Consider the following 132,289-nt stretch of genomic DNA (forward strand, 5'->3'; position numbering starts at 1 on the left):
AAAATGATTCTGTCCACATGACCAAACGTTGGTTTTTTTTCGATTTAAAGGGCTCTTTAATTCGATTTCTGTACTCCACCTCGGCAAGTGGAGTAGCGCTTAAATTGAGATCGCAATCCCGGGTTAAAGGTATTGTGGATGCAATTCGATGTTATTGGCCTCTGGGAGTTATCCCAGGATGCTCCCTTGTGACTGTTCTGGTCAACACTCTCAACTCCAATGCACTAGCAAGGTGGGCAAGAAAAGCCCAGGGAAGTTTTGAATTTCATTTCCTGTTTGGTCACCAGCAGCACAGGTGACCAGCAGCACAGTCCATCATCACAGGCGACCATGCAGAGTCCACCATCACAGGAGATCACGCAGTCCCAGATTCGCAGACGAGCTCCAGCATGGTCCGAACGGGAGGTACTGGATCTCATCGCATGCTGGGGAGACGAGTCTGTTATGGCAGAACTACGTTCCAAAAAAAGGAACGCAAATACCTATGCTAAAGGCTCCAGGGCCATGACGGAAAGAGGCTACTCCAGGGACACAGAGCAGTGTTGACCAAAAATCAAGGCGCTCAGGCAAGCATACCAAAAAGCCAGGGAGGCAAACGGGTGCTCTGGGTCACAGCCCCATACATTCCGTTTTTACCGTGAGCACCAAGCAATTATGGGGGGTGATGCCACCACTACCCCACCACTGTCCGTGGACACCTGCAAGGGGGGAGTTGCATGGAGCGAGGAGGAAGAGACATTGGAGGATGAAGAGGAGGAGGAGGAGGAGGACAGTGCACAGGCAGCAAGTGGGGAATCCGTTTCCCCCCCTAGCCAGGAACTAATCTTAACGTTGGATCCAATATCCTCCCTTCACTCCCAAGGCGGGCTCCTGTTCCATGACCCTAGAGAAGGTACTTCTGGTGAGTGAGAGCCTGATTAGAGCCACGCGGTGGGGGGTGGGGGGAGGGGCGGGAACCCAGCCACGCTGGGTTGTTCGCGTTTAGAGTAAATGACTCAGCCCATCCCTGTTCTGAGCCTGATCGGAGCCACCGGGGGTCGGGGGGGGGGGGGGGGGCTTGTTGTGTGCAGTGATCATCCCAGAGACCCCGCAGGCCCTCTTTTTATATGGCAAACCCACCAGGCATTGCTTGCTGTGGGAAAGGGGTCCCAGCAGTTTGAAAGCATTGAAATGAATGTAGAAGAAGCAGAACCCCGCGTGCCCCTAGGGACTGCCTGCAAGATTAATTCTGTTGCCCAGCCGTGTGTGATGGCTTACTCATACCAAAGTGCCCCCTTTGTTCTCTGCAATGTATTTTTTAAAATACTACCCTCCCTTTTTCTCCTCCCGCAGGTGCAAATGTTTCAACGCAGTTCAACGCGGCCCCTATCTACTCCATCCCAGAGGCTGGTCCAGATTAGAAGGCAGAAAAAATGAACTCAGGACGAGATGTTCGCCGAGCTCATGCAGTCCTTCCACACTGATAGGGCCCAGCTGAATGAATGGAGGCAAACAATTGCAGAGTCCCGTAAAGCATTACAGGAACACAAAAAGAGGAGGGAGGCACGCGATGAGAGCAGGCAGGATGCTATGGTCAAGCTCATGGGGGAGCAAACTGACATGCTCCGCTGTATGGTGGATCTAATGCGGGAAAGGCAGCAAGACCATAGACTTCCGCTGCAGCCCCTGTATAATCAAACTCCCTCCTCCCCAAGTTCCATAGCCTCCTCACCCAGACGCCCAAGAACATGAGGGGGGAGGCTACGGGGACCCACACACTCAACCCCAGAGGATCGCCCAAGCACTAGAAAGCTGGCATATGCAAACTTTTGATTTGGTTTCTGGACTTGTCCTTCCCTCCTCCACCCCCCTAACCCAACCCCCCCACCCCATCTACCTTCTAATTTCTCTCAATGCATTGTGCATCAAATAATAAAGAACAGTTTTTAAAAAATTTTGACTTTATTTCCTTTCATATATATAGGGTGCGGGTAACTTCAAGAGAAACAAACACAACTGTCACACCGTACCCTGGCCAGTCATGAAACTGGCTTTCAAAGTTTCTCTGATGCGCAGCACACCCTGCTGCGCTCTTCTAATCGCCCTGTTGTCTGGCTGTGCGAAATTGGCAGCCAGGCAAGTTGCCTCAACTTCCCACCCCACCATAAAAGTCTCCCCCCTTACTGTCACAGATATTGTGGAGCACACAACAAGCAGCAGTTACAATTGGAATATTGTAACTGAGTCAGTAAACTGCGCCAGCGCCCTTTCAAATGTCCAAAAGCACATTCTACCACCATTCTGCACTTGCTCAGCCTATAGTTGAACTGCTCCTTACTACTGTCCAGGGTGCCTGTGTACGGCTTCATGAGCCATGGCATTAAGGAGTAGGCTGGGTCCCTGAGGATAACTATAGGCATTTCAACATCCCCAACAGTAATTTTCTGGTCTGGGAAGTAAGTCCCTTCCTGCAGCTGTTCAAACAGACCAGAGTTCCTGAAGATGTGAGCGTCATGCACCTTTCCCAGCCATCCCACGTTGATGTCGGTGAAATGTCCCTTGTGATCCACCAGTGCTTGCAGCACCATGGAAAAATACCCCTTGTGGTTTATTGTCTGGTCGCCACGGTGTGCCGGGGCCAAGATTGGGATATGCATTCTGTCTATCGCCCCGCCGCAGTTAGGGAACCCCAGCGCATTGAAGTCATCCACAGAGGTCTGCACATTTCCCAAAGTCACTACCCTTGATAGCAGCTGGTCAATGATTGCGTTGGCTACTTGCAGCACAGCAGCCCCTACAGTAGATTTGCCCACTCCAAACTGATTCCCGACAGACCAGTAGCTGTTGGGCGTTGCAAGCTTCCACAGTGCTATGGCCACTCGCTTCTCAACAGTGAGGGCTGCTCTCATTTTTGCAGGGCCAGTGCTACCATTTAGGCAAACTAGGCGGTTGCCTAGGGTGCCAAGATTTGGGGGCGCCAAAAAGCAGTGCCCCCAATATTTTTTTTACAGCATTCTTATGCCCCCTCCCCGAGCACATGGTCACCGTTCCACTTCTCCTGCCTTCCAGGCTTGCAGCACCAATCAGCTGTTTGGCGCTGCAAGCGTGGGAGGGGAGGAGAATTAGAGCGGGGGCGGCGTGCTCAGGGAGGAGGCGGAGCAGAGTGAGCCGGGGTGGGGAGCTGCCGCACGGCTCCCCAGGGGCGCCTCAGGGCGGAGTGGGGGGCAGGGAGCTGCCGCAGGGCTGGGGGGGCCGCAAGGTGGAAGTTTCGCCTAGGGCGCGAAACTTCCTTGCTCCAACCCTGCATTTTGGTGTCTTTGTGCTTCAGGGCAGGGGACAGCAAGTCACAAAGTTCCATGAAAGTAGCCCTACACATACAAAAGTTTTGCAGCCACTGGGAATCATCCCAGACCTGCAACACTATGCGATCCCACCAGTCTGTGCTTGTTTCTCGGGCCCAAAATCAGCGTTCCACAGCATGAAACTGGCCGAATGCCACCATGATCTCCTAATCGCCACATGCCGTGCATCTAGGAACGTCTGTGTCCATGTCTTCATCAGTATAGTAATCGCACTGTCATTGCTTCCTTGCCTGGTTTTGCAGGTACTGAACATACTGCTGGATAATGCACGAGGTATTTACAATGGTCAAAACTGCAGCAGAGATCTGAGCGGGCTCCATGTTTGCCGCGCAATGGCGCCTGTACGGCTAATACTTGAAAAAGGAAGCGAAATGAGCTGTTCGATTCAAGATGGCCGATAAAAGGCGGTAAATGGTTGTCTTCTGTAGCTTCCACAGGAGCCTAGGACAGCTTCCGCCACTTTCTCCAGATAGTCTGTGCGGCTCTGTTCACGATGGGCGAGAAACAGCAGGGAATTGTTGCCTTCCGTAGCTTCCACGGGAGCCCAGGACCGACAACATGGAAAAAGCAGCGAGAACAGAGTTTGTGGCGGAAGCGTGAGCAGAGTTTGTGGCGGAAGCTGTGTGGCTCTGTTCACGATGGCCGAGAAATGGCGGGAAATTGTTGCCTTCTGTAGCTTCCACGGGAGCCCAGCACAGACAATCTGAAGAAAGCAGTGGAAGCTGTGTGGCTCTGTTCATGATGGCCAAGGACATTCGAAGTGGATTCAACATACGAGGAGACCGTGCTGCACCGTCTGCTGGCAGCATGGCGTCTGCCATAGCTTTCACGGAGGGAGGAGCGAGTGACGGCACATACCCAGAAAAACCCGCGAGAATGTTTTTGCCCCATCATGCACTGGGAGCTTAACCCACAATTCCAGCGGCAGAGACTGCGGGAACTGTGGGATAGCTACCACAGTGCACCGCTCCGACATTCAATGCTAGCCTTGGTACTGTGGACGCACTCCGCCGAATTCACGCGCTTTAGTGGGGACACATAACATCAAATGTATGAACTCAATTCTGGAAATTCGAATAAAATAACTTTGAATTAATTTCGTACTGTAGACGTACTCTGAGACATGAACACTCTCTCTAGCTTCCTAGAGAGAGAAGGACCTGGCTGCCTGGGAAGGGTATCTAGGGTGGCGCAGTGCTGGGGAAGGGCAGAGGGAGCCAGGGAGCTCCAGCCTAGCAAAGCCCCAGGCTGCAGGCTGAGTTAAGGGCCCACAAAAGGGTACTAGGGCTGCAGAGGGGCAGCCCAGATATAGGCAGAGTCAGCTGGTCCAACCCCCCTTGCCAATGATGAGTGGTTAACAGACTGCTGTCTGCCCCAGGGAGCGGGGGCTAGATGGAGACTGGCAGTAGCCACTGAGCCAAGGTGGGGATGGGTTTGGGGGTTCCCCTGGGAGGGAGACCCAGAGTGAGGGGTACTGTGGTAGGCAGAACCCCTGGGCAAAGGGCACCGGGGTCTGGGAGGGACACGGGGCCAGCGGCAGGTGAGACACCAGCCTGAGGAGGGCGCTCTGGGCTGGAAAGAGCTAATTCCTGGGATGAACAGCAGGAGGCGCCGCGCCGGTGAGTTGTTGCACCGCTACAGGCCTGAGCACACTAGCGGGCCAGCTGTTGAAAGTAACTATTCAATGGTTAAGATGGAGGGCCTTGCATAGTGCAGCCCCCCGAGGAGCTCAGAACAGCTTACCAAACAGGCATGCTTTTCTGGGGAAACTTGAGGCACAGATGAATTAAGTGACTTTCTAAAGATCAGTTAGGGAGTCAGAACCCAGGAGTTCTGGTTTTCAGTCTGCCGCTTTACCCCTCAGTTCCATCTTCCCCTATCTGTCAAGCCCTGGCAACATGTGATGCCATCACTGACCCCTAGATCTGAGCAGGGTGGGTAGGAACATTATACCTTGGTGGTGTTGCTATCAGCAGGTGGCAAGGGAACCAACAATCCCTAACTCTATATGGGCCCCAAATCTACTTGCACTGACTTTCCACAGCCAGGGCTCCCACTGGCTGGGAGCAGGATTGTGCCTGTGATGGGATCCCCGGGGTGCAGCCTGGGACTGTTGTACTCCCTTAACTCTCCAGCTTGGGCTGTCTCTGACAATGCTTTGCTAGTGACAAGGGGCAAACCCCTCCAGGCCCTGTTATCACTTAGCACAACAGCATGTGGAGCCCCACACCCAGCTAGATTGCATGAATGCTCCCAGAGCCACTAATGAAGCACACAGGGAAAGGCACTGGCCAGATTCCCCCAGCTCCCAGCACTGTACCTAAGGAATATACCATCTTGCACTGCTCAAGATGAGCAGTGCAAATTTATTAATTGGTTCATCACTTCATCAATGGAAAATGGATATACACTAGCCTTTGTACCCTGAGCAGTTTTACCACATACTTCATACAAATTCACTGGTAAAGATAAACAGTAAAACAAATTTATTGACAACAAAAGATAGATTTTAAGAGATTATAAGTGATAGGCAAAAAGTCAGAGTAGTTACCAAAAGAAAATAAAAAATAAGCACGCAGTCTAAACTGTCAACCCTATTAGACTGGACAACATCTATTAAGCAGTTTTTCTCACTCCACTGGATATTGCAGTCCTAAATATACAGGTTTGTCCCTTAAACCTGGGCCCATCTCTTCTGTTGGAGTCTTCAGTCTTCTTCTGAGTGTCTTTGTTGCTTGCAGCATAGGTGGGGGCAGGAGAAAGGCGAAGCATGGGCCCCCTGTGTTTTGTTTTATACCCTCAGTCCACGTGCTTGGAGAACACATGTCCAGGCATGTCTGGTGGGCCTTGCTGAGTCCTCAGTCATGGTTGAGCAATTCCCCTGGTGTGGCCTTATGAAGGTGAGTCATTGAATTGTAGCTCCCTTACTGGACAATGGCTGGTGATGTCTGCTGCTCAGCGCCCACCTGGGTGTTGATTACCTCCCTTGTCATTGTCTCTGGAGAGCTAGTATCTGGGTGCCTCCCAAACCCACAGAATATTTTAATGACAACCATATAACCCAATTCTCATAACTTCATACACATTAATGATATACATATTTAGATTGAAAAATGACTTTCAGCAGATCCTATCCTTTCCCCTGATACCTCATATGGCCTGCTTTATATGCAATATCACAATTATATATAAATGAGGAATATGGGGGTTACAAAAAGCTACCCCAAGGTATAGTATGTCACAGTGCCCTTAGGCAGGAAAATCAGCAGAGATATTTTTGACTCTGTCATGTTAGGGCCTACCCCTGGGGGAGCAGAATGCCTCCTGGGAGATGCTAAATGTGTTCAGCTTCCATTACAGCGCAGAGCGGGGCATGACCTGGGAGGAGCAGAGATGTAGAATACACAGGATCAGGGCTGCAGACTAACTCTTTGCTGTTCCACTCTCACTTTGCCAGCTCTGTTATATCATCGATCCAGCCTGACGTCCCCTTGATGCATTTCTGGTGGGGATGGTTTGTAATCCCCAGCAGCCTCTGGCCTGTTCCTGGGCTTCTTCTTGGCATCTGGCTCAAGAGAACATACTGAGCTCTCACTGAGCCAGGCTCCTAAAGTGATGGTATTTCATATGCCCTGGTGCCAACGTCTCATTCTCCTTTATTGATCCCTTTGCATTATGGACTAGCCTGGGAGCTCCAAAGGCTGCCCTGGACAAAGCTTGCTCCCCCCTCTACCCCCTAATGGGGATTGAGTGCTGGATGTGACGCAGTAAGCGACTACCTTTTGTCCTTTGCAACAGTTGGCAATGTACCATCTAAATACACACACAGCAACAGGTATTGTCCACTTTAGTCATCAGCGTGGGGCTGTTTCTTCCCCACTCTTGTGGAGTGTTCGGGAGGCGCCTCTGGGTGTCTGGGCATCAAAGTAAACCAACAATTCCTAACAAGATGGATAAAAACTCACCGCCTCACTCCCCAAAAAACAAACGGAGTCAGCCCACTCGCACCTTCTCCCTGGCAAAGGCTTGATGGAGCACGCTCTGTAGGGAGTTTTGTCCAACCCCACCCTGCCTCCAGCCCCTACCCAGATGCCCCAGTTTGTCCATAGTTATGTACTTACCTGTCCCCTTTGCTGTAGGATCTGGGCACCTCAGACTCAGTGGATTTTAGCCGGGTGACACCTGTGAGGGTGATAGGGCAGTGGGGCACAGATAGACCAACACTCAGATCCTTAGAGTTATTTAGGCACCTAACTCCCATTGATTTTAATGCTTAGATACCTTTGAGACTCTGGGCCTAGGAGACTTTCCCAATCACCCAGCATGTCTATGGGTATGGCACAGCAGGGAGCTGAACCCAGCTCTCCCAGGTCAATGTCTTATGCACTAGAGCACTGGTTCCCAAACTGGGGGGCGTGAAGAAATTCCAAGGGGGGCGCGAGGCTGCCCAGCCTTTGAGCTCCCGGCAGGGGAGGCTAGCCCCCGGTCCCTCCCCTGCTGTCCCCCCTCCCCTGCAGTTATGCTGCCGTGCGGGGGCAGCGCAGCTTGCACCCACCCACCTCCCAGGCTTTCCAATAAGCCAGTCCTGCCACTCTGAGTGGCCTGGTAAGGGGACAGGGAGTGTGTGGGGGGGGGGGTTGGATAAGGGGCAGGAGATCCCGGGGGGCAGTCAGGGGACAGGGAGCAGTTGGATGGGGCAGAGGTTGTGGGGGGGCAGTCAGGAGACAGGGAGCGGGGGGGTTGGATAGGAGTGGGAGTCCCAGGGGGCCTGTCAGGGGGCGGGAGTGTGGATAGGGACAGTCAGGAGACAGGGAGAAGGGGGGGTTGGATGGGGGTGGGGTCCCAGGAGGGCAGGGGGTCCCATGAGGGGGCGTTCAGGGGACAAGGAGCGGGGGGGGGTTGGCTAGAGGGTGGGGTCCTGGGAGGGGGCAGTCAGGGGACAAGGAGTGGGGAGGGGTTGGATAGGGAGTGGGGTCCCGGGGGGGGGTGGTTAGGGGCATGGGGTCAGGGGACAAGGATCAGGGGAGGTTGGATGGGTCGGGAATTCTGAGGGGGGCAGTCAGGCAGCGGGAAGTGGGAGGGGGTGGATAGGGGGCAGGGGCCAGGCTGTTTGGGGAGGCACAGCCTTCCCTACCCGGTCCTCCATATGGTTTCACAACCCCAATGTGGCCCTCGGGCCAAAAACTTTTCCCAACTCTGTAATAGACCAACAGACAATAAATTATACATATTCTGTACACATAATAACTATTCCTAAAATTGTCCAATTATAGGCCTATAAAGGTATAACATAAAGTACAATAATAATAAAAATACAACTATAAATAAAAGTATATAACTGCAATGTTTTCAAATTTCATACCACAAAATGCTAATATTTTTTAATTTTTTGCCTTTCGACGTGTAGGAGTGCCATTTCGGTTGCTGAGGGGGCTGAAGAATGATATAGAAAGCAATGGAACTTTTTAAAACTTCCTAGCTCACTTGCGAGAGTGTTTGAGACTGTTCTATCGTGGGAGTGGTTACCTCCACCACTCACCGTGCAAGGCCGGCTACTTGCCGGACTGGTGGTGGGGTATATAGAGAGCAGCATGCATCCCTACATAATAGTAGTAGTAAATAAACATTCACAATAACTCAAATTAACTTGAGTCTGTTATTACTCACGAATCAGGAAAATTATTTTGATAGATTTTTTTTATTGGTATATTATGGCTGTGATTAAGAAATGGAAGTACGATGAAGACTACATGAAGTTTGGTTTCACCGTCATGGAAAAAAATGGGATTGATCATCCTCAATGTGTAGTATGCCACACAGTTGTCAGCAATGATACCTTGAGACCTAGTCATCTTGAGCGACACTTGACAAAGAACCACAGCGCTTTGAAAGAAAAAAACAAAAGAGTTTTTTGCTGCTAAACTTCAAAATTTAAAACTCATGAAGCTGGACACTACTGGAGCTTTTCATCAAGCGTCAGCCAAAGTGGTAAAAGCATCTTATGAACTGTCATTGCTCATCGCTAAAACCAAGAAAGTGCACATAATAGGAGAAACTCTTGTGAAGCCTTGCTTGTTGAAAGCAGCTGATACTGTGCTTGGTGCCAAAAGCAAGAAAAAAGTATCGGAAATTTCGCTTTCCGACAGTTCTGTGAAACGCTGCATCGATGACATGGCGAAAGATCTAAAATTTCAAGTTGTGGAGGCAGTGAAAGCTTCTCCTTTTTTCGCAATTCAGTACGACAATACCACTGATGTAGCACAATGCTGTCAGTTGCTCGTCTACGTTTGAGTCATTAACGATGGAACTGTGAAAGAAGAACTGCTTTTTTCGAAGGAATTGACAACCACATCAAAGGCTTCTGATGTTATGAAAATGGTTTCCAACTTTTTTGAAGAAAATGGACTTCCATGGGAAAAATTGGTTGGTGTATACACAGACGGTGCTCCAGCGATGCTTGGCTGTCGTTCTGGATTGGTGACATTGGTGAAAGAAAAAAAATCCACCTGTAACCACGACTCACTGCGTCATACACAGACAAGCGTTGGCTGCTAAAACCCTTCCAGATGACCTACGTGACTCGTGGATTTGGCCATCAATTTTGTGAAGAATATGAGACTTTTTGCAGTTCTTTGCGCGGATTTGGGATCGAATCATAAAATTATTTTGTTTCACACGGAGGTACAATGGCTTTCCAAAGGGAACATGCTTTTGAGATTATTTGAACTGAAAGACAAAGTGGAAATTTTCCTCAAGCAACAGAAAAAAGAAGGCATACCTCATGGACATTTCTGAATCTTTGAACAATCTCAATTTGAAGCTGCAAGGAAACAATGCTGCAAACATTATAGTGCACCACGATGCCATCAAAGCATTGATGGAAAAAATCAAGCTTTGGAAACGTCAAATGCAAGCTCAGATGCCTAACTTTTCATTTTTTCCAACATTTTCATCACTTGCTGAAAATGAAGGTTTCCAAGAACTTTGTAAAGAGGATGCAAAGAACAAAATTGTGTTTCATCTGGACTGCCTTGCTGACAAATTCATCTGCTATTTTCCAGACAACTTTTCTGGCAACCCCATTCATAAATTAACAAGTAATCTGTTCAACGTTGATGTCGATTCATTGCCAGAAGTATTGCAAGAACAAGCACTCAAAATGAAATATGCGAAGTACGAAATATTCACGTGCGAAAGGTATTTTTGAAAACTTAAGCCTGGAGGAATTTTGGAGAAAATATTTCCCAATTTACCCAAAAGTTGGAAAAGAAGCGCTACATATTATTCTTCCATTTTCGTCAATGTACCACTGTGAAAAAAGCTTTTTCAAGTTTAGTCATAATAAAAACAAAACAAAGGAATCGACTGGATGTCGAAAACCATTTGCGTTGCGCACTTTCATCTTTCAAACCTAGGATTTCATGAAGTAAATGTATGAAGTAAATCCTTCACATTACATTTGTTTTGTTTATGCTATTTCTCATTTTAAATTACATTTTTATTAAATTTTTGTGCCAAGAAAAACTATTTGTGCTTATTTTAAATTTTAAATTACAAATTAAATTTGTTAAAAGGGGGGTTGGATGATGGTAGAGAGGTGGGGGGCATGAGGGTTTCTCAAAAATTAAAAAGTGGGCCTGATGCCGAAAAGTTTGGGAACCAATGCACTGGGGAGCATTAGTAAGAGTAGCTCAGTTAGAAGGACACTGAATGAATGTTCAATACAGAGACCTTGATCCTCCCTATCAGTACACGCTGTCTTACAGCGCCTTACCTCCCTTGCTGGCGTCAGACACTGCTCCCGAGCTCATCCCTCCACCCCGAGCCTGTTGAGTGAATCCAAGTGTCTTTCACTCAGCTCTCGACCTTCCTGGCCATGAGCTGCACTGAGCACGTGAGCCTGAGGGACAGGAGCAACGGGGCTGGAGGACTCCAGAGGTTGCATGTCGCCCCAGCTGCATGCTCCGTCAGGCCAAGGGAAACCCCTGCAGCTCCTCATTCTGCGCTTCAGAACACAAGATCTCATATGAAATAAAGGCAGGAATACGCACATACTCGTGGGTTGCCATTGATGGTGGATTTTGGCTAGCTGAGAAAGGGCTTTGCTTCCCCTTTGTCCTACCCAGACCAACAGGGGCATGTGGGGCACCTCCTTCTATATTACAACCTCCCATTCCCATAAGCAGTGGCTTAGGCAATGGGAGTTAGGCATGTAACACCTTTGAGGATCTGGGTCAGCAATTTGAGATGAGAGCTGTTCCGAATCCTGATCGTTGGCAGCCCCCTCCCTTCATTGCAATCGGTCTCTGCTTCTCTGTGTACCCATGCACCCTGCCCTACAGGGCAGCTCTGGGCTGTGCTGCCTGCCTTAATTGCAGCCAGATAGGGTGGTGGCTGCAATGCTGCACATGCCAGTCACTCGCAGGCATCCAAGGGCACAGGGAAATTAACATTCTCTTGTAGAGAGGTGTCAGTACTGCAGTGCTCCCAGAGTCCCAGCCCTCACTGGCTAGAGAAGCAGGAATGTCCAAGGTCACCCTGGAACTTGGATGTCCTGTGAGGCAAAGGCAGGCCACACCTGATGAAAAGTCCAATGACTAAGCAGCTTCTTGTCAAGTCTGAACTGGAAACTGTCTTTAAACCGGGTCGGACCTGGGGCACAAGAAATGCTGGATGGCATGGGAGGGCTTGTATTCCCCTGGATAGCCTTTTCCAACAGTGGGACCAGGGGAGACATCATCTAGTGGTTAGAACAAGAGCGTGGGAGTTTAGGAGACCTGGTTCCTAGCTTTGCCACTGATTCATTGTGTGACCTTGGGCAACTCGCTGTACTTCCGTTTCCCCATAGCTAAAATAAGGATGATAATATTCAGCCCACCTTCAAGATCCTCAAACGAAAGGGAAGTGCAGAATATTATGGCTACTAATTTCTGCCCCCTTTCAGTAATTTGGGGCTCTGAAAGTCATTACTGATTCTGCAGGTTGTTATTCCAGCCCAGACTGAATTCCACTGGGGATTTTTAGTCTTCCTGGGGACAGCAGGAAACGAGCCAGCAGCAGGATTCTGCTGTGTAAACACAGAATGGTAAAGTCCTTCTTTTGATTATTTAACTCAGATTGGAGCTGGAAGGAATCTGGTGTTTACCATGCACTTTTCCATAGCTTCCAACCTGCCTCAGGCCAAATGTACCACACTGACCTTTGCAATGTGTGACGAAGATCCTGGACTGGGGACCTGTCGTCAACAGCAGAGAGGGGCAGACACATGAAATGACATTTCCTTACAGCGTACAGAGCGGCTTAGGGCATCATATTTCAGAGCCAGCATTTTGGTGATTAACATTTGACAGAGGGAATTGCTACTTCAAGGTAGACCAGTGGTCCATCCTGTTCAGTCTCTGAGAATGGCCCACATAGCTACTTCAGAGGAAGGTGAAAGAAACTCCACAGTGGACAATTATGGAAGAAACTCCCATAGGAGAATTTTCTTTCTCAGCCCCATCAGTTAGAGGTTGTCTTGGGCCTGGTCTACACTTAAAATTTAGGTTGCCATAGCTACATCACTCAGGGGTGTGAAAAATCCACACACACCCCTCGAGCCACCTAGCCCGACTGACCTAACACACAGAGCCAACACTGCTAAACTGACGGAAGAATGCTTCTGCTGAACTAGCGACCATTGCTGGGGGAGGTGGGATTCCTACAGTGATGGGAAAATCCCTTCCATCACTGTGGGCTGCATCTATATTAGAGGATTACGCTAGCATAGCTATGGTGCCATAGCTATGCTGCTATAGTGCCTGTAGTGCAGACATGGCCTCAGTCTCTGAAGCATGAGAGCTACCATCCCTTGTCAATGTTGTATCTTATCTAATGTGATTGTGGGTGTTCTAGGGTGAACCCACTAAGGCCTTGGCCTCAAAAATGCATTGTGGCAGTGAGTTCCACAGGTTAATTATGCATTGTATGTAAAACTATTTCCTTTTATGTTTCAAATTAATCATTTTCTAATCTCACTGGATGAGGGCACTAAATGGTTTGCGCCCAGAGGAACCTAATCTGTTTTCACCCATGTATTCCTGTGCCATGGTGTAGAGTGAATAGAGATAGCCTTCCCGGTGGGACAAAGCCTGTGTCACTTCCATGTGAATACTGTAGAAGAGGCCTATGGGTTATGCCTTGGATTGACCAAAGACCACATAATGGCTCGACTATGACCTGATCTGAACATGGCCCCTTTCAAGAGTCACACAAACACAGAGACTATTGTCTTTCTACACAAATGAGACATGGCCCTCTCCACATGGGAACCTTTCAGCCATTTGGAACCAGTCAATCCCTTGGTTTTTCCAGTGGGTGTTTTTGAGTGTTAGGGGAAGTCCTATATTGGCTTACTCCAGAGCGTGGGGGCAGGGATGGTTTGCAGTAGATGTATCCCTGGGGAGTGAAGCTCAGCTGCCTCCCAAAATATATTTTTGTTCAGGATCTTGTGCTCCCCTCATAACCCTGCATGGAGGCACCATACACCCCCACGTCCATCCTGAGCACTGGCTCCGCAGGAGACTCCATTGAGCAGCGGCTGTCAGACTCATGGAGCTGTCTTAACTTGGACTGTTCCCCCTTCTGTACTACGGGACCTCACCTGGTTGTGAACAGCTGTGATAGGGAGAGCTTCTGGCTGCACAGCTGGTATATCGGCCATGCTGTGCAGGGCCCCACGGAATCCAGGTGGTACAGCATCTCCCCCAAGATCCATTCGGGTCTGACGGGACCCAGGGGTTAAAGGAGTGAAACACACATACCCCTGGTCTTCTTCCATTATCTGTCCCACAGAAGAGAATGTGCCAGGGACTCCACAGCATTTCCTCTGCCTTATGCGTTAATGGGGCTTTATTTCCTTTTATTTTCTCCAGTCAACCAACTAATTTGCCTGAAGATCACCAGCATATGCACAGACTCTCACAGCCACCTTACTAGCTCTGCTCCTTGGATGCTAGTCCCTTGGGTGCAGCTGAAGGGTGGGGGCTAAAGCATTTGACTGCATCAATCTCCCCTGTCTTTACACAGACCTCCATGACAGCCCTCAGCTGTTAAAAGCCAGTTAGGGCCCAGGCCTGCAGCCTGTGCTCATGCAAATACAGTGTCCCCATTGAAGCTCATGAGAGAAAGGTTTGCAGGATTGGGCCCTAAATTGCTCATTACAGCCACTTCTTAATTCTTCAATCAGCACGTAAGAAGCTCTTCTGTTTATTTCAATCAACACCTTTGAAGACAAAGCATCCGTATTCAGTTTTTCTCCCTGCTTTGATCATATTCTGCCCCTCAGATTTGCTAATTCAGTCAGGAAATCTGACGCCGTTCTCAGCAAAATAGTTATAGGGATTTTACAATACATAGATGTTAGGAGTTGGTTTAAAATCTGAGAGTTCAGGTCTGAGAAGCAGCAAATAAGCCTAAAGTGAAATGACTGCATCGAGGCAGTGGTGGCCGGGCAAAGGAGTCAGGGGAGCCCTACATTCTATTCCCATCTTCTCACCTGTTTCGCCTGGGAAAGAATCACTGCTTTTCTGTTGCCTGAGTTTCCCGTCTGTACCTCCTTTATGAAGTACTTGGAGGTCTAAGGATGAAAAGCTTTGTACACATATAAAGGGTCAGATCATCTACTGGTGTAATCTGTCGTATCTCCATTGACTTCAATGGGCATATACCAATTTACACCAACTGAGGGCCAAAGTATTTATTACTGAGAGCTGAAATTTTAGGTCAATGCAGAAAAACTACATAAAAGGAATGAACAAATATGTAAATGAAACCACTGGGGACTGGAATTTTTTGTTAATGTTGCTTTGGGAAAGCAAGCCACCCATTCCTAATAATGATACTTTGCCCTTCTGATCTCCAAGCACACAGCAAACACAACCAAATTAAGCTTCCAAATGCCCCTGGGAGCTGGGAATTCCTACACTCCTGATGCAAATGGAGAAATTGAGGCACAGTGGGCTGAAATTACTTGCCCACAGTTGTAGTGTAGGATTAGGAACCAAGTGTCCTGTGTCCAGATTTCTGACTAGGCCACACTGCCCCCCCGGTTCATGACTGATGAAAACGGCATTTCCCCTATTTATATTCTGACAGTCTCACAAATAATCTGGCTAACAAAATAGAGAAATTCTCCCATTCCATAGTACCCCTATAGACACTGGGGTGAGGTGTCCTGTATGTAACCTTCACCGCTGGGCACCTAAGTCTCACCCAGCTCTGCCCTTTCTCCATTCCAGGAGAGACTTATTAAGCCGCTAGGAACCAGCTTTTGGCTGCTGTTTATCCCTTTGAAAGCTCAGTGGCTACTTTGCGAACATGTTGTTAGCATGGGACCGAACTTACTGTTCAATTAGACACATGGGTTAGGATGCCAATAGAACTGCAAGGAAATTAGAGAGAGAGGCTTTAGGTCATCACAATGGGTCTGATTCCCACCCTCCAAAGCAAGTTACTGCTGCTGCACCTTTGTCTTTTCCTTACCCCATGGAGAGATAAGGCACCCCGGGGTTTTCAGAAGGCTGGGTGACTTTGGTGGGCTAAATTCTGCTCTCTGTTACACTGGGTGCAATCCCAGGAGTGCCGCAATACCCTGGGCACAACCAGGGAAAGATTTGGGTTGGCAGCTGTGCTGATTTTAATCCTTGCTCTGGGGGTCATCTAGATTGTTGTTGGGGAAATCCTGTGTCTGCCACACCTAGGGTTCAATCAATCCTCCACTGATGTCGGTTGGAGATGGACTAGCCAGGCCTCTAGCATGCAGCACATGCACATCCCATTTCAAAAGCGGCTGCTGGTTTTGTGGGGGGATAAGCACAAGGGTGATCCTAGCCCCAAAATAACCGTTGCAGCTTGCAACACATCATCACAATCGTGCTGTGTCGGACGACAATCTGCAGAAACAACATCACAGTGCATTTTGCGATGCAATGGCTCTGTTTTCACCTCTGAAAAGGGATGGATTTATATGTATCTCCAGGTGTTTTTATTAGTTTATGTCCGTGCTCCCTGAGTCATGCCTGAGGGCACAGTGCAGTAAATAAAGACCAAGATGCACAAGTTTGTCTGTCATGGGGCTACCTTGCAGACATGTGGCCGGGAAATCCCAAACGTCCTGCCTTTGGTGGTGGCTTTTAAGATTATTTGCCTGGACTATTTTTAATGGCTGTATATTAATATCAGGCATTGCTTGGCTGGCAACAACTGTTCAGCCGCAGCCAAAGAGGCTTAGCTACAAAACAGAAAACAGTTAAACACCACCAAAGATTTGATTCACCCACTAAATGCAGAGAGAACAGGGAGGAGCCCCAGGCCCGATTTCTTCCTCCACTCTATTTTCCCTCGTTCAGTGAGCAGAAATATCCAGGGCGCCTTAGGTGTTTTGTAGTTGGATAATGAAGCAGAGGCGCCACCTGCCCCTTTAAGAGGCTTGGGGGGCGTGTTGCATACATGCTGCTGTCTCTCACGGCCTCCCTCTGCCTGTTAAAGGGGAATCACTGTCTGTCCCAAGCTCTGCACAGCGAAGTTAAAGTCAAAGGCATCTTGGAAGAGTTTTGCAACAGGCAGCTCTGGCTTTGGGAGCTCTGGCTAGACCCGTCTTCTGTTAGTGGCCCGCTCCGGGAACCGGGAAAACATTTCCCCACCGCAACAGTAAAGCTGGGTGCTGGGCTCCCTCCAGCCCTGCCACAGATCAGCTGGAGCTGCGGGGCACATGATGTACACGATTACCAGGGGACCTAGCAAGCTAGCCACCCAGAGAAGGACAGGTAAGGGGGGAGTCAAATGGGAAGCTGCTTCCCTTTGGTGGGAACAGGCTAGGCGGCAGGGGCGGGGGGTGCGCCCCTGTTTTTGTCCAGCGGGGCCAGGAAGATCTGCTTCCCCTCCCCCGGTGCTGCTCTTCTGAGCTCTCCCCCCGCCCCGCTCGGCAGCGTGCCCTCCTCAAGCACCACGTTGCCTGTGGCAGGGAGTCCCCCGTGCCCCGTTGCCTGCCTCTCTGACCTGGGAGGGCAGGGGGCGTGGGGCGGGGAGATGTGCCGCCGGGGGACTGTGGGTCGTGCCCAGGCGCACCTGGGGGCTCGTGTCCGCCCTGACCCCGCTGTGTCCTCGCAGGTCCCACGCAGCAGGTGGAGAGCAAGGCGGCGGATCTGAAAGGCCGGCAGCCGCCGCACAGCGCCTGGCCTCTGTCAAGGTGAGCTCCGGGCCGGGCTGCATTTGGCACGTGCTGCTCCAGGGTCCCAGCTCGCCTGCAGCCCGGCTCCAGCTTCCCGCGGGGGGTGCCCAGGTGCGGGGCGCGGCAGCCCGGGGGGAGGGGTGACCTTGTGCAGAGGTTACCCGGCTTGTCCTTGCCACATGGCTCCGGAGTAGGAGGAGGGGCTGGCGGGGAAGGAACAAGGGGTGGAGGCGAGCAGTGGACTCGGGAACCGGCCCCGAGCGCTGCTTCCCCAGGCCGGCAAAGGCCTGTGGAGGGCCGGGGAGAGGGATCCAGGCTGGGGCAGGGCCCGCGGGGGCTGGAGTTGGGGACTGGGGGCGAGTGGTGCAGCGAGCTGGGGGCGGGGCAGGGGATACGGAGCGTGGAGGGCGAGTGCAGAGAGATGGGGGGCGGGGCAGAGAGCGTGGGGGGTGGAGGCGTGGAGCTGCGAGCCTCCGGGGGCGGGGGACAGAGCGTGGGGAGTGGAGGTGTGGGGCTGGTAGCCCAAGGGGTGCCAGCCAGATCAGAAGCACTGGCAGCCCCTCCTCTTGCTGCTGCCCAGAGTTAGCCTTTGCCCCAGTGTAGAGGCACACAGGCTCCCCACGGGGGGAGGGTGTACCGAAGTACAGGCATGGGATGCCCTGAAGCTGAACTCCCAGGGCCTCTGCTAAATTAAATGCCTATCTTCTTCCTGCTATCCCCCATCCGGGGGCTCCTCCTGCTGCCCCCCATCCAAGGGAAGGAGCCATGCTAGCCCATAGCCTGGAATTGCCAGCTCCTCCAAAACCCATGTAGGGATAGTGGGGCTGCAAGATTTGGGACCCAGTAGGATATGCAGGGCCTGAAACTGTGCATTTCTCTCTCTCTCTCTCTCTGTGAGGCATGAAATCCTGGCCCCAGTTAAATTGATGACAAAACCAGTGATTAAAGTGGTCTGAAAAAAAGTGTGTGTGTGTGTGGTGTCTATCATAATCTGGGAGCAGCGGTTCTGGCAAGACATCACGTTAAAGTGCACACCTCAGGGACCCTGGGGAATTTAAAAAAAAAAAAATCTGTGTCTGTGACCTTGCAAACCCCACTCCCACTTTAAGCTCTGGGCATAACTCCCATTGACTTAAATGGGGCCAGGACATCACCCAGGGGCTCAGTCCCAGGCAGGGGAGCCTCTTCAGAAACTTTTATGCTTGACTATGGGGGGGACGGACCGCCAAATACGGAGGTCATTTGGGAAGTTCATGGCCTGGTTCAGATGAGCCGTTACAGGATCAGGTGCAACCCATGGGTATTTCCCCCCTGCCCTTGCAGCCTGTCTGTTCCTTCATCGCTACCCCCAGCTCCCTTCTGCTTGAAACAACTCGGCAAGGAGAGCTTTCACTTAAAGGCCATGGGAACTGCAGATCCAAGCAGATGGATCCAAGCCCTTTACAGCCTGGCTCATAGAGGATCCTCGTATGGTGGAGAAGCAGAGACCCTCCCCAGTCTCTGACACCCCCCCCCCCCAACCTGCTTTTTCCCAGATAGCGTAGCCTGGGTTTATGGGTCTGAAGATAAGAACGGGTCCAACCCTCAGGCACTCAGTGGCCTAGGCAAGGGTAATGAAGGTGCATTAGGACGGCCCACCCAGCCTCCTGCCTGCAGTAGGAAATATTTCCTAGTTTCCCAGCCCAGGTGAGGGGACAGAAAGGTCACAGCAGCATGTGGCACTATGATGACATAGCCAGAAATCCAGGCTGGAGGTGGTGCAGGGGCCAGAGGCAGTTAGCCACTGCAATCCACTGGCTCAAGTCACAGTCACTGCCCATTTCCAAGCCTCTCTGTTGTCCACTCCAGGGAAAAATAGCCAAAGGCAGAGTGGTATTCCACCTTCGCTATATGCATGGCCCTCAATTGTGCCATCCGATCCACCTGGCTGGACCTTGGCCCCCACATGGAACCCCATGGATGTCAGCAGGGCTATGTGAGGGCTGCTTTGGCACCCCCTGCTGGATCACCCACATGTACAGTCTGGGGTACATGAATGCAATGAACCCTTCCATCTGGAAAATTACCATCTGTGAATGGTGCATAGAATTGGGATGAAAATAAACTTATTTTACTCTAATCTTAGTGCACCTAGAAGATCTTCCCAGCACCTGTTTGCTATGTGGCCTCCCTCTCACTCATCAGACCTATCTGCCTGGCCCTTTTCTTCCCAATCTCTCTCCAGAATGGACTCCCTCACCAGATCATTCAAAATTCCACACAGCAAAAATGCAATAAGAAAACCTTGGGGTTGCACAGCTAAACACTCAAAAGTCAGGATATTGCAACATTGCTATTGTACACACAGCCTTAACTCTGCCCTATTGGGAGTAAGCATTACTATACTGGTTTTTAATTACATGATCACATGCTATTTGTCAAATAATGAACAAATGAAATCAGACTGTATTCCCATTTACAAACAGCAGAGCTATATTCACTCTTAACCAACCATAACATGTACTGTAAAAGTTCTTTGGAAATAACCCCTTGTGGGAATGATTAAACACAGATTTCTGTTGATTACATAGCCATCAGATCTGACTTTTATTCTGTAGCTGCCAATGAAACAGAACTAAGAGTGGGGGGAGAAGTTTCACTTAAAGGTCAAGGAAACTGCAGATCTATTCAGATCAGTCTGTGGTGGGGGAAGTGCGTATACACACCTCCGAACAGTAACGTGTAGATTAGTCTATAGATGATATCCTCAGTTCCTTTGCTTATCAATTCTCTGGTGTGGGGAGAATCTTCATTTTCATGATAGGATGTATATAGTGGGGCTCGGATTATTCCCTGGCAGATAGTGTTGTCTACTTTGGGAAGCTCTCAAAACTTTTCATAGCTCAGGCCATACCTTCTTAGAGAGATTATCTAGTGAGTACTTTCCCTCCCATTCAGGATCGCATAACACCACTATAGTAATTGTCTGCATAAAAAATTAACATGAGGAAAGGTGGTTGTGGTGGTTGTTCTCTTAGTGCAGCGTAGCAGCTAGAGCCAGGGAAAAGAGAGCACCATGGGACGAAGCAGCTTTCCACAAGCCACCAGTAAGTGCTCTGCAGACCACAGATTGGGAATGGCTGGTCTGTTTGTTTCTGTTCTTCCACCATATGGGGAATAGATATAATTATATTGAGGGGATTATATTCTAGGGGAAACATCATAATAGAAAAAATCCATCTTTGGAACACTTTAGACATTGTACTGCTAGGATAGCATCAGAAGACTATATAATGTAGTTACTGTAAAAGCATTGCAACCAATGGAATTTCAGTATGCAAAAGAGCCATATGATGACTGGGCTGATGTCAAACCCACCGATTACAACGAAAGGCCTACTGCCATGCTCCTCTTTCCAGGTGGGGAGTGCCCCTGGTTTCCCACTGAAATCAACGGTTTGATTTCACCTGAGCACCTTGCAGGATTGGCCCTTTATCCCTATACTGTCTCTAATCCAGACCCCATTGGAATCAGGAGAATGGTCTGTAATTATCCTCTGCACTTCTACAGCACTTTCCATTCAAGGACCTCAGCAGCGCCTGGACCTGGTGAATTCAGCTCCCCAACACCTTCTTAAAATACATATTTTGGCAATGACAAATAAACAGCCTGTATTATCCTTGAATGGCAATAGAGGCAGATGCAAACCTTTGATCAGCTCTGTATGATGTGTGTTATCAAATATTTATTATTGCTACATTGTGGTAGATGAAACTGCTTTGGGTTTTGCTCATCTGGCTTCAGTGGAGGTAGATTATTCTTGGATTTCACCACTTAATATATTATTTCCCTTAGAGCCTATTGAACAAACCACAGCCTTCATTAACCATGAAAGGCTGTTTCTCATTTTGACCAGACTTCAGTTTAACTCATAGCCACAAGTTTCTCCCATCAAGATGACCTGTGTTTGTGCCCTTTTGATTTGCTTCTTTATGGTATACAGTGGCGGTCTGGAAGGGTTTGATATTTGTTGTTGTCAGAAACATCAGGAACGTCAATCTTCCTGTTTATCTTCCTGTTTTTGCTGGAGGACTCCTTGGATGACACAGTGCTATAGTTTGGAACTTTCTCTGCTCTTAACTGAAAGGGCTGGAGGTGCTGAATAGGAGTTAAAACAAGAAACAGAGGTTTATATAGTCTTTCCCTCTCTATTAATCAGTTTTCATTTCTTTGCTATTTTCAGTGTCACAATCCTAGTAGATCTCTAGTCATCCATAGAATCTCCCAGGGCAGACAACACCTTGGTGTCTAATGTGAAAATCATGCTGTTTTTCTCCATCCTTAAGAACTAAACAAGAAAAAGACACACAAGCTCAATTTTTCCCTCCTTTGTCAGTTATCTTTCACACATTAAACAACATGATTGTTAAACATTTACTGTCTTTAAAATTGCAAGTCACTTATTTACCATCCTGGCTGTAACATTCACACTGTGTTGAATGTTCTACAGAATGCAATTTTCCTCTGGCATTCTGAGCACCTTCCTCATCGCTTAGGTTGTGTTATTGCACTGCAGATTCATCAAGGCAGGGGAATGGCTCCCAGGGGCAGACAATGGAGCCAAGAATAGACTAGCAGTATTTTGTGAGACTTGGTCAGACAGGGTTTCAAGCACTTTTCAGGGCTGACAGTCTCAAATGGTGACCAGGCAGGTCCTGGCCTTCAGGTCACTAACTGAGGCCTTGAGTATGGTGGAATTTCTAGACTCGGGGAACTATGAGAGCTGGTGAAATTGGAATTTTTGCCCCCATTAGAAATTCTGATATTTCAAAATTTGTTTTTGTCCCAAATCAGGAGGAAAAATTGAAATATGGAGATTTTCCCCAGAACAGCAAATTGAGAAGTTTCACTTCAAAATCTTTAATTTAAATATTTCTGTTTTCACATTCCCAAATTCAAATAGTTTCGTTTGTTTGAATGCCTTGTGATCTATTATCTTCTATGGGACTGGGATCCCCAGCTAGATTACATCTCCCATGATGCATTGTGGTCAGGTAACTCATGAGGCCCTCCCACAATGGTTCAGTTACAGGGCCCACCACAGTGCATCATGGGAGATGTAGTCCAGTCAGAGATGCCATTCAATAGAGAAGAATGGTTGCATAAGGTATCCAAACTGCAGTTCCCATGAGACACTATGGCAGCTCAAGCAGACAAGAGATTAATACTATACTGACCTGAAAAACTTTGATTCTATTCAACAAACTGAAATATTTCAATCTGGGTTGACCTGGCCTGAAACACAGTACTTCATTTCTATTTTCCTGACAGAAAATTGAAAAGTTTTGCAAAATCAGGGTTGGTTTTTTGTTTGTTTGTTTGTTTGTTTTTTTTGGTGGAAACTGCATTTTCCATCAAATTCCCAGTCAATTCTAGTAGCTACGCTGGTTTAGACCCTTCTTGCACACTTGGCGCATTTGTGTGAAGTGTGGTCTACACTGATGCAGCTATTCCAGTTTCAAACATATTACCCCAATCTCTTTCCTTCATTGAGCCCTCCACCTTCTAGGATCTATGGGGAAAAATAGCATGTGATCACGTAACTCATGACTGTACCATAATGCAGAAGGGGCCAAATTAAGGTTGCATGGACAACCTTAGTTCTGGCATTTCTTATCTTCTGAATGCATAACTTAACAACCTTTATGTGCTTGTAAGATAGCATGTTTGTGTGTAATTTCCTCAGTTTTTTTTTTAAATTAAACTGAACTGCCCCCAGAAATACCATCAAGTGGCATCATATTTAGTTCTACATGGTTTATCAGCAGGGTTGGACCCTTTAGATGTACTGCACAAACCTCTGCACTGAGCTAATGAGGTAACTGATAGCAGTGGTAGGTGGTTTACCTTCTACGTGGGTCCAGCACTAAAAAGGTATGGCTTATTTTGCCAATGGGTTTCACAGATATTGGCTCACAGCATAGGACTTGAGAGACTCAGGAATTGTGGGTTCCATTCTATACTTTGGAGGGGATTGTGCTTTAGGGGGCACAGGCTCTTCTGCTCATTCCCCCCAACCTGCTTCCTTTTCCAAATCCCACTCCTCAGGCTTCTCCTCCCAATCTCCTTGCCCAGCATGTCCTAGTCTCCCACTCCTCAGGCTTCTCCTCCCAATCTCCTTGCCCAGCATGTCCTAGTCTCCCACTCTGGGCTCCCCAGTTCCAGTCTCCTTGTCCGGCCAGTCTCACTTTCCCACCTCTTGGTTCCTCATCCGATCTGTCTCTCACCCCCACCCCAGCTTCTAGTCTCCTGTCCCTATTGGATCCTGGTCCCAGTCTTCCTTCCTGGGCTTCTCATCCAATCTCAGTGATCTCCCTGCAACCCTGGTTCCTTGTCCCAGTCTCTGGCCAGCCAGTCCCAGTTCTCCCCCCTGCACTCCAGCCCCTTGTAAGATCTGTGTCCCTGCTCCCTCCACTCCTATCCCCCTATCCCACCCCATTGGTATGCAATCCCAGTCTCCCCCCAGCCCACCTCCCAATTCTAGTTTCCCTTTCCCTTCCGTCCCCACCATCTCTAGCCCCAGTCTCTCTCCACCAGCCCAGGCCCTTTATCCCAATCTACTCCCCCCCCCCCCCTTGTCACTTCTGCATTCAAATCAGACAGTTTCCTCTATCTGCTTCGGCCGGGCAGGGATCATGGCTCCGAAGCAGATGGGGGCCCTGTTAAATCTTTTCAAAGAAAAGGGCACTTTTTTTTAAAACATATTTTTCCCAAGCCTCATTACTGGAAACATCTGAGCCATTTTGGCTAAAATCTTCCCCCAAAAAATCAGCCTAAGGCAGACACTCAGTATGGGAAATTTCTGTCTAACAGCTTGAAGTTGAGCAAAGTTATAAGCAACTAAAAACAGGAGCTTATACTGGGAAGCATCAGGCAACCTTTACTCTAGGTGGTGCTCCCAGCTCCACCTATAGTAAAATATTCAACTCCTTTGGAGATGACATGTGGATTGCTTCAGTGTGGCCGCTACCTACGCTGATGGCAGGGGTTCCCCTGTCACTTTCCTGAGAGGCGGCAGCTAGGTCAACAGAAGAATTTTCCCATCAACCTAGCGCTGTCTGCACTGGGGGCTAGGTTGGGTCCGGGGTGAGGATTGTTCACACCCCTGAGCGATGCGGCTGGGTTTAACTTTTTAGTGCAGACCTGGCCTCAGAGTACAAAGCCCATATTCTTCCAGGGCATGTTCGGCCTGTGACTGCCTCTGCAGCTATGTCACTAGAGACCAGCAGGCTGGGTCTCTGGGCTGACTTGGGCTTTTCTAACCCAACCAGTTAGGAGCAGTCTGTTTTAGTGGCACCTACAGACTTGACATATTTTTGCCCTCGGGCTCCCTCTACTGGCTTGAATGGGTAGTGACACACACTGTGCTCACACCTGATGCTGGTGCTGGGACAAGGTTAATGTCTAGATCTATTAAACCAAGTGGGGACTTGGGGGGAGCCGCTGCACAGTGAAGCCGGAAGCTAGCAATTGAGGATTTCACTTCCTGGCCAAGGAAGGCCAGGGAAAGATGAGGCACCAGCTGAAATGGCTCGGTTTCTTTTGCCAGCTCTGCTGCTCCTACAACGATGGCAACATTTTCCTTCCCAGCGAAAACTCATAGTGCAGTGACTCTGCCATAGCAGTGGTCCACACGCTGAGGTTCTGGAAAGTGTATTGGCAGAAAGAGTGGCCCCGATAATAAATGATCGAAGTCCCATGTACTGAATTTGATCATTTATAGCAATAGGATGTTAGTTAAAGAAAGCAGACTGCAAACGTTAATCACCGTCTCATCACCTCACCGTGTTTATATTTCACTAATGCCTAGAGCTTCCACCTGAGCGCAAGGCACCATTGTGCTGGACAGATAAAGGGACAGGTGCTGCCCCAGAGAGCTAATCTAGATAGAGCAGACAGCTAAAGGAAGGCGAAATTGAGTGACAAAGAAGCAAAGTGACTTGTCTCAGGGCGTAACGAATAGAACCCAGGAGTCCAGACTCCTAGTCCAGACTCCCAGACCCAGTCTCCGGCCACAAAATCCGCTTCCTCTCATTATACCATGCCCTCTGCCCCCATCCTACAGCTTACTGGCTCTGGATGCAGAGAGATTGGTCTTTTCGGCCTCTGATTTTGTCTCTTTGCCTCAGTAGCCCAACTCCCAAACTCGTGTTCAACAGAGTGAATGGCAAGAGGCCCCCGGTGACGACACAGCCCACGGCAGCCACGGAGGAGAGCTACACGCTGGCCCACGAGGAGAATGTCCGCTTTGTCTATGAAAGTAAGAGGCCCCCATAGCAGGGTCTGGCTAGTTCAGAGAGAGAAGGGAAGCCTCTGTAAACCCCAGTCTCACAGGGGTGTGTCAGTGCCAGAGGTACCCAGGGACTGTAATGTAGCAGAGGGGACAGAGGGGTGTCTCGGTGCTGGGGGGCGTCTCGGTGCTGGGGGGCCCCAGGGGCTGAAACATAGCAGAGTGGATGCAGGAGTGTCTTGGTGCTCGGGGTTCCCAGGGGCTCTAACAGACCAGAGGAAATGCAGAGGTGTCTCAGTGCTGAGGATTTTCGGGGGTCGTAATGTAGCAGAGGGGACACGGGGTTGTCTTGGTGCTGGGGGTTCCTGGGGACTGTAACAGAGCAGAGGAGATGCAGGGGTGTCTCGGTGCTTGGGGTTCCCAGGGGCTGTAATGTAGCAGAGGGGACGCAGGGGTGTCTCGGTGCCGGGGGTCACCGTGGGCTCTAACAGACCAGAGGAGACACAGGGGTGTCTCGGTGCTGGGGATTCTCGGGGCCTGTAATGTAGCAAAGAGGATGCAGGTGTGTCTCAGTGCCAGGGGTTCCCGGGGGCTTTAATGTGGTAGAGGAGACATAAGGGTGTCTCAGTGCTGGGGGTTCCTTGTGCTTACCCATGGTAAAGATCCTGTTGTGTGACTTGGCCCTTCTCTCACTCCCCCAGCAAACTGCCACCTCCATGACATCCCTTGTCTCTGCTCACCTGAGGATGTTGATTGCAGGTTTCTTGTGATCCAAACATCCTGCAGCCAGCTTCTCCTTTGCTTGCCCAGACTCTCGGTGGGGATTTGGGGGTCCTTGTGGATAATCAGCTGAACACGAGCTCCCAGTGTGATGCTGTGGCTCAAAGTCTAATGCCATTCTGGGAGGCATGAACAGGGGAATCTAGAGGAGCAGAGATGATTTTACCTTTGTGTCAGTGGTGTAGCCAGGTGGAGCGAACGGGGGGGGGGAGGGGAGGGGCGGACATAAAAAAAGGCGCCACCTGCTACAGCGCTTCTACTCACTGGGTGGTGCTCTGGGTCTTCGGTGGCACTTCGGCAGCGGGTCCTTCACTCCGAAGTGCCACCAAAGACCCGGAGCGCCTCCCGGTGAGTACAAGCGCCGCAGCGGGTGGCGCCTTTTTTTATGTCTGCCTCCCTGTTCAGAGTAAAAATTAAAAAGGCGCCACTTGTACTCAGTGGGGGAGCGGCCTCTCCCCCTGCTCCCTCCTAGCTATGCTACTGCTTTGTGTCGGCACTGGGGAGACAACTGCTGGAATCCTGTGTCCAGTTCTGGTGCCTGCAGCTGAAGAAGGATGTTGATAAATTGGAGAGGGGTCAGAGAAGAGCCATGGGGCTGATCAGAAGTTTAGAAAACCTGTCCGATAGTGACAGATGGAGCTCCATGAGTCTAGTTAGTTTAACAAAGCGAAGGTGACTTGATCACAGTCTGTAAGTGTCTACATGGGGAACAAATACTTGATAATGGGCTCTTCAGTCTAGCAAAGATCCAAACAGGGTCTACTGACTGGAAGCTGAAGCCAGACCAGTGAGGGAATTAACCATTGGAAGAAGTTACGAGGGGGGGTTTCTCCAGCATTGACAGTTGTTCAGCCCAGACTGGGTGCGTTTCTGACACATCTGCTCTAGGGAGTGTCTGGCCACCGTTCTCTGGCCTGCATTACACAGGAGTTCAGCCCCCATGATCCCAGTGGTTCCTTCTGGCCTCGGACACTGGGAATGTGTGTGTGGGGTGGTGGCTGTTAGCGGTGGGGGAGGAGGTCTGACTGCCCTGCCACATATGGGCATCTGGCAATTCCCTTGGTAAGGCTGTCACCAGCTCCAGGGTGCATCTCCACAGTGCGGTGGCCAGAGCAGCCCAGTGATGTCTCCTCTCCTGGGTCTGAGTCTGGGGGCTCTAGGGCAGCAGCACTCTCCAGGGCAGCAGCACTCTCCAGGGCAGGCAGGGAAAGCTTATCCCTGGGGCGCAGGGGGAGACACACCTGTGGGAGGTGCCGCCCGTCACTCAGCAGCAACCTGCCTGCCCCCAGCCAGGCACTGGGGCAGCATCTTGTAGCCCTGGGCAGAGGTGGGGGAGGAGGAGGAGGCCGTAGGGAGCTGGGGAAAATGGGGGTATGGGGGAGCACAGAGGGGATCCAACGTACAGCAGAGCTGGCGGTGCCTGTACTGGACCAGTCAGAGCACAGGCTCCCTTGTATGATGGTGGCTCCCCCAAAGGACCTGCGGCTCACACCTTCGCTCTCACTTCCAGCCTGGCAGCAGGTAGAACAGCAGCTGGACGGCAGCCGGCCAGGGGAGAGCCGGCATGCCCCGGTGCAATACGCAGAGAAAACTCCTAACCCCGTGTTGACAAGTAAGTGTCCAGGAGGCACCTGGAGGGGGCAGCACATACCTTGGCACAGGAAACATGCAGGAGAGGAAGCGCTAAGTGCTGGCTGGTGGACTAGGCTGGCTTCCTAGAGATCAGTGCAGCCCCAGCTCTTTACTAGGCAACCCACCAACTGCATTTGGGCTTCTTGACGGGGAGGGTAGGGGTCCTACCATTATCCCTGCTCCCCCCTCCCCTCCTCTCCCCAGCCCCCTTCCCTTCCTGGCCTCTGCTCTCACCTCAAATGCCTGCTGCCCCCCTCCCCTTCTGGTGCTGACTGTCTGCTCGCTGGCTCCAGTTGCTTGCTCCCAGCCCGACTCCCGCTAGCGTGCTGACAGTAGCAGAGTGGATGTTGCAGTGTGGGCTGGAGCTCAGGCTCTGAAGCCCAGCCAGTCCCCCTCAGTGAGAGTCTGAGTGCCAGCCCCAGCCAGAACAGGCACTCGGTGAGCGTGAGTGGGTCTGGCCAGGCGGCTCGCTCCCAGCTGCAGTGCAGACATCCTCAGGAGGGCAGCATGTCGTTAGCCAGGGGCTCGTCCGCTGCTCTGGAGAAAAGGGCCCTGGGACCTTGAATCAGTCCAAGTCAGCAGGATCTACCTTCTCTGGTTCTTCTGTAAAATGGCCGCTCTTCCAGCAACCAGACTGGATCGGTGGCACGTGGGAGGGGGAGCCCCCACCAGCACCATGCTGGCGGATTGGGCGAGATCTGGCTCAGGAGAAGAGCGCCCCCTTCTGAGTCATCAGCAATGTGTAACTCTGCTCTTGGCCAGATCACTCATGAGCACCATTGACTTGGTCCCCACTCAGTCACTGGGGAAGCCTTTTTCCAGGAAGCCCAGGGCTCTCCTGGGAGCAGCAGGCAAGGTCAGAATCCCATGGGGAGCACGCTCATCTCCTCCAAAACTGTGCTAAGGTTTCCACGCCTGGCAGCCCAGTCCCATGGCTCCAGAGAGCGAAGGCTGCCGCTTTCGTGGCAGGAACAAGGAGACCTTTGATCAAACGTGCTAAGAAGGGAACAGGTGGGGAGTTGCTGTAGCATCCTTCATACTCCCAGCAGCCCAAAGAAAGAACTGGGGGAGCTATGATGCAGGCAGCTGCAGCAGCTAGCAGGCGGGGGGTGGCGATCTGCTGTGGTTGAAAGAAGGAGAGGTGCTCCAGGGCAGGGGAATTATTCCCTCAGCTCAAACAGGGACAGTGGTGAGAGGCTAGGAGAAAAGATTTGCCTGCAGTTCAATATCACCCCTCCGTGATAGTTGCGGAAATTGCCATACGCCAATGTGAGTGCTGTTAAACTGTGCTTCTTATCGCCATGCATTCTGTTCTAGTCTCTTCCTCTCTTTCAGATTTTGTGCCGATTGACCTGGAGGAGTGGTGGGCGCAGCAGTTTCTAGCCAAAATTGAAAACGGCTCATAAAAAAACCCAACCAAAAATACAGTGTAAAAAATATTAAGTTAAAGAAATACTTGTTAAAATAATCCCAGCCCAAGTGACGCCACTGGAACTGGACCACGGCTCCGCCACGCTACCCACAGCCCTCGGCCCGGTCCGGGGAGGAGAGCAGCCCACTGCCCCAGCTCGAATTCCTTAAGTGCCAGTGTTCAGACACTTGAAACTCCTGCAGCCTCTGGGGCCCGGCGACACAGCTGCAGGGTGGGTGGGGGGAGAGAGGACTGTGCCCCCCGCTCATCATCTCTCTCCTCTTTCTGCCCCTTGAGCTTTTCCCCATGGGAAGACAATGGTTACCTGTAGCCAGGACCTTGATACAATAAAGAGCTGAAACTGCCAGTGGATGGAAGCTTGCTCTGCGTGTGGGGCTTTACTTGCAGGCTCCGTGCTGGCCAAGGAGGGGCAAGAGACAGCAAGGCCCTGTGCAGCCACCCACTGCCACTCCACCTCTGGCAGGCTGGTGGCACCAGACACGGTCCCATGTGACTTTGCCCGTTCCTCCATGGAGGGTGGGAGGTATGCAAAGGAACCAGTGTGAGAATGATGGGGAGGGGCTGCTGGGTCAGAACATTTGGGTGCCTTTGCAGGTGGGATGGTCATGGGCAACAGGGAGTTTACCTGCAGCTGGTGCCCCTGGCTGAGGAGGAGCAGAAGGTGTCTATGTCTGACTCGGGTAGTGTTTGGCACACACCGTACAGGGAAGCGGCTGCCCCATTGCACATTCCCTGCTGGGCTGGTGCAGCCCCTTCACTGTGCTCCAGGCTTTAGGCTCCTGCCTGGCCTTTAAGCAGCTTGAAGAGGGAACCCCATGGGGGGGAGGGGAGGGGAGCAGGTTCAAAGCACAAAAAGAACTTGGTTCAGCCAGGCCAGCATGCCACTTGGGGGTTTCCCAGGCCCCATCCTCACAGAGCCCCCTTCTTCCCTAAGCTAAGCACCCCCATGACATGCCTCTCACCTCCCTCCCCACTGCATACACCACACAGGCATTTCCCCTCCTTACACACTCACCCACTAACTGAGGGTTTAGACTCCTCCCCTGCCGTAGGCACCGCTCCTCTTGCTAGCCACCAAGGATGCCTGCCCACCCCCCTAGTCGCTCCACCAGCCAGGCCTGGCACCTTTGTGATGAGGGGCACTATCTGAGAGGCAAAAAGATAGGCCCAGGCCTGTCTCGGCCAATTCTGGCTGGGCCTTGTGCCCACCCTGTAGCAGCTAGGGAAGCTGAGCCCAGGAGGAGCTGAGCAAGATCCCCAACTACAGGCCAGAGACTAGGCAGGATGACACTGTGCGGGCATGGGCACCGCTTCCCTTTAAGTGAATGGGTGGGACCTGCTGGTCTGAGCCAGCTGTCCCAGCCAGTGAGCACCACCGACCCCATCATGCATGCCTGAGGCAGAGATCAGCAGCGCCCCACCAGCTAGGGCTGAGTTCCATGCAGCTGCTGGAGGCATGCTCACAGTGTGAGCGTATACAGCCCTGCATGAGGAGACCTCATTAAGCAGCCGTCCCTTCTCCATTGCCTTGTGCATTTGGCCATCCAATTGTCCATTCCCAGCCTGGGCCTGAGCCTTGCCGTAGGCCTGAGAATAGGCTGGTGACTGCACAACCCAACGGTACATAGCCCAGTGGCAGAACATACCTCTTGGAAGGTTGCAGCCATCACACACGTGTACGTACCCTCTGTGCCCAGGGACAGTGTTACCTAGTGATTAGTGCATGGGTGGGTGGGTAGGCAGGACCCCTGGGTTCTGTTCCCTTCTCCTTGGCTCAGGCTCCCCTGCTGGGCAACACTCAGCAGCCCTGCGCTGACAGGCCCCAGCAATGCAAAGTACTAGATGGGCCAGGCCAGCCCCCAAGCGTGGCACTACCTGGGTGACTGGAAAATGCCAGTGTCCTAAGAACTGCCTGAGGGGTGCTGGCTCCCCCCCCAAGCGTGGCGCTACCTGGGTGACTGGAAAATGCCAGTGTCCTAAGAACTGCCTGAGGGGTGCTGGCTCCCCCCCCAACCTGCTCTGTGCAGCGGTGGCTGGGAGCCATGAGGCCCTTTTCTGGGCTCTCCCAGGGCCACCAGCGCGTTGGTGAGTGCTCAGAGCAGCACAAGTGAGGCTCTATATGATGGAGCCCGCCATAAGGGACACCATGGGGAAGCTCTAAACTCTCCCTTAAGCAAGCCAAACGCTGTGGGCAGGCGCACAGTGGGCTCTGAGATGAGGAGGAATCAGACTGAGGAATAAGAGGCCTATGCCTCGGAGGGTCCCCTGCAGCCATGAGCCAAAGTGGTTTGTGGAGGCAAAGCCACCTAGCAGCGGCCCCTGGGGTAGGGGAACCCCATGGTTCAGCTTAGCTTATGTTTGGCTTTGGAAGAGACCTCACTCCATCAGTTACAGCTCAAGAGCTGGACTCTAGCCCCTGCTCTGCCCATGACCTGCTGTAAGGCCTTGGCCTCATGGCGTCACTTCGCTGCACCTCCAATTCCCCTCCCACTGTGTGGGGCTTGTCCATTGAGCCTGTTAGCTCTGGGGGAAGGGACTAGGTCCCCTTGTGCAGTGACAGGACCAGGAGACTGAGGGCAGACAGGGGCTCTGGCTACAGCTCTAACATAAATAATGAGCCAACAGGAGAAGCAAGTGAGGTGTGTTTTGCTTCCCTGTTTCCTCACACCCAAATCTGCACTTTAATCCAGTGGATGAAAAGATTCGATACAAATCCAGTGTCAGTCAGCCCTCCCCCTGCTAATTATCCTGTATGGCCCCCATGACTTAAGTCCTCTCCAGGGCACCTTAGGCTGGGGAGGGGATTGTACCTGGCGTCACGGAGTGCTCATGCTATCCCCATCAGCACATACCGACACTGAGGACACGTCTACGCTACAGCCTTAAGTCAAGTTACAGTCACCACAGCAATTACTGTGGATTTTCACATCCACACTGCTCTCCTTCTGGGGCTGGTGTGTGTCCTGACGAGGAATGCTTCCATCAACTTGAAAGGGACAGCATGGGGGGCTGCCAGCTCCTGGCCTCTCAGCTCTATGTGCAACTCCTTGCCAGGAGCCTGGCAGCCGCTTGACTCCTGGCAAGGAGCTCTACGCCTGGAGTCCGGGTAGCCACCAGGCTCCCAGTGGGGAGTCTGGGACGGTCTGGCTCAGATCAGGGAGCTGGGAGCCCAGGGGGCAGCAGGGCTCCAGCTGGAGCCTCCTACCTACCCCGGAGTGAAAGCCTGAGTTGTGAGCTGGGTGCAAGGCTGACAACAGGGAACTTACCAGCCTTTCTTGTCAATTTCACAACTCCAGCAGGAACCCATGAAATTGACAAGAATGAGAGTGGTCCTTCTTTGAGCAGGGGATTGGACTAGATGACCTTCTGAGGTCCCTTCCAACCCTGATATTCTATGATTCCATGATTCTCTGACAGCATAAGTAACAGCAGGGTCTAGTGGCATTAGCTACACTGACATAAGCCCTACGCCTCTCGTGGAGGTGGAGTTAGGTCAGTGTAGTAGGGCACTTACATAATTAGATTGATGTAAGCTGCCTTACGTCGACCTACCTGTGAAGGGTTGACCAGGTCTGAGTCACAAACTCTCCCCTTCCACGCTTTCTGGGGACAAAATGCAATGCCGCCCAGCTGTTCACCTCAGGAGTTGCTCTTTACAGGCAAGTAATGGGAGGAGGCACTGGTAGAAAAATCCAGTTGATTTCTGAGATGGGACAAGCTTCACTGCTGCAGCCTGGTGCACACGGCCATCCAAGAGCAACAAGCCCTAGCACACGATGGTCTCACGCTGGCGCCTCCCTCCTACCACTGCCGCTAGCCTCCTCTTTACAGTAATTGGTTTCACAGAAACCAACACAAAACCAGATCAAAATAAACGCAGAGAACCCCATGGGCTGGAAACAGACACATGGAAACCGGGCAGCTGAGTGCTGAGAAACAGTGGGTGGTAGCAAGCTGTACAGCAGAGAGAGGCGCCAGCTCCACTTCTGGGGCTAACTCAAGCTGCCGTAGACTTAGCTCCTGGCATGGATCCTGTTATTATAGATGGGCTCAATGCTCCAGAGACAGATGCTGGGCTTAACCCTATGCATTGTGAGCAGATCCATTGACCTCTGTGGGGCTGCACACCCTGCCTTAAATTAAGCCCAGCCTTAAGTCTGCAGAATCAGGGTGTGTTTAGTAAATAAGCAGGAGAAATCATGATGACACCAAGGGCTGATCATTTTAAGCACTGACTCGAAGGCAACATTCTGCGGAGAACAGATCCTCAGCACTCACATGCCTGAGGGTTGTTTTGTAACAAAAATAAGATCAATTTAAATACTGAGCTTAAAAAAAAAAAAAAAAGGCCGAACCTTTATTTTAACTGGTAACTCAATTTTTTTTTCAGCTCAGTTCCAGTTCAGCGGGTAGGACAAAATTAGGGTTCAGGTTCAGTTCCGGTTCCACTCCTGGGGTGGAGGGAGATGCGCTGACATGCTTGGGAAAATTCCCTTCCAGAAACACAACTAACATGCACGCTCCTGCACATAGGTAACAGCTACAGCCTGCAGGTCGTGCTGCATGAAGCAGGTGCTCAGGCTCCAGGCCTGTGTTTTGCAAAAAGAAGGGGAGGGGGTATTTAGTGCACTGGGCAAACATCTTTCAAAGGGTTTGAAAAAGGGAGACTCCATTTCCGACCTTGAGCTATGAAGGCAGAATTGCTGCAGAAACTCAAAGCACATCAGAAACACTTCCAAGAGCAAGCAAGGCAGTTGTGATGCGAAGCACAAACCAATTACAAATTGAAATGGAAAGGAGAGCGCGGGGGTTCACAGACCCCAAGCTGCTGAAGTCAGGCCTTGCACATACTGTTCTCTTTGGTTGAAATCTCACCCCACTGAAATTTTGCCACAGATTGCAATCGGGGTAGGATTCCACTCTCAAATTCAGCTGCTGCTCTAGCTTATGCTATGGAAACTTTTCAATGACGTAGGCTTTAGAATCTGATTTTGTGACAAGGCAGCCCCACATGAAGCCAATGAATCCTGTATTAGCAACAAATGCAAGGCGTAGCCAGGATCCTGGCAATTTTTTAGCCAACAGGTGCTGACAGGTCAGAGAAAATGCCCCTGACATACATTATTCCACATTTAACTCCACCTCTAAAAGTGGCTCTTCCTGGCCAGGTCAGAGATTTCCCCTACACAGTTGCAGTGACAGGTTGCTGTCACTGTAGACAGCAGCCACTGCAGAGCCCCCCTCTGAGCCACATCACAGCATTTGGGGCTTAGGGACAGTGACAAGGCAAAAAGCAAATATCTTCACCCTAAACCTGCAAAGCCTATCACCAACACACACTGCAATGCCAGACACCACACTGCAATCACTTCTCTGTGCCCCCTGATGTCCCATGGAATTTGGGACAGCTCCAGGGATTTTTGGGGGTGGGGTGGGAGAATAAAGCAAGCAGTTTACTCCAGAAGGGCAAGGGTTAATCACAAAAACACACACAGATTCTTCCTCCCCCCAGCAGTAATCAGCCAGCCACTGGAAACATTCATTCTTGGTGTCAAGTATCAGGGGGTAGCCGTGTTAGTCTGTATCTACAAAAACAAGGAGTCTGGTGGCACCTTAAAGACTAACAGACTTCGGATGAAGAAGTGAGGTTTTTACCCACGAAAGCTTATGCCCAAATAAATCTGTTAGTCTTGAAGGTGCCACAGACTCCTTGTTGTTTTCATTCTTGGGCTGATCCAGCTTCCACTCAAGTTTTCCCATGGACTTCAAGGGGAGCAGGACAGGGCCCTTCCTGCTTAGCAGTTGTACAACTGCAGGACAGCTGGATCGCACAGCACCTGGCTGAACAGGTGCCCACTCTTTGCTGTTATTAACATATGGACTTTGGGGGATCCAGGCCTCCCAGCCCACAGATCCCTTAGCACCAGCTCCCATTGATACTGCCATTGCAGTCAGTTTCAAGCAGGAGCAGCACTGGCCTTTAGTAGTGAGAGCTGCCAACATCCACTGAATCTACTATGTGGTCAACACCTCCAGGGTTTGATGGGTCCAAAGCTTCCCCACTTTCCAGGCAGCCGAGCCCTGGTGTCCACGCTCGGCGAGTGAATAATAAAACTGACACATGCCACAGTGAAGAGCCAGAGCCATTCTTAGTACAGTAACATGGTGCACCATCGTAGTAACATTTGGGGGAATGGAACGGAACAGAAAAGGGGCTGGTTACAGGAACAAAACAAATTAAAAACCCCAATGACACAACCACTCAAACGGAATCTGTGTCCTGCCCATAAATATTAGTTCCTTATGTGCAATCGTGTGTGTAGCTATAGTGCAATATCTCAGCTCTGCCCTGATCACGGAGCAGTCAGATGGACGGAGCTAGTCATCAGCATGGGAATCAGACCTGGTTATAGGCAAAGGAGAAAAACTGAGACACCCCAAACATATCACTAGCTGCTCCTGCAGCCTCTTCAGCTGGCCCTTCCGTACAGGGATGGCTCTGCAAGCCAGAGCGCCCAACCCTGCCCGCAATCACTGATCACTTCCATTGCATGCCACAGGATCAGGCCCATGGCAGGGTGAGGGATATGCAAGCAGCGCAGGGAGCACAATGGTGCCCCCACTGGGGGCAGTTTGGCCATTGCTAGGGAGGTAGCCAGGCCAGGCTGAGTGGAGAGGTGTCCTAGTCATGACATATTTGGATCCAGAGGTTGCCCACCTCCTTGGAGTGCCTTCAGGAGAGAGCAGGGAGAGGGCCCCATAGCTACGCCTCCACTAGCAGCACTGGTGTCAGACCAAGCTGGGCTCCTGTTGGGCACCAATCGGAACCCCCGCAGCCTGGGTTTTTGGATCCACTATGCCAGGGCAGCCCATTATAATTAAAACATTTAAGGAACTAACAAAGCGCTACATCTCACACGGCAACCCCCTGAACCTGCTCCTCCCAGCCCATGGTTTGCCTCCGTCCCCTCTGCCATTTAGACTGTAAGCTCTTCATGGCAGGGATGTGGCTATTCCTTGACCACCAAACGCCGTGCCCTGTCTGGGCGCTATGTAGAGGCCAGACTCGCACCAGTTACAATCAGCATGTGGATCTGAACGAGCCAGAATCTGGGCTGGGGACTTGGCTCCCAGTGCCCCAGCTCGGGGTTTGGGAACCAGAATGTGTGTCCCAAATTGTATGTCCCCAGGCTGCAGTTAGGGTTAGATTGAGCCACTTCTCACAGCAGAGCAATGTAAGCAGTAACAGCTTCCCTTGGAGGGAGTGGGACACGACAGACATCAGCCGTGCCCCGTATCCCACAGGGCACTCTGCATGGAGGTTCCACTGAAGATCACACCATGCTGCAGGTTGGAAACCACGGAAAGGGGCCTTCCACCAACAGGCAGCCTTTCAGGGGGCGGAGGAGGAGCTTTCCCCTTTTCAGTGGCGTTGCGCTGACCTCCCGGGGTGGTTTTTGGTGAGCTAGCTGGCAGCAGATGCAGGGCTCAGTGCTGAGCTGATGCTCTTTGCAGCAGGTGCTGTGCAAGTCCGACAGCAAATGCCACTCCTGTTGGCACCGACGGGCCCATGCTGACCTCAGGGTGGGATCTGGGGTGGCCTGGAGCACCCCGACCCTACTGAATAGGATCAACAGGGTTCCCTTGTTCCACACTAAGTCCTTACTGGGATAGTCTACCTGCACCCCCAGAATTTACTCTGTGGGGCGTGTGCACTGGGGGAGGGGGACACAGACAGATGGGAATGTAATTTCACTGCCCTGGTCTGGACCATGCACCAGGGAAGGCTCTCCCCAACCACACCCACAAGCATCTCACAGGGTCTATACTACAGATCCAGAGCCCAACCCTTCCTGGACAGCTCTGCAGTGCGCCACCCATGGATTGTCCCTAGGGTGCTCTCTAGGGTGCCCCTCTAGAACACAAGCGCCCGCTCTATGCGGGTTGCAGCCCCAGTGCTGGGCATGGGGGCGTTTACCCCTGGAAGCCCAGAACAGTTGTTAAACGCTGGCTGTGAAGGATGTAAGTGCAGGCCATGCAGTGAACTCGGAGCACCTGTGAGTGCATGTCGACACGGCTCCTTCACTTGTTAGCAGGCAGGATGGTCTCTGAAGAGGGCAACTGTTGTATCCGATAGTGGCTCCCTGGGCAGTGGGGTCGTGCATCCTCCCAACACAGAGCATGCCTCGTGCCGATGGCTGTGTGCCAGGACGGTGTGCAATCGCTGCAGCCCAGCTCGGTACGGAATACGGCTCTCCCCGGTGTCAAGTCAGAACAGGACAGGCTGTTAGGAGGCTTAAAGAGAGAACGTGAACAGCTCTGTTCTTCTTAGCAGCTGCTACCCCCCAGCCCCCATGGAACGGACGGAAGGTTCATTGGCAGGGTCTGTCGCATGAACAGTGGCTATTTGCTTCTTTCCATCTAAACACCAAGGGCTCCTGGAGGATAATCCCCAACAGATCCCAATGAACCGAGTGAAGTGCTGGCTCTAAGCTATGTGACAGTGTCCCCTTAGATCCCAGCAAGCCCCAAAGGAATACAATTCGACACGTGAGAGTCCCAAAGCCAGGTCCTTATGCCAGTGCATTTCTGGGCGGATGAGGCGTGTGCAACTATGTGGCATGTTAGCGAGGGGACCCTCTGGAACGGTGCCGGGAGAGTTCCTCCCATGCTCAGCTATGATGCAAACGTGTCTCACGCTGCTGCCAGCGTGGAACAAAGCAGCCCTCCTGAAGGACGCACGGGGCCTGATCCTGCTCCCTGCAAAGCCACAGAGATTCTGCCTGCAACTGCAAAGAGCAGGATCAGGCACCCACCTCTGTGCTGGTGCCCTTCCCCTGCATTTTGATGCCGTGCCTATGGATGGGAGTGAACGTGGAAGAGTGACGGTTTCTCACACACTCAGGCGTGTGCTGCCAGTGCCCCACACAGACGTGTGCAAGGATCGGTGACAAGGACACTGATCCAGAGGGGAGCTCTGAACCCCCTCCCCCGATCATTCGATACATGGATTCCCCCCTTCGATGGAGCAGAGCAGCCGTGGTGTAGAGATGAGCACTGAACTCCAGCGGCTCTGTAGTTCCATTGGCTGCTCCCCCATCACTGAGCACTGTCCTCTCCTTGGCTGGTTTAAAGATGGGAAGGAGGGAGTAAAATTCAGAGATTTCCCCAAAAGGCAGCAGTTGGCGAGCTTCTTCACCGTCTGTGCTTCACACACCCCCATCCACATGCTCCTTGTGACCCCTGCACTGAGGAGCAGATAGGATGCCCCCCACCCCCCACGCACCCTGGTCAAAACTTTCTGACATTTATACATTATTTAAGACACACGCTGATAATATAAATTACTGTCTCTCTATATACTATGTATAGGCAGCAGGTCAGTCCAGGAGAAGGGCAGGTGGGTCTCTGTTCATTTCCCTCGCTCCTCTGTGCAGTGCTGGAAGCGGGTGAAGCTCATGAAGACCTGCTCCAGGGAGATCTGGCTGACGGAATAATCCTCCACGTGGAACTTCTCTTTGGCTCTCTCCAGCGCCCCGAAGACCTGAGGGGAGAGCACAAGAGGCCGGATGACTCTACGGGGTTGGGCTTGGGGGGTAACTGGGTGGGACTCTCTGGACTGCATTACGCGGGATGTCAGATCAGGCATCTCTATCTACACAAGTAACTGTCTGCAGGGATCAGAGTTCACTATGCAAGCTTGGTTCCTTACCTGCGGGGATGCCCGCAGTGAGGGTGGCATGTATCCCGTGGCACAGCACTGGCTACAGGCCCCAGGCACTGCTGCACTCTGACAGGGGTCACAGGAGGAGAACCCTGCTTGCGGTGCCACCTGCTGGTCAAACTGCAGGTGTGGATGGGTTTCCACAGGAGCTGGGTCTGACTGTCCTGACCTGGTGCGGGGGTTGCTGGGGCTCAGGGTGGAGGCTGTTTAGTGAAGTGTCTGCCCCTGTTTAAAGAATACGTCCCTGGGCTGGAGGCAACTGGGTTGCACGGTTCACCAAAACCCAAGGCAAGCGGCTCAGGCCAGGACAATCTGTACAGCGCAGCTCGTGCAAACTGCATCCCACAGTGCTTTCGAGCTCAGCAAGTGGCTCAGGCAGCCAGGAGTGAGTCACAGCAATGGGGAAGGGGGAACAGGGGCTCTCAGACAAGATCTGACACAGACAGAGAGTCAGCATGTCTGAGAGACTGAGGCTGTTCCAGATGGAGAGAGCTGTAGAGGAGAAGGCTCTCACACCAGTAGCAGAGACAGGGCCCGAAGGGCTAGGCTGGTGGCAAGTCCAAGGCAAACAGGAGGAGAGGGAAGAGAAATGAAGGGGGGGCAGGGACTATGGGTGTACGCGACAGGGTCATGCTTCTGGGAGCCTTGGACGTGCTGGACCTGGGAGCTGCAACAGGTCAGGTGAGAAGAGATGAAGGGAGAGGCAGCCAGGGCTACAGTGGAGATGGAGAGGAGCAGAGTTGCAGACATGGGAGAGGGGGACACAGAGCTTAGGGATGAGGGTTAGGGGAACAGGAGACAAGCGGTGAGAGCTGAGAGAGGGACAGGGGAAGCACCTCTCACCCAAGATGGTCAGCTACACTGAAGCAGAGGTTTCCATGCGCAGGACCAGCATGGGGTGTGGACAGCAGATGCCTTGGAGTGACTCACCCTGAGGATGCCCCGCCCGCAGCACTGCTCCCTCTGAGCTGCACAGCAGAGCTCGGCAACCCCCAGCCCAGGCAGGCTGGCTTGGCCATTTCTGGGGCAATTGTTTTTGCCCAAAGAAATTCGAAAGCCCCCAAAAAGGGAGGCATTTTGCCCAAGCCAAAGCCAGAGGCCAAAGGCTGTGATCACCCACAACCTCCCAGCACTGCTCAAGGGGGAGCGGTACAACCGCTGCGGCACCCAGAGTCCAGCCACTAATGAACGGCCCAGTACCACATGCACTGGTATTTCTTTATTGTAGCAGCTTTGGGTACCATGTGCCAGTCACAGCACTGAGTTGGGTGGGGGACACCACTGACTCATTCCTAACTATTCTAGAGAGATTTAAAGACCTCCTGAAATAGTGCCCCCTCCAATTACCCATTCTGCTAATAAAGGCAGAAATATTAGCATGGAGAGTGGGGGCGGGGAGAGGAGCTGAAGCTATTTTTAAATCCGTTACTTCCGATGTCCTGTATTTCAAACGGACAGTATCCCTTTAAACAGACACCAGTAAATGGAACGTCAGTGGCCCGGTGGATGTGTGTGTTAATGCAAAGCCCAGCTGGAATGGATGGATAATCCCAGCTGGAACGGCACTCAAATGACCAGGGGCACCCAAGTCCCTCCATTCACTCCCTGCTTCGCTTCAGCGCCTCTTGTGTCTGCTATGGAAAGGGAGAAGCCTGGCTTGGCCTGGGCCAGATGCTAGCAGCCTCTGGCCTGCCCTCACCTGTGCCCAGCTGAGGTTCTTGTTGGTCAAGTGATAATGGACCATGCCTTGGTGCTCGTGCTTCAGGACGCTCCCTGGGGGAGACAAGCAGAGGTTAGCGCTGAGTTAGGAGACTGCAGGCGACATGGGTGCAAACGGGGCCTGCTGCCGAACCCCACACCCAGGGCTCCCCAACATGAACGGGGGCCGTGTCCCAGTGAGGGGCTGTACCTGGAAACATCTTCTCCACAAAGGCCTTGAACACCTGCACGTCACCCTCCTCCTCGGCCCTGGTTTTTGCTAGGAGGGTGTATCCGCTGCCGAACTTGCTCTTCAGGTGCTGGGGGCTGCCTAGGCATTTGAACTGCCCGTTCACCATGATGGCCAGCCTGGTGCACAAGGCCTCGCACTCTTCCATGCTGCAGAGAGGAGAACAGAGCCATGGAAAGGAGGCAGCACCCAGAAGTGACGATGCTGGAACATCCGGGGGTGTTGCTGCCCGGGACTGGGGCCAGGCACAGGAACCTGCTCTTTACCCACCTGGGAGGTGGGGTGCCAGCTCCCCCTCCCTGTCTCTGCTTCGTAGGCCAGATGCCATGGACAGAGCTGAGCGGGTTACACTGCGAAGGACTGTGCACTGCTACCATTGCAATAGTCATTCAGCAGGTCCCACAAACACTTGCCCATGCAATACATCCGGGTGCTCTGGGAGACAGGGAGCAAGGGCTAGTCCATTGCAGGGAACCTTCCAACTAGCCTGCCCCGCTCCTCCCCCTCCCCGCTGGATCCCAGCAAGGAAAGGGGTGCCAGCCACCTGTGGGAGGTGATGATGATGGATTTTCCACATTCCCGTGTCCTGGTCACAGCATCCCAGAGCAGGCGCCGGGCCACAGGGTCCATGCCGGTGGAGGGCTCATCCATGAAGATCACAGGAGGCCCACCAATCAGGGCAATGCCGGCACTCAGCTTCCGCTTGTTGCCGCCGCTGTGAGGGAGGGACCGACAAGACAGGCAACCTTGAAACCAGCTCTGGGAGAGCATCGTGCATGGCTCTATGGGATGCCGAGCTGTCTGGGCTACGCCGGGGGGTGGGGACAAGCCTGGGGCTTGGGGCATCTCCTCGAACTATTCCCACGCACCCCCCAGCTATAACAGGTAATAATTTGCACAACCCTGTGTCTCAGTGCCCTGCAGTGCATTTACCTGCACAGCCCCTTCAGGCAGGGAAAGTTTCTCCATTTGACAGATGGGGAAGCCCAGGCAGAGACAGGGAGGCTGGCCAAAACTTCTCAGCAGGCCTGTGGCAGAGCTGGCACTAGATCTTCGATCTTCTGAGTCCCAGCCCTGAGCTTTAACCACTAGGCCAGGCTCCCACAGGCACTCAAGTTTCCAATTCTGCCCACAGAGACGTGTCTGGGCAGAGAATGCCTCCGGGTCTCCGTCTCACCTGTAGGACCTCACTAGCTTGTCTGCATGGGGCTCCAAGAGCAGCCCTCGCAACATGTTCTCCACGCAGCTGCCGATGTAGCGCTCGGGAATCCCCCGAAGCCGGGCATACAGGCTCAGTGTCTCCCGCCCAGTCATGTGATCCAACAGGGCATCAAACTGAGGGCAGTAGCCGATCCGCTGCTGGACCTTGGAGCAAAGGAAGGCCAAGAAAATAAGCCAAGAGTGAGGGGCTCATTTCACTGAGATCACCAGCAGGGGGAGCTTTGTTCTTGCCACAAAGACTCCCTCCAGTACTAATTGTTTTACATTAATTACATCAGTGGGTAGATTCAAACCACATCAGCCCTGAATGTACTGGGTCTCCAGACAGACAGACACCCCTGTATGAAAGGGCCTTATGACTAAAGGGTCTTCTAACCAGGCGGTAGGATAATGAGCCACGAGAAGCCCCAGAGCTGCTAGCTACGTAGGTATGGCTAGCTAACCGTGCTTGCCGATTCCTACACAAGCTTCCTGAGCTGCTAGTCTGACAACACCATACTACCCTATTCAGATCCCCTTCGGGTGGCTCAATTCAGCTGACAGTGGCTACCAGGAAAGAAAGCTACACTCTATGTACTGCCTGGCAATAAGCAAGAGGAGAAATTGGTCACTCAGAGAGCTCAAGTGAGCACCACACAAAGTTATTCTCTGTACAGAGCATCTGGTATCTTGCTCTCCAAATCCTCGCTAGCAAGAGTGATATTTGCGCCAGACTCCTATGGCCTGATCCCTTGTGTTAGTTTCTGGTGGGTAGCTTTCCAGGTCTTAACTCTGTGTTCCCTCTCCCAAATCAACACCATCTGCAGACCAGAGCCCAGGGACACGAACACCTAGCTACGGCCCGCTTCAGCGTGACAAGAACAAGATCACAAGCTCCTAGCCAGTTTTATTCCGCAGCCGGCCCTGCAGATTCATTGTCTGTGCAGAGGGCGCTGTGCTTCCTTGTGTCTGTCGCTTCCCAAAGAGGGCCTGCTAGGGGTTAGAGAGACAGGGAGAAGAACAAACTAACGCGAGGAAAGGGACAGACACAGAAAACCTCGTTGGAACTTTGTCAGGATTCGAGGAGAGCCCTCAAAACCGATCCCCAACGTCAAGGCGGATTGTCTTGGGGAAGGAATTGTTAACATGCCTGCAGCAGCAGTACCATGTATTGGCATCCACCCACCGTTGTGTCAGAACCTAAATGATCATGGCCCATTCTCAGGATTCTCTGCATGGCTACCAGATGCTTAGTGAACGAGGGAAACGCTGCGGCTTTGGCTGACATCATTAGTTTCCTGAAAGCCAACCAAGATGGACAGACAAAGGCCAGCTCATCCCATTTAGGGACTACAGGTCCAGTATCGGTCTCATAGAGGTCAGCACCAGCTACTTCAGAGGAAGGTAAAGAAACATAATGGAACAGCCTATCCATAGGGGTGTTTCTCACCAATTCCCCATCAGTTAGTAGCTATTTTATTCCATAAGGTATCAGAGCTTCAATCCCTTCTGAATAATTTTAACCATCTCGAATCTAACTGCTGATGTTCTCATTAGCCATAAAAGGTCTAATACTTGTTTGAATCATGCTAAATCTCATTGTGTGGCAATGGGTTCCACCAGCTAATTATGCATTATGTGAAACATTTCCTGTAACTAGGTTTATTAAATGCGTTGCCTTACAACTCCATTGAGTATCCACCGTTCTTTTAAACAGAAATTGTGATAGATATGGCAATTTCCTGCAGTATCCTTGAAAAACCTTGCTGAATTAAGTTTAAGTAACTTTGGCATCAACTGCACTAAATGCAGAGTTTATTGATTATTGTGGGCTGAGATTGTCTGTACCCTCGAGGGGGAGATGGGATGTAAGGCCTGATTGGAGGATATAAGGACTACACTGAACAACATGCCAGAGGAGAATGGACTTTTGACGTGGATTTCCTGGGAAATGTGTAGGGGGAGGGGAATGCAAATTCCTCACCTCTGGTTATGCCAGAACGCAGCCTTTGGGAGCTCCGCCCTGAGAGCCATTGCCTGCTGATCCCCTGTTCCCACAGACTGGACATCAAAGGCCAGAAATGTGTAAAGAAATAAATGACCTGACTAGGAGACTGTTCTGTGTCAGAGCTAAAGGCTGTTATGAACTTGTAGTCCCAGAAAACCCTCCGGACGGGTGTGAAAGGCTGACTCCTAACAGAGCCCTGCTGGAGACGGGGTGATCCCTGGTGAGATCATTAGCAGGCGTGTAGGTTTCTATTGTTTGACTCTTACCTTAAGAATAAATGAGCTGTGTGAGAACTTGTAACTGCTGGCAATTCACACCATTATAGATCCCACACGCTGCCTGCCACCAGATCTGTCATGGTGCAGACCAACAGCATGGGTATTCCCACTGTGGTCCACCAAGAGCACCTCCTCTAGGCTCCTGGCTTCTCAGCCATCACCTCTCTTGGGCAGTGACCTACGTCTCTCTCCTGCCGGACTGGGGTTTTCCTAGGCTGCACAGTTCCGACCACTGCAGCGATATCCCCAGCAAGCCAGACTGCCTAGGCAGGCCAGCATCTGCGCTTTGTTTCTCTCCAAAGGCTGGGAACAGCTGTGATTGCCAGCAGGGGTAAGTTACTGTAGTCAGAGTGCACCATGGAACTTTTGTCCACCTGGCCAGTTAGTGCGCTGTCAATTTACACCTTGGCTTGCCATGCACTAAGTCTCCATGATAAGCCCTAATTTGCATGCTTGTTTTTAGCAGCCCATCTCATGCTGGGTAGCTTAACGCACTTTGAGTACTGTGCATGCAGGGCCAGCTCTGGCTTATTGGCCACCCCAAGCAAAAACAAAAAAAACCAGGGCGGCCAGAACGGCAAAGCAAAAAAAACCAAAAAAAACAAAACAACCCTGCGGTGCGGCCGGAGCGCGGGAGCAGGGGGATCGGCTGGGGGAGAGGGGGAGGGAGCGGGCGGGAGAGAGAGAGAAGGGGGCGGCCACTGCTACAGCAGGGGCGCTACCACGTGGCCCCTCCCGCTGCGCCGCCTCCTGCCGCCTGCCAGGAGGGCTCCGCTCCGGTCGGCGGGGAGGGAAGGAAGAGGACTGCCCTGCAGGGCGCTCTGGTTCTCCGCGCCGCCGCCCCCTACATGGCGGCCGGAGCGGAACAAGAACAAAACAAAAACAAAAAAAAGTGGCCGTGCCGCCCTAGGATTGGGCAGAATGCTGCCTCCAACCATCTGCCGCCCCAAGCACCAGCTTGCTCAGCTGGTGCCTGGAGCCGGCCCTGTGTGCATGGTATGATTCAAATAGTGATTTAAGTTATCCATGTGTTAAACTTGTTTGATCTCTGCCTTTACAGCAGAGGGGACCAGCGTGCCAAGTAACCAGATTTCACTCAGTGGAGCAGGTTGGCTGGACGTGAAAGCAGCACCTTGGGATCATTATTACATCAGCCTACAGCGCAGCACCCCCAAGTCCTGCTTTGGTCCTTCCACTTACCAGGCAAACAGCCACTAACCACAAGCACGCAGCCCGAAGCAGCATCATGAACTTTGACAATCAAACACAGGGCGCTGAAGCAAGACTTCTCCCCACCCTGCCCCTCCAGCAGTGCCCGCCATGGGTGGCGGCAGAACCCCAGCCTTGCCCCTTCACTCGCTGGGGTTTGGTACCTTTTTGATGTTGGCCAGAATGCTGTGGCCGTCCACGTAGGCATCCCCCGAGGTGATGCTCTCGTCGCCCGTCAGCATTTTGAAGGTGGTGGTTTTGCCAGCTCCATTGAAGCCCAGCAGGCCAAAGCACTCCCCTTTGTTGACCGCCAGGGAGATTCTGTCCACAGCTAGCAGGGACTCACTGCTGTTATACACCTGGGAGAATGCAGAGCACTTGGTCACAGGGAGGCTTGGCTGCTTCTGTCTGCCACAGATGCACTACTGCTGCTTCCCGACTGGGTGCTGGGCTCCACAGGGGATGCTCAGGGACAGGGCTCAGAAGGGGACCCCAAGAGTCTTGAGACAAATGAAATCCAAGCCCCTGACCTGACGCAGGGCTGGGAACACAGAATTAGATCCCCACCTCCTACCCCATGGCAGCAGGGGGTCCCTGCCCACCACAGCTGTGCCCAGTGTGACGAGGGAAGCTGACCATAACGTGGGCATTTGGCATCCTGCGTGTGAGCAGCAATGGGGCTCAGGACCCTGTCTCATGGCAGCCAGCACGCAGGGCCTTAGCATGCAGTGCTCAGTATCATAGAATCACAGGACGGGAAGGGACCTTGAGATGTTATCTAGTCCAGGCCTCTGCATTCGTGTCAGGACTAAGTATTATTTAGACCATTCCTGACAGGCATTTATCCAAGCACCCAGGGAAATGACAAGCATGGGCGCATCCCTTCACATCCACCGAAGCCCGGGGCTTTCCTTGGGCACGGTGCTGTCAATTCCTCCCCATGGACATGCCAACAGCTGCACTCTTCCACCCCAGTCAGCACCACCACTCACCAGGGTGAAGGTGGCCTTGTGGAACTTGGCATTTGCGCCAAGATGCTGGGGGTGCTTGCAGACGGAAGGCCTGATCTTGCTGCTGTGCAAATGCACAGTCCAGAGGCTGTGCAAACGTTCCCCTGCACGGCTTTGCTAGAGCACCTTGAAATCCAGCCCCGCAACACTATCATGTCCAACCCCTTTAACCTGGGAGCCCTGTAGCGATCAGATCTGCGAGGTGCCTGGGCTCCAGCTCACCTTAGTGAGCTCTTTGATGACCAGTGGGCTGCTCAGCGATGACAGCAGCTCTGGCGGGGACTCCAAAACTTTCTTCCTCTCATCTGCCACGTCCCGGTCTTCCGGCAGCACGGGCATCCTGTTCAGCAGCATTGCCTATGCCGGTAGAACCAGAGGGAGTTATTGGCAGGGGCAGGCGGGCTGACCGAGGGCAAGCCACCAACATGGAGAAATGCAATGTTTCGATACACCCTGGATGTACTCTCCCACCCAGCCAACCTGAGGATTGATCCAACCCCCTGCCCTTGGTTGACTCTTCTGCCCAGTTGACTCTAGGAACAATTCTCTGTTCTGCCCCTGCCTGACACAGCCCTGATCGGGGTGGGGAAGGAAGGAGGGGGAGGAGAAACCCCATGCTCAGCGGACAGACAGATGGACCAGTGCTGTGAGCAGTTTAGTGCCCCCGATTACTCCTGCTCTTAGTCAGCAAGAAGATGGGATTTAGAGCAAAGAGCAGGTAGTTTGGGGCTCCAACACAAAAACCACACCTCTCACAGGCCTTGTGCTCCATTGAGATTTGGACTTGCTAACTCATGCTTTGGGGGGGACTTTCCTTACCCCAGCCTGATGCAAATGCCCCTGAACCGAACACACATCCCCCAATCCCAATGGTCCCAAACACTCAGGGACAATCGGGACCAGATCTGAACTGAGCGCTTTGGGCCCATCTCCAGGGATAGCTCAGTGGTTTGAACATTGGCCTGCTAAACCTAGGATTGTAAGTTCAATCCTTGAGGGGGCCACTTAGGGATCTGGGGCAAAATCAGTACTTGGTCCTGCTAGTGAAGGCAGGGAGCTAGACTCAATCACCTTTCAGGGTCCCTTCCAGTTCTATGAGATACGTATATCCCCACATATTCACCCCAAGAGCCAATGGGCCTGATTCCCTTTTACACCAGTGTCACTTCCCTGACATCAGCGGAGCCAGTCCTGATGACACGGGGAGTCTCTACAGGACCTCAAGCACACAGACACCCCCTGCAATGCTGGGCCTGGTAGACTTCCTGCTGCACATGCTCGTGCCCAGGGGCACATGCCAAACCTGACAGAGGGGGCCATGAGCAGGGCAGTTACTGGTATGAGCCAAGAAAAGGGCACAGACCATGAAGAACGAAGGTGGGGGTAGAGGAGGCCTGGAACTACAATGTGCAGTCAGCAGCTCACCCATTTCCGCCTCCTACAGATGCCGCAGACTAAGGTCCTCAGTCTCCAGAGGAGGTTAGTTTCAATGAGGAAGAGAAGAAGGAGGAAGGCGGTGCCCTGGACACTCATGGAGGTCAGATATTGCCCGATCCCTGGAGTCTCCCATGAGAAGTAATTCGTCTGGTAACTGATATCTGGAAGGGGGGGGGGGGGAAATCAGAGGTGGGTCATTCGGCTCTTTGGTGGGAGGGGAAGATTCACCCTTTTATGTTTTCAGAGGGAATGGAGCTGCTTCCCCACCCAGCTCGGCCAGTGTCCCTCCCCCCACAACCTGCCCGCTCAGCTCGGCCAGTGGCCCCCCCCCAACCTGCCACACCCTAGCTGAGGATTCCCCCGCACAGTTCGGCCAGATCCCTTCCTCCATGCCGCACCCCATCAGAGAATGCAAACTGGCAAGGAGCTGGTGATGCAGAAAGATGCCCATGAGGACCTTCAAAGACCACTGGATTCTTCATTCTTTGTCCAGACTTTAACCTAGTTCCTCCAAGGTAAAAGGCTAATGCTCCAACCCCACTGTGCCCTACCCCCTCCCCATTAGTCTTTAACCATCTCCTCGTTTCTTGCTTTCCAAACAGACTTCTCAGCTCCACCGTCCAAGGGCAGGAGTGGAACCCTGAGGTGCTGGAACCACTGTGGAGATGCTGATTGAGGAAGCAGCCACAGCTGGCCCTGATAAGAGGGCTGGGGGCCAGTAGCTGGAGGAGTCTCACTCACTGGAGTAGGAAGGGCTAGCTGCCTGGGAGCAAGGTACCTGAAGCAGAGCAGTGATGGGGAAAAGGGTAAAAGGAGGTAAACCCCCAGGCTGCAGGCCTTGGTGAAGGCCTACAGAGGTACTGGGGCTGCAGAGGTGCCGCCCGGGGATAGGAAGAGGCAGCTGGTCCTACCCCCTTGCCAGTGATGAGTGGCCATTACAGACTGCAGTCTGCCCCAGTGAGCGGGGGCTAGATGACAACTAGCAGTAGCCACTGAGGCAAGGTGGGTGTAGTGGGTTGGGGGTTCCTCTGGTAGGGAAGGCCCAGAGAGTGGGGCTACTGCTGGGGCAGAACCCCAGGATAAGGGGCACCGGGGTCCGGGAGGGACACTGGGGCCTGAGGCAGGTGAGCCACCGGCCAACAGAGAGCGCTTCAAGCTGGAATTAAGCTAATTCCCAGCACTGCCAGCAGGAAGCGCCACACCGGTGAGTCTTGCTTTGCTACACACAGATTTCCCATGCTAAGGTGTCCTGAAGGAACACTAACTGCAGAAGCCAGGCCTGCCAGCCCCAGAGAAACAGGGAGACAGGGATTCACCCTTGCTGTGCATTTACACATCAGGGATCAAAGACACTAGTAAGCTTTCAAGTATTTTCCACCTTTTTCCAAGCTCCTCCCCTGAACTCTTCTGTCCCCCTTGAGCCTGGCCCATCAATACCATGGCTCTGGATGACCATGAAGGTTCTAATCTGCTCTCCAGCTCCCCAGGAGCCCAAATGCTAAGTCAATAAATATAATTCCACCAGTCAATTTGCACTGGTTTACCCAGAGGGAGCCGAGCCTCAGGAATACAACTGCATCATGAAGGCACTCAATAGCACCAAATGATACAGAGGGATGAGCAGCATTTGTAATTCAAGTTCTCTTGAATGTCAGCAATGTTCCTTTCTCTCCCCCTAACTCCCAACACCTCTCAGAAAAGTCTGCTATGGACACCAGTTCATATCATCTTACTGCAAGGTGCATAGGGATGCTGGACAGTCATGGGCTGGTGAGCTGAGCAGGGAGTGACTGGGACACTCACTGAACGCTTTGCAGATGATGATGGCTTCGACGGAAGAGGTGCAAAACTGAATGAACTCATAGTTCTGGTAGAAATCACTGATGCACTGGCCCAAGCAGTAGTTGGGCAAAATCAAGAAGATTTTATCCAGGGTTCTGGACAGGTCCACAAGGCCCAGCTCTGAAAGAGAAACAAGATCAGCTGGGCGGACTTCAATGATGGAACCTGCTGTCTTGCCAAGAAAACACAGCGCCAAGACTTCAGAGTTTATAAAGCTAGGAGGGAAAATGAATTGGCACCGCAGTGCATGGCAGGAGGAATGAATCTGCAGAGATCTCCCTGCTACCAATTAGCGCTGTAGGATTCCTCCAGCAAAGGAACTAAGGAAAACCTCTTTCCACTGGAGGACAAATCATGCCAGCGTCCTTATGAGATACTGGGGGTGGGATGGGGATTCTGTCAGGAGGGCAGCTCCTTTACCTGGAATGCTCATGATCGTGACTGCGAGGAAGGTGGCTGTGCCCGAGAAGATGTTGAAGATGGTGAGGCGCGTGTAGGCCGTAGCTGCTACTGAAAAGAAGAAGCTGAGCAGGTACATGAGGGGGATGATGGCCCAGCCGTAGAGCAGGAAGATCAGCATCACATCGACGAGGTGGCTGTCCTGGGTGAAAGCTTTCACATCGAAGGCTTGGAATATCACCTTAGAGACGACATCGAGAGGAAAACCAACACGAGGAGTGAGCTGTTCTAGATCACAGCCCATAGAGCCTCCATCTGAACAGGCCGGACAGCAGCATTGTTAAGCTGTTAGCTAACTCTTCACACACACTGCCAGCTCCCTCCGGGGCCTGGGCAGAGTCAGCTGTCTCATGGAGCCCCCAGCTGTGCACAACCCCACCAGCTCCCACCAGGGTACGACAACATTCTCCGTCTAGAAGGAGCCATAGATCAAGACACCAGGAGTAAAGCAACACTCTTTACACTTCACCACCACCACAGTCTTTCCAGCAGGATTACTGTAGGCCAGAGATGCAGTTTTCCCTTTTGGTCCTTTAGAGTAATCGAGACAACAACGGATCCAGCTGGGACGGTCCCATTCTATCTATCCCCAGACTACAACACTAGGCACCAGGTACACATCTGAACATCTCGGAAACATCAGTGAATTTATCCTCAACCCCTGGAGAGACAGGGAAATATTATCCCCATTTTGCAGATGGGGAACTGAGTGACAGGGCAGATCAGTAACTTGCCCAAGGTCACAAAGGCAGGCTGAGGCACATCAGGCCAGTGGATCCAGGTCTCATCACCAGTTCATGCAAGCCACCAGTTCGCATCACTCATGAAGAGACTCAAGGAGTCTATGGCAAATGGAGGGCTGCCCAAGCTATGCCACTGAGCTACGTGGTACAGCCCAACTGGATTGGCCACATCAGCACCTCCTACAGCTTCTGGCCATTCGGGAGCCATCTTCAGCCCTGCTTTGCCTAGAGACAGTTACTGTAATAAGATGGGCCCCGAGGATAGGAGATGGATAGGAGTTGACAAAGTTACTGGCCCAGTGGAAATGGGGAGTGGGTAGAAGCAGTAGACATGATATATCTTGATTTTAGTTAGGGTTTTGACACAGTCCCACATGACATTCTCATAAGCAAATTAAGGAAATGTGGCATACATTAAATTAATATAAGATACGTGCACAAGGTATTGAAAGACTGTACTCAAAGAGTAGTTATCAATGGTTCGCTGTCAAACTGGGAGTGTGTTGCTAGTGGGGTATCACAGGGATCAATCGTGGGTCTGATACTATTCAATATTTTCATTAATGGTTTGGATAATGGAGTGGAGAGGATGCTAGCCCTTTGGAGGCCAGGATTAGAATTCAAAATGACCTTGACAACTGCAGAATTAGTCTGAAATCAACAAGATGAAATTCAATAAAGACAAGTGCAAAGTACTTCACTTATGAAGGAAAAATCAAATGCACAACTACAAAATGCGGAATAACTGGTTAGGCAGCAGCACTTCTGGAAAGGATCTGGGGGTTAGAGTGGATCACAAATTGAATGCGAGTCAACAATGTGATGTAGGTGTGAAAAAGGTTAATATTCTGGGGAGCCTTAACAGGAGTGTTGTATGTACGACACAGGAGGTAATGGTCCCGCTCTGTGTGGCACTGGTGAGGCCTCAGCTGGAGTTCTGTGTCCAGTTCTGGGCACCACACTTTAGGAAATATGGGGACAACCTGGAGAGAGTCCAGAGGAGAGCAATGATAAAAGGTTTAGAAACCCTGACCTGTGAGGAAAAGTTAACCTGGGCACATTTTGTCCTGAGAGGAAAAAAAAAAAAGACTGGGGGGGAGGAGCGGGGGACCTGATAACAGTCTTCAAATCTATTAAGGAGTGTTATAAAGAGGAAGGTGATCAATTGTTCTCCACTCCTCTGAAGGTAGAAGAACCAGTAGGCTTAATCTGCAGCCCAGGGGATTTAGGTTAGCAATTAGGAAAAACTTTCTGACTACAAGGGGAGTTAAGCTCTAGAATAAGCTTCTAAGGGATGTTGTGGAATTCCCATCATGGGAGGTTTTTAAGAGCAGCTGGATGAACACATGTCAGAGCTGGTCTAGGTTTACTTGGTCCTGCCACAGTGCAGGGGGATGGACTAGATCGGGGGTCTCAAACTCAGATGACCCCGAGGGCCGCATGAGGACTAGTGCATTGGCCCGAGGGCCGTATCACTGAACCCTCCCCGCCCCCCGCTGCCTCTGACCCCGCCCCCACTCCACCCCTTCCAATTAGGCCCCGCCCCTGCCCCACCTCATTCTAATCCCTTCCCTGAAGTCCCCACCCCAACGCTGCCCCCTGGGGGTGCAGAAAGGGTGCAGCGGGGGCCGAGGGCAGGGAGTTGAGGTGCAGGAGGTGTGCAGGGTGCTCAGGGCAGGGAGTTGGTGTGTGGGGTACAAAGGGGTGCAACAGGCGGTCAGGGTGCAGCAGGTGGCTCGGGGCAGGGAGTGCAGGAGGGGTGCGGGATAAGGCAGGGAGTTGGGGGGCGCAGGAGGGGTGCAGGATGTGGCAGGGGGCTCGGGGCAGGGAGTTGGGGTGTGGGATGTGGCAGGGGGCTCAGGGCAGGGAGTTGGGGGTGCAGGAGGGGTTCAGGATGTGAGCGCCGGCCTGGTGCCACTTACCTAGAGCAGCTCCGGGGTGGCAGCGGCGCTCACTGGGGCCAGGGCAGGCTCCCTTCCAGGAAGCAGCTGGACCGTGTCCCTGCAACCCCTGTGGGAGGGGGCTCAGGCTTCCCTGCTTGTGCAGCTCTTGCCGCTCTTCTAGGTACCTCCCACGAAGCTCCCATTGGCCGCGGTTCCCTGTTTCCAGCCAATGGGAGCTATGGGGGGCAGTGCCTGGCAGGAGGCAATGCCGGAGTCCTCTGCCTCCTTCCCCCTCCCCCGAGCCCGAAGGGGAGTGCTGCCGGCTGCTTCAGAGAGCAGTGTGGCGCTTGCAGCATCAGGAGGCAATCCCACGGGTAGGCAGAGGGGCAGGAGCGTGTGGGGAGCTTGCGGGCCGCGTGTTTGAGACCCCTGGACTAGATGACCTCTCGAGGTCCCTGCCAGTTCTACATTAGTATGGTTCTAAACCAGGGATGTGTCAGTGGTGACTCACCAGCATCAGCGCACAGGGAATGAGAAAGTTGATGAGGTCCCAAAGCAGGGCTGAGAGCCAAAAATTGGCCACGTAGACCCCGCTGACAAACTGCACGTGCTTGGCCTTGATGGCTCTCTCGCTGACCAGCAGGAGCGCGAAGGTGCTGGACAAGGACGCCATCCCATAGAGTAAGTTGATAGCAATGGCGAACCCAGTCTGGCCTCTAAGGGAACATTAAAGCAACTGTTTAGCAGGGAGAAAATCCCACCAGAGCAATATTGAGCATTTTAACTCATGCTGCAGACTACGCCGTGGCTACACACAGACCAAGCTTGAGCTACTGTGGCTGTATGGTCTATTGCTATCCCCTCCTCCAGCATGGATTCTCCTAATGCCAGATGGGATCCTGACCATCTTCCAGACCCACCCCTGGGCTCCCTCCCAGTCACTCTAGGCAGCTCTGAGCCCAGTGCTCCAGCCTGGAGAGCAGATGGGCAGCTCGGGGAGACGTTCGTGGTGCAACGTCTGCTCTGCAATGTGTTCAGCATTTGCTGCACCAAAGGGCAAATCCTGAGCGGTGCTGCAACTCCCATAGACTTCAGTAAGAACTGCAGGCACTCTGCACTACTCAGGATTGGGCCGCAGCAGTTCACCCCGGCTGGACCTTTACCCATCACACAATTCAGCACCAATGGCAGGTTGCCTTGCCTGTGGAGAGGAACCATGGGCTGGAAGAGCATGGTGTACCGAGGTGCCAGCAGAGCTCGAGCAGCCCCTGTCCGCCCCAGGCTCAAGGGAGCCAAACCCACGCCCAAGATGTAAATGAAATAAAAACAAACAAGCACTACAGTGGTAACCCAACGCCTCTACCCAAGACTCTCAGAGCACCTGGCAATCATCAACTAACCCTAATTCTCCCTTGTGGGATCAGCAGCATGATCCTCTGGGAAGAGAGGGGAGTCAAGGCACAGACAAACGTGGTACAACGTGGCTGAAAGTGGGCATCTCCACTGTCAAGTCCCTGCCTTTAGACACCTACAGCCTGACTTCCTGAGGTGTTCATCAGCTCCCTCGACCATAGCTGGAATCCTGGGCCCTCAGCACCTCCGAAAACCAGGCTCTAGGTATCTAGAGACAGACTCAGCCACTGAGACATCCACTTTTGGTAATTTGGGTTCACATGACCTTGGGCGAGGTCATGCAGCAAGTCTGTAGCACAACTGGAAACAGTGCCCTGATCCCCTGACTCCCAGGCCTGTGCTCTTGCCTGAGATAATACTCCCAGTTTTGTCCAGTCTGCTTGGGACCCTCAGCTGGTGCAAGTTAGCGTGGCTGGATGGAACTAGGCCTATTCACTCCAGCTGCCGATCTGGGCCCCTAACCCCTGGCATGAAAGCAAGTAGTAAGGAAGCTGGATGTACTCCATGAGCTGGTCCTTCGCTGTCTCTGTGATGTTCCGGGGCTGGGGATAGTTGGTGACAGTGATGGAAGCATTGGGTCCAGCCAGCAGCCGGAACAGGGCGTTGTCTGCCAGCATCAGTGCAGTGGCGGAGGCATGATACGCCTGGTTGTTGAACAGTGCCGTGACCACCGTGCGGTTTTTGACCTCTTCGAAGGAAGCAGCTGCAATGTAGCGTTCGTTGAAAGTTCCGCCCTCCTCCGCCGCTCGGGAGATCAGGTACTCATCCAGGTCACCTGTGCCAAGCACACCCACTTTGCCATTACAAACAAACCCCCAGCTCATACCCACACAATGCACACCAGGGCCTGACCATAAGAGTAACCACACTCCACCAGAAGTCCACGGGAGCAGAGGAGGCTCCACACCTCAGAGTCTAGCTCTAATACAGCCCGACGGGGGAATTAGGTGCAAGGCTTGGCATGCTCCTCACTGAAAGAAATCGCATGCTACAGAGCTGGGTGAGTCTTAGGTTTGTGTTGGTGTTTTTTTAATTCAGGCAAAACTCAGAACATACTGCATGGCTCTGCAAATCCCCAGGGCTTGGATAGGACACACACAACAGGCAACTGATTGATCTGATCAGTGATAGACTGCTTGCTTAATATAAAACTGAAATGCCCTTCGAAGGAAGCATAGATTCTGCTAGTACTTCTATGTCGAGCTAAGTCAAAAGAGGATCACGCCATCCAGAGTTCTTGCTAAGGGATGAACCTCCGGGTTATTTAATGTAACAGAAGAAATAGAATAGCAAGTCTACCAATAGTGCAAGTGTGTCAGAGAGATACAGACAGGCCCACGAGGGCCAAACCTAACAAATTTGGGGAAGGGTTATTCAAAGAGCTGTTTATGGGACAGCCTGTACAGCAATTCCAAGCCTTCCTATAAAGCCAGATTTCCTCATTTAGAAGCGAGATGCACTTGTGTTTTAAAGCGAACACATTTTTAAATTAAGTAAACACGCACGCAGAGTCTGGGAAAGCTGAACTAAGTTTAACCCCCTGTTCTCATCTACATGAGGAAACATTTATGCATCTGCAAACAAACATCTACTTGTCTTACAGACTGCAGAGGCTAGCTAAGAACCAACATAGCCTACCTTGAGAAATAATAAGGAGAAAATAAGCAGGCTATATGCAGACCTGGATACATTTAATGAGCATTAATATGCACACCTTATATTAAGAACATAAAGCCAGTGAATACTGAGGCCAGAACTGAGTTCTGAGCTAGTGGAGAAATCTTTTGTCACCTTCCATAAAAAGAATTAGCTATCAGAAGTGCCCAGGTTGAAAGGCAGGTGGAAATTGGGAGGTTAAGGTGGAGCTCTGTCTTTAGCATGCCTGCTTAGTGAAATGGTCTAACAGGATGGGATCAGAAGTAACCTATGTACTGCATTACCCAGGCCGTTCAGGATACAGTGAGGCTGGAATCGGACTTCCCCGGTGTCTGTTGGCTGCATCACATTGATTCTGCTCAGTTATTCTAGCTACTCATGATCTTTGGAGCAGGCAACCAGCAGCTCTTATACATATGGCTTGACACTGTATGACCCCTCCAGAGTAGCAGCCCTGTCCCTGGCCTGACCTACCTAGCACCTCCAGGGGCACTTGGCCTTGAGCATCCAGCAGCACTGCATACTGTTCTGCCAGCCTTGGGGAGATCCAGGATGCCTCGGAGACAGAGAAAGGCACGACAGTCTTGCCATACGGGTCCAGCGTCAGCCTGAGCAGCGCAGAATCTCTTGGCCCGGGGAAGGTCTTGGCAACAACCAGAGCAAGGGCTGTAAAAATCAGAGGCACCAGGAACTGCGCTGCCACCATCTTCCAGTTGCGCCAGCTGTACACTGCCCTCTTCATGAACATGGCATAGAACTGCTGGCAGCATAGGTAGAACTGAGATGGGAGAGAGGGGAGGGGAGGTTTTAATTTGACACCAGCAGACAGCCCAGCAGGACAAGCATGCTAAAACCCATCCCTGCTGGGCCCTTCCTGACCCAGACCATGCTAACTGGACTAACATCAGAGTTCCCACTAACAATGCTGGCTTCCAGCAAAGCCTGTAAGGAAATTATGGAGGGTTAACAACTTGACTTCTGATGGCAAGGTCAACAATCTGCAACTAATGAACAGGCCACTGTCAGCTTGAGATCCGATCTGTTTTCAGAAGAGTAGCTCCAGACCCCTGCCCCCAAGGCTCCAGCCAGTTTTTGTGGTTTTACAACCACCTTGTCTTACTTTTTTCTCTCCTTCCCTGTGGCTTAGTGAAATACACACAGAGAGCAGTAAGAGAATGTGGACACACACAGGCTGCATACAGGGTGCTGCTGCAGCTACACAAAGCAAGAGAAAGATTGTGTCCACTAATCTCCTTCAGTGCTAGGCACAGGCATGCTACTTGGGACAACGGCAGGGAAAATATTAGATAATTTGCATCTCTTTCAATTGAAAGTGACCCTTTAAACATAACATTTGCAGTGCTGTTGTAGCCGTATTGGGGGGCCCAAGAGAGCTCGTCCCTTCTACCCAACAGCAGCTGGTCCAATAACAGACATTGTCTCTCCTCTAGATCTAATGTACTTTTAAAAGGGTTGCAGTGGCTATTCCCTCATTTAATGCACAAAATCCATCTAGCAGAGGAAAGATGCCAGAGAGAGGAAATCCGCCTTTAGAGTGCTGGAAATATTCAGTGTTAAACACTGAGAAGGGTAAGATCAGGACATCTCAAAAGGAGACAGGAATTCTTGAACTTCCCAATTAAAGGCTTAAGAGGCACACGATCCAGTGACTTTGCTATGGAGGAATTCTGCCTCTTCTCCTATACACCTCAACCCTGGCACAGCAACTAGTGCCAGTCAGAGAGGTTTCAGAAAGAGAGCGACCAAGACACAGCTCAGATTGCAATTCTGGGCATTTGAAATCAGATGCAGTGGGAATCAGAGTCAGAGGAGGGGACTAGAATCAGGACTCCTGGGTTTTAATTCCTGACTCGGCCACTGACTCACTGTGTAACCTTGGGCAAGTCACTTCACTGCTCTGTGCCTCAGTTTCCCCACATGTAAAACAGGGATCCGATACTGACCTGCCTCACAGCTACACGGGTGAAACCAGCCAATCACTGTGCTCTCAAATGAACTCACACAGAAAAATGATAAAAGACAAAAACTCTCCATTACCCATGGGAGAACACTTCACAAAGCAATCGCTCCACATCTGGCCTCTCAGTCCTCATCCTCCAAGAAAACCCACACCACACCTTTGACAGACATACCTGGGAGCTTAAATTCATAACTTTGCTAGATACTAAAAATCATGGGCTCAATAGAGACACTGGTTGTATGTCTCATTACAACAACCTGTAACCCACTAACCCTGCTTTGCCTTATGACTGCAGTATTTGTTAAATGCCCACTTCATCTTGAATGGTCTCCTGCAACATGTGTTAACTCCTTACTACGCTTAACAACCTGTTCCTCCTTGCGTTTAGCGGTGACACAGATTACCTTTCCCAGACCTGAAGAGGAGCCCGGTGTAGCTGGAAAGCACATCTCTTTCACCAACAGAAGTTGGTCCAATAAAAGATATTACCTGCCCAACCTTGTGTCTTTGTCTCAATACGACAGTTCCCTCCAGACCCCAACCAAGCCGGTGGAGACACTCTCTAGCCTTCCCTATGCCCTGACATTCCCGACGGAGCACTCACCCCCGTGTTCAATTTGATACTGGAGCAATCCTCCGTGATCAAAGCCCCACTATCATCAGTCATGTCAGTCATTCCACTCAGGCTGCTGGAGTCATCCATGGCCCAGTCGTTGGACCGCCTCTCGTGCTGGTACTGCAGGGCAGGGAGTTGGATGGCTTGGATATCCATGCTGGAGTCCACTAGCTTGCCAACCCTGAAATACAAGGAAAAGCAGCCAACGGAAGTCACGCAGGGGACTGAATTTCATGCTGCTACATTAAAACAAAGGAGACTCATGGGTCAGTGCTAACAACTTGCACTACAGATTGGCCTGGGCCCACACAACACACAACCATGCAGGGTTCTAAACGGACAAGCTGAACTCCAGTCCACATGCCCTTTACCAGCCTAGGTTCATTCAGATTTTTGCCTGATCAACTCATCCCCCCACATAGTCCTCTCTCAGCTATTCATTCCCAGTTCAGCCGTGAGGAGGAGGGTTCGTGGAAAGGCTTTATACTGTGGAAATGTTGGTCCAGGAGCTTTCAGGGCTCCAGGGGGCTCTTGCGAACGCTGCTTGGATTTTTTTTTTTTTTTTTTTAAATTTAAGAAGACAGAAGGCGGCTTTGGCCAATCACGTGTTGACTCAAGTGGCATTTCCAGAGAGCCTCCCAATCCAACTTCACAGTGCCCTAAACAGCAGCTTCACTCAGGTTTACCACCAGTGACACCTACAGTTGAAGTGGAAGAGGTCTGTGCTATGGATCTGAGGGCTGGGGGAGTTCAAACACTGTTGATGACTCATACAGAGGTGAAAAATGTATAAAATTGAGTGCAAGGATGCTGGAGTAATTGCCAGAATGACTGGCGATCAGCCGAGTCCCTTCTGGACTTCTGTGACTGACTATGAACGACAGGAGTTAGGGCTACATTAAATCTCAGTGATCAGTCGTGTAAGAGACGTATGAACTCCAGGAGGGTTCAGTTGTTTCCTTAGAGGAGCCTAGAGTGCCCTTGTTCTCAGTACAGGTTTTACATGTCCACCTCCCACAAGCTATTCTGATCTCAGAGCCCCGCTGCAAGGCTCAGATCTGGAAATCTTTCCTGAGAGGATAAGGAAGGGGATTGGGTTCACTCATCAGGTCACTGCACTGAAACGGATATTGCTGACAGGGGCTCGTATTCGGAGACACCACCTTTAGTGAGTGGGGGTGCAAGCCTTCCCTGCTGGCTATCCGAATGGCTCATCACGTGATACCCACCTGAGGAAGACCTCCTCCATAGTGGTGACAGAGGCACCATAGCTAGCAATCCCCAGCTCCTCCCGTTTCTGCTCCAGCTCCGTGAACAGCGCCTCAAACCTGCCAGGACAGGGATGGAGTTAGAAGCTACCTTCTGGCCCTTGCTAGAAGCTGGCTCTCCAGGTTCCCTGTGCAGAGGCCAGGCAATAGCCAGCCACACTCGTCCATTAGGATGCCAGGCAGACAGCTCCCTCTGTGTGGCTTGACATCAGACAAACAATTAATGGACCAGCAGAGGGTGACGGGAAGCAAGATGGAGTAGAACAGCAGTTCACCAGCAGGTGTCGCCCTAGACACCCAGCGTTGGGATTTCAGGTAGACAGGGTTGTATGGGAATCAAGTCAGCTAAGGGCAAAGAGACCGTCCAGAGACTGGCCAAGCACTGGCATGAGCCAAGGAGCCTGGGTTCCATTGTGCAGCTCCTGTATTAAGTTATGCTTTGGCTCCGGAGCAGCTTTTCAGCTCAGTCTTTACCTGCCTGCCTTGCAATGGAAGCTCTGGGTGGTTTGCCAAGCGCACAGTCATCTCATTGCAGCTTCACTAAGCCCCTGTGGAAACGCTAATCAGCAGCATTAACTATTAGTTTTAACAGTTTATATCCCTGTAGTGCCCATGGCGACTTGCCCTACTGTGCGACGACATGGTCCCTGCCCCGAGGAGCTTACGATCCAAGCAGCCCTCCAGTGACAGATCCCCGCTGCCCGTTAGCGACAGCACGCCTGGGAACAGCAGGGATCTCACCCCAACAGTAGGAGCACTCTGGTGCCTGTACCAGACTGCTCTAGACCTGCCTAAACGGAGGCCGAAGGCTCCTGCACTGAGCACAGAGCTACGCAGTGAAGCTGCTTCCTCAGTCTCTCCTCTGTGCAATCGAGGAGCGACCTGTATGCCCCACGTCAGGCAGTCTGGTCTGTCTTCTCTAGATACAATAGCTGGGGTGTACCAGAGACCTTCCATCCTAGGAACACCATTGGCCAATCCAGAGAGAAGCCCTGTTTGGCACTTGGGAATGCTGTGGCAGAGCAACTGAGGAACTTGTCCAGGGTCCCAAAGGGGGGAGTCATCAGCATTATAACTCAGGTCTTCTGGGTCAAAATCCTGCACTTTAACCACTAGGCAACTCTGCTCTTTTAAGCAGCCCTTCGCTCAATAGCTTTGCTTTTGCTACTGACTGTTTGCCCAGTTAGTCTGGATTTCTGTCCATGTTAGGTATCTCTCTGGTGCCCACCACCATAGTGTGTGGGGGACTCATGGTCTTTAATGTATCTATCCTCAGAACCCCTGGGAAGGCAGGGCAGAGCTATTGTCCCCATTATACAGATAAGTACTGCGGCCCAGCCAGGCTAAGGGACTTGCCCAAGGTCACATAGGAAGCCTGGGGCAGAGCAAAGATTTGGACCCAGGCTCCCATGTTGTAGGCTAGGGCCCTAACCACTGGCCCATCTTTCCTCCTACACCTTGCTGGATAACTGAGCAGTGGAGCATCGTTTAGGTCTCTAATGGCTGGCAGGCCTTGTGTGTGGCAGTACTGCCAAAAACCTGGGCACTGCAGCTTGGCACCGGATTCGGCGCACCGCCATGTAAACAGCAGTGAAGGCAGCTATGACAATTGTCAAGAGCAGCTGTTACCTGTGTGTGCTCTCTGTGGGCAGAATGAACGACAGCTCGGCCCCGGCATTGCTCTCCAGGCTGGCATTGGGCACGTACTGACAAATGAGGCGGGAGATGTCTCCGAGGTTACAGTACGGCTCCTTCACCATCACCATGTGGTAGCCGGCACCTGGAGGAGACCAGGTACAGAAGGGCACCAGTCACAAAGAAAATTTCTTCCATGGCATACCTAGCCTCTCACTGCTGGGGAGAAAACAGGGCCCGGCCTAATGTCACATTACATGGACCTCTACAACCTAATGCCAGGTGGCACCTCGACAGGACCTGAAGGAAGTCTCACCTGCCCTCCTCAGCTGGGAGCTGGTGGACGTGACCCCAGGGACTAGCAGATAGTGTTGATCTAGAGGGGAACCCTCAGGGATCCCAGCACCAGAAGGCGTGAAAAACCCTCACGGTGCCTGCAGTCTCTCTAAGAACATACAAGCATAAGAATGGCCAGACTGGGTCAGACCAATGGGCCATCTAGCTCAGATTCTTCTGACAGTGGTCAGTGCCCGGTGCTTCAGAGGGAATGAACAGAGCAGGGCAATTATCGAGTGATCCATCCCGTCGTCCAGTCCCAGTTTCTGGCACTCAGAGACGTGTGGCGCATAAGTCGTGTCCCTGACCATCTTGGCTAATAACCACCAATGGATCTATCTTGCATGATCTTACCTATGATGAGGAATATGGGCAGATGACATCTCAAAGAGAGAGAATGGCAACAGGCAGGGTGAGTGAGTGAACAGGAATACAAAACGACCAGGGGTTTCCTTGTTAGCCCCACCACCCCTTCACCCATGGATTCTCTCCCTCCCCAAGGTGCCTGACAGCAGTGCTCCAGGGGTGGACGTAGCCTCGTGAGCCCATGGGTGCTCTACACTACACAGCCGAGGGGGCACCTATCACCTGCAGTAGCACCCCTGCCTCCAGCCCAGTGCTGCAACCCTAAACCTGGCCTGACGAGGACAGGAGGCGGACTGGAGAGAGAGCCCACCCTGCACTCACCCTGCTGGGGTGGGTCCTATCCCACGGCGCTGGGCCAGCTCTCTCCCTCAGTCCCCCCTCTGTCAAGATGATGGGGCAGCTGGACCAAATCTGAGCGAGTAGTGCTGTGACCTGGCACATGGGGTCGCAGTGCCACTCAGGTTCGGGCTGGGATCCCGTCTGTCACGATGGAGGGGCAGGCAGCTGTGCCAAACCTGTCACGTGGAGGGGAAGCTGGGCCAAACCTGAGCTAGGGGCCCTGTGCAAGTGCACACTGGTTGATCCAGGCCTGATTCCTATGGGTGCGGTGGCATCCATGGACCCTGGCTAAAGCCACCCCCACAATGTTCCCCTCCCCAGCAGAAAGGCCCTGCAGCATCCCCATGAGGCCTGGAACTCTCTTTTCCTCTGGGCAGATGGACCGAGGGAGAAGGTGACCTCTCCATACCATATTTGTGCTTGAGGAAGAGCGAGGACCCACAACACTGCAGCTCGCCCTGGGCCATGATGGCGATGCGGTCTCCAAGCAGATCTGCCTCATCCATGAAGTGGGTGGTCAGCAGGATGGTACGGCTGCTCCTCTGGTGCTGGAGGAGGTCCCAGGTGGCCCTGCGGGAGGCTGGGTCCATTCCTGACGTCGGCTCATCCAGCATCACCACCTGCGCACCAGAGAAGGTCGTCTGTTAGATGGGCCCAAGACAGACCTGGCACTGTGCAGGGGCCTGAGCTGAACACAGCCCTGGCCTGGCAGCTCCGCAAAGACACGGGGAGGGGGAACAGATAGTTACAACGGGGTCACAGCAGCAACAAGTGGGAAATCAGGGATGGAATCAGCTCAGCATTTTAAATGTCTGTACACAACTGCAGGGCATATGAGGAGCAAACAGGAAGAACTGGCAATATTAGCATATGAGCTAAATTCTGACAATTGGCAGCAGAGACGTGGTGGGATAAGTCTCATGACTGGACTATTGGTAAAGAGGGGTGTAGCTCATTCAGGAAGGACAGGCAGGGTAAAAAGGGAGGAGGTTTGCATTATACACCAAGAACATGGACACTTGTTCTGAGGTCCAGGAGGTGAGAGGAAGATCATTTGAAAGTCTCTGAGTAAAGAATAACAAGGGTAAAAAATAGCGGTGACGTCATGGTAAAGGTCTACTATAGAGCACCAAATCAGGAAGAGGAAGTGGATGAGGCATTCCTAGGACAAATAACAGAACTATCCAAAGCCCAAGAGCTGGTAGTAATGTGGGATTGGAACTACCCGGACATCTGTTGGGAAAATAACGAGGTAAAAGACAAACTTTTCAGTAAGTACTTGGAGGGTATTGGGGACAAGTTGTTTCTCAATGTGGAGGAAAGAACCAGGCAGACAGCCAGTTTAGACTTGATTCTGAGCAACAGGGAGGAACCGGTAGTGAATCTGAAGGTGGAAGATGATTTGGGTGAAAGTGATTCACAATTCTAAGGAAAGGAAAGAGTGAAACAGCAGCATAAGGACAATGGACTTCCAAAAGCCAACTTTAACAAACTCTGGGAACTGGTAGGTCAGGTCCCATGGGAAGAAAATCTAAGGGATAAAGGAGTTCAGGACAGCTGGCAGTTTCTCATGGAGACAACTGCAAACTATCTGGATGCAAGGAGGCAAAATAGGAAGAGGCCAATATGGCTGCGTCAGAAGCTCTTTAATGATCTAAATATCAAAAAGGAATCCTACAGAAAGTGGAAAGATGACGACTTGCTAAGGAGGAGTATGAAAGAACAGCACAAGCACATATGGATAAAATCAGAACAGTTAGCCACAAAATGAGTTACACCTAGCAAGGGACATAAAAGGCATTAAATACATGATCAGCAGGAAAAAGAGGAAGGAAAAAGTGTAGGACCTCTACATAGTAGAGAAGGAAAGCTAATAACTGATGACATCAAGAAGGCCGAGGTGTTTAATGCCTGCTTTGCTGCAGTCTTCACTAAAAAGGTTAATGATGACCAGATACTCAACATAATTAATATTAACAACAAGGGAGAAGGAATGCAGGCCAAAATAGGGAAAGAACAGGTTAAGGAATCTTTAGTTAAGTTAGATGTATTCACGTCAGCACAGTCTGATGAAATTCATCCTTAGGGCACTTATGGAACTAGTTGAAGCAATCTCGGAGCCATTAGCAATTATCTTTGGGAATACATGGACAACAGATGAAGTCCCAGAGGATGGGAGAAGGGCAAACATAGTACCTGTAGTTAAAACAGGGGACAAAGGGGACCTGAGGAATACACACCAGTCAGCCGTACTTCAATCCCTGGAAAGATACTGGAACATATTACTCAACAATCAATTTGTATCAGAGGGGTAGCCGTGTTAGTCTGAATCTGTAAAAAGCAACAGAGGGTCCTGTGGCACCTTTGAGACTAACAGAAGTACTGGGAGCATAAGCTTTCGTGGGTAAGAACCTCACTTCTTCAGATGCAAGTCAATTTGTAAGCACCTAGAGGATAACGGAGTTGTAAGGAATAGCCAACATGGAGTTGTTAAGAACAAATCATGCCAAACCAACCTAATTGCCTTCTTAGACAGGGTTACTGGCCTAGTGGAAGGGGGAAGCAGTAGATGTGATAGATCTTCACTTTTAGTTAGGTTTTTGACCCAGTCCCACATGACAGTCTCATAAGCAAACTAGGGAAACGTGGTCTAGATGAAATTACTATAAGGTGGGTGCACAACTGGTTGAAAGACCGTACTCAAAGAGTAGTTTATCAATGGTACATTGTCAAAATGGGAGGACATATCTAATGGGGTCATGTAGGAGTCAGTCCTGGGTTGGGTACTATTCAATAGTCTCACTAATGACTTGGATAATGGAGTGGAGAGGATGCTTATAAAATTTGCAGATGACACCAAGCTAGGAGGGGTTGCAAGCACTTTGGAGGACAGGATTGGAATTTGAGACGACCTTGACAAATTGGAGAATTGGTCTGAAATCAAGAAGATGAAATTAAATAAAGACAAGTGCAGATTATTGCACTTAGAAAGGAAAAATCAAATGCCCAGCTACAAAGTGGGGAATAGGCAGTAAGGAAAGGATCTAGGAGTTATAGAGAATCACAAGCTGAATATAAATCAACAATGTGATGCAGGTGTGAAAAAGGTTAATAGCAGTCTGGGATGTATTAACAGGAATGTTGCATGTAAGACACGGGAGGTAACTGTCCCACTCTACTCAGCATTGGTGAGGCCTCAGCTGGAGTCCTGTGTCCTGTTCTGGGCACCACACTTTAGGAAAGATTGGGACAAATTGGAGAATCCACAGGAGAACAACAGAATTAAAAAAGGTTTAGAAAATCTGTCCTAAGAGGAAAGGTTAAAACCTGGGCATGTTTAGTCTTGAGAAAAGACGACTAAGGGGGGACCTAAAAACAGTCTTCAAATGTGTTAAGGGCTTTTACCAAGAGGACTGTGATCAATTGTTCTCCTGTCCACTCAAGGTAGGACCAGTAATGGGCTTAGTCTGTAGCCTGGGAGCTTTAGGTTAGACATTAGGGAAAACTTTCTAGCTACAAGGGCAGGTGGGCTCTGGAACAGGATTACACGGGAGGTTGTGGAATCCCCGTCATTGGAGGTTTTAAGAACCAGTAGGACAAACACCTGCCAGGGATGGTCTAGGAGGTTTGTGTGGCCCTTCCTCAGTGCAGGGGGCTGGAATTCATGATTACTTAAGGTCCCGTCCATCCCGACATGTCCATGATTCTGTGGCCTGCAGGGATCTGCAAGGCCTGGGCTGAACGCATCCCCGAGCTAGCAGCTCTGAACAGACACGGCACAGCGCAGAGGGATGCCCCCAGCCTGGGCTGAACATAGCTCTGCACAAGTCTGTAATGGGCACAGTGGAGGGACCAACTGCCACACACTCGTCTACCCCACCAGTCTAGACGCTGTCGGTACCAACCTTGGCGCTAGTCCAGAAAAGGCAGCCTGGCCTCCTGCCTTCCATTCTGGGGGCACCGGACCCTCTCCCCACCCCAACACCTGCCGTTCTAACAAACCCTCCTGACTCATGAGGGGAGGGGCAGCCTTCGGCAAGCTCAGCACCCATCCTGCTCCAGGCCAGGTGCAGGCGGCAGCAGCAGTTTGCCACAGCCCTGTCCCCAGAGAGCCCTCTGCTATAGCCACTGAATGACACAGCCTCCTTGTGCCCCTGAGATCACCAGTGCACCTCCTGGTGGCGGAGCGGGAAGGGCTCGGGACCAGCCACTCTGCCAGGGAGCTCCCTCACTAGCACTCCAGCTGCTGGGCTCCACAGGGCCACTTGAGCAAAGGGAGCCACTTGCCTTGGAGTCCCCGATGAGCGCGATGCCGATGGACAGCTTGCGTTTCATGCCCCCGGACAGCGCCTTCGACAGAGAGCAGCGCTTCTCCTCCAGGTTCAGCAGCCTCACAATGCGGTCAATCTCCTCCGGGCACTTCAGCGAGGGGTAGCCCTTCAGCTGGCAGACAAGGTGAAGTAAGGGTTAACGGTTAAGAAAGCAAACCCAGCAGGGAGGAACCTGACACAAGCAGCCAGGAAAGCTCCTATGCAAGGGGCCTTGTTCACTCAGCTCCTGGGTGTAAGGACATGCTCCATGCTCCCTTTCTACCCACACTTCTGCATTAATCAGGAATGCAAAGTCAGGAGAAGGGGAAGAAGTTAATTGCTCATCTCCTGCCACAGAGTGAATCCTTTCCTGCAGGACTCCCCAGATCAGACCCTTCCTGTCTCCTAGGAGAGGCCATGCTGCTCTGGCACAGCCAGTCCCAGCTGCTGCCCCAATGCAACAGCCTTAATGGGATTCCTAGGTGCTAAATCCCAGCCGGGTTTGCAGAGACCCAGCCAAGAGGGACGCCCTGAGCTGAGCTATTGGTGTCTTTGCTTAGCTTGGCTGAACCAGAAGCTTATGACTAAGGCCGAAGACAGGAGAAAAAGGGGGAGGGGGTGGTTCTGCTTGAACTGCACTACTTGCAACTCTCCTTCCAGCCACCCAATCTCCAGCCCAGTCACCCCCCGCCCCCAGTGGGCTGGGAAATCGGACAGCAAGATGTCTCAGTGGGAGAGCATCCTTAGAGCCGCACCGCCACTCAAGGGGCTCCGCTGCTCTCTCAGACCCTCCAGAGCTGCAGCGCTACATGGGAAAAGGCCCCCAAATGCAAATGAGCACGTGCGGGAAGCCCTGTTCCCCTTCAGAACTTAATGAGGACCATCGTCTGCCCTGGATGGCTGAGCTCAGCTCATCCTGCCCCATTGCCACAGAGCTACAAGGAGGGAAGGAAATTTGGACTCAACAGAATAGTCGGCAGGCACCCAAGAGTAGTTAGATGCTATGCACCCATCCACGGCCTCTCATATTGATGACCAAGGAAGCAAACTTCCCAATCACTCTCTCATACACTCTATACAATTTCACAGGCCATAGGCTTGTCCACCTGCTGAGTTGCAGCAGCATAACTTGGTGTCATTATAATGTGGTGCGCACCCCAGTTTAAACCCGACTCGTTTTGGATTAGCTGAAATGGATCAGCTACAGGTTTAAGATAAACTGGATGGAATAAGCTATTCAAACTAAAGACAGTGCTTCTGCAGGGTTTGCACCTGTTCAACCAAACCAGCTGCAAGCTGGCACATAGATAGCCCCAATACGGATAGAAAATTAAAGGATAAACATTATTTTCTATTATTCAGATGAAAAGTATAAACATCAGTGTTTAGTGCAGGGGGCACACGCAGGAGTAACATGGCACTACATTACTAACTGCTGTGCCCAGCCCAGAGCTACAGGCCACCATTGTGCTACTGAGATACCAACACTTCTGCAGGCACAGCCGGGCCACCGGCCTCTTCCCTCCCAGGATGCCGCACGCCCTCCACTCACCCCAGAGTAGAAGTACAGGTGCTCCGTCACTGTCATGTTGTCAAACAGAACGTCGTGCTGGGGACACAGACCCAGACTCCTTCGGATCAGAACCATGTCCCGGGAGATCTCGTAGCCGCTGATGTAAGCCTGGCCACTCGTGGGAGGATACAGACCTAGGAGGTGACAATAACCACATGTAGGTAAGAGCAATGAGGTGCCAGGGCCCTGTCTCCTTCCAGCCTGCACTGAAGCCCTCAGCTCCCAAGCCCTGTGGGTTTCCCACACCTCTCGCCCTAGGCTAACTAACCTTCACTTTAGCCACTGTGCTTCGAAGAACTGAATGGGGCTCCCCTTAAAGTCACTCTGTACCATCCCTTAATTAGCTTCTTCCCTCTATCCTGATAGAGCTGATTTCACAGAGCTCCCAGAATGGCCTGAGCAGGGAGAGAGACAGATGGGTGGGGATGTGAACCAGTGTCTGCCATGCAGCAGTGCACAGCACCTGCCATTACACCACTGGCCCCCACCTCCTGAAATCCCCTTCAAAGCCAAAGGAAGTCTCAGTCCTGGCTTGGCTGCATAGCCTTGTTCAGCCAGCAAAGCGCTCTGCTGCAGGGAGAGGGAAAACTCACTGCAGGGGCCAGGAATTCACGCCTCCCTTTGCACAACTGGCAGGGGTTGTGCTGTCCTCTGATACATCAGCCACTGGCTGCTAAAGGAGGCAGAATACCAGACTGGCTAAATCAATGGTCTGATCTGGCCTGGCAAGTCCTATGCCCCACACACTGCTGAGAGCCACATGAAGGGTGGGCCAACCCGGGGAATTCAGCCATCAAGCAAGAGAGCCTGGCTGAGATTCCCACATTTCATCTTCTGGTCCTTGGGCCAGCAGAGGCAGCGTGCTAGGCCCCATGAGGAGGAGGAAGGGGCCACGTGTCACCCCACAGCTCCCTGAATTGTCAAGAACCCTTCATTTCCAGATAGCCATTTGCTGTGTAATAGCAATGGTCTATCGTTCTGTGGCATTCACCAAAGCGTCGCACAGGAAAACGAGGAGGTGTGTGGAAGCCGGGTGTGCAAAGGAACGGGCCAGGACAACGTACAATAGCTCACCTATTTGTAATAGGACAGACACTGGAGAAGTGCATAGAACAACTTTTAGACTTCAAAACAGGCTTTTGATAGCGCTTAGCAGCAAGGGGCATGGTGAGTTAGGAGAACGTATAGCACCCCAGAGAAACTGATCAAGCTGAGAGAAAAAATCTACAGCAAGTTGCCGAGTGCGGTGAGAGTTGACAAGAAGCTGATGGAGTGGTTCAGGATGACCATAGGAATGAGAGAAGGGTGCAAGCTAATCGGCAGGTTTGTTCCACTCGGTACTGGAAGCAGTACAGGCTGTAGCCCTGAGAGAAGTCACGTTATATGGGAGGACCGAGAATAATGCAGAGACAATATTGCTCCCCTCCCCCACCAGCATTGACCAAGGAAGATTTACAAACAATAGCCGACAAGGCCACCTGGGAAAGTAGAAAATTTGAACGTAAGATCAGCATGAAGAAGACAAAAAAATATGGCAATTGGAAGACAGGAGGAAAAGGTAAAGCTCAAAGTCAGAGACAAAGAACTAGAACACGTGGGAAATCTTGTGTGCCTTGGAGGACTAGGAGTGGAGAATGGGAATTGTTACAATGACACAAAAAGACTTGGACTAATGGCGACTGCATTTCTGGAAGGCTAAAGACATTTTGATGAACACTACTGTGTGGATTGGAATGCTGGAGGCTGAAGAAAGCTGACGAACAAGATTTTGACTGCAGAAATGAACTGGCTGAGGGAATGCTGAGAGCTTTGAGGCTGCAGAAAATTAAAAATGTAGTGATAAGAAAGTGTAGAGGTCAAGAAATAACACTGTTACAGAGGGTTCAAGAAAGACAACTGCGATGGTTCAGAGTTGTGACAGATGGACTTGGAACGGATACCGCGTAGGGTGATACATATCAGAGCATAAAGGACTCCGAACAGAGGGAGACTGAGGATGCATTGGACAGACACAGTGAAGAATGGCACAGAACAAAAAGGTTTAAAGATGAATGAAGCCGGTACGAGGTAGAAAGCAGTGAAAAGATTTCATTCTGCTGGTGGATGGGAACCAAAGAAGAAGAGTCGATTGTGCTGCAGCAGTCACAGGATGCTGCTTTGGGGATGGATCAGACACCAGGAGAGAGTCCAGGCACCTCAGCAGACGGTTATGGCTTCAGATGCTCCAAAGCAAGATACAACCCTGCACCAGGAAACGTGCTGTCACCTGGGCACTCTCAGCCATAACCCCCGTGCTGCAGTGCGCCTGCCCCTGGATGGCCTGGGGGCTGTACCTGTGAGCATGGACAGGGTGGTTGTCTTCCCGGCACCGTTGTGTCCCAGAAGGACAGTGATCTGCCCCTCATACATGTTCAGGGTCAAGTCCCTTACTGCCTCCTTGGTCTTGCTCCCCACTTTGAACACCTACAGAAGCAGAGAGAAAAGATGAGTATTAGAAGGAAACACACATTCATCTTGCCCATCTATTGCACCCTTCATCCCACAGCACGTACAAGAGACCACCTCCTGATGCAGCCACCTCACATCTTAGAAGACCACCCCCTAAGTGTATCTAAGCAGAGCAATTTCAAATCTACAACATTATGCAGCCAGTGTATGCAGATCCCTCGAGTGGCTATGTTAAAATGTTGGGTTTCTCCATATGCATGGACAGATTGTTTTATCCCACTGCAAAAATGCTACCACCCATGGTGTGAGCCTTGGCTACTGTTTAACAATGCCCAGCAATACTCTACTCAGGAAGACGGCAGCCTATTGAAATGGGAGCTATGGTTAGGAAGTTTTTAAAATACAAGCGAGGGCATTTCAGACCCCTGGGGAAGGATGGGTGTGCCCCAAATTCCCCAAGCCCGTGTCACGGCCACCAGCCTGTAGGCAGATGTCTTTTCAGCATCCATCAATGCTATGCCATCAGCTACAGGGATCTGGTGTAGATCAACACTTCCTGTCCCTCCTCAGCATGCGTAGCCAGACAATCAGCAAGAGCCTGGGAATCCAACCTGGTCCATTGTTTAAAAGCCAAAGCCTGTGTAATGAGGGGGTTTACACAACAGCTTGTGTGTCACGCACAGAGCTGGACGATGGGTGATCCAGGCCAAACACACAGTTCAAAGTTCTGCACAGACAGTACAGAACGGGGTGCGGTCCCTACGGTGGTGGTGGTTTACCAGTAGGTGATTGCAGAAGGGGAGGAAAGGAGGGAGCTAGCTCGGTATTTGTTAATTGATGCATCAGGCATAGAGGCAGAAAGATGTCAGGAGAGGGCAAAAGGAAGAACTACTCAATGCAACCAGAATGCATGCCCAGTGGGAGCCCAGTGCCCATAGCTAGCATGGCAGTAGCCCATCCCCATAGCAGCACAGGACCCACTGAATGCCAGGAGGGGTTTTTTGCACACACGGCTGCTGGAGCTACACCCCAGCCTTCAAACTCTTTTTTGACAGAGGAGTTGTATGCAGCCCTGTGCTCTGGTGCCACTGCTCCAGGTAGGGGAAGGGAATGGGTCTGAAGCACCAGGAGCCCCGCTGATGTCTTCTAGGGACTCCGAAGTGAGGACTTCGGTCTCCAGAGAATTGTAACAAACCCTTTAGTCATTTCCTGCAATCCCCAGGGCTCATGAAAGTGACAGACTCCAAACTGTTAGCCCTGGTCTACACTTAAAATGTAGATCGACCTAGGTATATCACTCAGGGGTGTGAATTAAGTGCTGTAGTTAAACCAAACTAACTCCCAATCTAGCTGCAGCCAGGGAGGTGGATTACCGACACTGAGGGAAAACCCCTTCCATCGGTGCAGGATGCGTCTACACTACAGTAGAGGGGGAGGGATAGCTCAGTGGTTTGAGTATTGGCCTGCTAAACCCAGGGTTGTGAGTTCAATCCTTGAGGGGGCCACTTAGGGATCTGGGGCAAAATCAGTACTTGGTCCTGCTAGTGAAGGCAGGGCGCTGGACTGGATGATCTTTCAAGGTCCCTTCCTGTTCTAGGAGATAGGATATCTCCATTAATTTACAGTGCTACAGCAGCATAGCTACAGCACTTTCACCTGTAGTGTAGACATGCCCCCAGAGGCTGTTGTGGGGGAGAAGGGAGGGAAAGAGCCGAGTCACCCCACCCTTAGCATTGCTACTAGCTATTCCTGTCGGAAATTGCATGACCCATGCCAGTACGGATCTATCTGGAGCCAGACTCTTCCTGCCAGGGAGATCTTTATGCTTGTTCCAAAGACCTGCAATGTGTTGCTGTCAGATTGTCCCTGCTTGCTGGGCAGGGACTGGTCTGGGGGACTTTACCTTGGAGAGGTGCTTTATTTTGATCCCTGACACCAGATCGGCAGGCTCTTCCTCAATGTACTGGCTTTTCAGGGCCTTCTCCGGGTCCTCCTCTTCCTCCTTCTCTTTCCCCAGGACGGTTCTGGGAGACCCGCACCAGTATGAGGGCTAAGTGGAAAGATATAGAGAGAGTGAAAGTTGCCCAGCTGCCGTGTACAGCAACCTTCCCTCCCGCCAACCAGCATAACCAAGACGGGATTCGTTCTGCCCCAGCTCACGCCAATACATCCCATACATGGAGCTGTACAGAGCAAAGAGAGACACGTCATACAGAGATGCCCATTAGACACAACTCAGACAGGCTTTAGAAATACTCCTCCTTTCAAATCAGCACTTTGCAGGATCCGGCTAGGAATGGAGCATCTCCAACACAACAGAAGCCCTGGGCCATGAAATCCGCCCTCTCCCCACCCCAAAGGGGAGCCCCCTGATTTTCTCAAGACTCCCAGAGGAGCCTCTGACTCTATTGACAGCTGTTTCCGAAAGAAAAGGCATTAGGAGAATTAATTCACTCCTCCACTGATGCCTTCTAGCTTCCAAGAAGGCAGTTTTAGTGCACCTGTAATCAAAAGTAGAGCTTTGACAGGTAGAGCAGCCACTGGCTGAAAGTTCTTGCCCTTACGTGCTGGTCCTTCTGCTTCTAGCCAGAAATCCCACATTGACGCTAATATTAGCACATATCACCACCACATAGGCAGTCATTCTTATAGCGGTCATCGTCATGGAGACTATAGCAACACAAGGACCCCAGGCACCACTCCCCTAGCATATTGGCCAAGGAATGTACCAAGTGGGATACCAGCTCCCCAACACAGGGGGTTGTGCCAATGAGAGTGTGTGTGGGGGGATAATCGGGGCTGCTCAGAGGGTTGTCACCTACTCTTCAATCGCCCACTGCCCCTCATCCTCCTGCCCACGCAACAATTTCAAATGCACTAAGTGAAAGGAGCCATGAACTTCCACTATTCAGAGGCTGCAATCACTCTAGTCACTGCGGGAGCCAGGCTCTCAGGAGCGAGAGGGCCACTCAGGGTCTTAGCTGGAGGGAGAGGCCTGAATTCACTCCCGTATTTGGCTCTCCTGCCTCCTACAGCAATCCTCTGCTTGCCACACGAGTGAGCCTGACCCATTCCATGCTGTAGGGGAAAGTGTCAAAAGTCATCGCACCAGGTTACTATTTCCTGATCCAAAGGGTCTTGGCACTCCCTGTGCTTTCCAGCAGTCCGCAGCACAACCTGCCAAGCAGAGAGCTGGCTCATGAGCCCCACACAGGTATCCTAGAGGAACGCGCTCTGCTCTATGTGCTCCCACTTGCCCTACAGAGCCAGGCACTGAAATGAAAGCATGCTGGGATGTGGATTTGGGGGCAAAAGAAAACACCACCATGTGATCACCCACGCCCGGTGGCCCTGTACAACCTGCTCTTGTATGGAGCCTGCCAGGTTTCAAACGCTAAGATCTTGTCACTCAAATGGCTGCTCTCTGAGTCTTAATGTAGGTGTTTGGGGTGTGGTGACATGACTCGCAGCATCACATGTGCCAATAAACCCCAGCCCAAAGATCTAAAGCCAAGACATGGAAAGCGCATTTCACTCTCAGCGCAAGGCTCCTCAGATATAAGACAGCACAGGGCTTTAGTTATCAAGTATGGGGCACAGATGCTGAGACTAAGCCCAGAAGAGACCATTGCAATCATTTTAGTCTGACCTCCTACATAACAGGACAGAGAATTCCTATTTAAGACCCATTATAATAAACACTCTGGGTGTGAGAGCAGAATCCCTGCGTTTCATCTTAGACATTGCCAGCGACAGAGTGCACAGCAGTGGTGCTCACCGTCAAGAAGAAGTACCACGGCTGCGGCACGCCATACTCCCCTGGGAAGACGGCCTCCACGTACCAGGCCACCAGGCCATAGAGGACAGAGTCCAACAGCAGCATCCCCAGCACCTGTGCAAAGGTGAAGTTATCATCCACGCTGACTGGCTTCATGAGATCCTGCCACTGAACGCCGGTCCCTGAAAGCACACAAGATAGCGTTTGCGTCTGCCAATGTGCAGCCACAGTATGTAACACTTTGTAACTCCTCACCCACAGGCTGGGAGAATATATACAGCAGTGCACGTTCTCTGGGACTGTGAAATAAAGGATCACAGTACAAATTCGTTGCTAGCACACTGTGTGCGCATGTGTGGGAGGGGGATAGAAAACACATCTGAAAGCAAGACACGATAAATATGTTTAGCGCATGCCTGTAACTTATTGTGTGATTTAATTTACAAAGATCTGCAAAAATGTGTTGGCTAAACACCTATGCTACTGCATGACCTTGTTCTCAGCAGCTTTGTTCTATTCACGCCTCCCCCCCCCAAGTATGGTTTCAAAAACTCCACCTGCACTAGGAATCAAATCATTGCTAAAAATGTTGTTCCAGTACAGGACCCCGAGCTGGCAAAGAAAATATTCAGTGCTCGTATAGCTCAGTCCACCCAGCTTCAGTGCCGTGTCCATACTTAAGACATGTACCATTTGGTCCTCCTAACACACTTGTAAAACCCCCTGTATCCCCTTAGGAGTGCTTTGAACAGTGTCCCTGCCACATACCACTTAGATTAGTTAACCTTCACGTCAGTCTGCACCATTTCCCATCTGAGCTCCCACACGGCCTCCACCACTGTAGTGTCTGAGCACCTCTCATACATCAGAAATTATAGCCCATGGCACCCTTGCCAGGTACGAATGTACAATCAATCCCCATTTCACAGATGGGGAACCGAGGCACAGACAGGTTAAGTGACAGGAGCTGAACTCAGATCTCCTGATTCCCAAATAGGGCCCTTGATCACAAACCATCCACCCTCTTTTGCACTTTCTGACACTGTATCAAGGAGAGAGATGTGTGTCTTCTCCCCTAAAAATACTACCCATGTCTCAATCTCCCGCTTAGTTTAATCAATTCGCAACGTCCTTCTTGGAAAAAGAGACAGACTGCTCATTGACATGGAAATTAGCGAGGGAAAGATGATCTGGATTCAATTAATGTCAGAAATTACATTCCTCAGAGTAGTATTAACTTTGTAATTAACAAAAGCAAAACCACCGAAGAATCCTAGCTTTGCCAGCCAGATCCAATTTGGAGATGAGGTGCTTCCAACAAACTGAGGGCAGCTCCTCCAGAGAGATATAAAGTTATCCAGAACCTCGAAGCGGGTAAGTGTGTGCATTGACAGATCCCCTCCTTTGGATTAGCTGTCCAAGGACTGACTCCTGCTCTCACTTATGCCAATGACAAGACTCCTTCAATGGTACAGGATCAGTATCAAGTCTCAAGGTTCAAAAAAGGAGGCCAGATAAGAGCCTGATTTTTCAGACTGGCATCAAAGTGCTTAACATCCCCAATCCTGGAACTCTAGAGCTCAGTGTGAGTCTCCAGGCTGACTTCCCGTGCTTGGCTTCCCCATCTGGGCCTGCATATTACAACAGCAGGGAGAGAGAGAAAAATCACTCACCTTTTCCTTCAAACATGCCTATCAGCTGTGCCCCCATGGCCATGGCAACATTGGAGATGAGGCAGGACGACAGTTTCTGACTGTGGGACATCAGATCGTAGCGAGGCGAGATAAAGAAGTAGGGGATGTAGGAGAAAAAGTAAAGGAAACCCCCAGCGGCAGCTGCCACGTTTGCTGCAAGTGCAGAGAAGAGGGGGAAAAAAAGAAAAGAAATTTCCAACAATGTGGTGACAAAACACAAATGGATACAGACATTGCAAACTTCTCTAGAACTTCCATCCAAGGAGATCTAAGTACTTGGCAAAGGCAGGTGTTATCTCCATGATGCCGATGGGGAAACAGGCGCAGAGCGATTGAATGATTGGCCCAGGCCACACAGTAGGTCAATGGCCGAGCTGGGACTAGAGGAGAGTCTCCCAACCTCCCTGCACTAACTATCGGACTGCACCATGTCATTTCAAGCCCCAGAACGCTCCAAGCAGTGCAGTGAAGAGTTCAGCAGGTTCAGTGAGGTCTTAATGCATACACTGGCCCATTTTGGAAAGGTCTGGTATATAAACTTCCCATTCACCACAGCTTTTAATAATAATGCTGAATGGGGATGTGTATTGACAGCCATTACTGGGCATCAAACCAGACAGCCCCCAAGTGACTGCACACCCCACGCACAGCCTACTAGTAATGGGAACATGCTTTGGAGCCTTTCCCAGCATCCTACCATACAGAGTGCGGCAGCCAAGGACACCTGCAGCCTCCCAAACTGAAGCCACTGCTCAGCGCACATCTGCAGAGGAGAGCAGGCTTGGTTTTGTAAGTCACACCAGGATGACGGAAAAGACCAAACCCTTCCTCCACCAGATGAGTCCTGCCCTTATCAGGTGGTAAGAGTGTCAGCAATTCAACATACAGCCCTTTCCCATTAGAAAGAGGGATGTTTACAAGCCACGATGCTGACCCCGTAGGAAAGAGCTTCCCCTACTACTGTGTTTCAGAACAAACTGCTCCCTGAGTCTCCTGTGGAAAATTGCTGGAGGGGCTGATGGAATATTTGCCTGCATTCCTCACCCAGCACAAAAATCCAGAGCAACAACTTCTCTAGCCTGGCTAGAGGTCACCCTCCCCCTTGGATTGTCCCCTGTACAACAGGAATAAGAGCCATTAGGAGACCAAACAATGGACAAGTGAGACCAGCAGGTATTTCCATTGCAGTTATTGACATGGAGGAATGCACCTGCTCTGCTGGGTTTGCAGCACACTGCTCATCCCTCTGTCCCCAGCGCACTCAATGCCCAGTGCCAAATGGACAACTGGGCAAAGGTCCCACAACAATCAAACCTTCAGGTGGCTCCGCTGGTAGAGCATCAAACTCTAGATATGAGGGTGCAGGCATCACAACTCTCCTCTGGCTTCTTGTCTGCGTTCAAAGTATGGGCCACGACAGTCCTACACAAATACAGCTTGCTGCCCTCTGAAGCTGGAGGCACTAGGTTGGAGGCGGGATTTCATTCCTTTGGTCACTAGCTGGGGGCCATCCAAGTTCCATTCGGAAGGATACCAGGAAGAAGCCAGGAATTCTAGTCAAATCCCCTGCCCACTCACACGCAACCAACAGCCGTTCACTGGGGAAGAGGGGCATGTCACCCCTTGTTTCCCCATGAAGCGCCCACAGAGCAAGGGGCATTCAGAGGAGCTAGCCCAACACTGTGATATTTAGCCCCATAGAACAATCAGAGCTCATGAGTGCTGTCAAAACTACTCCAGTCCCTGCCCCTTCCACCACGTGGTGAAGAGAAACTGAGGAAGATGGAGCTGTGGGGTTCTGTATTTATTGGCTCTCAGTGGCTCCTATAGCAAATCTGCTCTGTTCGTAAGTAACAAGTTGGCTCTGCAAGGTCCAAAGGATCTGAGAGTCAAGCTGGGCTCTTTCCTTCTCACACATCCCCACTGGTAATAAAAGTTCTGCAGGACAAAACCCCTTAGTAACACCTGTGCAGCTCCCCCTGTCTTCCAAAGTTTAACTGATTGCCACTTGGTATATCATTCTGTTGATCACTCTCAAGGCAGATCAGACTCTAGGTGACTCTCCCAGAGTTGGGCTGGCTCTGCCAGGCTAATGGGAAGATCTTAGTAAAGTCGGCAGGTAGGATCCACACGGGAAGAGGATACGGTGCCATTTCTATATGGGTGTCCATGTTCCACAGCCAAAGCACCCTCTCTGACAAACAGCATGAAAGGTTAACAGGATGGGCTCACCTCTGGAGAAGAAGGTGCTGACCATGAAGCTGAAGGAGATGGAGGAGATGGAGAAGACGGCCAGGAAGGTGAACACCAGGGTTGGGTCACTGTTGGTGAGTACCGCCCCCTGCTGGCTTACCTACAAACAAAATCCAGGCCATGAGTACTGTTACCCATGCGGACACAGCACCTAGCCTGGGAACGGAGACTTGCGATCCTCATGGTGCACATGGCGGCACAGAATGGGCTCGGTGGTCAAAAGAGATAAAGAAACTGTGTTAAAGATACCCAAGAGCTTTCTACCCTACAGTCTGTACCACTGCACTGAGTGTTATGGGCGGTGATTATCCCAGTGTAGACCAGGCTCTAACGAAGAGTGGCCTTTATGCCCCTGACACTCCAAGGACTCCTGTAGGCTGACCACTGGAATGGCCAGACTGGATCAGACCTGTCATCCCGCCAGTCCAGCACCCTGTTTCTGACTGGCCAGCACCAGCTGCTCCAGCGGAAGGCACAGGAAACCCTTCAGCATCAGTTCTGGGATAGCCTGCCCATGAGGGAAGTTTCCTCTCATTGGTTAAGGCTGCATGCAACCTGAAGCAGGAGGGTTCCGATCCCTTCAAAAACCTGGGTGATTTAATCCTTTAATAACCAGATGTTCCTGTTAACCGTATGAACATTCCATCCCTTTCTGAATCCTGCTAAGCTCTTGGCCTCAATGATGCCTGTGGAACTTCTTGCCACAAGGTTGTGTGAAAAGCAAGCTATGATGTCTGCAGAGGGGGATTCAAACACTTACAAAACTGAGTGCAGCAAAGGCCCAGCCTGAAGTAGCAAAGTGAACTTCCACGTTGAGAAGAGGCAGGCACCCCCCGACCCCCAATATTGACTTCGAAGTCTTACCCCCTAGCTGCCACTTTCCCCCTGGTTTGGGATAGTGAAGAGAAAAGCTGTCTGGATCGAAGGAGTGGAGAGTGGTGGGGAAATATAATTCAGCAGCATCTTTGAGTCTAAGGGCCTAGGACACCCCCTCCCCCTGCAATCTAAAGCCACCTGCAGATGCCTGTCCACGCGAGAAAGCCACCAGCTCCCCCACCGCCATCCCCAGCGTGGTTAGAATCATAGAATATCAGAGTTGGAAGGGACCCCAAGAGGTCATCTAGTCCAACCCCCTGCTCAAAGCAGGACCAATTCCCAGCTAAATCATCCCAGCCAGGGCTTTGTCAAGCCGGGCCTTAAAAACCTCCAAGGAAGGAGACTCCACCACCTCCCTAGGTAACGCATTCCAGTGTTTCACCACCCTCCTAGTGAAATAGTTTTTCCTGATATCCAACCTGGACCTCCCCCACTGCAACTTGAGACCACTGCTCCTTGTTCTGTCATCTGCCACCACTGAGAACAGCTGAGCTCCATCCTCTTTGGAACCCCCCTTCAGGTAGTTGAAGGCTGCTATCAAATCCCCCCTCATTCTTCTCTTCTGGAGACTAAACAATCCCAGTTCCCTCAGCCTCTCCTCATAAGTCATGTGCTCCAGACCCCTAATCATTTTTGTTGCCCTCTGCTGGACTCTTTCCAATTTTTCCACATCCTTCTTGTAGTGTGGGGCCCAAAACTGGACACAGTACTCCAGATGAGGCCTCACCAATGTCGAATAAAGGGGAACGATCACGTTCCTCGATCTGCTGGCAATGCCCCTACTTATACAGCCCAAAATGCCGTTAGCCTTCTTGGCAACAAGAGCACACTGTTGACTCATATCCAGCTTCTCGTCCACTGTGACCCCTAGGTCCTTTTCAGCAGAACTGCTACCTAGCCATTCGGTCCCTAGTCTGTAGCAGTGCATGGGATTCTTCTGTCCTAAGTGCAGGACTCTGCACTTGTCCTTGTTGAATCTCATCAGGTTTTTTTTGGCCCAATCCTCTAATTTGTCTAGGTCCCTCTGTATCTGATCCCTACCTTCCAGGGTATCTACCACCCCTCCCAGTTTAGTGTCAACTGCAAACTTGCTGAGAGTGCAGTCCACACCATCCTCCAGATCATTAATAAAGATATTAAACAAAACCGGCCCCAGGACTGACCCTTGGGGCACTCCGCTTGAAACCGGCTGCCAACTAGACATGGAGCCATTGATCACTACCCGTTGAGCCCGACGATCTAGCCAGCTTTCTATCCACCTTACAGTCCATTCATCCAGCCCAAACTTCTTTAACTTGGTGGCAAGAATACTGTGGGAGACCGTATCAAAAGCTTTGCTAAAGTCAAGGAATAACACATCCACTGCTTTCCCCTCATCCACAGAGCCAGTTATCTCATCATAGAAGGCAATTAGGTTAGTCAGGCACGACTTCCCCTTCGTGAATCCATGCTGACTGTTCCTGATCACTTTCCTCTCCTCTAAATGTTTCATAATTGATTCCTTGAGGACCTGCTCCATGATTTTTCCAGGGACTGAGGTGAGGCTGACTGGCCTGTAGTTCCCCGGATCCTCCTTCTTCCCTTTTTTAAAGATGGGCACTACATTAGCCTTTTTCCAGTCATCTGGGACCTCCCCCGATCGCCATGAGTTTTCAAAAATAATGGCTAATGGCTCTGCAATCTCACCCGCCAACTCCTTTAGCACCCTCGGATGCAGCGCATCCGGCCCCATGGACTTGTGCACGTCCAGTTTTTCTAAATAGTCCTGAACCACTTCTTTCTCCACAGAGGGTTGGTCACCTTCTCCCCATGCTGTACTGCCCAGTGCAGCAATCTGGGAGCTGACCTTGTGCGTGAAGACAGAGGCAAAAAAAATCATTGAGTACATTAGCTTTTTCCACATCCTCTGTCACTAGGTTGCCTCCCTCATTCAGTAAGGGGCCCACACTTTCCTTGATTTTCTTCTTGTTGCTAACATACCTGAAGAAACCCTTCTTGTTACTCTTAACATCTCTTGCTAACTGCAACTCCAAGTGTGATTTGGCCTTCCTGATTTCACTCCTGCATTATCTGGTTCTGACGTATACCTTGGAAGCCTGAGCCAGGACACTCACCTTGACACAAAAGAGCACCGTGACGAAGAATATGGACACCAGGAGGAAGAGGAAGAACATGAGGAACCAGGCGCTCCAATGCAGCCAGTTACTGAGGCCCATCATGCGCATATATTCCTGTGGGAGGCCAACACAAGCTGCATATTATCCTGTGCCGTGGCAGCCAGCCGCTGGCAGGCTAACAGCTGCCTGCCAAGAGCACCCTGATCGGATTTTCCATTGTGGGACAGAAAGAGGCAGCTGATGAGAACCAGGCACCATGTGCTAGAACTGGGCACCATGTGGGAAAGCACAGTGCAGCTATCACCCATGCGCAGTTCTATTTTAAATCCTAGCCTGTCTCTGAACAACCGCCAGTGTCTCTGGATGACATGGGGGTCATGCTGGGGTGGCATGAAGAGGAGCATTGGGTGGAGACCCAAATCCATTTTCACAGAGGATAAAGGCCAGAAGGGACCATTACAATTATCTGGTCTGACCTCCTGCATAACCCAGGAAAAATCTCACCGACCAAAGAGGAACTGAACCCAGGACCCTCAGATTAACAATCTGATGCTCTAATGACTGAGTTACCTGAGCTCATGGTTGCCTAGACACCAGTCTCTTGATATGAAACAATGCATTGTGCCCCGACGCTTAAAGAAAACCCCCCACCCCAACAAACCTCCCTATGCACCCGAGCCACCAGAACCCACAACAGTTTCCATCCCCCCCAGAGCCACACTTTAGGCATCAGACTCAGACCCAAGACAGCGACCCGCCTGCCACTGCCAGCAGATCTAAGAGTATCGCCAAGCAGACAAAGCTGCATGGCAAGGCGGCAGAGCTGAATTCCTGCAGCAGGATCAGCTACCTTCCTCCCTGGAATTCACTAACCCTCCACAAACCCACTTTCCTGCCCTCTGCTTGCCTAGCAAAAGTGGGATTTTGTTTACAACTCTGCATCTGGCATGGGTAAGCAAAGCAGTTAATGCAGAGTTATCTGTGCCTGTGCTTAGAGACCGAGCCCATATTGAGCACAGGCTTTTTATTCCTTCCAAGGAGATTGCACTACATGAAGCTAAGCAAGGCTCTTGCCATTATTTGTTTTTCTTCCAAGGCTATTTTTTGACATGCTCCTTTTGCATAGGGTTTTCCACCCATTCCCTTGCATCCCTATCCCTTTCCTCTCCCTTTTTCCACATGACTCCAGCCCAGCATAATTTCCCCTTACATTCTTCTCACAGCTGGCTACCAGGGGCACAGACACAAGCAGCCTCCTCCAAGGTGCAGAGCCAGGCTGCTAGGGCAAGCTGGCCAGCAGAGCAGAGTAACCTTGCCGGCTCACCTTCCCAATACACTCCCCTCCCACCGCATGGGAACAGCAGGTGTCTACTAAAGTGCCATTCTGTCTTGGAAGCCACGGTCCTGATCTCCCCCAGATGAGCGCTCTGGCAATAGCACATGGTGTCACTGCCGCAGCAGGATCTCAGCCTGCCAGGAAGCCACCGGTGCCCTGGCCATCTGTCTGGCGTTTACCTTCAACTTTTTCTCCTTCTCATGCACAACGGCGCGGACGATGTTGAGCGAGGTGTAGGTGAAGCTCAGCATGAGCAACAGGGGCAGCTGGTTCTGGATGGCCAGGAGGAAGAGGTCGTTGACGTATGGTGGGTAGGGGAAGCGCCGGACGGCCACGGTGAACCCCTCCAGCAGGCGGGTGGCAGAGGCGTTGGCATGATATTGAATGATGGCTCTGTCAACGGCATGCTGCACAGCCAGGAACCCTTCCCGGATGTAACCTGTGCGAAAGCACAGAGTGACAAGTGAGAGGCACTGCAGGAATGGGACAGCCGGCTGCCCCGAGAGGTGAATGCTTCCCGCTGGCAAATGGGTGCGCACTGTATTATTAGTATTAGCATAATGACTGGGCGCCCAGACATGGAACAGGACCTGATGGTGCTAGGCGCTGTACAAACACAGCACTCTAAACCAGGGGTGGGCAAACTATGGCCCACGTGCCGAATCTGGCCTGCCAACCGTTTTAAGCTGGCCCTTGAGCTCCCGCTGGGGAGCAGGGCTTGCCCTGCTCTGGCACTCCAGCCGGGGAGTAGGGTCGGGGACTGCTCCACGCGGGTTGTGGAAGCAGCTTCATGGCTCTGCTCCAGCGCTTCAGCCAGGGAGCAGGGTCGGGCACAGCTCCCAGAAGCCACAGCATGGCCCCCCTGCAGCGTTTCAACTGGGGAGCAGGGTCAGGGGCCGCTCCACATCGCTCCCGGAAGCCGTGGCATGGCCCCCCTCTGGCACTCCAATAGCAGCTGCAAGAGCGGTGCCTGCCGATGGGGAAGCGCGGAGAGCCACCTGGCCGCACCGGAGCCAGAGAAGGAACATGCCACTGCTTCTGGGAGCTGCTTGAGGTAAGCGACGCCCAGAGCCTGCAATCCTGAGCCTTCCCCCTCACCCCAACCCCCTGCCCCAGCTCTGATCCCCCTCCTGCCCTCTGAACCCCTCAATCCCATCCCAGAGCACCCTCCTATACCCCAAATTCCTCATCCCCAGCCCCACCCCATAGCCTGCACCCCCAGCTGGACCCCTCACCCCTCCCGCACCCCAACCCCAATTTTGTGAGAATTCACGGCCCACCATACAATTTCTATTCCCAGATGTGGCCCCCGGGCCAAAAAGTTTGCCCACCTCTGCTCTAAACAGATGTATAGAACATGGCGATGAGGGGTAATGCTGCATATGCTAGGAAAGAATGCGGCCTTCAGAGACTGTTTGAGCAGGAGAAGCAGCAGCATAATTAGCCCTAGGACTGATCATCCTCATTGTTCCGTGTGTAACACAGTGCATATAGCACCATACAGCAGGGCCCGTGTTTTATTTGGACTGTTCCTTGGATAGGTTTCAGCTATTGCAGGGCATGGCAGCATCCCTGCCACAAAGTCTTTAACCGAGAGCCAGTGATGCCAGCACTCCCACCTGCACCAGCTGCCAGCAGGTGTGCTCCACGGATTTACTACAAGAGGAAGGAGAATAGTAGGACCCAGCAGACCCGGGTGCGACCACTGCTGGAATCCTGTGTCCAGTTCTGGGGCCCACAGTTCCAGAAGGATGTTAATAAATTGGAGAGGGGTCAGAGAAGAGCCATGAGAATGATTAAAGGATTAGAAAACCTGCCTTATAGTGATAGATGGAGCTCCTTGAGTCTACTTAGCTTAAGTAAGAGAAGGTTAAGGGGTGACTTGATCACAGTCTCTAAGTGCCTACACGGGGAACAAATATTTGATAATAGGTGCTTCAGTCTAGCAGAAAAAGCTCTAGCATGATTCAATGGCTGGAAGTTGAAGCTAGACAAATTCAGACAGGAAATAAGCCGTAAATTGTTAACAATGAGGGTAATTAACCACTGGTGTAATTTACCAAGGGTTGTGGTGGATTCTCCAGCACTGACAGTTTTTAAATGAAGATGGGATGTTTTTCGAAAAGTTCTGCTCTGGGAATTGTTTTGGGGCAGGTTTCTGGCCCGTGCTGTGCAGTTCAGTCTAGATGATCACAATGGTCCCTTCTGGCTTTGGAATCCATGAACCCCAGAGACATCCTGCTCACCTGGCGTCCCTCCATCAGGGAACTTGGCTTCTCTGGGGCCTGGTAACTGGAAAAGTGGGAACAGGTAGCTGGTGTGCCAGTCACGGTCGAGGTTGGGGTTCAGGCCTGTCTGCTCGCTCCGGGGGGCATTCCTAGGGCTGTATTTGAAGCGCAGCTGATAATTAACCTACAAGGCAACAGAACGAGAAGGGCGTTGGAGTCAGAAAAAAATTAGGGGATTGTGGAGGCGGCAATGGAGAATCAGAGCATGAGAGAGAGCACCAGTTTGAGAGGAGAAAAGGGAGGTGCATCTTGGAGCACCCCAAAGGACGATTAGGGGGTCTTCCCCCAAAAGCATCACCACAGGGCTGCTGTCTCTGGCCTGGACAGGTGAAGGGATACCAGTCCCCCCACCATGCGTTTAGCATTGGGGGCGCTGTGCCAGGGAGGTGCTGTCTTTCATATAGGTATCTGGATACTTTGATGGCCCCCATCACTATGGCAACTTTGGTACTCTCCTCTACCACCATAGCACTAGGAAATGCTCATGGAGTTCTCTGTGCTCATGGCTTCTAGAGCTAGCCCCACATTGAAGTGAGAGCCGCTTGGTGCACAGTAACATTGTAACTGGGATGTCCTCTCATGTCACGGTGAGGAAGCCATGGGGGTCACTACACAGCTCCTCAGAGCACTGGCCTTTGTGACGGGGGAGGACACCCACTTCTGAAAGGGCCTGGCCTGCAGATTCACTTACCTGCAGCTGCAAGGGGTCCTTGCTCTGATTGAAGCAGTGTTTGAAAACGAGGGCGGCCAGCACGTTACCCGAGCGGTTATCAAACTTCACATAGTCCTCAAACTCCTTCTCCGAGGGGAACCCTTGAGCTGCAGAGGAGGGAAATCCATGCAGTGAGTGGCCTGTGATGGGGGTGGGCTCTGCAACCGCGAGGGGGTGCACTGGGACATTTCCAAGCCAAGGGCTTTTGGGTTGCAGTCCTGACAGGCTGTCTAGGTAGCATGGCGGTAGCGGGATTATTTCATCAGAGCTCTGCTTTGATCAGCAACATTGGCTCTGTCTCCCACTTGAAGGAAGCTCCCAGTATGATGCCCCGTCCCCACCCATGCCAGGAATTCCAGCTGCTGGTACCAAGGGGTTATGTTCTTCTCCTTTCACAAGAGAGGAAGCTCACCCTGCCCCCAAATACTTAAAGGAAAAACAACAGGAGAGTTTGGTTCATGCATTTGAAAGTCCAGCCAGACTCAGACTCTTCTTAGGCAAGGCCTGTACAAGCCTCCCGCTAACAGTTCTACAAACTCTGCCCCTCCTTCTGTGGCCAGCAATGTCAGGACCCTCCCCAGAGCTGGCTCACCAAACCCATCAAATGACAATGCAATTCTGGTCTGGGACAGCTCTTCTAGTGCTAGAGGGGCTCTCCTCCAACAAGATTCAGCCAGGGTAGGGAGTGGGGAACCTTGCATTGCTGCTGCCAAGCTGTAGCTAGTGTGTAGCTACCCAGGGAACTTCACTCATCTGGGTGGAATCTGGCACCTTTTACTGGCATTAAACTAACTCAAAACCAGAACAAATCAAACGTTGGCTAAGGTGGAAGGTCTGGTACCGATCCCATCGAGTTTATGTTGTTAAAGGGATCCTGCCGACTTGGAAGCCTAAGCAATATGAAAAGTGAGCTAAGAAGCAATTTCGGGATCCAGCCTCAAATCCCCCTGACAATTCTTATAGTTGCAAAACCCCATTTCCCTATTTGTAAAGCTTTTTTCCTCCAGTGCTGGGTGAAAGACCCATGCAAACTACAGGGAGATACAGATCATTAGAGCTGATGGAAAAGGGAATTTCCATTCTGTGGGAAATTCCAACATTCGCTTATTTTCCAAATTGGAATGAAAAAAAAAAAAAAGTTCCGCAAAATGAAACTTCCAAAATATTTCAGAAACATTCAAGAAGACAACAACAACAAAATATTCCAATAAGGTCAGAACATTTCACAACAGAACACAGGAGTGAAAATGAAGTAGTTCCATAATTTCCCATTGAAAATTTTGACAAAAGTGAAATGTTCCCGCAAAACATTTCCATTTAGCTGAATCAGCATTTTCCAACAGAAAATTTTTTCAACTGGCTCTCCCTATCATAGAGGGAAACCAGCGAAACTGAGTTGACATTTGTGTCAAATGCACAAAACAAACAAGCAGCATAAAGGAGATTGCTAGTTTTTCTAATCTCGTTCTGTTAGCCCAGGGGTGGGCAAACTTTTTGGCCCGAGGGCCACATCGGGTTTCCGAAAATGTATGGAGGGCCATTTAGGGGAGGCTGTGCCTCCCCAACCAGCCAGACATGGCCCGGCCCCCGCCCCCTATTTGACCCCCCTGCGTCTCGCCCCCTGACAGCCCCCCTGGACATCCTGCCCAATCCAATCCCCCCATTCCCTGACAGCCACACTGGGATCCCTGACCCTCCCTGTCCCCTGACCGCCTCTGGAACCCCACGCCTGACTGCCCCCCGCCGCCCCATCCAACCCCTCCTCTCATTCCTGACTGCCCACCTGGGAACCCTGCCCCCATTCAACGCCCCTCTCCTTCCTGACTGCCCCCCCAGGACCTCCGCCCCCATTCAACCCCCCTGTTCACTGCCCTCTGACCGCCCCGACTCCTATCCACACCCCCAGCCTGAACTCCCCTGCCCTCTATCCAACCCGCCCCCCCACTCCCTGCCCCCTTACTGCGCTGCCTGAAGCACTGGTGGCTGGCGGCGCTACAAAGCGCCAGGACAGGCAGTTGTGCCGTCTGGCTGGAGCCAGCCACGCCACCTCGCAGCACAGAGCACTGAGTCAGGCCCGGCAAGAGCTCACAGCCCCGCCGCACTCTGGGCCGGCAGCACAGTGAACTGAGGCTGCGGGGAGGGGGAACAGCAAGGGAGGGGCCGGGGGCTAGCCTCCCAGGCCAGGAGCTCAGGGGCCTGGCAGGAGGGTCCTGTGGGCCGTAGTTTGCCCACCTCTGTGTTAGTCTCTCTCAGGTACTACTTTGACAGGAGGTGAAAATTTCTAGACAGAAGTCTGATTTTTAAGTGACTACTTTAATTGCAATAGCAGAAGGCTCAGCTCTTAAGATGAAGCCAGTCACATCACTGTCACCTGGTGCCTACATCAGATTTTGAACTCTGGTCCCTAGAAATGATTAACTTAGAGAAATATCCATTCCCATCTGAAGCTGAATCCAGGACACTTAAAATAGCCTCCCCACAGATCCCAATTTAGCAAAGCACTTAAGCACATGCTTAGCTTTAAAAGCACTTAAGATAATCCCATCTCTCTTCAGTGAAGCAAATGTGCTTAAGTGCTTTTCTGAATAAGGCCATATGAAACGCGTGCCTGCACACATGTACACACCAGTTTCTACACTTAAAAGACCTCCCTCCCCTCCAGGAACCCCCAGCCCATTCTAACCTTTGATATTGATGTGCAACGCCTTTTCCACTGCCTCCGCGATGCTCTTCACAGCAGTGACATTGGAGGGGACATAAGCCAGCTCCCAGGGGCTGAGCTTCCGGTGATGGAAAAACCATGGCAGCTCATCCACTGACTGGCTGGGGTAGATGGTGGCATTGGGGTGACTGATCGAATGCACTCGGTGGCGGAGCGCAATGAGGATTGCAGCAAATAGCAATGGCAAGCAGATTTCTATGACCGTTACCAAAATCTGTCGCTTCTGCGGAAGAAATAAGGGAAAACTGGTTAGACTGGCAGGCATGGGATCAATTTAGCACTTGGAAGGAAATTACAGCTCTCACACGCCGGTACTACACATAGTGAGTTCACTGCATTTCACTGTAGTCATAGCCAAAGGCAAAAGCGGTGACCATTATTTGCATCACATTGGCAAAGGGACCCCCAATGAAGCCAAGACCCAATTGTGCTAGATGCTGTACAGGCAAAGGGAAGAGATGGTCCCAGCCTCCAAGATCTTGTCATCTGGGTTTTGTGGCACGAAGCACAGGGTGAACAAGCCAAAAAGGTCTGTGGAGTGAATAGTGAATCAAGCCAGTTTTGCAGCTTAGCCATTGTCAGCTAGCAAGGTTTTGATGTAAAGTCCTGATGGATGCAGGAGCACTCAACTCATGACATGTCATTCTCCACCCTCTTCACCTCTTGCTGTGCACAGATAACCCTTCCTAGAGGTAAGGGCAATTGCATGCAAGAAACAAACAGGAAATACAGGGCTCTCCTGGCCATCTCTGGGCACTACACAGACATCAAATTACACCACAGCATTCTTGCAAGGATGGAAAGGGATGCTTGGTGATTGATCACCCCTGGGATGAAGGACAGCAGCTGTTTAACAGCGCACAGCAGCATTACCCAATACCTCAGGGCTGGGAGTGAAGAACAATAATGCATTCAAATGGAAAGGGAGAAGAATGGGGCAAGCGGAGCTGGAGTTAAGCCAGAGCATAGTAAGGTAAATTCTCCTCCTCCAGCAAAAAGAGGTCTTTATAAGCAGCACAGCTCTGACTCCTGGGAAAGGAGCACCTCCAAGGAAGTCACCAATACCACTTCTGGCAGCTCCTCAGCAATTCCCTGGAGGCCACCCATCAAAGCACCCAGTCTGATTAGCTGATGAGATCTGACAGGTTCACAGCACAAAGTTGAATAGCTCCAGATTACAGCAGGGCATCAAGGATAGAGGGAATCTGACCAGCACGGAGCATGCCCAGCTGTGGGGCTATTCGGCAGCACTAGAATCTGACAGTACGTCTGCAAAGTCACCTCTTGTTTGGTTTTATATGTAAATACTGGACAGTTTATAGTATAACCCTACAGCAGCTCCAAGCATGACAGCCAATCCCACCACATCTATAATGGTTAAAGCCACTTAGCTGTCAACCACTCAAACCCTGGCTGCAACAACATTATTACATAGAACTAGAGGTGCTGCATGCACTCCACACAGTAGGGAGAATGCGTCCGAGTCCAAAGCCTCTGCCTCAGAAGTTTGCCTACACTGGAGTTTTAATATCAAGTTAACTGAGCTGACATTTAGCTCGTGTTAACACATGCTAGTCTAGACACTCCACGTCCCTGGCCACAAAGGTTTGTGATATACCTAGGGCTTCATCCCGGAACAGAAGCGCGTAGAATGTTCAGACATGGTAACTAACAAATACATTGGCATTAAAACCTTAAGTGCAGTCATACCCAAAGAGTTTATAGTCGGGAGGCACGAGGCAGTAAAGCACAACAAGCTAAGTAGGGTGTTATTCCAGCCACAAAGTTTCCCTGTGTACATGGAATGCCCCACTGACAAGTGTCAATACTTGTACTTACCGTGTCTATCGCTTTATGATTCCCAAGGCCATACAAACATTACCCTCTACAGCCATCCCAGGAGGCAGCAAAGTATCATCATCCTCATTTTACAGATAGGGAAACTGAGGCACAGAGTGATGAAGTGACTTGCCCAAGGTCACTCAGTAAATCAGTGACAGAGCTGGATTAAGTGTAGAGTTCTTGGCTCACAGGCCCAGTTCCATGCTCAATCCACCAGACCACATCACCTCATTAAGGCCTTCATCCCAGGCCAATTGAAGTCAGTGAAAAGAACGAGGAGTACTTGTGGCACCTTAGAGACCAACAAATTTATTTGAGCATAAGCTTTCATGGGCTAAAACCCACTTCATCGATGCATGCAGTGGAAAATACAGTAAGAAGATATGTATACACAGAGAACATGAAAAAATGGGTGTTGCCATACCAGCTGTAACGAGAGTAATCAATTAAGGTGGGCTATTATCAGCAAGAGGAAAAAAAAACTTTTGTAGTGATAATCAGGATGCATTTCCAACAGTTGACAAGAGGGTGTGAGTAACAGTAGGGGGGAAATTAGCATGGGGAAATAGTTTTTACTTTGTGTAATGACCCATCCACTCCCAGTCCTTATTCAAGCCTAATTGAATGGTGTCCAGTTTGCAAATTAATTCCAATTCTGCAGTTTCTCATTGGAGTCTGTTTTTGAAGTTTTTTTGTTGGAGTATTGCGACTTTGAGGTCTGTAATTGAGTGACCAGGGAGGTCGAAGTGTTCTCCGACTAGTTTTTGAATGTTATAATTCTTGACGTCTGATTTGTGTCCATTTATTCTTTTGCGTAAAGACTGTCCGGTTTGGCCAATGTACATGGCACATGATGGCGTATATCACATTGGTAGATGTTTAGGTGAACGAGCCTCTGATAGTGAGGCTGATGTGATTAGGTCCTATGATGGTGTCCACTGAATAGGTATGTGGACAGAGTTGGCAGAGTTTTCCACTGCATGCATCCGATGAAGTGGGTTTTAGCCCACGAAAGCTCATGCTTAAATAAATGTGTTAGTCTCTAAGATGCCACAAGTACTCCTTGTTCTTTTTGCTGATACAGACTAACATGGCTACCACTCTGAAGTCTGTGAGAATCATTCAATGGGCTTTGGATCAGGCTCCCAATAGAGATGCTGCTTTAAGCATGAGGAGCAGTGGGAAAGGAGGAGTGAAGTTGGGACTGGGTAAAGGAACAGCAAGACTAAGGAGGAGGAGAGAAGAGTTGATGTATAGATAGGAACAGGAGGGAATAGTTGTGCTGAGCTTTGAACATGAAGGAGAATGGAAGCCAGTAAAGGTATCTGAGGCTACATTTACACTTAAAACACTACCACCACTGTAGCACTTCAGCAACGGGAGGGGCTCACCAGCTACTATAGTAAACTCACCTCACAGGGACTTAGTTCGGCTTAACTCCAGCGCTCATGGATGTGGATTTTTCACATCCCGAGCAATGCAGCTGGGTCGATCTAATTTTCTAGTGTAGATGAGACCTGAGAAAGGGGTATAGGAATGAGATGATCGGGGGAGGGGGATAAGAATCTTGGCAGCAGCATTTAGAATATAATGAAGGGGAGGGGGAGGAAGGGCACAAAGGGGGTGACGATGCACAGCATCATTACATTGTGTCATGTCTTACAGTGCTTAGAAGACAGGGAATCAGGACTTTCAGGTTCTATTTCCTGCTGTGCCATTAAATTGCTATGGAACGTCACGCAAGTCACTTTGCCTCTATCTGCACATTGATAAAATTAGCAGAACATCTCAGAGGAGTACAGAGGTGAAAGTAAGCTGGTATGGTCCAGAACGGCGTACCGGCAAGAGCCAGTACACCGTGCCGGACCGCACTGGCTTCCGCGGCGGGGATTTAAAGGGCTCTGGGCTCCTGCAGCTGCGGGCAGCCCAGAGCCCTTTAAATCCCGCCCGCAACTCCGGCCGCTGGGCTGGGGACAGATTTAAAGGGCTCAGAGCTCCCCGCAGCGGCAGGAGCTCCGGGCCCTTTAAATCCCAGCCCCAGCCCGGCAAGGCTCGGGATTCTCTGCAGCCGCAGGAACTCCGGGCCCTTTAAATTCCGCCCGCAGATCCGGCAGTTGGAGCTGCAGTGGGGATTTAAAGGGCCCAGAGCTCCGTGGCAGCCGGAGCCCCAGGCCCTTTAATTTGCCCTTGAGCCCCAGGGGCTCCCAGCCACCTTTGCAGCTGGGAGCCCCAGCTTGATTTAGAGGCCCTGGGGCTCCCAGCCACAGCCGGTGCCCCAGGGCCTTTAAATCTTGAGAGGCCACGCCTCTTCCGGATGAGGCCACGTCCCCCTCAGGACTCCGGCAGTACCAGTAAGTCCTGTAAGTTACTTTCACCCCTGGAGGAGTATGGCCTCAGGGATAGAGAGCACTGGGACTCAGGAGACCTGGGTTCTAGTCCCATATCTGTCACCTGGCTGCTGGGTGACCCTGAGCAAATTCACTTCCCTGTGCCTCAGTTTCCCCCTTTATAAAGCACTGAGATCTACTGATGAAAAGTGCTAAAGAAGAGTTCAGTATTATTCACATACTTCACTGGGGTAAGGGGAGGCTTAATAAAGGCTTGTGAAGTACTTTGAGATCCAATGATAAAGGGAAGGTGTTATTACTCAATTTGTTGTCCAGGCAACTATCTGCTCAGGTGCCCCAGCCCCACCCCTGAACACCACCTGGAGCACCCTCCAAGCTGTTAAATCATCTCCAACCTGGTGCGCAATTTGTGTAGCTGCTTTCAACAATCAGTTAATTTGGCCCACAAGTGTATTGATTCACATTAGGAAGGATTGCAATTTAAACCCAAGGACAGAGTAGGGTTTGGTTTTCCTGTCAGAAGATTCATACTGATGCATTTCGCTATCCCTGTTGAAAGGATCGATGCACCGGAGTTGAACCTTGATACTTTCTTCATGGGTGTGTGTTTGTACTCCCGTCCCTCCCCACAATCACCTTTCATAGATTGTTATAGGCCCAGGAGGAATCAGCAATTGTAGGACGAAAAACAAACAGGAGTGAATGCAACAAGGCAGCCCCCACAGGAGATTATCCCCCCTACCTCCCATCCCATAGTACCTTCAGCACCTTACAAACATTAACGGATTTTATCCTCACAGTGGGGAAGGATCACCCCATTCTTCAGATGGGGAGACAAGAGATTAAGTGACTTGGCCGAGGCCACGTGGGGGATCTGTGGCAGAGCCAGGAATTGAGCCCAGGTGTCCCATTCCAGAGCCAAAAAGACCATGCTTCCTTCCCACACTGTGATGCACACTCCTGGGGAGGGGAAGAAGGTTACTGGGAGGGAAGAAGGGAGGGGGGTGCGAGGACCTGACTGGCTATGAATTATTTGTTGTTTCTTCAAAATACTATTGATGAAGTAAGAATTCCTCTCCCTAGCCAAGTCCCCTATTCCAGTTCCAGCCATTGTTGCCTGGCTGGAGGAGCATGGCTGCCCTGGGCAGGAGGGGTGGGGAGCCCATTCCAGCTTGCCTGTCCCGCCAGAGGCTGATGAGCCCCCATGGGAGGTAGAACCTCCCTGCCCATGCAGGTTCTAGGACATGCATGCTGGGACAGCACCAAGGCCAGAAGAGGCTGAGGTCTGTGAGCAATTCGGGGGCCTCCAGGGTGGCAGAAATGAGGAGGGGGTACAGCCTGGCTCTCTGGGACCTGCTGGGGCCAGCTGCCCGGAGCATATCCCAAGAGCAGTGGGGCACCCGGCCAGGATGGGCTCCCAGACCCCAGGCATCCATGGAAATACGGTTTTTTAGAAAGAGGGGGGCTCACCTGGGACGTCAATCTCTGAAAGGGGGTAGCATTTGGGGGACTGGCAGCACAGCTAATCCTGCCCCACTCACCGCAGCCAATGCACCTGGCCCACATTTGATTCCCCATACACATCTGCCTGGGACAAGATCAATCAGAGGGGTGGCTGCCTCACTTTGGCAGGCATCAGCCTGTCGTTTTCTGTCCCCCTGGGGTTTGGGAATCAATGAAATAACTGACCAAATTGGGCCAAATTCAACCCTGAGGTAAACGTACTGCCATCCCTGGAGTTACACCCAGTATGATCTGCCCTGCATGATGGAGGAGTGTTTCAGAGGCCATGCTCAGAGTCAGCGTTATGAATGTCTGATGGTTTTACAACATTCCCCTGGCAGACAGGCTGCCTCCCAGGGCATCATCATTGTATTAACCCTCTAATTGCCTCCTGGACCTTGTCCAAAATCATTGTCTGGCTCCATAAACGGAAGCCAACATGCCCACTGCAGGACTGTACTATTACAGAGCTCACTAGCTCAGGAGGCTACGGGGATGCTGCCATCTCTCAGCAGTAATGAGGGTCTCAGCTACTGCTGTCTAGTTGCTAAGCCAGTCACATGGACCCAGCTCCATACACAGAACTAACCCTCACACAACAGCCATTTTAACTGGCCTGCTAATCACTTGCAAGTTTCATTTCTTCAATCAGAGTGACTTTCCCTGACTGGGAGGCCAGGGAGAAACAAGCCCTTTGGCTGATCCAGGCCTGCCAGTTTCCTATTAGAGGGAACTAAGTCCAGAGAGGTATATCCTGAGTCATCCAAGACATACATACAAACCCAGGAACAGGAGTGACCCACCCCCTGAAGATGTTTGCTTTGAGTACAATGTCCCCCATTCTGCAGGAACCTCTGAAGTACAAAGCTACATAAAGAGGCCTGTGCTCTACCCACTAGACCACGCTGCCTCCCAGCACTAAGAACATCAGACAACAGAGGAGGGAAGTGAAGCAAATTCAATGAAGTCCCCTCATTCAGGCCGCTGACTCCAGCCCTCCATGATGTGGTAAGGCAGTCAGGGTAAGATACTAGCTGCATCCACATAGTACAGCGGTCTCCAACCTTTTTACGCCCAAGATCACTTTTTGAATCTAAGGGGAACCCAGGATCTACCCTGCCCCTTCCCCAAAGCCCTGCCCACTCCATCGCCCCTCCCCCGTCACTTGCTCTCCCCCCACCCTCACAGGGGGTGAGGGGTGCAGGAGGGGGTGAGGGGTGCAAGCTCTAGGAGGGAGTTTGGGTGCACGAGAGGGCTCCGGGCTGTAGCAGAATGTTGGGGTGTGCAGGAGGGGGGGCAGAGTGCTGGCTCTGGGAGGGGGGTCAGGGCTGGGGCAGAGGGTTGGGGTGCAGGAGTGGATACAGGGTGCTGGCTCTGGAAGGGGGCCAGGGAGTTGGGGTGCAGGAGGTGGTTCAGGGTGCTGGCTCTGGAAGGGGGCCAGGGAGTTGGGGTGCAGGAGGTGGTTCAGGGTGCTAACTCTGGGAGGGAGCTCAGATATGGGGGTTGAAGTGCGGTCTCCCGCCGGGCAGCACTTATCTCTGGTGACTCCCGGAAGGGGCCAACGCTGCCCTGTGGCCCCTGGGGTGGGGGGCCCCGTGGCTTCACACGTGGCTCCTCTCTGCAGGCACCGTCCCTGCAGCTCTCCCAGCCAATGGAAGCTGTGGGGCCAGTACTTGCAGGCAGGAGCAGCGTGCACAGGGACACCCCTACCCCCTGGGCTGTGCTGTCTGCTTCCAGGAGCGGCGTGGGGCCGAGTAGGCAGGGAGTCTGCCTTAGCGGTAGCCACACTGCGCCACGGGGGATTGTGATCAACTGGGAGATCCCCAAGGATTGACCAGTCGATTCCCATCAACTGGTTGGTGACCACTGCCGTAGTGCCTAGGAGCTCCCGTCACAGACCAGGACTGCACTGATTATTTCAAACACGTGCTGATCTGCAACTTTTTCATGGTTTTTAATTGTAAAAACAAACTACAGATTCCGCCCCCACTACAAGGGCAGGCTCCACGCCTCTGCATGTCTGGGTGGTGAGTCACGGGAGAACAGGAAAGGTGGCCTCAAATCAGCAAGAGGCCAAAGGAGCTAAGCGCTGTTTGAGCTGCAGTCTGATTGGCCCATTAACCCTTCGCTCACCAGTCGGCCTGAAGGATCTTATGCTTCTCATTGCTGCCCGGTTTGTAGAAACACAGCTGGGCTGACGGGGTGCTCCATCAAGGAAGAGACAGGCTCTGTGCTGCTGAATCAGGCAGCTTGCATGGAGCCAGATCTAACCCAACCTGCCTTCCCCTCCCACTGGTCCAGTGCCTCACCGCAACCCTAAGAGGCAGGCAGCTTTGGCAGCGAGGGGCAGAACTGAACCGGCACCGAGCCGTTCGTACTCAAGAGGCAGGCAGTAGTCAAGGCCAGGTGGGTGGAAAGCTGGAGGTCCTCTCCCTCTTTCAACAGCCACCGCAGGGTCTATCTGGATAGTGGGGAGGTGGAGCTGGGCCCCGCGTTCACTCCTCTCCCAACATGAGCTCAAACGATTACGGTGCCAAGAACCAGTCAGAGTTACCAGCATGGCTGGACGTGGACAGACTAATGCTCCCTCTACTGCCTTTCCATGGGCAAGTGGACCAGCTCTATCGGAACGTTCCATTTGAAGAGGTGATGCAGGAGCAACGACAAGGAGACTTTTAGTGAAATGAATCTTTCTACAGGATCAATGGATTAGCCACTTCCCCCAGCCAGTGCCCTTTCAATCAGGATAGAGACACTGAAGGAAACACCCCTTCACCTAACCAACCCCAGCATTCTCCACCTAACACTGCTTCCACAATGCCCACACACAGCAGGGTTGTGGGAGAGAGTTGCAATGAGAGGGTGGAGAATAGGGATTGGGAGCGTGGGCCATGCACAAGGGGCAGCACAAAAAAAAAACAAACAAACAAACAAAAAAAAATATATATATATACACACACACACACATACGTCCCTGGTGAGTTTGGTCAGCAGCTTCCAATCAGTGCTCTGCTCTGCCTGGAGCACACAACAGCATTCGGGAGCAAAGCAGGATGTAACACAGAGCCCCCCACCCTAAAATAAAAGCAACTGAGAGATCAGGCATTTAAAACAGTGTTCCCTGATCAGTATTTCAGCATCTGGAAACTAACTAATATCAAATCTGAAGTGTCTGAAGGGCTGAAAGAAACAAGCCAGCATCCAGCTGCCCTAGTCTCACGGCTTAGCCTTGCAGAGCTAACAAATTCGATGACTAGCTGACAGGTAGATTGTGTACCCCGGCCTGTATTCAGAGCAGATTGCAAAGAACCAAAAAATCAACAGGCCGCCCTGATTTAACTGACAAGGATTGGGGAAGGGAAAGGGCATGACAAAAAACTAAAACCACCCCACCTTCCTCATGCATACATTCAGCCAAATCCAGAAGAAAACGAACCCAGAGACGTTCTCCTCTCGATGATGTCCTGCCCTAATGGCTCAGGTTCACTGGAGCTTGAAGACATACCAGGAGGGTCTTGAGAAGTGACTTAATTTGAAGCATCGTACATTAGACAGCTAAAGCCATGCTTCTCTTAGCCTCATCTCCACAATCACCTATTCTCCTCCGCACAGAAAGCCCAGTGTGAAAGTACCTGCAAAATGTAGTTCTTCCAGAGAAGCAACCCAAACTGCCTTAACACGACCATTCTTCAATCAGAAGGGGAGTGTCACCTCTTTCCTGGACTCTAGGGGAAAAAAAAAGCAGTCAGCAGTGAGTGAAATGTACAAAAGAAACCCAGGATCATCTATCATGGGGATGGCCATTGGAAGAGCCCACGCACAGGTTTCTCTTGCTGATTCTGTTTGATCTGCTTGTACCTAGTTCTTAGGATGACCCCATCTTGCCCCTTCTCCTATCCGATGTAGGCTCTGTACAGCACAAGTAGCAGCAGGGCAAGCTTCCCCAACTCTACCCTGCCACTGTACTTCAAACCTGGCCCAAAGGAACTACTTCTTGGAAAGAGGGAGGAGATCATGCTTTATAGCCCATTTGGTTTTGGCCACTAGTTAGATTCCCAGTAAGGTGCTCAATTATGGTGGGCTTCTCAGGCAAAAATAACTTAACTATCAAGAACTCACCTGGGGCCACCAGCTCTTTTCACATCATACAGCAGCACACGGGAACAGCTTTGGGTCTAGCCCAGTTTCTTTTAGCAATGGGTCCAACTCTTCAGGGAGTGGGGAAGTCTTATTTTTACAGCCTGGGATTTTCAAATGTGTTTAAGTGAATTATGCGCACACGTCCCATTGACTTTCAATGCAGGATCCTTGGTGCCTAAGTCACTTAGGTGACTTTGAAAACTCCCACTCGTAGGCACACAAAGACCTTTCCAGAGGCAAAGCTAAATCAGATATGTTGATAAATTACTAGATCCTTGCCTCAAAGAGCTTACAGTCTCCAGCCACCATACCGGAGACAGCACTACCACCACTAGGAGCAGACGAGAGAGACATTCTGAGGTTAGCCCCACTAGACCTCCCAGAGCAGAAGGCTTGGAGAACTTGGACCGGGGGGCAGGTCTGTTCCACGTGTAGAGGAGATATGTCTGAAGAGAGCAAAAGACCGTTAGGAGAAGCCTGGATGCAGCCTAAGGTAGAATTATCAGTAACAATGCAGGAGCGTTCAATAAGGAGTGGGATGGGGTGTAAGAAGAGATGAGAACAGGTGCAGAGCTGGGTGCTTTAAAGGTCAGTATTTGTGCAATGCTTTGAATGCTTAAAGCTCTAGGTAAGTTACATTACAGCGGTCTCACCAGCAGCAACTGCCACACAATAGGTAACAGTTTTCATTCTAAACTCCTGTTTCCACACGTACAGGCAGCTTTCCAAAGCAGTCAGCTTTCAGGCTGACATTTTCCAGGCTCAGTCTCATACAAATTCACCTCAGGCAAAATTTGAGAAAAACCCCTTTGGCTGTGGAATAACAAGAGGACAAGCTCACACACTCCTTCCTCCCACCCCTCTACCCCACTGTAAAAAGCAGCCTCTCTTTCCCCCACCTTAGGGCTAAGTTCAAAACAGCTGAAATTATTCTGATCACTGCACCCACACAGAGCCCCAGTGAAGTCAACTGGGTTCTGCCTGTGCAAGATCAGGGCTCTGGTGTCTCAATAGGTCTTAATGAGCAGCACATACTTGGCTAAGTTTGGGGAGGGAGGGCATGAAGGTGTGTCGTGTGCATGCGCGTGTGTGGTGAGGAGAATGGTTTTGAACTCAGTCATGAATGTCTGAAAATGCAGCACTGAGTATACATATGCACAGCAAAAAGTTGTGCTAAGCTGTTAGCTGCCCACAGAGCCAGCTCACTTGCTAATGGAGACAATGGCAGTGCATTTGTTGGTGACTTTAGTGAGAGCAGAATCAGGCTCACATAGGCGGATACAATATACGGCCCTGACCCAACAGTCGGATCCAAGTGGACAGAGCCTCACAAAGCCCTAGTAACATCACCTAAATGGGGAAAACTGACTAGAAAGGAGAGGAGAAAGTGAAACTGACCTGACAGAGAACTGTCCAATGCACAGAGTAAACCACCAGAAAAAAGTAGGGAAATCCTTTTCCTCCCCTATTCTCTTTTACTTACAAAGACTAGAACAGTAGGAAAAACATGCAGTGTTCACTCTGCCATGCTCCCACAAACAAATATGTGTAGCATAATGTCAAGTAGAGCCCTGCAACTCTGCGGATATCCAGGTGGATGTCCATGTTTACGGATCGCAGATGGATGCAGATACAAATTTTATATCTAGAGCCCTGCAAATCTGCGGATATCTGCTTTATATCCACAGACCATGTTTGCGGATGGCAGATCAGATGCAGATAACATTAGAGCCCTGCACAGATGCAAAATGTGTAAGTTTTGATGAGCCTGATTTTTAGCTTAGCCTTAACTCGACCTCCTATTGGGACACAATTTGCATAAGCAAATCATTAGACAAAAGATATTTACTGGGATTTATAAAACTAACAAAAGCATCTGTTGTAAACTCTAGCGGCCTGTTTGTAGTGTTAAGCAACTCCTGCTCTGGCTGAAGTCACTAGAGCTACAGGTGCTCCGCCCCTTTAAAAAAGAAATCTGGCCATTGTTGTTTATAACAACAAATAACCATAAAGAAAGAGTCCAAAGGGAAGAAATCAAGCCATAGCACAATTTAGATCATAAGACATCTCAGCACCCAATTAGCAGGTGCTATCAGAGACTTAGACATCTGAGTGGCCTAAATTACACTTAATATAGTAATTGCATGCACAAAAAGGGAGGTCACCATTTAAAAGTCTGGCCCTATAACTCCAAAACAAGATATAATTGTGTATAATTATATACTACGCTGAATACACCCTATACCACACTGCAAATCCTAGGAATGCTGAGCATGTCCTTATAGGCTAGGCATTGAAACACAAACAATACTAGAGGAAAGATTACCTTTGGTAAGGCAGCGAAATATACCAGGTGAGTGACCCTGTGAGAGAGAATGAATTAAAAATGCAAAAAAACTTTAAAGAGACAGCATCATCTTAAAAACATACTTCTGTTCACATGTTTTACCCACCATTGTTTCAGACAAATCCTATGATTCCTAGAACTGAAATAAATGGGGGGGGGGGGGGGAGGGAAGAGTCTTTACGTTGTGTATTTAGCAATTTGTGTCCAGTCAGTTTTACCACTTCCCCTATTCCTAGGAGTCTTTCACAGAGCAAAGCTATTTTTTATATAATGGGAATGAGAGATTGTAAAACCTCAAAAATCGGAAGACCCAAAGCTACTTTTTACCATTATGTTAAAATTGATTAGATCTCAAGTTGGTAACCCTTTAACTTCTGGAATTTCCAGGCTTATGAGTATTTGGTTTTGCAAACTTAGCACTGCATTAATAATAAGTCATCTTATTTCACTATTACAGGTGAGGACAAGAACACTGTGGGAAGCTACGTAGAGACCTGAAGGGAGGTGTGTGGGAGAAAGATCAGTACTTGGATTGCACCTCAGTCCTTCAACTAGTCTTGCAAGATTCTCTCTCTACTTTTCATTCCAACCACTTCCCCATTATTTTGGCCACTGCACTAAGAAATTTCCTTATGGAAAAAGAAAATCTCCACCCCCCAGTGAGAGATGAGCTGTGATTTTACCCTTGTGGTGATTTTACTCTCTTGTATTGCCAATTGATATTGTTCCTCTCGGGTAAGAAAAACCTGCCTGTAAGGGGAAATTTTTCCACACTTCTTTTTGTACTTTTCTAAAAGCTTCAGGGCAAACAATGGACTTATCCATCTCCCGCTCCCAGTGCCCAAGCACCAGGTGCTGGCACACTGCACGCTAAGGACTTGATTAGTGTTTACCCAAAAAAATGTCAAGGCCTCTTGCACAAACATGGCTTAAGTATGCTACAAACAGTAGGAGTCCCAGGAGCTTTGATGTCTGGCTATTCAACCTAACGCTAGGTCAGCAGCTGGCATAGCCCCTGCCACTGGGCTTAAGAACAAGGCTGCCTTTGTCCCTGGCTCCCTTAGAGGGGATGGGATTAGTGAAGGAAGGAAGGAAGGAAGGAAAGGAAAGAGAGTCAAGTGGAAGCAGATCATGGGTAAGATCTGGGCAGACATAGCTGCCTCAATGTTCTGGGATGGAACAAGGGCAGCTGCTTCCCTCCCATCCACTCCTGTAATTCTCCTGATGCCACAAGTGAGGTTCAATGTAACTATGGTCATGGCCCTCAGATGCCCAGGTCGCTAGTCATGGCTCCCGAGGCTTACTTCTGAACTTGGGTTGCTGAACAGGAATGCTTGATTTGCCACAGCCCCCGTGTTCTGTCCACAGCAGGGGATATTACCCTGATGCTTCAGAAGAAGGCAAGAAGCTACTGTAACACCCCCAGCTAAGCATGAAATGCAATACATGGATACTGGGGGAGAACACAGAGGGGTGTGTCCTTTCTGACCCCTTCCGGCAGTCACTTCATGCCTGGAAACACAAGATTTAATCACCCTTCTCTTAGCAAGCCCAACCAATGGTAATAAGTTTTACAGAGCTGAGACAGACTGTACCCCTGTATTCACCCCTCACATACCACTGTAATGATCTTTGTACAAAGTATGCCTTGGGAGGCATCACTTGAAAACTCATAATTTGCTGATCATTATTGTCCTGGTAAAACATGTGTAGCAACATTGCATGTCAAGTTCTAAGATTCCTTGGTCTGGAGTTACTAACACATATTCCAAGCCTGGGGAGTGGCCAAGCCAGTTCTTCCATGACAAAGGGCAAGCTGCTGCCTCAGTCAGAGGTACACAAGGTCAATGGACCATTACCTACTAAGTGGGCATTCTTTGGCAGGAAAGGGGACGTGGGTGACAAATCTACATTTTAGCAAAGAAACAACCTGGTGTTCCCGTCCACATAGATCTTCTGTCTCCTGGCTGGAGATGCTGCCCAAAGGCAGGAGAGAACTATAAAAAGAAAAGGGAAACACCCCAAAGCACCCCTCCTTCTTGTCCTCCATCAATTCACTGCACCAGAAGGAACAAACGAATCAGCCATTACACAGAAGAAGGGGTTCTGGCCTACAAAGTTGGTCCAGTAATACTGTTCAGAACACGTGGCAAGAGAATCTTTGTTTAGAATCTAACCTTTTGTTAAGTGAGGCACTAGCTGCTTTTTATCTTTTTTTTTTCTTGTACTTCATTACTTATATTCACACAAAATCTCTTTAGTTGTAGTTAATAAACTCCTTTTATTGTTTTATCTAGACCAGTGTGTTTTAACTGAAGTGTTTGGGACGCTACTTGGGAGAACTGGATTTGTGTACAGCATTTCTATTAATAAAATGACGGACTTATATGGGCTTATATTGTCCAGGAGAGGGCTGGGCAGTACAAGACATACAATTCTGGGGAAATATCTGGGGCTGGGAATATGCTGGCATCACCCTGCAGTATAATCCAAGCTGGTAAAAGTCTGGGTGTGACTGACAGGTTGCAAGTGCACACAGATATAGCTGGGAGTGACTTACACACTACCAGTGGGTCGCAAGCAGTCCAGGAATGGAGGCAACAACAGCAAAGCAGTGTAAAGAGCCCCCAGGTTAGAGGGCAGGGATGACCCAGTGCCTCACTAATGTGGACTGCACCCTAGGTATGTCACAGGGGCTCTTTTTAAAATCCTGCCCCAGCGGTTGTGCCTCTGCCCTCCTGCAGCTGGTACTTCGCAGGCTGCCTGCACACTGGAATCAATCAAAGGAAGCGACTTTGTGCAGTGAGACTGCTCAGCTGCTGCAGACTGACACAAACATAACAATTACTTTCCTCATCTCACAAGACAGAATTTCCTCATCTAAGAGATGGGTTTCCGGAGATGAAACCATCATAATACCACACCTAGCCTCAAACCTCCATGGAGAGCTCAAGACATCAAAGAGAAACACACAAATCGATGAGAGATTTCAGGTTAATAAATCACCTTGTCTGATCTACGCTGCAAGATAGGAACTGCCTTGTAGCATGCGCTATCACTACAGTATTTACTGCTGAAATAATTGCATTATAGCGATTATCCCAAAGTCTGGCAGAGAGTCAGGTCGATACAGATCCATAGACATCACAAGTATAGATACGCATCTGTGTACATCCCACACAGTGTCAAAATCCCAGGCGCAAACCGGCCTCTAATATGCATGACTGACCCGCAACCCATAATTGGATGAAGTGCTGTACCCATCTGGGAAGGATCCTGTTACCCAGAACCCGGCACAAGGCTGAGCACCCCCTGGACAAACAGAAGTGTTGGATTTCCTGCCATTGAAGAGGCGGGTGTCACATTCACCAAACTACAGCAAGCACCAGTCCGTGGTTTTAGTGCCTTGACTCCACACGGTGGCCCAGCAATGAAGAATTGGCCCATTCTAGCAACGTACAAACTGAGACTCAGCAGTGCTTTCCCTGGGACGGAACAGAAGAGGCTGCGCCCTCACCTAAAGTGGCTGCCTCTAAATTGAGATTTAGACACCATTAAATGGGAAGCAAATGACAGCACACAGGCCTTTTGAACAAGGCTTATACAGGTCTGTCTCATCTTACGCGGTGGTTCCGTTCCGCGGTTAACGCGTAAAGCGAAAACCGCATATAGCCAAAACCCCATTGAGTTCAATGGCGGGTGAAATCGCCCGCACTACAGGTATAGTATTAAAACTGTTGTTTTTCTCTTTTTTTGTTGTTGTTTTTTTTGTTTTTGCCGACCGTGTAAAGTTGAAATTGCACATGTTAAATGCGCATAAGATGCGACAGACCTGTATGTTCACCAGCCACCTGCCTGTGTCACCCCTGGTGGAAATACCACTAACTTGCAACACCGCTGTGGCAGAAGCCTCACCCACATGCAGGCAATGAAGAACGCTCCAGGATCTGACGAAGGTACAAGTGAGTGGTCCAAGAGTAGAAACTCTCCAGTTCCAACAGGCTATTCGCTACCAGCGTGAAAAGAATTGGGAACACGGTCACAGGGAGCGAAGCAGCCCGGCCCCAGCCAGCTCTACTCCGCCAGCTCCCAGCCACGCCACTCCACTTCCCGCCGCCTTCCCCAACCTCCCAGCACTCACCGGGGCAAGGGAAGTGGAGTGCCATGGCCCCAGCCCGCTCCGCTTCCCTTGCCCCGGCCCCAGCCGTGTCGCTCAGAGGGGGCATTAGGGAAAGGTTCCCCTCCCCCCCCCCACCCGACTTGCTGGCGGCGGGAAGCGGAGTGCTGCGGGTGGGAGGTGGTGGAGTAGAGCTGGTTGGGGCCGGGCTGCCGGTGAGTGCTGGGTCGCTGGGGGAAGAGGTGGAATGGGGGCGGGCTGGGGGCGGAGCAGAGGGGCGAGTAAGAGGTGGGGCGGAGGGAGTTGTCCGGGGTCCCACACTCTTCTAGGGACAGCCCTGCCCTTTGCAGTGGGCGCAGCTCGTGGGGGGGCCAGCCAGGGGATAGGGCTGGTACTGCTGCGTATGCAGCACGCAGCTGCTTAGGGCACCATGAAATTTGGGGCAATTTGGTGCCTTAAATTTCATAGTGTTCAAGGCAGCTGCGTATGCTGCATATGCCCAAGGACGGCCCTGACTCCTGAACTACCGGAGCCGAGCCTCTGGTACCCGAAAGTGTGTAGATATTTCTTGAGGAACCCGTAATGTCAACACTCAAACACCGAGACAGAAAGTCTATCACAGAAGCTGCAACTGCACTGGCCATTTCCTTCGCATTTCCCACCATTTCACTAGCGCAAGCAACGCTGGGAGAGGTAACCTGGATTGACCCCGGTTTATTAGCTGCCGTGTTGTCTAATCCAGTACAGAAGAGATCTAGCGCAGTGGTTCTCAACCAGGGGTCCGGGGCCCCCTGTTGGGCCGCGAGCAGGTTTCAGGGGGTCCGCCAAGCATGGCTGGCATCAGACTCACTAGGGCCCAGGGCAGAAAGCCAAAGCCCGCTGCATGAGACTGCAGTCTGGGGCCCTGAGCCCCACCACCAGGGGCTGAAGCTGAAGCCTGAGCAACTTAGCTTTGTGCTGCCCCCTGTGGCATGGGACCCCGGGCAACTGCCACCTTGCTACCTTCTAACACTGATGCTGGTTTTTATATGCAGAAAAACAGTTGTGGCACAGCTGGGCCATGGAGTTTTTATAGCATACTGGGGCATGGGGAAGGGGTGTGTGCTCAGAAAGAAAGGTTAAGAACCCCTGATTTAGATGACTCAGTGGCTAAAACACAGGCTGCCTGCATATACTAGTGCTCTTCTGCTGAAGCATCTTGTTATGGGGGCTGGCCACTTCCGGCTGCCATCGCAACAGAGGTGGATGAGTGAGCTGAGAACAGGCCATGTGCTCTGAGAACTGGCAATTATTTTTAAGCACTTAGTGCATTTCTGCTCCTCTGATGTCCGGTTTCCATAGAAACTGAGACTGGAAAAGGCAGTTTCCCTTATCAGCACTTCTCCTTCCCCCACTTGGATAAGCATTAGAACTGCATAATGTAGGAACTAGCCCAACCTGCCAGACTACATCAGACAGCTGCATGCCAGATCCCGTCTTGTGCCCATATTGGCAGGGTGGGGCTGAAGTAAGACATCACATGCTAGCCTTACTGGCAGCATAACCCTGTATAGAGGCGAGGAGGGGCAGGGTGGAAGGACCCACTTGAATCAAACATTAATATTAAACCCCCCAGAGCCCCCTCTTCCTCCCCTCCTCCCGCCCAACACAGCCAGGAGGGGCTGTCTCCTCTATTCATTCCCATAACAAGACATTCCAAGAACCATAGCGATGGCAGCAGGCCCTTTGGCCAAGACTTTCAAAAGTGACTAGTGAACTTATGGGCCTACACTGAACCACCTGAAAGAGGCTGGGCTTTCAGAGAGGTCTGATCTCCTGCCTTCTGAATGTCAGGCCCCTTTAAGGTGGCTCACTTTGGGCAGCCAAAGCTTGAAGCCCCCAGAATCACTAGCCAACACGCTGAATCACGACTAGACAACCCAGAACCACTAACCACTTGCCAACATTTTCACCTTCAATTGTTTTGAAAACACGCTACCGTTCTGATCGCTCTGTACTAATGTAGTCCTAAAACAGAACCAGCGTAGAATTCTTTTGTTTGCATCCCTACCTCTGTACAGGAGGGTTTAAGGCAAATTAAATTATTAGAAGAATAAAAGTTTCAATAGAGGCTGCAAGATGCAAAAAAACAGAGGCCAGCTGATCTTTGTACCCAACACGTGGTACATCAATAACATGTTAACATACCAAAGCAGGTTGCTAACAGTTTTACAACCTTCTCCGAATCTCAGATTTTATAGACACCCCAGGTGGATTTATTTTTATGAACAAAGACATCAGTTCTCAAAAGTTTAAATAAATACACACAGCGGATGTGGTAGTTTCTCAGTTTAGAATGCTCTGGCTTTACAGGATTCAGAACAGTACTGTGTACAATGCACTGCTTAATACAGTACCAATAAACTGCAGGATCTTATGTCAGATCTTAACAAGCACAAATAACTCAGCTCTCCCACAGGGCAAGTCATAAGAAAAAGGAGTTTGGTTTGGAATTCCTGTAGGTGCTGAGAGGATGAATGAAGAGGCAGGTTAAGAACAATCCATCAGGAAGATAGCTTGGGTGGACAAGAAATGGGGAGAAAGCAAGAAGGGGCCCTGTACTGTAGTCTCTATTTTAAAGTGGTGCTGTCATTTATAAACACATCTCTGAACAACGTTCCTGGTTGTTCCAAGTAACATCTGGGATTCCGTCCTGGAGCAATTACCAATATTTTCTGTTTTGTACATATGATGGGTTTGCGGTTAAGGCACCAGAATGAGACTCTGGAGACTCAACCTCAATTCCCTTAATATCCATGTCTCAGTTCTCCAACTGTGACATAGAGACAATAATCTGACCTTTGGCAGCCTTGTCTCTTTAGACTGTAAGCACTCCAAGGCCGGGTCTGCAGTTGTGTATAGCACCTAGTATAACAGTACCTCAATCTAAGCTACAACCGCATTTGCCCCAATCCCTCAGAGAGAGACAAACACCTACAGAATCTCTATCAAGCGTTCTTAAAACTACAATACCCACCTGCTGAAGTGAAGAAACAGACTGACAGAGCCAGAAGGGTACTGAGAAGTCACCTACTACAAGACAGGCCCAACAAAGAAAGTAACAGAACGCCATTAGCCATCACCTACAGCCCCCAACTAAAACCTCTCCAGCGCATCATCAAGGATCTACAACCTATACTGAAGGACGATCCCTCACTCTCACAGACTTTGGGAGACAGGCCAGTTCTCGCTTACATACAGCCCCTCAACCTGAAGCAAATACTCACCAGCAACTACACACCATACAACAGAAATACTAACCCAGGAACCAAACCCTGCAACAAACCCCGGTGCCAACTCTGTCCACATATCTATTCAAGGGATACCATCATAGGACTTAACCACATCAGCCACACCATCAGGGGCTCGTTCACCTGCACATCTACCAATGTGATATATGCCATCATGTGCCAGCAATGCCCCTCTGCCATGTACATTGGCCAAACTGGACAGTCTCTACACAAAAGAATAAATGGACACAAATCTGACATCAGGAATCATAATGTTCAAAAACCAGTAGGAGAACACTTCAGTCTCTCTGGTCACTCAATAACAGACCTAAAAGTGGCAATTCTTCAACAAAAAAACTTCAAAAACAGACTCCAATGTGAAGCTGCAGAACTGGAATTAATTTGCAAACTGGATACCATCAGATTAGGCCTGAATAAAGACTGGGAATGGTTGGGTCATTACAAAACCTTAACCTAATTTCTCCCTACTGTTACTCACACCTTCTTGTCAACTGTCTGTAATGGGCCACTCATTACCATTTCAAAAGTTACCCTGTTGTTAATTGATTTCTCTCATTAGACTGACCTCACACTTGGTAAGGCAACCCCCATCCTTTCATGTATTTATACCTGCTCCTGTATTTTCCACTCCATGCATCTAATGAAGTGGGTTCTAGCCCACGAAAGCTTATGCCCAAATAAATTTGTTAGTCTCTAAAGTGCCACAAGGACTCCTCACTGTTTTTTTCAATCTACACTGGTGCCACTAGGGATGACCATAATACAGGATTAAGTCCTCTCACGCTTTCCACTGTAGGGCCAATTACCCCATTTGTGAGAGTCTCACACAGCAAAAGGGGAGAGAGACTATTAAGAAAAATGGGAAAACAGGATTGCAAAGCCACAAAAATTTACAGTGGGACTCAGAACCTGGAACTAGTTGTTTAACAAGCTGCCCAAAGGAACAGTGTGCTGTGAAGAAGCAGGCGGATGAGGAAGAGCTACCGATGAGCTGAGCGTTGGCTCACTGGGGATGCCTCCAGCAATCTGTGTGTAGACTCTCCGGGCCAGATTCTCCTGTTTCTCAGTCATGTTCCCCCGTTAATTTCAGCAAAGTAACCCAGGAGTTACACCAGCATGAGCAAAACAAAACTTGTTCCCCTCTTGCTAGGGGTGCCTGATGGCAAATGAAGTGCTGGGAGAGCAGGCAGGCACAGAAGTTGAGGGTGGGGAGGGAGAGGAAGTTGAGTAGTAGAGGCACAGAAATGTCTGCAAGGTGCCACAAATGATCAGTCCCTTTCCTAGGACAAAACCTTTCTCATGTCATGTAATGAAGCCCCCTGGACTCCAGAGATGCAGGTTTAGTTCTTTCCAGTTTCATCTCAACATTTCAAGAGCCCTTCTAATTCCTGCAGAAGCGACCCCTTCTCTTGGGGCGCACTTTGGCCAGGCTAGGTCCTAGGCATCTTAAGTTAGGCGCCCAAAACCAGTAGCCACTTTTGAAAAGACAGGCCTACTGCAACAGACTAGCGTAAAGTCACACAAATCTGCAGCAAAGCTGGGACTAGAACCTGGGCCTCCCATCTCCCTCCTAACCACTAGACAATGTTGCCTATCATGCATGTTGTGTAAGAACACTGTCAACCAACCCCAGTGCAGACAGGAAGGAATTCTCCCCAGACAAGCTAAGGGTATGTCTACACTACGAAATTAGTTCGAATTTATAGAAGCCGGTTTTATTGAAATCGGTTGTATACAGCCGATTGTGTGTGTCCACACAATAAAATGCTCTAGGTGCTCTAGTCGGCGGACCGCGTCCACAGTACAAGGCTAGCGTCGACTTCCGGAGCATTGCACTATGGGTAGCTATCCCACAGTTCCCGCAGTCTCCGCCGCCCCTTTGAATTCTGGGTTGAGATCCCAATGCCCGGATGATGCAAAACAGTGTCGCGGGCGGTTCTGGGTACATGTCGTCAGGCCCCTCCCCCCTCGTCACAGCAACGGCAGACAATAGATTCGCGCCTTTTTACCTGGGTTACCTGTGCAGACAACATACCACGGCAAGCATGGAGCCCGCTCAGCTCAGCTGAGCTCACCGTCACCATATGTCCTCTGGGTGCCGGCAGACGTGGGACTGCATTGCTACACAGCAGCAGCCCCTTGCCTTTTTGCAGATGATGGTATATTATGATTGGTACCCATCGTCATCATACTGGAGAGGCTATCACTCATGCTGCACCGTCGGCTGCCACCTTAAGATGTAAAAAATAGATTTGTTCTGTATTCATTTGCTTCCCCTTCCTCCGTGAAATCAATGGCCTGCTAAGCCCAGGGTTTCCAGTTTAATCTTTGGGGGGACCATTCTGTGTGACAGTTGTTTGTGTTTCTCCCTGTTCCTGTACCTGTACGCCATGTCGTCACTCGGCCCTCCCTCCCTCCCTCCCGCCCTCCCTCCTTCTCCTGGTCCATCAGATACTACTTTCGCGCCTTTTTTCTGACCAGGCGCCATAGCTAGCACTGGGATCATGGAGCCCGCTCAGATCACCGTGGCAATTATGAGCACTATGAACACCACGCGCATTGTCCTGGAGTATATGCAGAGCCAGGACATGCCAAGGCGAAACCCGGACCAGGCGAGGAGGCGATTGCAGCGCGGCGACGAGAGTGATGAGGAAATTGACATGGACATAGACCTCTCACAAGGCACAGGCCCCAGCAATGTGGAAATCATGGTGTCACTGGGGCAGGTTGATGCCGTGGAACGCCGATTCTGGGCCCGGGAAACAAGCACAGACTGGTGGGACCGCATCGTGCTGCAGGTATGGGACGATTCCCAGTGGCTGCGAAACTTTCGCATGCGTAAGGGCACTTTCATGGAACTTTGTGACTTGCTTTCCCCTGCCCTGAAACGCCAGGATACCAAGATGAGAGCAGCCCTCACAGTTGAGAAGCGAGTGGCGATAGCCCTGTGGAAGCTTGCAACGCCAGACAGCTACCGGTCAGTCGGGAATCAATTTGGAGTGGGCAAATCTACGGTGGGGGCTGCTGTGATCCAATTTGCCAGGGCAATGAAAGACCTGGTGATAGCAAGGGTAGTGACTCTGGGCAACGTGCAGTCAATAGTGGATGGTTTTGCTGAAATGGGATTCCCAAACTGTGGCGGGGCCATAGACGGAACCCATATCCCTATCTTGTCACCGGAGCACCAAGCCACCGACTACGTAAACCGCAAGGGGTACTTTTCAATGCTGCTGCAAGCCCTGGTGGATCACAAGGGACGTTTCACCAACATCAACGTGGGATGGCCGGGAAAGGTACATGATGCTCGCATCTTCAGGAACTCTGCTCTGTTTCGAAAGCTGGAGGAAGGGACTTTCTTCCCGGACCAGAAAGTGACCGTTGGGGATGTTGAAATGCCTATCGTGATCCTTGGGGACCCAGCCTACCCCTTAATGCCATGGCTCATGAAGCCATACACAGGCAGCCTGGACAGGAGTCAGGACCTGTTCAACTACAGGCTGAGCAAGTGCCGAATGGTGGTGGAATGTGCATTTGGACGTTTAAAAGCGTGCTGGCGCAGCTTACTGACTCGCTCAGACCTCAGCGAAAAGAATATCCCCATTGTTATTGCTGCTTGCTGTGCGCTCCACAATATCTGTGAGAGTAAGGGGGAGACCTTTATGGTGGGGTGGGAGGTTGAGGCAACTCGCCTGGCCGCTGATTACGCGCAGCCAGACACCAGGGCGGTTAGAGGAGCACAGCAGGGCGCGGTGCGCATCAGAGAAGCTTTGAAAACGAGTTTTGTGACTGGCCAGGCTACTGTGTGAAACTTCTTTTTGTTTCTCCTTGATGAACCCCCCACCCCCCCCCCCCCCCCGACCCGGTTCACTCTACTTCCCTGTAAACCAACCACCCCACCCCACCCTCCCCTCCCGCTTGCAGAGGCAATAAAGTCATTGTTTTTTCACATTCATGCATTCTTTATTAGTTCCTTACAGAGGTAGGGGGATAATTGCCAAGGTAGCCTGGGATGGGTGGGGGAGGAAGGATGGAAAAGGACACACTGCATTTTAAAACTTTAACTCTTATTGAAGGCCAGCCTTCTGATGCTTGGGCGATCATCTGGGGTGGAGTGACTGGGTGGACGGAGGCCCCCCCACCGTGTTCTTGGGCGTCTTGGTGAGGAGGGCTGTTGGTTACACAGGGGCTGTAGCGGCGGTCTCTGCTCCTGCTGCCTTTCCTGCAGCTCAACCATACGCTGGAGCATATCAGTTTGATGCTCCAGCAGACGGAGCATTGCCTCTTGCCGTCTGTCTGCAAGCTGACGCCACCTATCGTCTTCAGCCCGCCACTTGATCTGTTCATCCCGCGATTCAGCCCGCCACCTCTCCTCTCGTTCATATTGGGCTTTTCTCATCTCCGACATTGACTGCCTCCACGCATTCTGCTGTGCTCTATCAGTGTGGGCGGACATCTGCAGCTCCGTGAACATATCATCCCTCGTCCTACGTTTTCTCTTTCTAATGTTCACGAGCCTCTGCGAAGGAGAAACATTTGCAGCTGGTGGAGGAGAAGGGAGAGGTGGTTAAAAAAGACACATTTTAGAGAACAATGGGTACACTCTTTCATTACAAGGTCGCATATTTCGGCTTGCAGGCAGCCATCGTAGGCCACAGTGTTTTGGCTTTTTTAACCTTCTTAACATGCGGGAAAGGTTGCAAACAGCAGCGCATTTCCCATATCAAGGATGAATTGGGCTGTCCATTTAAAATGGGGTTTCAATGTAAAAGGAGGGGGCTGCGGTTTCCCGGTTAACATGAGGCACAAACACAAGTAAACCCCCCCCCCCACACACACGATTCTCTGGGATGATCACTTCACCCCTCCCCCCACCGCGTGGTTAACAGCGGGGAACATTTCTGGTCAGAAGAGCAGGAACGGGCGCCTCTGAATGTCCCCTTAATAAAATCACCCCATTTCAACCAGGAGAGCTTTCTGGAGATGTCCCTGGAGGATTTCCGCTCCATCCCCATACACGTTAACAGACTTTTCCAGTAGATGTACTGGCCGCGATTGCCAGGGCAAAGTAATCATTAAAGACGCTTGCTTTTTTTTTTTTGTAATGTTTACAAATATTTACAAAGTTACACTCACCAGAGGTCTCCTGTGTGACCTGAGGGTCTTGGGTGAGTTCGGGGGTTACTGGTTCCAGGTCCAGGGTCACAAACATAACCTGGCTGTTGGGGAAACCGGTTTCTCCGCTTCCTTGCTGCTGTGAGCTACCTACAGTACCTCCATCGTCATCTTCCTCGTTCCCCGAACCGTCTTCCCTGTGTGTTTCTCCAGTGAGAGAGTCATAGCACACGGTTGGGGTAGTGGTGGCTGCACCCCCTAGGATCGCATGCAGCTCCGCGTAGTAGCGGCAAGTTTGCGGCTCTGCCCCGGACCTTCCGTTTGCTTCTCTGGCTTTGTGGTAAGCTTGCCGTAGCTCCTTAATTTTCACGCGGCACTGCTGTGTGTCCCTGTTATGGCCTCGGTCCTTCATGGCCTTGGAGATCTTTTCTAATACTTTTCCATTTCTTTTACTGCTACGGAGTTCAGCTATCACTGCTTCATCTCCCCATATGGCGAGCAGATCTCGTACCTCCCGTTCGGTCCATGCTGGAGCTCTTTTGCGATCCTGGGAGGACTCCATCACGGTTACCTGTGCTGATGAGCTCTGCGTGGTCACCTGTGCTCTCCACGCTGGGCAAACAGGAAATGAAATTCAAACCTTCGCGGGTCTTTTCCTGTCTACCTGGTCAGTGCATCTGAGTTGAGAGTGCTGTCCAGAGCGGTCACAATGAAGCACTGTGGGATAGCTCCCGGAGGCCAATAACGTCGAATTCCGTCCACACTACCCCAATTCCGACCCGCAAAGGCCGGTTTTATCGCTAATCCCCTCGTCGGAGGTGGTGTAAAGAAACCGGTTTAAAGGACCCTTTAAATCGAAAGAAAGGGCTTCGTTGTGTGGACGTGTCCAGGCTTAATTCGGTTTAACGCTCCTAAAGTCGACCTAAACCCGTAGTGTAGACCAGGCCTAAGTTACGTACACTACACCCTAGTCCGCCCATCACATGCCTTTCCTCACACACACTGATCTTTGGAACAGTCCATGAAGGACAAATCCACTCTGCAGCTCAAGGACCTCTGCCAGAGCCTGGAGGACTTCACTAGGAGACAGGAATCCTTCTCCAGGCACAGAGTAAACACTCTCTATGGACACAACATCATCAGCCTAATGGCTGAAGGAGACTCCAGTGCCTATAGCACAAAGCGAAAGAAGGAGTACAGGGTCCACACAATGGTGCATCTTTCACCCTTACTCCCTGTGCAGTAGACTGGGACCTCTGTATCATACAGTGGACATGTTTCTCCCTGCCCTCCTTTGTACAGGAGAGCACATGGGTTCCTGTGCAGGGGGATCCTACACAGCCTGAAGGAAAGGGCAGGACTTCCACGTACACTGCACCATTGCCAGATCACCTTCAGAAGTGTCTGCAACCCCCTTTGCAGACACACCTTTCACCAGCTTCTAGTTCGTGCCATCCCTGCCCTTACACTCTGCCCACCCAGCACTGGTATTGCTGGGAAATCCTGCTGGGCCAGCATTGGCAGCACGGACTGGTTCCCACACCAATGGCAGATATTCAAGCGCCAGCATCTTTTACTTGCTTGAAAACATTTCCTTCTTGTATGAAACTAACGCATTTATTGCATTCAGAGGCAGAGACAGCCCTTGCAGCAGAAGGAAATCCCAAAGTGCTCTGTAGCAGTGCGAGCGCTCACCAGGCCGGAACCTACAGCAGCATGGTGAAGTGAGTCAAGGTTGGCACAACTGAGTCATGCCAAAGGGTTGGCAAGTGCAGCCCAAGCAGGGACCCTGGGGGCGGGCAGCACATCTGAGAACACTTTATCAGTCATTACAAAATGAAATCGACGCAAAGGGATAAGACTGAGTAGTTCCCGTCAGCCACTTGACATTTCAGAGAGGACTTGCAGTCCCCACAACCAGAGATGGCCCCAATCCAAGGCGGGTCTCAACCCTCCTGAATCGCAGCAATAATGGGCCCAAGCTAAATTAACCCTGCCCTAATCAAACACTTTGGCTCCCATTCACTCTCTTCTCTCTGCTATTAAGACAAAAAGCCCACTTCATTTCCTTTAGTGGCACTTCCCTGCTAAAATGCCTGTTCTCTTGCTGCTAAAATATTGGTCATTTCATCAGGACACTCTTCAGGGGAGGCGCTAATGTTTGCTCTTTTAAGCAAGGAATTGAACCCTTTGATCTTACAGTGGTAAGGGAATTCATGCCCAAAGGGATGGGCCATCTGAACTCACAGATATTTTGTATGGCTCCAGCTGTGCCCTCTGTTCTAAGCCTGGAGTTAGCATGGATGCAGGTGGTCAAGTGAAAAATTCTCTAAGTTATATCTGGGCTTTGCTCTGAAGACACAGAGTGCTGTGTAAGTGACAATCATCAACTAGTTACCATAAGCTTCCTGACAGGCAAGTATAATCCCCGTTTTATACACAGGGAAAACAGAGGCACAGAGAAGCCAAATGACAGCCCAGCCTGAAATTCCGACAAAGGAATCCCCCAATTCCCAGTCACATGGTCATTCACCCAGACCATGCTGTCTCATTGATCTGCTGCACGTGCCCATCTTAATGGCTGCTTCTTGGAGCAGTTAGTCCTAGAACCCACAAGGGAAGAAGCAATTCTTGATTTAGTGTTAAGTGGTGCACAGGATATGGTCCAAGAGGTAAATATAGCTAAACTACTCGGTAATAGCAACCATAATGTAATTAAATTTAACATCCTTGGTGTGAGGGTGGAAAACACCAAAAAAGCCCACTGCAGGAGCATTTACCTTCAGAAAGGGGAACTACACAAAAATGAGGAAGCTAGTTAAACAGAAAGCGAAAGAAACAGTCACAAGAGTGAAATGCCTGCAAGCTGCATGGAAACTTTTAAAAAAAACACCATAATAGAGGCTCAAATTAAACATATACCCAAATTAAAAATAATAGGAAGAGGACCAAAAAACCATCACCATGGTTATACAGACTAAAAGAGACAGTTAAGGGCAAAAAGGCATCCTTTAAAAATTGGAAGGCATATCCTACTGAGGAAAATACAAAGGAGCATAAACTCTGGCAAGCCAAGTGTAAAAGTAGAATTAGGGAAGCCAAAAAGGAAATTGAAACGCAACTAGCAAAAGACACAAAACTAAGAGCAAAAAATTGTAAGTACATCAGAAGCAGAAAGCCTGCCAAACAATCAGTGGGGCCACTGGATGATCAACATGCTAATGGAGAATTCAAGAAAGACAAGGCCATTGCGGAGAAGTTAAATAAATTTTTCACATCCTCTGCAGCGAAGATAGATGTGAGGGAGATTCCCACACCTGAGCCATTCTTTCTCCGTGACAAATCTGAGGAATTGTCCCAGATTGAGGTGTCAGTAGAGGAGGTTTTGGAACAAATTGATATTACTGTTCAATAGGGCTGTCAATTAATTGCACTTAATGCCTGCGATTAACTGAAAACAAAATTAATGCATTAATTTAATGCATTAATTGCATGAAGCCCCAGCCCTGAGCCTCGTGTTCCCAGCCTATATTTGAAAATATAGAAAACATCAAAAATATTTGAATAAATGGTATTCTATTATTGTTTAACAGTGCAATTAAAACCACAATTAATCACAAGTGATTTTTTTAATCACTTGACAGCCCTACTGTTTAATGTACATCAGCAGGTCCAGATGATGATATTCACCCAAGAGTTCTGAAGGAACTCAAATGTGAAATTGCAAACTACTAACTGTGGTATGTAAAACCTATTGCTTAAATCAGTTTCTGTACCAGATGACTGGAGGATAGCTAATGTGACACCAATTTTTAAAAGAAGGCCCCACAGGCGATCCTGGCAACTACAGGCCAGTTAGCCTAACCTGAGTACCAGGCAACTTGGTTGAAACTATAGTGAAGAACAGAATTATCAGACATACAGAAGAACACGATTTGTTGGGGAAGAATCAGCATGGCTTTTGTAAAGCGAAATCATGCCTCACCAGTCTATTAGAAGTCTCTGAGGGGGTCAACAAACATGTTGACAAGGGTGATCTACTGGATATAGTATACTTGGATTTTCAGAAAACCTTTGACAAGGTCCCTCACCAAAAGCTCTTAAGCAAAGTAAGCAGTCATGGGATAAAAGGGAAAGTCCTCTCATGGATCAGTAACTGGTTAAAAGACAGGAAACAAAGGGGAGGAATAAATGGTCTGTTTTCATAATAGAGAGAGGTAAATAGCAGAGTCCCCCAAGGATCGGTACTGGGACCTGTTCTGTTCAACATATTCATAAATGATCTGGAAAAATGGGTAAACAGTGAGGTGGCAAAGTTTACAATCGATACAAAATTACTCAAGATAGTTAAGTCCAAAGCAGACTGCCAAGAGTTACAAAATGGCAGATAATATTCAATGACGACAAATGCAAAGTAATGCACATTGGAAAACATAATCCCAACTATACATACAACATGATGGTGTCTAAATTAGCTGTTACCACTCAAAGAACTTGGAATCACTGTGGACAGTTCTTGGAAAACATCCACTCAGTGTGCGGCGGCAGTCAAAAAAGCTAACGGAATGGAAGGAAACATTTGGGAAGGGATAGCTTATCAGCCAATAAATATCATAATGCCACTATATAAATCTATGTTACACCCACGTCTTGAATACTGCATGCAGTTCTGGTCACCCCATCTCAAAAAAGATAAATTAGAAAAGGTGAAGAGAAGGGCAACAAAAATGATTAGGGGTATGGAACAGCTTCCATATGAGGAAAGATTAATAAGACTGTGACTTTTCAGCTTGGAAAAGAGACGACTAAGGGCAGATATGATAGAGATCTATAAAATCATGAGTGGTGTGGAGAAAGTGAATAAGTGTTATTTACCCCTTGACATAACACAAGAACCAGGGGTCACCCCATGAAATTAATAGGCAGCAAGTATAAAACAATCAAAAGGAAGTATTTTTTCACACAACACACAGTCTGTGGAACTCATTACCAGGCCAAAAGTAGGACTGGTTCAAAAAAAGAACTAGATAAGTTCATGGAGGATAGGTCCATCAATGGCTATTAGTCAAGGAATGCAAAACCATGCTCTGGGTGTCCCTCTCCTCTGACTGTCAGAAGCTGGGAGTGGACAACAGGGGATGGATCACTTGCTAAGTGCCCTGTTTTGTTCATTCCCTTTGTAGCATCTGGCATTGGCCACTGTCCGCAGACAGGATACTGGGCTAGATGGACCATTGGTCTGGCCCAATCTGGCTGTTCTTATGACAGCATTATGAGAAGCAGATACCAAGAATGCTATTTCAGTCAACTCCCATCATTCCTGGAAGTCCAGCTTCCAGGGCAAGCATTTCTTGGTACTGACTTAATTCAGGTCAAGACAGCTGTTCCATATACCAGCCATGTTTACTCTAGATTTCCCTCCTTGCTACCCATACATAATTATGAGGGACCTTTCCAAACTGTGAACAAGCAAAGAAACGTAACCCCCAAAATTTCCCTACATATATTAGTCACCAAAGCAGTACAATCCTATAACCACTAAGTAGTGCTGGAAAAGCCGCACATTGACTCTCCTTTGGAAATCAACAGTGTCATCATCACAACCTCCTTTACAGACATGCACAGGACAGGAATTTCACTGGCACACTTAGGCCACCCAGGCTGTAGGGCTACAATAAAACAAAGCTTTCCCCAGCTTTTATAGCTCCAGCATTCAGCAGCAGCAAGCTTCCCATGCTGGGAAACAAAGATATACACTGGAAATAGAGGCCAGGTGATGGAGAATGACCGGACCCCATTAGCAAAGGTGGAGCACAGAGACTGGCATGTGGTACCAGAAAGACACTCTCCCCTCCCATAAAACACCAGGAAATCCCAACTCTATCTCAGTCTTCTGCTGCCCCATCTACTATACTTTGTTCACTGCAGCATGTTTTAAAGAGAATGAAAAAGCAGCAGCAACCAATTCCCTTGGGTAATTCTCCGGCCTCTCATCACTTCCTGTTCCCAAGTAAGAACCACAGGCAGGGTCCAAAGCCGAAAATTCATAGATGTGGAAGACTCCCAGTTAGAATTTACTACTAGGCAGCTATCCTGTCAGCCACAAAACCTTGTACCCATTCCTAACATTAACACTTGTGTTTGTAGAAGGACAACAATTATGAAGACTGGCAAAGAATCAAGAAAGGGACAAAGAACGCCTGCCATTTTGACTTAGACACATGCTCACTCACATACAGTCATACACTCAGATTATTCTCTCTGCCACCTGTGCCCTACCTAACATAGGCAGATAGATGGTGAACAACCATGAGGTTAGCTTCCTGCAGCAAGAGGGTAGATACAGGGCACAGAGGTTTTCAAATTCAACAGGGGATGATCCATGGTCAAATTACACACAACCAATGGTTGCTCTGAATGCTAGTATAAGGGTACCAGTCCAGACTCCACCATACAAGAAACCTCCAGAGAACAAAGGAATGTATGGGCCGCAAAGACACGATTACCTTTTAGCTTCTAGAGGCGATCTCTACCAAACAAGCCTTAAGCACAGCGGCAGGCTGACACCTGGGAGCTTGCACTGCCACTACTGTGCCTGGTATGGGAAGAGAGGACTTGGCCTCCTGGACTGGCAAACTAATATCTTCCAACTTCACAAAACCCACCTCAAAATTAAAAATATTAACTCCAGGAGACTTCCTTCAACGAGTGCCCCCTGGGGCCAGTTATTGCCCCTCTTCTGATCCCTTTCCAGGCAATACCTTCACATAAAACATTCAGAACCAAGATTCAAACCTTACAATGAACACAGATTTCTCTCCAAAGCACCCATCCAGCTGCCAAGGGCTCAGGTCCCAGCCGCCACAGGGGCTTCTTACACCTCTGCACACCCCAGTAGCTGAGGTGGCCTCTGCTCCAGGTGGCTGCAGCCACAGAATGGGCTGCACACCTGCCCAGAAAGCAGACACACCTGCAAGTGTGAGTCCCACCCATCTGCCCTCCTTTAGGGTCCTGACTGGATTCCATGCTACACAGCTGCTCTACAACAGTAGGCCCATCCTCTCTATCATGTGGTGCCAACCACGGTGGATGACTAGAGCTAGAAAAGCCCTGCCATGCTTTGGATTCCACACAGGGCAATGGGCCTGCTGCTGAGGGAGGAGTAGGGGGACAGGAACAGAGAAGGAAGACATGGGTGGGGAGTGAAGAGATGGGGGGGGGGAGGACCCTGAATATCCCCCCAGCTCTGCTGCCAGCTCAGAGTCAGAGCTNGGACCCTGAATATCCCCCCAGCTCTGCTGCCAGCTCAGAGTCAGAGCGCCCCCCCTAGGGGGGGGGGGGGGGGGGGGGGGGGGGGAGGACATGTGGGCAATTAGACTTGGGCTGGGGAGTTGGGAGTAGCTTGTGGGGAACATGGGGGGGTGAGACTCAGGGTCTAAGAGGGGGGCTGAGGCTGCCAGGGAAAAGGTCAAGGAGGGAAGGAGTGTGAGGTTAGGGGGAAGGAAGAAGAGGGGTGAGGCCAGGGATCTTGGGGCCTGAGGAGCAGGCTCTTCCTGGGGTGAAACGGGGGGGGGGGGGGGGGGGGGGGGGGGGGCCAGGGGGGGCGCTGCGCGACGCTGGGGGGGGGAGAAAGGGGGGCCGGGGGGTGGGCCTCCCCCCGGGGGGGCGGGGGGGAATAGAAGGAGGGGGTCTCTTACCGGGCAGCGCTCCGGGCTGGGGTGTCACTGCTGCCCCGCGCAGGTCACTCCAACCGCTGGCCCCGCTGCCATCCCCACTCCCGGCTCAGCCCAGGCCCTGCGCTGCCTGCGGGGAAAGCAGCTCGGCGGCCAGCTGATCCCGGCGCCGCCTCACGTGACCGGATCTCGTCACGTGACCCGAGAAGGTGGTGCTGCCGCCGGGTCTGTCGGTGTGTCCGGCAGCGGCCAAACCCCATGCCAGACATCACAGCTCAGCCCCCGTGCTGGCCTGGCCCTATCTGCTCCCCCACCCTGCCCAGAGTTCGGTTCCTGCCCAGCCGCCAGGGTTGGAAATTTCCTAATTAAAAACAAAAACAGCGGAGAGTCTCCCCCGATCCCGCGACTCCAGGCGCTAGGGCTTTCCTGGGCACAGCGTCACGAGGTTCTCAACGAGATCACCAGAGTTAGCCACACTGCTGCGGCCTCTCTTGGACCCTTTCCTGTATCTGGGGAAACTGGCATGTGCGCCTCCGGCCCAGTGGTTGGGGGGGGGCGCAGCTTCCTTTATTTCCCTCCCTGTGTCCCTTTGGCTCTCTGTTCTCACAGAGCTGCGCTTGGCTCAAACTCTGCTCCTGATGGGGGCTCAGATCAGCTGGCAAACAAAACACCCTCCGTGACCTCGAGCAGTTTTATCTACCTGCTTTAAGCGTTGTTCAGGGGGAGAAATAAGGTAAATATGTTTCTCCCCTCCCCAACCTACAGACCTATCAGCTTCCGTCCCCTAACTGTCCCATTGTTGTGGGGTAGCATTAGAATAGCTCAGCAGCTCTCTCTGTAGTCTAGGTGGCTCAGTGCTGTTTTATTCCTTAGATCCTCACTTAAGTCTCTTGTCTGGACTGCCCCCCACACACCCCAGCACCTTTACATCTACCCCTCTGTCAGCCAGTTGCTTCCGTGCCTCTTCACATCCTCACTCAGACCCCTCTTCCCCAAGAGCATAATACTTTCTGCCTGCCCTTTCCTCCCGTCTCTGAGAGAGGGACCTTTAGCCCTGTTTAGGTTTCTCCTGGAAGAGGTGTCATCCTCCTTGCTTAAGGACATCCCCATTCCCTCTCTTTTCATCCAAAGCCCAGATGGAGCAGCTGAGGTTCTCTCCACTCAAAGATAAACTTATGCATTTTCTTTTCCCAGGACAGTATTTGGAAAGTTGGATTTTGGGAGAGGTTGAATTGCAGAAGCTAAACTCTCCTGCCTGGTCAATGCGAACTGCACACTGCACGGTATGCAGCCAGCACAGCCCTTAGCACAGATTGAGAAGGCTCTATAAAGCAGACACTTGGTGCTCTCTGCAGACCTTTAGCAAGCACTGCAGGCTGCATAGCTGCTCTCCAGTTGGTGCACCAATTAGGTGCCCGCCATAAGAGCCATGGGGCCTTGGCTTCATTTTCTGATCAGTTTTGCCTTTCTGTCCAAGTTGATTAGTGAGGGGGAATCTCCCTCTTTACCTGCAGGAGACCAATTGTCTTGATGGATCTATCTTCTGCCCTGCATTATGCAGACATGCCACCCTCTGGACCAGTCAGCTCTGCCAGCAGCACTGGCTGGCCCTATGCTTATGCACCAGGACAGTGCCAGTCAAATCATGGCTGTTCCTGTGCACTAGTGTGTGGGTGCGCTCTCTACCTCCCCTCTCCAAATTTAGCATATCAGGGCAGGGACAGCCATAATTAGCTCTGAGACTCTGGTGAGTGGCGGAGCTGTATCACTTACTCTTTAGTGAGCCCACAAGAGTGAAGAGGAGTAAAGCAATTTGGGTGTCAAGTGACATCTCCTTAAAGTGGATGAAAGGCCAAATTATGAGGATTCTACTATATGTGCATCTAAAATCCAGGATTCAAGACAACTACTCCAGATCCCTCGTGGAATGAATCATACTTGACTGTGCAGTGAGTAAGTGCTGTCCATTCCTCCATGCTGCCCACCCCATTTCCAGCTAGCATCCCGCCTCCACCGGCCAACATGGGGGAAGGAGATGAGTGCAGAAGAGGAAAGGAACTACAGGAGAAAACCAAGATGAAAAGCAGGGCTGAAATGTCAATGAAGAAGAGCGTTTTAAAGATTGGGGGGAAAAAATATTACCTGGCTACTTTAAAAGACAATGAGACGGAGACGGAGGTGAGGGGACACAAGAACTCAAGGGAGAGCAAGTAAGCTGTGTTTATTTGATAGAAGATGGGTGTTTTTACTGTACTTTGGAAATTGTTTTATATAGATGCAGCAATAAGGGCCAAGACTGAGTCCATGGGTTGCCCAGAGTGTAAATTAGATCCCAGTTTGGCCATGAGTCAAAAGATACAATAAACACTTGATAAACTACTGGGGACCCAGGGTCTGATTCACCACTGTGTTACACTTGATGGTGGTGTAATGCCGTTGGAGTCATTCGGTTGCACAATTCAAGCAGCGGCTGACCAAAAGTGCTCACTCACATAGCTGTGAGCAGCTTACATGCCAGAGGCAGTGCATGAACAGCCTGGGAGTGGGGGTTCTCACAGCAGAGCAGGGTAAGGCTGGATCCCAAAGTCGAGGATTGGAGCGACCTAGTCCAGTCACTGGTCCAGATAACACCAGGGTAATGTCATAGAGGGAGCCCCCTAAATAACCACAGCTGACAAGACTCAATTTGTTCTTGAATATGAATTGACTCATCATCTTGTCATTAATCTAACCACTCCCACCTCCATCCCCATGATCTCTGCTAAATAAAAACCTAGGCCCTGATCCTGCATTTCAGTCTTTGCCATTAGACTAGGGGTCAGCAACCTTTCAGAAGTGGTGTGCCAAGTCTTCATTTCACTGTAATTTAAGGTTTTGCGTGCCAGTAATACATTTTAACGTTTTTAGAAGGTCTCTTTCTATAAGTCTATAATATATAACTAAACTATTGTTGTATTTAAAGTAAATAAGGTTTTTAAAATGTTTAAGAAGATTCATTTAAAATTAAATTAAAATGCAGAGCCCCCCGGACCGGTGGACAGGACCTGGGCAGTGTGAGTGCCACTGAAAATCAGCTCACGTGCCGCCTTCGGCACACGTGCCATAGGTTGCCTACCCCTGCATTAAACCCATGCGCCCATACTGAGCCCCTTTGACTTCATGGGCATGAGTCTTCCAGCTAGATCTGTATGTAGGTCTCAGCCCCACACTTCCCTCAGCCACCAGTCATAGGATGGCTCACATAGCTGAGATTTGCCTCTACTAGAAATGACAGCTTATTACTTGAACAGAGGACCTCAGAGCTTCTATTGGCCGCTTCACTTGGGTGACTAATACAATACACATGGGCCACAATCCTGCATTGCATACACTCACTGACTTCAGGGTGGCCGATTTTGTGTACGTGGATCATTCCTATGAGTAAGGGGTACAAGAATATATCTACATCCACTCTCTAATGTGTTAGATGGGAAGCATTGCTGCTCTTAGCCCAGCTTTCAGATTTATTTTAGAAAGACTGTTTTGGGCGTCACTGTGTTAGAGGGTTTTTTCCATTCAGAGGTTTTAGTTTAAAATGCTTATTTACGTCTTAAAATGAATCAGCACTCAGCTGCCTGAACCCACAAATAAACTCCCACAGCATCTTCCCCAAAAGAAGAGAAAACATAATGGAGACAGGAGTGATGCTTTCTCAATAAAAGGCTAAAGACGATGCTGAGTTCCTGCTTGAAAAACATAGATGCAAAGAAAAGAGTTCTCTATTTTTCTCAGCACTGCTAACACACATGGCCTATAATAGCTGTGCAATGGAAGATGAGCTCTTACACAGAGGTTGAAAGCCACAGGGAGCATTGTATTGGTCCCAATCGAAGGAGTTATCATTCAATAAAAAAAGAACCAGAGGCAGAGTTTTAGGATGTATTTTTTTATTTGACACAGGCAACGTTCAAAGAGTGTTCATTGTAACAGTTGTACTGAACCTACGTTAGGTGATTCTCTCTTCTGTTATCTGAAGTTATAGCAACAACCTCTTAAGATAAGAAGTCTTTCTCTTTTTTGATCACTACCTCCCGAATGGTGTTTTCTAGAAAGTAATTCTGTGTCTCCTTTAGTAACAATAATGTCAATAATTATTCCAATGTAACGTGAACCTTTTGGCTTTTATATGCTGTTGTGTATGGGAGATCAGTGGTGTAATATCTGTATAGCACTAAAGAAAAGCTTTAAATGAAGATGGTAACAGTATAGTAAATGGAGAAGGGAGGGAAGAGGGAATAACCACTCCTTTTTACTAAGAAAACTGTTCCCACTTTCCTTCTTGGATTCATTTTCCAGTTTATAAAAGCACCCTATGCTCTAGGTACCATACAAAATACACAGAACCCAACTCGTCCGCAATGCCCATTAAAGCATTTTAATCCTCTACAAAACTATAGCTTACAAAGGTCTCACAGCATTTCAGAGACCCTGAGGCTCAGCCTTTCAATGGGGCCAGATTAAGCACCCAATTCCTATTGAAAGTCAGTAGTCTATAAGGGCTTGACTACATGGGAAAGTTTTACCAGTATCAACCAGGGTGGATTTTATTTAAATCACTAGTCAGGAAGACTCGATTTAATCATGGCTTTCTACATAAAAGTGCATTCTTGTTGGTTGTTATAACCTTAATCCATAGTCTTCACAACTCAGAGATAGATGTAGGTTTCATTTTTAGAAGGTACACACTATACATTTTTTTAAGTGATTTATTTTGAAAACTTTTCAGATTAGTTTTACAGCAATATCAGAAAATGAATAATTGTTTGGTTATTTCATTTACCAAAGGTAATTGAAGCAGATATTTATGAAGTCCCTGGGAGGTGAACTATCCCAATTCAACAGGTTAATCATTAATACTTGGAGGATTTTCTTGCTATGTTGTATTAGGAGGAGAACATCACCAGGCAGACATTTAAATTGTTTTATTTAACTAAAACAATGTTATATATTCTGTTTTTTTTTTCTTCAATAGCAAACATATAATATTTTAACAAAACAAGCATATGAATTTTTGAATTTAGTTAAACATTCAAGTTTTTTAAAATCAGGTTTGTTTTTGTTAAAATTGTTTTTAACTAAAATAGTTAAATGAAATATTTTAAAAAAAATTTAAATTGATTATGTCAGCCAAGTCAACATGAGAAACTTAAAATATTGGCTTCTGCAGCTAACTTAGTCGGCTTCACCTTCATTTTCCTGTTTCTTCATAATCTGGAAAAGAAAAACAAGCTTTTCTGCTCTTTCAGGTCCCAAATGATTTCACCATTTGGAATGAATTGGGAATAAAATATTCTTTCTAAACCCGCCGAAGAAGCTACTGCTGTTAAAAGTGAGATTATCACTTCAACAGTCTCTGAATCCAAGTGCTTAAGTGACTTCCACCAGTTCACTGGTGTGACTTTCTTTAAAACATCATCAGCAAACATATATTTCTTCAGTGGTTCACCTTTAGCTCTGAAGTTTATTATAGTTGGCACTATGGAGGGATGATTGCTGGATGTCCATGTCATAGCCAACTCCTCTTCTTCAGCATTTAAGGTTTGACCCTGCTACCGAGTATTGAGAATATTTGCAAGAAAATGAACTGGAGATAGTACTTGCCCATTTGTTTTTTTAATGCTTGTAATTTAACTCTGTCATTGCATATTTCTCTTTTTAAGATCTCACTGAGTTCCTTCCAAATTTCAACAGCATCAGCAATAAACAGCTATTTTCCTGCATTTTGTTCAAGGCTACTGAAATAGACTTCAGGGTACTCAGCATGTGTTCAATATTTCTCTTAAACCCAATGTTGAGATCTTTGGCTGTGACGGTGGCATCTATTTGTTCACGATTTTGTTCACAAACGGTCATCAGAATAGGCCTGTTCTTGATAGAGTTCTCAAAACAGTCCACTACTAAGTTCCATCACACGTCTTGTGGGAGAGTTAGCTTGGTTCCTCCCACTTTTTTCAGAGCAGTTGCTGCAAAGTGGTTGTTACGGAAGTATTTTGCAATTTCAACAACATTCGCCTCTATTTCTGGAACACTGAAGGCTTTGGCTAGGAGGTGAATCAAATGAGCACTGCAACCATATGTTATTAGCTTGGGACTCTCTTCACTCTCCAAAATTTCTTCTCATCCGGGATACATTTGCAGCATTGTCTGTGACCAAGCTGCCTACTAGACATTTGATTTTTTTTTCAGTTTGTTATAGCTTTTACTGCTACTTCTTGTAAGTATTCTGCTGTGTGTGCATTTCCTGATGTATCAATTGTTTCTGTAAGGAAGACATTCCCTTCCTCTGTTGTCACACAAGCACATACAACAGGATCATTGTGGACATTGCTCCACCCATCAAGACTCAGTTTAACAATTTTACCCTCTAGACCTTTTGCACACTGCTCAATTTCTCTTTCATACACTTTATCCAGCAATTTGCCTGCGACATCTGCTCTGTTGGGTGGACTGTATCCTGGTCTTAATGACTGAACCATGTTGATGAAGTGTCTGTTCTCAATCATAGGGAAAGGAGAGTTTGTTGCATAAACAAACCGGGCAATTTTTTCATCAATTACCTCTTTTTGTAATCTGCTGGTTCTTATCACAAATTTATCTATGGTTGTATCTGGATGATGGGAGATTTTTTTTTCTTTTTGCTACTGTGGCTATGTGACATACATGATGTGACTGAAACACTGACATTGGCAGATAACTCTGAAACTATAGAAAATGATGGTGATCTTGAAGGTGGATAGTCTTCAGAATCCCGTGTGTTGAGGATGGATTCTCCTAAACAAAATAAGTTAATGCAGTTATTTAATTATTATTACCATACTGCTCATTTAGTATTACTCATTGCGTTCAAAGCGACAAAGAGTCCTGTGGCACCTTATAGACTAACAGACGTATTGGAGCATAAGCTTTCATGGCTGAATACCCACTTCATCAGATGCTGACGAAGTGGGTATTCACCCATGAAAGCTTATGCTCCAATACGTCTGTTAGTCTATAAGGTGCCACAGGACTCTTTGTCGCTTTTTACAGATCCAGACTAACATGGCTACCCCTCTGATCATTGCGTTCACTGACACTCAGTTGTTTCATTCGGGCAACCAGGCCTTGCATTTCTTTGTGGCACTGTTTGCATTTTACACGCATGCCTGTCTTACCCACAGGTAGAAGAACTTCATTAAAATATTCCCAAACTGGGTCTCTTTTACGGCCTGCTGCCATTATACGTTTTCCCTTCTAGTGAGAGAATGGTATGGTAGATCTCATATCAACGAAGGCTACACTCAGAAAGACCTCAAGACTTCTGGAATATGCTGCTCAAACATTTTTACTTTTGTTTCTACTGCCTGTTAACAAGCATGTTATCTCCGGAGACACAAAGCCATAGTTTGAGAACTGCAAAACTAAGCATCTCTGATGGTATCTTCTAGACTGAGCACTGAATCCCATTGGGTAGATAGAAAGATTAACCTAAATAATCTATACAGAAGCTCCTGTACCCCAGAAACATGGTCTAAGAGTGAAGGGATTGTGGGATTCCACCCCACGACGGGTGAAGGCACAAGGCCTCTCACCTGAGCAGGGTGCACTCAAAGACTAGAGAGGGGTCAAAGGTGCAGCTAGCCCCTGACCATAGCGTAGGGGAACTCGGTCTGGGGCTTCCCAGAAACAGGAGCATTATTTCAAAGGAGTTTCTATGGGAAATAATTTCATGGGCCAGATTCTGTGGATGATCAAGGTCTGGCTGTACCCCCACCCCATTCCTTCCACTATCACAGCCAAGAGAGGTGCATGGCTCCACTGGAGCCGCCCCAATGCCGTGAAGGGCCTTCCGAGGGAAACGGTGGGGGCGACGGACCTGTCTGGTTTTAAGATTAAGTTGGATAAGTTTATGGAGGGAATGGTTTAATGGTAAAACATAGTAGCCAAGGAAAACCAAGCAATGGTACATGAATAGCATAATGGCCAACAAGGGTCAGGCTAGAGACTCTTGCCTATATGCTCGGGGTATTACTGATCGCCATATTTGGGGTCGGGAAGGAATTTTCCTCCAGGGTAGATTGGCTGAGCCTCTGGAGGTTTTTCGCCTTCCTCCGCAGCATGGGGCAGGGATCACTAGCAGGAGGGTCTCAGCCGTTTGAAGTCACTAAAACACAGGATTGGGGACTTCAATGGCAGAGTCCAGGGAAGGGTCTTGCGGCCTGCAGCATGCAGGGGGTCAGACCAGATGATCATAATGGTCCCTTCTGACCTTAAAGTCTATGAGTCTATGAGTAAGGCAGTATAAAGACATAGGGCTTATGCATTACAACCCAGGCCTCTCCAGGCTACTGCTGAGCTCCATGTGGGATTTGTTCTTTGGGGGAAGTAATCTGTCCCTCCCCACAAGGGAATGACCTGAGGGAACCTCTATTTGTGCCCAGTCCCTTCTCTCTCCCCGCCTCCACCCCCCCCCCCCCATGATCTGGGTACAAATTACTTGGGAAAAAACCCTCAGTTCTCACAAGCCTCTGAACAAGGCAGGAGTGCAGCAAGTGCCTGGATCTACAGCAGAGTTTTCATGTGACTGCATATTGTCTTCCACAAACCCACCTTCTCAGCCAGAGCTACCATGGTGGCCAATATGGGCCCACTTGTGTGCCATTGAGATCAATCACATTGGCGTCAATGGAAGCAGAATCACAACCTGAGAGAGTGGCCTTTGGGGCATAGCTTCATAGCTTCTGAAATAGGAGGGGGATCTTTGTCCAGCCCTTAGTCCACATTGAGCGTTGTCACTCCACCTGCAAAGCCCAGGCTGGTGGAGAGTTACCAAGTAACTAAAGTGGTATAAGAATTGAGCACAGTGTTTCTGAATGTGACTTCATCCCATCCATTTCAGAGGATGATGATCCTGACGGGAGATGGCTCAGATGGGGGTATCCAACAGGTGAGCACCCAACATCCCACTATTAAATGTAGTTTAGAAGGCTTTCACACCAGTGCCTCTGGGGGCAGCTTCCTGTAGAATGAAATCAAATGTTATAACCACTCTCTTCCCAGGCTCCACTTTGTCTGCCCAAAGTCTGATCCTCACCCCCCGTGCTCAGAGAGCTCTATGCTCCCCTCTTCTCACAAAGGCCTGCACACTTGCACCATCTTTCCACTCTAATACGGGGCCAAAGCTTCAGCATACACTGAATTCACTTCTCATCCAAAACTTCCTCAACCCCCAGTTTGAAATCAAGTCACTGAAACTCCAGCAGTTGTGACATGTTCTAATGTCTGTAACATTCTGTTCTAGGGAGGAGGTGATATATGAGCTGGTATGTACTTTCGGATACCTTGTTCTTTTGTTTTTAATATAGCCACAGAGCTTCATTCAAAGCCAGGACTGGGGAAAGCCTGAGCAAATTTAATGAGGCACATTAGATTGTAAGTTTCTTGGGGCAGGAGCTGTCTTTTGTTCTGTGGTTGCCAGAAAACCCTTCCCCTTGCCGGGGCTCAGAGCAGCTCCAGCCCAAGCCTGAACATCAACATGCTGTTTTTAGCCCTGTAGCATGAGCCCAGCGAGCCCAAGTCAGTTGTCCTGAGCTCTGAGACTCACTGCCATAGATGGGTTTTTTTGCTGCATAGATGCTCCGTCAGGCAGATGTAGTTCAGAAGAGTGACCCCCAGTGTCAGAGCATGAGCCTGGAAATCCAGAGCTGGCTGTGCATAGATTCACTACGAGACCTCAGGTCACTTAGGGCTTGATTTTTCAAAAGCATTGAGCATCCCAGACTCTCTTCAGTGTCACCTCCGAGAGTCAGGTCTTCAACCACTCCCTGCATCAATTACCCCCTTATTGGGACAACACCTATTTCACATAGGTGCTAGAAGCTCACTTAGCCTCCACTGCTGAATGCCTTGGACTCCTGTTGAAGTCAGTTGCAGATGAGGCTGTGCAACATTGTGTAGCATTGGGTCCTGATGCAATTATCCCTTAGAGCTTTGTCTACATTGGAATGCTATGCCAGTATAAGATAGGCAGTAGTTCTGAACCAGGGGTACGCATACCCCAGGGGGCATGCAGAGGTCTTCCAGGGGGTACATCAACTCCTCTAGATATTTGCCTACTTTTACAACAGGCTACATAAAGAGCACTAGCGAAGTCAGTACAAACTAAAATTTCATACAGACAATGACTTTATACTTCTCTATATACTATACACTGAAATGTAATGTCAAGGCTGTTTCCCCACTTTGAACTTTAGGGTACAAATGTGGGGGCCTACATGAAAACTTCTAAGCTTAACTACCAGCTTAGATCTGGTCCGCTGCCACCACTCTCGATGCTAATTCCCTTCCCTGGGTAGCCTTGAGAGACTCTTCACCAGTTCCCTGGTGGATCAAGATCCAACCCCCTTGGATCTAAAAACAAGGAAAAATCAATCAGGTTCTTAAAAAGAAGGCTTTTAATTAAAGAAAAAGGTAAAAATCATCTCTGTAAAATCAGGATGGAAAATAACTTTACAGGGTAATCAAACTTAAACAGCTCAGAGGACCCTCCTCTAGCCTTAGGTTTGAAGTACAGCAAACAGAGATAAACACTCTAGCAAAAGGTACATTTACAAGTTGAGAAAACAAAGATAAACTGACACACCTTGCCTGGCTGTTTACTTACAAGTTTGAAATATGAGAGACTTGTTCAGAAAGATTTGGAGAACCTGGATTGATGTCTGGTTCCTCTTAGTCCCAAGAGCGAACAACTTCCCAAACAAAGAGCACAAACAAAAGCCTTC

The 132,289-nt window shown here is 50.3% G+C and overlaps 2 protein-coding genes across 9 annotated transcripts; one reads left to right on the forward strand and one right to left on the reverse strand.

The window, feature by feature from the left end:
- The first annotated feature begins 16,841 nt into the window (after positions 1–16,841).
- MCRIP2 (MAPK regulated corepressor interacting protein 2) lies at positions 16,842–30,019 on the forward strand. 3 transcript variants are annotated; one of them, XM_034784304.1, is made up of 5 exons: positions 16,842–17,146; positions 17,490–17,568; positions 25,719–25,849; positions 28,110–28,211; positions 29,549–30,019. In XM_034784304.1, the coding sequence occupies exons 1-5, from the start codon at positions 17,092–17,094 to the stop codon at positions 29,635–29,637; spliced, it is 456 nt and encodes a 151-aa protein (XP_034640195.1). In that variant the 5' UTR covers positions 16,842–17,091; the 3' UTR covers positions 29,638–30,019. The 3 variants fall into 3 exon arrangements, with proteins under 3 accessions (XP_034640195.1, XP_034640196.1, XP_034640197.1); XM_034784305.1 differs by having other exon boundaries at positions 16,843–17,146; positions 25,722–25,849; XM_034784306.1 differs by having other exon boundaries at positions 16,844–17,146; positions 29,567–30,019.
- Positions 30,020–35,788: 5,769 nt separating this feature from the next.
- ABCA3 (ATP binding cassette subfamily A member 3) lies at positions 35,789–121,672 on the reverse strand. 6 transcript variants are annotated; one of them, XM_034783239.1, is made up of 33 exons: positions 121,518–121,671; positions 101,281–101,317; positions 99,234–99,400; positions 98,447–98,539; positions 89,083–89,344; positions 86,379–86,506; positions 85,646–85,811; positions 83,579–83,838; positions 82,061–82,177; positions 79,050–79,170; positions 76,797–76,970; positions 75,124–75,305; positions 73,249–73,395; positions 71,231–71,360; positions 68,877–69,031; positions 67,302–67,457; positions 63,424–63,634; positions 61,968–62,118; positions 60,300–60,398; positions 59,059–59,251; positions 56,948–57,251; positions 55,319–55,592; positions 53,916–54,120; positions 50,740–50,959; positions 50,281–50,439; positions 48,466–48,638; positions 47,263–47,397; positions 46,195–46,389; positions 42,513–42,700; positions 41,880–42,050; positions 41,297–41,484; positions 41,087–41,160; positions 39,076–39,207 (listed from the first exon to the last, which is right to left on the reverse strand). In XM_034783239.1, the coding sequence occupies exons 4-33, from the start codon at positions 98,498–98,500 to the stop codon at positions 39,076–39,078; spliced, it is 5,124 nt and encodes a 1,707-aa protein (XP_034639130.1). In that variant the 5' UTR covers positions 98,501–98,539; positions 99,234–99,400; positions 101,281–101,317; positions 121,518–121,671. The 6 variants fall into 6 exon arrangements, with proteins under 6 accessions (XP_034639136.1, XP_034639135.1, XP_034639130.1 ...); XM_034783245.1 differs by lacking the exon at positions 41,087–41,160 and having other exon boundaries at positions 35,789–39,207; positions 121,518–121,672; XM_034783240.1 differs by lacking the exon at positions 99,234–99,400.
- Between the last annotated feature and the right edge of the window lie 10,617 nt (positions 121,673–132,289).

This window comes from Trachemys scripta, chromosome 10 (genome assembly GCF_013100865.1).
Source record: "Trachemys scripta elegans isolate TJP31775 chromosome 10, CAS_Tse_1.0, whole genome shotgun sequence".
In the NCBI taxonomy this organism is placed as follows: domain Eukaryota; kingdom Metazoa; phylum Chordata; order Testudines; family Emydidae; genus Trachemys; species Trachemys scripta.

Coding starts and splice junctions, on each gene's coding strand:
- MCRIP2 (XM_034784304.1), top strand. CDS start 17,092: ATGATGTACACGATTACCAGGGGACCTAGCAAGCTAGCCACCCAGAGA. Junction 17,569..25,718: donor AGCGCCTGGCCTCTGTCAAG/GTGAGCTCCGGG, acceptor TCTTTGCCTCAG/TAGCCCAACTCCCAAACTCG. Junction 28,212..29,548: donor TCCTAACCCCGTGTTGACAA/GTAAGTGTCCAG, acceptor ATTCTGTTCTAG/TCTCTTCCTCTCTTTCAGAT.
- ABCA3 (XM_034783244.1), bottom strand. CDS start 98,500: ATGGTCGTGTTAAGGCAGTTTGGGTTGCTTCTCTGGAAGAACTACATT. Junction 62,119..63,423: donor CTTCCTCAAGCACAAATATG/GTATGGAGAGGT, acceptor GGTCTCCTCCAG/GTGCCGGCTACCACATGGTG. Junction 50,440..50,739: donor CACGATCATGAGCATTCCAG/GTAAAGGAGCTG, acceptor TTTCTCTTTCAG/AGCTGGGCCTTGTGGACCTG.